Here is a 144,179-nt window from a genome sequence, read left to right on the forward strand (position 1 = left end):
TCAGTAGCTCTAAAGCTGACTTTGTGTGATAGTGAATCTAAATGGGTGATGGTGTTACTAAAAGTACAGCTGTTCCAACACCTTGAGACAAGATCCCCTACACTGGACAGTTCCCTCACCCTCCAATATCTCTGCCAAGTTTCTTGCCATGTTTTGCTCACTATGGTTTAGGAAACATTGGTGAAATGCTGTAAGTTGCCCTTAAGAAATGAGAAGCAAGAAGTTAAAACAGAGATACGACTATTTCCAAATTATAAACACATTTGCAAAAAAGTTTATGTAACTTCGAGCAAAAGAAAAGATGGGGTGTGCATTCCTGACACGAAGAGTGCATAACCACTCTAAACACAAGGCCAAACTGAAATGATCACAATTGCCCAAAAAGTTTCAACAAAATTCACCTAGGTTTTCAACATCCCCACTCAAGATAGAGAGAGAGAGAGAGAGAGGAGAGAGAGAAGCAGAGACAAAAATAGAGACAGAGAGAGATACAGATACAGGCACAGATACAGATACAAATATAGCATAAACAATATCAGAAAAGAATAGAATGTTCTCTTAAGCTTTAGGATTTAAAACTCGCCTAGTGGAAATTCTGTTTCTCCCACTCCCCTCTTCTCCTCTACCACCACAACAGTTCAAGAAACAGGACTCATGGCCAACTGTGTCCCATAAATTTAATGTATTTTATATCTAGAGGATTTATCCAGTTTGTTAGCAAGAGATATATTTAAACACATTCCAACATGCCTCACATTAACATATGCCTTTTTCCTTGTCTACAGTTTGTTTCTATACAAAATAAATTGTTTCCTCCAAGCATAATTGAAAACTGACACCCATCAAGTGTTAGGCAGGTGCCTCTGCATGTTCTCTCTTTTTTCAGTATCTTTATACAAAGTCTTTTCTAATCACCACACAGATATTTTTAAGCTATCTTATTCCTCAGGCAAAGGGAATGATTCTTTAGCAATGCAACGCACATAATGTCTGCAAACAGTGGGAGAATATAACTTAAAATGAAAAGGATCTTTTCTCAATGCTCAAATGGCATCAGAATGTAAGAGCTGCAGCTGCCAATGAATAATAGAGAGGAGTCTGAGGGTACATACAAGAAAAGTTAAGATAAGATGGACAGTTTTATTCCTGTCGACCTTAAATACAGCTCCATGCAGCTCTTAGAAGTATCTGCGTGGGTCAGATAGTCAGGGTGCCCTGAAATCCTCACAAGTTTTCCTTTTCTTTTCTTCCTTTCATCAATATGAGAATATTTCTCCTTTCATAAACTATTATAGGATTGTCTATTGAACTATTTCTTACACCATGTTCTTTCTTTGTCCGACTGAATGCCTTTAAATATCTGGAAAAGTGATAGCCTTATTTTATTTATATAATGAAGATGGTCTCTGGAATCAGATTTCCTGCATTGGCGTCTCAGTTCCAACATTTGTCAGTTGTATAGTCTCAGGTAAACCACTGAAACTGTGTGTGCCTCAGCTTCCTCCTAAATTGGACTAATAAGAGAATCTTTCAGTTTTAAAAGGTAGACAAGGCACTTAAGATATGTTATACTTAGTAAACATGCAATAAATATTGAAAATTAGTTAAAAGTCATTTGCAGAAAATGGGTGGTTTTTTTCCTGCTATTTTCTCAATTAAACTGCTTGCATATCCTTTCTAATCATAGATATTTTAGATTTTTGTAAATCGCTCCTTAGTTTTTGTTTTCTAATAGTTTGCCTATATCACTTTAGTAATTCAATTCCTTAAAATGATATTTTTAGAAATCAGTAAGGGACACCTAATACTGAAATTCAGGCACTGTTAATCTAGAGTTTACAAATCATTTTCATAACAAAACAACAAATAGAAAAAAAAAAAAACAAAGAAAATATGCAGAAGTCATTTAAAAAGTCTTTATTCTCACTTGCTTTATCTCTTCCCCTGGGCACCCGGAGGCTTCATGGGACACCATAACAATCCAAACCACCATAGATCTGCACCTGCTTCCTCAAAATTACCTCTCCATCCTTTACCTACCAAAGGTAGCCACTAAAATTTACTTTTCCCTCATAGCTGAATATCTCAATGAGTAGAATAATTATTTTCTAATTTTTAAAGTATTCTTAGTCATCAATTGCTGATAGAACAATGGCTCCCAACATAGGAAAATATCTAGTTTTTTTTTTTCTCTCTGACAACTCCCCCAAAATAATGTTCTCTTAAGCTTTCCCAACAAAAGCTACATTCACAGATACACATGTGTTTACAGTGGTGGAGCAGATCATTACCACTCCTGCACCAACACCACCAGATGCTGTATTTAACTTTCTATTTGAAAAGCACCAAAAGTCAAATTATCCATATCCCATGCTTTTAAAATTATGTAAGAAACAAAACCCATCCCCACCTAGTTCCACACATGGGTTTAACTACTGTTAATATCAGTGTACATCAAAACACTTGTGGAGGGACCAGGGTTGTGGCATACTGGGTTAAGCCACCACTTTTGACACCCGGCATCCTATATGGATGCAGATTCCTGTCCCAGATGCTCCACTTCTGATCCAGCTCCCTGCTAATGACCTGAGAAAAGCTGTGGAGGATAGTCCAAGTGCTTGGACCCCTGCTAACCATGTGGGAGATCTGGATGAAGCCCCTGACTTTGGCCCGGCTTAGCACTGGACACTGCAGCCACTTGAAGAATGAACATGTAAATGGAAGATCTCTTTCTCTCTCTCTCTTCTCTGTGTCTCTCCTTCTCTCTCTCTGTAACTCTCAACTTTCAAATCAAATAAACAATTTAAAAAAAAAAAACTTGTGGAAAATGGATATAAAAATAAATTGGTTAAAATGTTTTTGAAATTCATGCAGTTTTTCATAACATGCATTTTTCAAGAACATTTTGAAGACCCCTCATATGCATAGATTTCAAATGTTTTCTGCACTGAAATATACTTATTTTCTAACTCTATTTGCCATGAACATTTTGAAGTACCTTCATGCTTTGGAGTGTAATCTTCCCAAATTTCCCTATATTCATGCAGATATGTCTATATTTACATATCCAATTATAGGTATATGTAGAAATGAAAATATCTGGATCATTCTAATAATATATTTAGGGGCTGACGCTGTGGCATAGTGGGTAAAGCTGCCACCTGCAGTGCCAGCATCCCATGTGGACACCAGTCCGAGTCCCAGTTGCTCCACTTCCGATCCTTCTCTCTGCTATGGCCTGGGAAAGCAGTGGAAGATGGCCCAAGTGTTTGGGCCTCTGCACCTGTGTGGGAGACCCGGAGAAATCTCCTGCCTCTGGCTCTTGGCTTCAGATCAGCACAGCTCCAGCCATTGCGGCCCACTGGGGATTGAACCAGCAGATGGAAGACCTCTCTCTCTCTCTCTCTGCCTCTCCTTCTCTCTCTGTGACTTTCAAATAAATGAATAAATCATAAAAAATACATTTATACTTGCATTGAGTTACTCTTATTTGCATATTGATCTGAAGCTTTCTTTTTTCAATTAACATATCATGTATTGTTTTTATTTATAAATTTACTTTTTTGAAAATATTTTATTTATTTACTTGAGAGGTAGAGTTACAGAGAGAGGCAGAGACGAAGGTCTTCTATCTGCTGGTTCACTCACCAAATGCCGCAATGGCCAGAGCTGCGCCGATCTGAAGCCAAGAGCCAGGAGCTTCTTCTGGGTCTCCCACGTGGGTGCAAGAGGCCAAGGACTTGGGCCATCTTCTATTGCTTTCCCAGGTCATGGCAGAGAGCTGAATCAGAAGTGGAGCAGCCAGGACTACATATGGGATGCCAGAGCTGCACGCAGAGGCAGAGGCTTAACCTACTGCACCACAGCGCCAGCCCATAAATTTACTTCTTTTTTTTTAACTTTTATTTAACGAATATAAATTTCCAAAGTACAGCTTATGGATTACAATGGCTTGCCCCCCATAATGTCCCTCCCACCCGAAACCCTCCCCTTTCCCACTCCCTCTCCCCTTCCATTCACATCAAGATTCATTTTCGATACTCTTTATATACAGAAGATCAGTTTAGCATACATTAAGTAAAGATTTCAACAGTTTGCTCCCACACAGAACATAAAGTGAAAAATACTGCTTGAGTACTAGTTATAGCATTTAATCTCAATGTACAGCACACTAAGGACAGAGATCCTACATGAAGAGTAAGTGCACAGTGACTCCTGTTGTTGACTTAACAAACTGACACTCTTGTTTATGGCATCAGTAATCACCCTAGGCTCTTGTCATGAGCTGCCAAGGCTATGGAAGCCCCCTGAGTTCACCAACTCTGATCATATTTAGACAAGGCCATGGTCAAAGTGGAAGTTCTCTCCTCCCTTCAGAGAAAGGTACCTCCTTCTTTGATGACCTGTTCTTTTCACTGGGATCTCACTCGCAGAGATCTTTCATTTAGGTTTTATTTTCCCCCCAGAGTGTCTTGGCTTTCCATGCCTGAAATACTCTCGTGGGCTTTTCAGCCGGATCTGCATGCCTTAAGGGCTGATTCTGAGGCCAGAGTGCTGTAAAAAAGGCCACAGACAATTGCATCTGGAACATAATAAGCATTCAAAAGTCTTAACTATTTTTTATTATTTCTTCATTCATCTAATATATGCATACTATTCCATTTTATAGATATACTTTCTCCTTATCAAAAGAAATTTAACTACTAATTTTATGTGTCTGAGAACCATGTTACAATGTATATCCCTTTTCTTTCTAATGGATAGCTTTCAAGAAATATGTACTAGAATGTACTAGTATACTTTCTACATTTCATTAACAGTGTTTAAGAATGTCCCTTTCAGGCCAGCCTTGTGGCACAGTGGGTTAAGCCACCACCTGCAACACCAGCATCTCATATAGACACCTGTTCAAGTCTCAGTTGCTCCACTTCCAATCCAGTTCCTTGCTAATTTGCTGGGAAAGCAGAGGAAGATGGCCCAAGTCTCTGGGCCTCTGTACCATGTGGGAGACCCAGATGAAAGTTCTGGCTCCTGACTTTGGCCTGGCCCAGCCACAGCCATTGTGACCATATGGTGAATAAACCAGCAGATGAAAGATCAATCTCTTTCTCTCTCTCTCTCTCTCTCTCTCTCTATCTCTGCCTTTCAAATAAAATAAATATTTTTACAGAATGCCCATTTTCTCCACCACCATCAGCACTGAGAATGTGCATCTTTTCCCATGTTCCCTGCACCTGCGTATGTGTGTGTATTACCTGCTCCCATCTTACTCATTTTTTTCTGATGGATTATATTTCTTCTTTTTAGTTTATAGGACTTCTTTGTATAATAGTTATCCTCTGTCTACTTTATAGTGCAAATATTCTCAGAATGTCATATGTTTTGAATGTTTTTGATGCAAATTTTTACCATAACTTAAAAATCTATAGATAGCCAAATATGTTGGATTTCTTTCACTGTGTATTTTAAACATTATATTTTATTTTTACTTGACAAATAATAACTGTATACATTTATTGAGTATAATGTGATGTTTTGATATATGTTTACATTATGAAATGATTAAATCAAGCAAGCAAATATATTCATCACCTCACATACTTACCAATTTTTTGTGTTGAGAAGATTTAAAAGTTAATCTTCAAGCAAGTTTGAAATATACAACACATTGTTTGTTACAGTCACCATTCTATTCCAGTCATTAAAGTTTATTCCCCTCATCTAGCTCAAACTTTATGTACCCCTTGATCAACTTTCCCCATGTATTCATGCACTCACCTTCCCCAGCCTCTTATAACCACTTCTCTCTACTTTGATTAGTTTGATTTCATTAGATTACACATATAATTGAGATCATGTACTAATCGTCCTGTGCCTGGCTTATTTCACTTAGCATAATATATACCTCTGTCACAAATGACACCATTGCCTTCTTTTTAATAGCTTAATATATTCCATTGTGTGTGTGACATTTTCTTTGTCCATTCACCCATTGATGGACTTTTAGATTGTTTCTGTATCTTAGCTCCTGTGAATAATATATCAAATAGCATAGGAACAAAGATACCTCTTTGATACATTAGTAAAATTTCCCTAAGAAATACACTCTGAAATGGGGAGTGAACCAGTGTATGGAAGACCTCTCTCTCTTTCTCTCTCTCTCTCTCTCTCTCTGTCTCTCTCTCTGCTTCTGCCTTTGTAATCCTACCTTTCAAATATATTTAAGAAAAAGAAAGAGATGGATCCTATTGCAAGTAAATAAGGTTATAGGGACTCCACCCTCATGAATGGATTAATACTGTCTTGGGTAACTGTATGGTTGTAAGCAAGGTCACCCCCACTCACCTGGCCCTTCTGTACATAACCAATTACCTTTATGCTTCTCTAACGTGTTGTGATTCAACCAGGAGATCTATGCCAACACACCAGCACCATGCTGTTTAGACCCTCCAGCCACTAAGATCATGAGGTACATAAATTTACTTTATAAGTTATCCAGCCTCAATCATTTTGTTACAGCAACACAAATAGACTAAGACAACAACCAAGTGCAAAGGGGAAAGAAACACAATTGCACCAAACTCAAGGCTCAGAAATCCCGTAAAGAGGGTGACTCTGAGCAGTTCAAAAGGAGTGCCTATTTGTGAAGAGCAGTGAATAGACCTAAATGAAAGGTCTCTGCGAGTGAGATCCCAGTGGAAAGAACGGGGCCATCAAAGAAGGAGGTACCTTTCTCTGAAGGGAGAGGAAACTTCCACTTTGACTATGACCCTGTCAGAATAAGATCGAAGTCGGCGAACTCAAAAGGCTTCCATAGCCTTGGCAACTCATGACTAGAGCCTAGGGAGATTACTGACGCCATGAACAAGAGTGTCAAATTGTTAAGTCAACAACAGGAGTCACTGTGTACCTACTCCTCATGTGGGATCTGTCCTTAATGTGTTGTCCAATGTGAAATAATGCTATAACTAGTACTGAAACAGTATTTTACACTTTGTGTTTCTGTGTAGGTGCAAACTGATGAAATCTTTACTTAATATATACTAAATCGATCTTTTGTATATAAAGATAATTGAAAATGAATCTTGATGTGAATGGAATGGGAGAGGGAGCAGGACATGGGAGGGGTGTGAGTGGGAGGGAAGTTATGGGGGGAGAAAGCCATTGTAATCCATCAACTGTACTTTGGAAATTTATATTTACTAAATAAAAGTTAAAAAAAAAAGAAAGAGAAGTGAATATAGGCTGAAAAAAATCCTAAATTTGGAGGTCACTGATTTTAGAACAAATTAAAACTATATAAGTAAATTAACATCTCAAGAGAAGGAAAATAATATTAGATTCTTGGAAAGCAGCCTGTATATTCTCTTCTCTGCACACAAGTATCATAGCTGCACAACCAAAATCAGTTTATGACAATTGACCAGATAATCATATACCAAATAGTATATCATATACTATACATAAATAGCAAATCATATACTATTTGGTATATGATTATCTGAGATAAAAAGATATGAAATGAGCTATACTAAGAACAATGGGGCTGTGGCAGGTGTTTGGCCTACTGGTTAAACCCCAGGTTGGGATGCACACATCTCATGCTGGAGCATGTGGCTTTTGAGACCCAACTCTGCTCCTGCTTCCTGCTTCCTGCTAATGTGTAACTAGTGAGGAAACTGGTGGTGGTTCAAGTAGTTCGTTCCCTGCTATCCATGTAGAAGATCCAGACAGAGCTCTCAGTCCCTAGGTTTGTCCTTGTTCAACCCTAGCTATTGTGGAACTTTGAGGGATAAACCAGTGAATAGGAGAGCTCCCTCTACACCCGCCACCCCACTCCGTCTGTCTCTGCTCCTTCATTCCTTCCCTCCCTCTCCCTCTCCGTGACCCTCTGTCTTTCAGATAATTTTAATTTTTTAATTTTTTATTTAGTAAATATAAATTTTCGAAGTACAGTTAATGGATTACAATGGCTTACCCCCCCAACCTCTCTCCCACTCACACCCCTCCCATCTCCCGCTCCCTCTCCCATTCCATTCACATCAAGATTCATTTTCAATTATCTTTATATACAGAAGATCAATTCAGTATATATTAAGTAAGGATTTCATCAGTTTGCACCCACACAGAAACACAAGCGTAAAATACTGTTTCAGTACTAGTTATAGCATTACTTCACATTGGACAACACAATAAGGACAGATCCCACATGAGAAGTAGGTACACAGTGACTCCTGTGTCGCTCCCCCTCTTCGTGGAGGAACGACACTAAACCCTGCCTAGGCTTCATATCCGAGTCACGGCACCATTATGTCGCTCCCCCTCTTCGTGGAGGAACGACACAGGACCCTGCGCTGTTCTTTTGTCTGCTCGGCCCTCCCCGGGTTTGCTGCTGGTTCTTCCCGGGTTGGCTACCGTCCCTTCCACCTCCGTGGAAGGGCGGTTCCCCCTGCCACTTTCCCCACTTCCGCGGGGGAGGGGCACACCGCCGGCCGGCCGGCTCTCTCAGGGGCTGCACAGGTGTTCCTCTTAGATGTTCCCCTTAGATGTTCCTGGTGCATGTTGTCTCTCTCCTCCTTTATAGTCCTCTTCCACCAATCCCAACTCTGCTACCCACACGCCGAGTACGCTGCTCTCCTCCAATCAGGAGCAGGATCAGCTCCTGCAGCTCAGTCAATCAAATTGGCAAGAGGCAGCTGTGTAGAGGTTTACTCCTCTCCCAGCGCCATATTGTAGGAGAGCAGATGCATAGAATAAGTCTTAATTCGAGTAACTTAGTCTAGTCCGAGTTGCTCCCCACACTCCTGTTGTTGACTTAACAATTTGACACTCTTGTTTATGGCGTCAGTAATCTCCCTAGGCTCTAGTCATGAGTTGCCAAGGCTATGGAAGCCTTTTGAGTTCGCCGACTTCGATCTTATTCTGACAGGGTCATAGTCAAAGTGGAAGTTTCCTCTCCCTTCAGAGAAAGGTACCTCCTTCTTTGATGGCCCCGTTCTTTCCACTGGGATCTCACTCGCAGAGATCTTCCATTTAAGTCTTCCTTTTTTTTTTCCAGGGTATCTTGGCTTTCCAAGCCTAAAATACTCTCATGGGCTCTTCAGCCAGATCCGAATGTCTTAAGGGCTGATTCTGAGGCCAGAGTGCTATTTAGGACATCTGCCATTCTATGAGTCTGCTGTGTATCCCACTTCCCATGTTGGATCGTTCTCTCCCTTTTTGATTCTATCAGTTATATTAGCAGACTCTAGACTTGTTTGTGTGATCCCTTTGACTCTTAGACCTATCAGTGTGATCAATTGTGAACTGAAATTGAACACTTGGACTAGTGAGATGGCATTGGTACATGCCACCTTGAAGGGATTGTATTGGGATCCCCTGGCATGATTCTAACTCCACCATTTGGGGCAAGTCCAATTGAGCATGTCCCAAATTGTACATCTCCTCCCTCTCTTATTCCCACTCTTATATTTAACAGGGATCATTTTTCAGTTAAAATTTAAACACCTAAGAATAATTGTGTGTTAATTACAGAGTTCAACCAATAGTACTAGAACAAAACAAAGAAAAAATACTAAAAGGGATAAAGTATTACATTGTACATCAAAGTCAGCACAAGAGCTGATCAAGTCACTATTTCTCATAGTGTCCATTTCACTTCAACAGGTTTCCCCTTTGGTGCTCAGTTAGTTGTCGCCGATCAGGGAGAACATATGATATTTGTCCCTTTGGGACTGGCTTAATTCACTCAGCATAATGTTTTCCAGATTCCTCCATCTTGTTGCAAATGACCGGATTTCGTTGTTTTTGACTGCTGTATAGTATTCTATAGAGTACATGTCCCATAATTTCTTTATCCAGTCTACTGTTGATGGGCATTTGGGTTGGTTCCAGGTCTTAGCTATTGTGTAATTTATTTAAATATGTAAAAAATGATGCAGTAATTTGAAATAATTTTGATTACTTTAAGTAAAAATTCCAAAGTTTCAGTATAACATAGAAACGATACCTAAACTGGGGCCAGCACTGTGGCGTAGCAGGTAAAGCCACTGCTATTGTAGTGCTAGCATCCCCTGTGGGTGCTGGTTTGAGTCCCAGCTGTGCCACTTCAGATCTGGATCTCTGCTATGGCCTGGGAAAGCAATAGGAAATGGCCCAAGTGCTTGGACCCCTGCACCCACTTGGGAGACCCGAAGGAAGCTTCTAGCTTTGGATCGGCCCAGCTCCAGCCATTGTAGGCATCCGGGGGGTGAACCAGCAGAAGAAAGACCTCTCTCTCTCTTCCTCTGTCTCTCTGTAACTCTGCCTTTCAAATACATAAATAATTTTTTAAAAAAAGACATGATACCTAAACTGAGTTTACCCTCAAAATAAACTCAACAGAGAAATGAAGGAATAGTTCCCTAAATGTAAGAATGCTTCCACAATTCAAAAGCAATAAAAAATAAATAAATCCTTAAAGTGTTGATGAAAAATGACTCTAAGGAAAAGTATCAGATGGTTTGACATAACTTATTAAAAATGCCCTTGAATTACTACAAACAACCATTATTTATTATCTATTTCCTGAATTTCCCTGTAAGTAGCATAGAATTTCTTTTATAATGTGGTAATAAATCGAAAATGAATGCCACCTCAAGTATGAACCCATTTTTAAAAAGCATTAAGAAGCCGGCGCCATGGATCACTAGGCTAATCCTCCGCCTTGTGGCACCGGCACACCGGGTTCTAGTCCCGGTCGGGGCGCCAGATTCTGTCCCGGTTGTCCCTCTTCCAGGCCAGCTCTCTGCTATGGCCCTGGAGTGCAGTGCAGGATGGCCCCAAGTGCTTGGGCCCTGCACCCCATGGGAGACCAGGAGAAGCACCTGGCTCCTGCCTTTGGATAGGCGCGGTGCGCTGGCCACAGTGCGCTGGCCACGGCGCGCTGGCCGCGGCGGCCATTGGAGGGTGAACCAACGGCAAAGGAAGACCTTTCTCTCTGTCTCTCTCTCTCTCTCTCTCTCACTGTCCACTCTGTCTGTCAAAAAAATAAAAAAAAAAGCATTAAGAAAAGTTGCATATTCTTCTTTGTTTTAAGATTTTAGATTATTAAATTAAAAGGCAAATTATAATTGAATTGAGTGGAGAAAATTTTACACTTAGTAAAGTTTCCTCCTTGGTTATAATTAGGGCAAAAGATAACACAATTTATATTAAAAGATTAATTTTGTTGAATTAAATGCAATTGATTCCTATATATTAGAGCACATAGCATTTAAGGAAATTCTGTAATAAACAAAATCCACATGAAAGGAAGAAAAATTGTATGGCAAAGAAAGTATTAAATCAGAAGTCAAGTAATCTTGATTCAAGCCCCTCTGTGTTCTACCATTTACTTTCTTTGAGCCATATAATTAATCATTCTTGGACAGATTTCTTCTATAATTGAGATAATGAAAACTATCACACAGAATTCCATTAAATAAATAATACATCTTAAAGTATTGTGAAAACTTTCAAGTTTAATGGTGCTAGATGGAAGTGATTAATTATACAAAATCAATCACAATCTGAATACCATAAAAGGTGTGCCTTTATAGCTAATCCAACAGACAAGAATACTGCCCATCATTCCAAATGTTGACATTCCAATGCCACACACAATTCAGAGCAAGGTACATTAAACCCAACTGAAATTTGAATTCTCAAATAGCAAAATTCCATAACAGATTATTTTCACACAGATGGAAAAGCAAAGTTTCTGGAGATAGCATATTTTGAAATCAGCTGGGGAAAAAAGCAGCTTAAAATCACACCTGAGATTTTCAAAAATGTGTTTTATAAATTGTAATTTATAGGTTAAAAATGTGTTTAAATCTTTTAAACTCATTTAAAAAAAAAAACTAGCACCCCCATCAACTTGGTCATTTGGCTTATGCCTAATAAGGCTTTTGGAGTAGACCTGTCATACTATCAAATATATGTTTCAAAACTTTTAGTATTTTCTTCATTTTTTATGTTATTTCATATCTATGTTGCAAGTAGATCATTCTAAAGTTTCGTGGAAGTCCACAAGTTCCTATGAAAATTAGCACCTGGTACTTACTTCAGCAGCACATATACTTAGTTGGAATGAGACAGAGAAGATAAACATGGCCCTGGGCAAGGATGTCATTCAAATTCATAAAGCAGTCCATATTTTTCAATCTACCCCATATATATGTACAATTATGACATGCAAGTTAAAAAGAAAATTAGCACCTGAATAAGAAATTTAAAAATGAAAACATAAATTGAAAACAAATTCATAAGTATATAATGACTGCCATAAAAAATAAAAATAGAAAAAATAAAACAAATTAAAAGAACCAGACTTAGCAATATTTTCAGCACTGAATGAGACTCATGATAACCTGGGAAAATTAAAAATTATCCCTTGTAATTGTCACAACATTTGTTTGGAATAGTGAAGCTTTTATACACGTAGGAAGACATTGACAGGCAAATATTTAAATACAAGTATTGATAATAAAACTAAAATTGGAAATTTGGTCATCTAGGGAGATGGTTTTTTAATTTACTTTAAGCTTTTTTTAACTTTTATTAAATAAATATAAATTTCCAAAGTACAACTTCTGGATTATAGTGGCTTTTTCCCCCCATAACCACCCTCCCACCCGCAACCATCCCATCTCCCACTCCCTCTCCCATCCCATTCTTCATCAAGGTTCATTTTCAATTATCTTTATATACAGAAGATCAACTAGTATATACTAAGTAAAGATTTCAACAGTTTGCACCCACACAGATACACAAAGTATAAAGTACTGTGTGAGTATTAGTTACACTGTTAATTTACATAGTATAACACATTAAGAACAGAGATCCTACATGGGGAGTAAGTGCACAATGACTCCTGTTGTTGATTTAACAATTGACACTCTTATTTATGATGTCAGTAATCACCAAGGCTCTTGTCATGAGCTGCCAAGGTATTTTTGAATCTCTATTTAACCTATTTATTTAACAAATTGCCCTGGATTTTCCCTTGCTACTAACCTTTAATACAATGGTTCCCAAATTTCAATATACTTGTTAATCATCTGAGGATCTTTTTACAGTAAGTATTCAGATTCAATAGGTTTAGGTAATGCCTGTATTCTACATTTCTAACAAACTCCCAAAGTTAGGCTGCCAATCCGCACAAACTTTTAGGGATAAGACCATAAATATATAATCCCAAAAAATTCTGTTTAGTGATCAATGTCAAGGTTAGTCAGTGATAAATACAGATGTTAACCATCTAACCTCTCAAAATTATCTAGGCAAGGATAGTACTGCTTTTTAAGGCACAGACTTCTCAATCAACCAAGATCCTCCTTAGCTCTTGAATGCATCCCCGTGTAGTCCAAGGAAAGCTTTGCTCTGACTCAGGCGCCCAAGTGAAGGCAAAGTTGGGTGGTGCCCAACCAACCTTGGAATACAAATTAGGCTCTGACTAGCATCTTCACTGCCTGTGCTCCTGGTATATTGATCACATTGATCTTCTTTCAGTCAACAGAAAGGTGCCTTCCTTTCAGACACAGGCTATCCATCTCAATGAGAAATTATCTGTCTGATAATTCCTGTCCAGTGCCCAGTGGGGACCATTGATATTCTACAGGGAAATATTCTACAGGGGAAATCTAAGAAAGTGATTTCAAATGGGATTTTTTTTTTTAGCAATGAAACCCTCTTGTGAAGTAAAATTCTGCCCTCAACTGTAGTACATAAAGTGATATTTTATTTGTGATAATTTATAGAAAATGAAGTTGGATACATGAACTCCCACAAATTTTAAATTGATGATTACAGCCACCAATTTGGGTCACACCAGTCCCAGATAGAATCTGTTTTTGTATCTTGTTTTAGTTGCATAAAACAGCCATTAACCATGTGGGAAATTAACCATAATCAGTTTTATAACAGCAAACACCACACCCTCAGAATTCTCTTAGCTAAAGCATAGATTTCAGGGAAATATTTTATAACACTTGTTTTATTAAGAATTAAAACATTTTTAGCATTTAAACCAAATTGAAATCAAACATTTGTAGAGCCCTCTTCAGTCCTACCACTACAAAACACAGTTGGAAACACTGACCTAAGATATATAAATACATCCTCTTGTTACCTTAGCTCAGGTTACTCAGCTTTAAGCCACTTCATCAGAAAGCTATACATCTAGAATGTTTCCTGTGGAACAAAATGTGTACAAGTAGCTAAAGCTTAACTTTTCTTTCTAAATTAAAGGGTTCTCTAAGAAATTCCATCCATAAAATGAGAAAGCATTTGGTCTAGCAGTTAAGATGCTGGTTAGGACATGCATGCCACTCATTGGAGTGCCTTGGTTCAATCCCCGGGTCTGACTCCTGATTCCAGTTATCTCCTAATGCAAACCCTGGGAGGCAGGGGTAGGGGCTCAAGGAGTTAGTTTCCTGTCACCAATGTGGGAGATCTGATTGAGTTCCTAGCTACTGGCACCCACCTCAGTCCAGCCCGGGCCATTGAAGGTATTTAGAAAAGGAACAAGCAGGTAAGAGTTTTCCCTCTCTTTCTTTCTCCACCTTTCTGTCTCTCTCTGTGTGTCTTTCAAATAAATAAACAATACTTTTAAAAGTAAAATAAAATTCATATTAAATATATAATTTTAATGCATTTTATACAGATGTTTCAACAACTAAAAGACTTTTCATTATAAATTCTTCACTAAGATCAGAACCACAGAAGTCCCCTTATAAATTCATATATTTCTTTCAACTCCTATGAAAAACATTTTAACACACACTTCCTTTAGTTTTTTAAAATCTTGGATGTTTTAAATAGAAAAATACAGATGCTCCTTGTCTTACAATGGGATTACATCCCAAGAAACCCATCATAAGTTGAAATTCTGCTTAAGTCAAAAATGAATTTAATACATCTAACCTACCAAAAGTCATAGCTTAACAACACAGGGCACTATGAATGCCTATGGCTTAGTATATGTGATCATATGGCTGGTTGGGAGCCACAGTTCACTGCCAGTGGCCATCTTCACTAGAAACACTACATTGTATATTGCTAGTCCCAGGAAAGCCCCAAAATTTGAAAGTCAAAGTACAATTTCTACTGAAAGGGTGTCATTTTCACACTGCTGTAAAGTTTAAATATCATTAACTTAACCCATCATAAGTTGGAGATGTAGTATTTCTATTTAGCTCTCTTTTACTGTGCTACTTTGTCTTTCCACTATTTCCTCAGTATCTCATTCTAACTACATCTGGGTATGTGTGTGCACGACACTCTCCACTAGCCTGGCTGTCAAACAAGGTTTTGTGAGGAACAAGTTAAAAATGAGGCCATATGGAAAACCCAAAACAAGTTGTATAAATAAGAATAAATATCTCTTATCATCAGATCCTGAACTCAGCACACATATCACTTTTATTTTATTTCTAAATGGGAAAAAGGAAAAATGACAATTAGAAAACAATTGGCAAGCTTGATCACAAGGTTATATTTTTTCCCTCAGAATCTCCCCAGTTGTCTCCCAAAATGACATTTACATCTAAATATCTAACCTAGGAACTGGCATTGCTGTATACCCTTTAAAACTGAATTCTTATATTGGTTTAAGAGTTGCCTTAATTGTGATAAATCAGTTTTTTCTCTTTAATTTTTATTTCTAATATTATTATGAATTCAATATTTTCACATATTTGAAATACTTTTATATGCTATAGCCATTATTCTTTCTGGGGCTAAATTTAATGTTCATATTGATAAACTTTGACCATTCAAGAACTCTTCAGTCCGTTTCCTGTGTCCCATTTTTTGTGCTGTTAAATACATATAACATAAAATTTGCCATTTTAACCATTTTTAAAGATTCAATGAAATACATTAATGTTGATGTACAGACATCAAAACAAATTAGAAAACTTCAGAAGCAAAAAATGACAGACATTTATTGCTAACACATTTAGAGGTACCTAGGGTCTGGGGAGGTAGTCATGCTGATGTTGGCCCAGCACTCTTCTACGGTAGTAGGATGGTTGCTTCATGACTTAGCGTATATCCTTGACTGTGACCACTATGTTGACTCAATTCTATTGTACTTTTCTTTTGATCCTTCCAGAAAGCCTGAGTATCTTCTTATGAAGACACATGGTTTTTCATGGAGTATAGCAAAAAACTGGAAAGACACCATTCTGTAGGTGTCTTTCCAGTTTCTTGCTATACTCCATTGTATATATACACCACATTCTGTTCACACATTCATCACTTAATGTACCTTTGGGTTGTCTGCACCTTTTTTGCTGTTGTGAGTAGTACTGCTATGAAAATTCATATATAAGATATTGTTGAGCACTTGTTTTCAATTCTTCGGAGCATATATTCCTAGAAATGGAATTGCTGTGTAATATGGTAATTCTGTGCTTAACATTTTAGGGAACTGACAAACTGTTTTCTACAGCAACTGTACCTTTTAGATTCATACCACCAGTGCATGAGTTTCAGTTACCAACATCTATGCCAACACTTGTGTGTGGAGTGGAATCACACTGTGTTTTTTATTTACATTTCCCAGTGATTAATAATATGTATCTTTTCTTATGTTCATTTGCCATTTGTATATTTATATACCTTTTTTGGAAACATTTACATTCAAATCCTTTGCTTATTTTTTTAATTGAGTTGTTTTTCATTGTTAAGTTGTAAAAGTTCTTTACATGTCCCAGCTAAAAAGACTCTTATCAGGGCTGGTGTTGTGACACAGCATGTTAAGCTACTGCCTGTAACACAGGCATCCCACATGAATGTTGGCTTGAGTTCTAGCTGCTCCATTTCTGATCCAGTTGCCTGCTAATGTGCTTGGGGAGGCAACAGAACATAGCTTGAGTACTTGGGCTCCTGCTACTCATGTGGAGTTCTGGGCGCCTGGCTTTTAGCCTGGACCAGCACCAGACATTGAGGCCATTTGGGGAGTGAACCAGTGGATGGAAGATCGATCCCTCCCTCCCTCCCTCCCTCCCTCCCCGTCACTTTGTAACTATGCCTTACAAATAAATAAATAAATATTTTCTTTCAACGCTCTTATCAAATTCACAATTTGTGAATTTCTTCTCCCATTCTGTAGATGTCTTTCCAGTTTCTTGATAGTGTCTTTCAGTGCACAAAAGCTTTTATTTTCTGTGAAATCCAATTCAACTGTTTACTTCTTTGTTGCTTCTGCTTCTGCTATCATTGTCTAATAAATCATTGCTCTTGAAAAGTCATGAATCACTGAACTGATAAAGAATGTATATCTAGAACATGCTACAATTGTTGCTCCTCTCATGAAGAGGCAGTCTATCCTTGAAAGCTGATGAGCTGCTTCAACCAATAGAATGTGGTGGAAGTGATGCCATGTCACTTTGAAGCTTAGCCCCCAACAGGTACTACTAGAAGAAAAAGGCCACATGTAGAAGACTTAGTCATCCCAAATAGCAGCCAACACTGAAGTCTGAGGCTAGACTATCTGCCAAGAAAACAAACCCAATTGAAGAAGCCCATACAATAGAAGAACCATCCAGATACCCCACAAAATTACATGAGGTAAAAAAATCATTGTTGTTTTAATGTAAATGAAATATTTAGCATAGATAAAATATTAGCAAGATCTACCAGTGAGAAAGTAACACTTAAAACGTGTACCATCCTTGGATATTGATAGGAATTCTAGAAAGGGAATGTCAGGAGAGACTCCTAAGTAAATGGCAATCATTCCTTGATGTTTCAGCTTTCTGGAATTCTATATATAAAAGTCAGGAAAACGGGGGCCGGCGTCATGGCTCACTTGGTTAACCCTCCACCTGTGGTGCCGGCATCCCATATGGGCACCGGGTTCTAGTCCTAGTTGCTCCTCTTCCAGTCCAGCTCTCTGCTTGGCCCGGGAGAGCAGTGGAGGATGGCCCAAGTGCTTGGGCCTCTGCACCCACATGGGAGACCAGGAAGAAGCACGTGACTCCTGGCTTCAGATCAGCGCAGCACCGGCCATAGCAACCATTTGGGGAGCGAACCAACAGAAGGAAGACCTTTCTCTCTGTCTCTCTCTTTCACTGTCGATAACTCTACCCATCAAATTAAAAAAAAAAAAGGCAGGAAAAGGCATAGAATAATGCTCGTAATAATTTATTTGGTTCATTTAATCTGAAAATTCCAACTTACTTTTTAAAAAGTAACTATAGACATCAAACTTCTCTCCAAATGAAAAAGGTTTAAATATAATTTTGGATTGAATTAAAAATATAAGTGAATATGAAATTCTCATGTGCAAGAGATTGAAATGGATTAAAAGTTGTGACTTTATGAAAGTCTTTGTGAGAGACATTTCCAAGGCATAGAATAACAAAAGTAATAGAAATACCCAACACAGTTTTCAGGAAGAACATTATTCAAAACCCTTAATATTAAACTTTAAGGCTTTAAAATACCAAGTTATTTTGGCTTACATGAATCAATCTAAAAGCGTGAGTGAGCCTAAAGAATGTCAAAAATTATAGCTTGAAAGTCTCTCTTCCAAAAAACAGAAAGAAAAATGTGCCATTATTGGGTTTCCCAACAGAATTTCATTTTAAAGTTAATGTCACTCCAAAATCATTTCTCTGCATGGCTGAAAAGGCTGCTCTTCATGTTAATATTCTTCAAAGCATTGTTTTAAATGTTATTTGGCTGTGCTAAGAAAGACAATTAAGATTAAGCCAGAGTAAAATGCTATGTTCCAATTGTACAGATCTGTAACGTATAAAGTATCAGAGAGAAAGAGAAAAAAGGCTATTGAAATCTAATGAAAAACTGCAGTACTTAATAGGAATGAGGCATTTCAAAATGTTATTGGTAAGCTGACAAACTGAAAGGTCCCTGTAGAGACTTTATTTAGTTCTTAAATTACTTTTAAACTCTAGGCTTAGGAAGAAATAGAATCAAACTCCAAATTTTCAAACCTTTCATAAAATATCAGTGAATATCTTCATAAAGCATCCCTCAAGGATTCTTCATTCCATAAATTGCATTTTCAAAAAGTCAAGTAAACAACAAGTATATTCCTTAAAACAGCTTAAACATAATCAAGTGTGCACTAGTGTTTCCTGGAGTGGAGTTCACTGTTAATTTCCTGTGCCAATACCTCAAAGACCTCCAGAAAAGAATCCCAAGAGGGTATTATATATCTCAATATCAACCCCTTACTATCATATCTATTTTGTAACAACTCTCATCCAGTCAAAAGAAAAACACAAAGAAAAAAAAATAAAACTACCTAATATAATGTCAGATTCTTCAACAGCTTTGTCAGCAAATATAATTTATTTTAATATAAAATGCAACTGAAAAGTATTGATATGTCCAGTCTTTTCAAATATTGCATTGCTAATAAATTCATCCAGCACTTCAGCAACTAATAAGAAAAAAAAAGAATGAAAGTAAATGTTTTCATATGTAAGTAATAATGTAGTTATGAATAATACATGGCCTCCTCAAAGCTATAAAGTAAAGCTATAAAGCTTAAGATCATGGATCTGAAAAATAATTTAAGGTTTTGTAAATAAATGTTTCTGAGTAAAAGAAAAATTAAAGAGTCCATGTTATCACTTTTAAATGACAGATATCCAAGGATGAGGATATCAAAACATTTGCTCGGAAAATTTGAATAGACTGAAAAACATTGCAATCTTCAAAATATACAATCTTCACCCTTGTTATTACAGACTATGACAACACCCATTTTTTCCATCCACTATTAGATATCAAATATATTAAAAATCCACTTGTTCAAAGTACTTTCCTAAATAGAGCTAAAAATGACTATTTTCAAATGAAATTAAAAGATACTTCTTTTAAAATAACAATGGATTAATTATTTTATTTTGATATTGCATAATCTATAAAGGAATGTGGAATCTACAGGCATCAAAGATTACAAGCTGGCTAATGTTCTCTCTTGGACAGTTTTGAATAACAAAAAGAAGTTTTTGGAGTCAATAAGTCCAGCTCAAGCCTAGGCTGCTTGATGAACATGTGACCTGGGGCAGACAGTTAACCCTCCCTGTGCCTGCCTCAGCTTCCTTATCTTTAAAATGAGGTAATGCTACCATATCCAGGCGCACGGAGTTCTTTAATTTAGATTAGCTGGTATCATGATTGCAAGGCCCCTAGGACAGTGCCTAACACCAAACCACTACATAGGATTAATAATGGTGGTTATTCATTTTGCAATCTCCCCTCAACTTAAGAACATTGAATATTGTTCCCTCCCACTAGCATTATTAACAATAGTTGGGTCCTCAACCTCCAGCCTTGCCCAAACCTAATTGTGTGCCCCAGAGGAAGGCACACAATAACCTCTCACTTTATGTTCTTCCTAACTCAATAGTCAAGCACACACACACACACACACAAAGCTTATGTTAGACTTCAGAAATTAGACACACAACTTTTTAAGATTAACTGCCATATCTAAAGCATACAATGATTGTCCAAAAAAATCAAATAACAACATTTTAAAAATAATGGGATTTTTCTTTTTTAAAGATTTATTTATTTAGTTGAGAGGCAGAATTGCAGACAGTGAGGGAGAGATAAAGGGAGAGAGATCTGCCATCCACTGGTTCACTCAACAGCCATGGCTGAGTCAGGCTGAAGCCAGAAGCCCGGAACTCCATCCAGATCTCCCACATGGGTGGCAGGGGCCCAAGTACTTGTGCTGTCTTCTGCTGCCTTCCCAGGTGCATTAGCATAAAGCTTGGTTGAAAATGGAGCAGCCAGGGGGCTGGTGCTCTGGCACAGGCCCATAAGGAGCTCATGGCTCCTGGCTTCAGTTTGGCCCAACTCCTGCTGTTGCAGCCATTTGAAGAGTGAACCAGTGGATGGAAAACCTTCTCTGTTTCCCTCTCTCCTCTCTCTCTCTTTGTAACTGTGCCTCTCAAGTAAATAAACTGGAAAGGAAGGAAGGAAGGGAAGGAGGGAGGGAGGGAGGGAGGGAGGAAATGGAGCAGCCAAGACTTGAACAGGCTCTCAAACAGGAGGCTGGCATGATGAAGTGGCAGCTTAACTACACCATGATCCTGGCCCCCTGATTTTTCATAATATGCTCATCAAATGTGAAATATATTACCAAACATGCAAACCTTAAAATTTGCCAAAACATCTATAATTTAATTTCTTGATGAGAAGAAAAAAATATTAAAGTTTCAAAAGAATTGAGAAATTTTTACCAACCTCTGTTCAAAACTTAACGACTGGAAGGATTCAAGAAGGCTGATAAAGATGCCTTGTGCTTGCCTCTGGTACAGATAGGACCAGGTCAACAAAGGAAGGACCACATTTCAAGACTGATTAAGGGGGAACTCTGAAATCAACAAAGAGGAAACCTAAATGGCATAGAAGTTCAAAACGCCAGCAGAAACAGCAACAAAGCACACTGCAGCAGGGGTAGGCAACTCCACATCCTATGTTGCAAAAAGAAAAGGGGGGGGTGCCTCCCCAGGACCAACATTGTGGAGTAGCAGGTAAAGCTGCCACTGCAATGCCAGCATTTTATATGGGAGCCAGCTCATGTCCTTGCTGCTCCACTTCCAATACAGTTCCCTGCTAAGGCACAGGAAAAGCTAATGCACTGGGAAAAGGAGAGGAAAATGGCTCAAGTGTGTGGGAGACCCAGAGGAAGCTCCTGACTCTTGGCTTGCGCCTGGTCCAGCCCCAACTGTTACTGCTATCTAGGGAGTGAACTAGTGGATGGAAGATCTCTCTCCTTCTCCGTCTTTTCCATCTCTCGCTCCCTAATTCTTTCAAATAAATAAATACATCTTTAAAAAAAAAAGAAAGAAAGAATATATGAACTTTATAATAGGCCTTTTGAAATATCCCAGGTAATATATATATATATGTATATATATATATATAATATAATATAAATAAAAGTGAAGGTAGAATGAGACACTTGGGACACATGAAATGAACAAATATTGGAATTCTGAGAGTTCTTGAGGAACAAGGGAGGAACAGAGGCATAGAAATATGTTCAATGAATACTAGAAATCTTCCCCAATCTGAAGAAAGATAAGCACATACAAATACATGAGGCACACAAGAAAAAAAATAGACGTGACTTAAAAAATCTTCATTATGGGCTAGCGCTGCAGCTCACTTGGCTAATCCTCTGCCTGTGGCGCTGGCACCCTGGGTTCAAGTCCCAGTTGGGGTACCAGTTCTGTCCCAGTTGCTCCTCTTCCAGTCCAGCGCTCTGCTGTTGCCCAGGAAGGCAGTGGAGGATGGCCCAAGTATTTGGGCCCTGCACCCTCATGGGAGACCTGGAGGAGGCACCTGGCTCCTGGCTTCAGATTGGTGCAGTGCACCGGCCGCAGTGCACCAGCCATGGCGGGCATTGAGGGGGTGAACCAATGGAAAAGGAAGACCTCTGTCTCTCTCTCTCTCTGTCTAACTCTGCCTGTCAAAAGAAGAAGAAGAAGAAGAAGAAGAAGAAGAAGAAGAAGAAGAAGAAGAAGAAGAAGAAGAAGAAGAAGAAGAAGGCTCTGCAAAGCCATAAAAAAAGATCTTCATTATAACACATTATAAGTAGGTAAACTCTCAAAATTATAACATAAAAAGAATTATTAAATCTATAAAATAAATATTCCAGGTAACATCTAAGGGAATTCCATCAGATGAAGACAGACTTTTTAATAGAAACGTTATAGACCAAGAAAAATTGGAATGAAATATTCCCCGTTCTGGTGGAAAAAAAAGATGCCAACCCCCTTCTGAATTAAAAGAGAGAGAGAGAGAGAGAACAAGAGAGAGAGAGAGAAGATTAACCACACCAAAGCTGGAATGGAACATGATAGAAACACCAGAAATAGGCCGGCGCCGTGACTCAATAGGCTAATCATCCACTTTCGGTGCCGGCACGCCGGGTTCTAGTCCCAGTCAGGGCACTGGAATCTGTCCTGGTTGCTCCTCTTCCGGTCCAGCTCTTTGCTGTAGCCTGGGAGTGCAGTGGAGGATGGCCTAGGTCCTTGGGCCCTGCACCCGCATGGGAGACCAGGAGGCGGTACCTGGCTCTTTGCTTAGGATAGGCGCAGCACGCCCACCACAACGCGCCGGCAGTAGCAGCCACTTAGGGGTGAACCAACGGAAAAAGGAAGACCTTTCTCTCTGTCTCTCTCCCTCACTGTCTAACTCTGCCTGTTGAAAAATTAAACAAAAGTTTAAAAAAATTAAAAAAAGAAACACCATAAATTAATCCAAACATCTACAGCCAACTTATATTTGATCAAGGATGCAAAACCAATTCCTAGAGCAAGGACAGTCTATTCAACAAATGGTGCTGGGAAAACTGGATTCCCACGAGGAGAAGCATGAAACAAGACCCCTACATTACACTTTACACAAAAATCCACTCAACATGGATTAAAGATCTAAATCTATGACCCAACACCATCAAATTATTAGAGAACATTAGAGAAACCCTGTAAGATATAGGCACAGGCAAAGAATTCTTGGAAAAGACCCCGGAAGCACAGGCAGCCAAAAGCCAAAATTAACAATTGGGATTGCATCAAATTGAGAAGTTTCTGTACTGCAAAAGAAACAGGAAAGTGAAGTGGCAACCGACAGAATGGGAGAAAATATTTCCAAATTATGCAAAAGATGAAGGATTAATAACCAGAATCTACAAAGAGATCAAGAATCTCCACAACAACAAAACAAAGAACCGACTTAAGACATGGGCCAAGGACCTCAATAGACATTTTTCAAAAGAGGAAATCAAAATGGCCAACAGACACATGAAAAAATGTTCAGGATCACTAGCAATCAGAGAAGCAAATCAAAACCACAATGAGGTTTCACCACACCCCAGTTAGAATGGCTCACATACAGAAATCTACCAACAATAGATGCTGGCGAGGATGTGGGGAAAAAGGGACACTAACTCAATGTTTTTTGCAGCTCAATTCACAATAGCTAAGACCTGGAACCAACCCAAATGCCCATGAACAGTAGACTGGATAAAGAACTTATGGGACATGTATTCTATAGAATACTGTACAGCAGTAAAAAAAAAATGAAATCTGGTCATTTCAACAAAATGGAGGAATCTGGAAAACATCATGCTGAGTGAAATAAGCCAGTCCCAAAGGGACAAATATCATATGTTCTCCCTGATCTGTGACCACTAACTGAGCACCTAAAAGGAAACCTGTTGAAGTGAAATGGACACTATGAGAAACAATGACTTGATCAGCCCTTGTCCTGACTGTTGATGAACAACTTAATACTTTATTCTTTTTAGTATTTTTTGTTCTACTTAATACTATTGGTTGAACTCTTTAATTAACACACAATTACTCTTAGGCGTTTAAATTTAACTAAAAAGTGATCCCTGTTAAATATAAGAGTGGGAATAAGAGAGGGAGGAGATGTACAATGTGGGACATGCTCAATCGGACTTGCCCCAAATGGTAGAGATAGAAACATGCCAGGGGGTTCCATTTAATCCCTTCTAGGTGGCATGTACCAATGCCATCTCATTAGTCAAAGTGATCAATTTCAGTTCACAATTGATCATAATGATAGGACTAAGAGTCAAAGGGATCACATAAACAAGACTAGTGTCTGAAAATACTAACTGATAGAATTAAAAATGAGAGAATGATCCAACATGGGAAGCAGGATACACAGCAGACTCACAGAATGGCAGATGTCCTAAATAGCAGTCTGGCCTCAGAATCACCCCTAAGGCATTTGGATCTGGCTAAAGAGACCATGAGAGTATTTCAGGCATGGAAAGCCAAAACACTGTGACAAAAAAAAAAATGACCTAAATGAAAGATCTCTGAGTGAGACCCCAGCGGAAAGAACGGGCCATCAAAGAAAGAGGTACCTTTCTCTGAAGGGAGGAGACAACTTCCACTTTGCCTATGGTCTTTTCTAAATAAGATCGGAGTCGGCAAACTCAAGAGGCTTCCATAGCCTTGGCAGCTCATAACAAGAGCCTAGGGTGACTATTGACCTCAAAAATAAGAGTGTCAATTGTTAAATCAACAACAGGAGTCACTGTGCACTTACTCCCAATGTAGGCTCTCTGTCCTTAATGTGTTGTACTATGCAAATTAACGTTAAAACTACTACTCAAACAGTACTCTATACTTTGTGTTTCTGTGTGGGTGCAGTCTTTTGAAATCTTTACTTAGTATATACTAAGTTGATCTTCCTTCTGTAAAGATAATTGAAAATGAATCCTTATGATAGAATATTTGATGAAAACTTATTTTACTGTTCTTCAGTTTTTTATTTGATTAGTAAGGAGGTTGAGTTTGACTGTTTTTGTTTATATGTATTTCTTCTTTTGCATATTGTTTTCATGTTGAAGAGTTAAAATTGTAAATGTGCGGGTGTAAAAAGTTAAGCTTAAGCTTACAGGTTTAAACCTTCCTGGTGCAGCTGTGAAAATGAGACAGAGTGAAGTAGCACCTTGACAGTAGGGACTCCATTTTGGAGCACTTGAGACTGCATTCTGGGAAATCACCCCCCCACACACCGTGAGACTCTGGTCTGAAACTATGATCTCAAATAGTCGGACAATAGCAGTGCAATACATCACCCTTGGCTACGCACAAAAACCCCCTAGCATGATTGCTCAAGCTTAAAAGTAGAAAGGTTGCACCTGGGTTACCTGGGCTAATAATGAAGATGTGATTTGTCTATGTCTTAAAATCATAATTGCTGATTGTAAGATTTTAGCAACCGCTTAGCAACCGTGTATTCTCTCTCCCCTCCCGATTTTGCAGTTTTTGCCTTTATAAACCCTATGCTGTAGTTCCTCGCTGCTCCCCTGTCCTTGTCAGAGGGCCCCAACATGTTGGATCAATAAATTTAACCCTTTGCTGGTTGCATGAGAGAAAAAGTCTCTTGGAGTCGTTCCTTGGGCGGTGGGCTTTTTTGGACCCTAACAATGTCATTTGCCAATTTTTCCTATTTGATATTCAACTGTTTCTTAGTGATTAATAACATTCTTGTTATATTAGTGATATCCCTGAAACACATGTCCACTTAGACAAAAAAATAATGAAGTCTTAGTCATATTTTGTGTTCGCTATTTTCACTTAACATTATTTCAGATATGTATTTATATGAATTGATAAAAATCACAAACTTATGCTTTAGAAAGCTATACAACATTCCATCATACATGTATATTTTCTGTTTTTAAACTGTAAATGGACACTTTTCAAAATGTTCAATGACAGCCTCAGTGTTGAAATAGTATTTTTATTTAAAATATAAGTGTAATATGTGCTAATACCAAACTATTCTTGCCCTCCCTTATATGTAGGGTTTAGGCAGCTATAAACCAGAATAAGTTGGCAATTGAAGTACAAAAAGTTCAGGGACTTGCCTCGTGTTATAGCAGGTAAAGCCACCACCTGTGATGCTGGCATCCCATCTGGGTACTGGTTCATGTCCTGGCTGCTCCACTTCTGATCCAGGTCCTGCTAATAGCCTGGGAAAAGTAGAAGAAGGCTCATGTTGTTAGCCCCTGCCACCATGATGAGAGAGCTCCTGGCTTTGATCTAGCCCTATTCTGGCCATTGAGTGAACCAATAGATGTAAGATATCTTTCTTTCTCTCTTTTTCTCTCTTCCCCCCTCCCTCCCTCTCTCTCTCTCTGAAACTCTTTAAAATAAATAAGTAAATCTATGAAAAACAAAGTACAAAACCACAAAATTTATAGTAATAATAATGTTACTTTGCTAAAACTAAACCAGTATTTAAAACATTAATAAGAGATTGACAATTAGAGTGCACTTCTGAATTCAGCATTATTAAATTACCTTTTGGGATGTGAGTATTTAAGTACTCTACAGATTTTCTCCATTTGAACTATTGTGAACCTTTCATTAATACTGAAAATGAATTTTGACCTTGTTTGGTTAGAGATAATCTACCCAGTGATAGTACATTTATGTAATATCATAGAGATTGAAAATATGCTTATATTAATATTTTTCAGGTTTTTATCCAGATAAGAAGTGAACATCAGTGTTTTTTAAGATTCATTTGTTTGTTTGAAAGGCAGAGTTACAGAGAGGCAGAGGCAGAGGGAGAGAGAAGTCCTCCATCTGCTGGCTCGCCCCTGGACGGCCACAACAGTTGAAGTGGGGCCAATCCAAAGCCAGCATCCAGGAGCCAGGAGCTTCCTCCACATCTCCCACAAGGGTGCAGGGGCCCAAGGACCTGAGTCATCTTCCACTGCTTTTCCCAGGCCATAGCAGAGAGCTGGATCGGAAGTGGAGCAACTGGGATTCAAACTGGCACCCACATGGTATGCTGGCACCACAGGTAGTGGCTTCACCCTCTACACCACACCCCCTGCCCCAACATCAAAATTTTTGTAGAAAACCTTTAGACATTAGTTTGAGAACTTTTGATCCAAATCAGTTTCTTTTGCTTTTCCAACATAGAAATGTAAGAGAGGCTGGACCATGGGGAAGCCTGGAGCTGGGAACTCAGTCTGAGTCTTCTACGTGGGTGGCAGGCACTGAACTACTTGAGCCAACAACTGCAGCCTTTCAGGAAACTAAAACTGGGAGCAGAGTTGGGACTGGAAGATAGTCACTCCAGTACAGAGTGTGAGTGTACCAAGTGGTGTCTTAACAAACACTCACCTCTCACTGTGGTTTTGATCAGCATTTCTCTGGTGGCAAGTGATACTGAACAAGTTAAAAGTGTATACAATGACCATTCAGATCCTCTGTCCATGTCTTTTTTTTAACTTACATTTAATAAATATAAATTTCCAAAGTACAGCTTATGGATTATATCAGCTTTTTACCCCCCATAAATTCCCTCACACCCGCAACCCTCCCATCTCCCATTCCCTCTCTCATTCCATTCACATCAAGATTTATTTTCAATTATCTTTATATACAGAAAATCGGTTTAGTATATATTAAGTAAAGATTTCAACAGTTTGCACCCACACAGAAACACAAAGTGTAAAGTACTTTTGAGTACTAGTTAGAGCATTAATTCACATTGTACAGCACATTAAGGACAGAGATCCTACATGAGGAGTAAGAGCACAGTGACTCTTATTGTTGACTTAACAAATTGACACTCTTGTTTATGGTGTCAGTAATCTCCCTAGGCTCTTGTTATGAGCTGCCAAGGCTATGGAAGCCTCTTGAGTTTGCCGACTCCGATCTTATTTAGAAAAGACCATAGGCAAAGTGGAAGTTCTCTCCTCTCTTCCGAGAAAGGTACCTCTTTCTTTGATGGCCTGTTCTTTCCGCTGGGGTCTCACTCAGAGATCTTTCATTTAGGTCATTTTTTTTTTTTTTTGTCACAGTGTTTTGGCTTTCCATGCCTGTGAAACTCTCATGGGCCTTTTATCCAGATCCAAATGCCTTAGGGGTGATTCTGAGGCCAGACTGCTATTTAGGACATCTGCCATTCTGTGAGTCTGCTGTGTATCCTGCTTCCCATGTTGGATCATTCTCTCATTTTTAATTCTATCAGTTAGTATTTTCAGACACTAGTCTTGTTTGTGTGATCCCTTTGACTCTTAGTCCTATCATTATGATCAATTGTGAACTGAAATTGATCACTTTGACTAATGAAATGGCATTGGTACATACCACCTAGAAGGGATTAAATGAATCCCCTGGCATGTTTCTAGCTCTACCATTAAGGTTTAAGTCCAAGTAAGCATGTGCCAAACTATATATCTCCTCCCTCTCTATTCCCACTCTCATATTTAACAGGGATCACTTTTCAGTTAAATTTAAATGACTAATAATAGTTCTGTATTAAGTAAAGAGTTCAATCAATGGTATTAAGTAGAACAAAAAAAATACTAAAAGGAATAAAATAGTAAGTTGGTCCTTGAGAGCCAGGGCAAGGGCTGATCAAGTCATTGTTTCTCATAGTGTCCATTTCACTTCAACAGGTTTCCTTTTAGGTGCTCAGTTAGTGGTCACAGATCAGGGAGAACATATGATATTTGTCCCTTTGGGACTGGCTTATTTCATTCAGCATGACGTTTTCCAGATTCCTCCATCTTGTTGCAAATGACTGGATTTCATTGTTTTTTACTGCTGTATAATATTCTATAGAGTACATATCCCATAATTTCTTTATCCAGTCTACTGTTGATGGGCATTTAGGTTGATTCCATGTCTTAGCTATTGTGAACTGAGCTGCAATAAACATTGAGGTGCAGACAGCTCTTTTATTTGCCAATTTAATTTCCTTTGGGTAAATTCCAAGGAGTGGGATGGCTGGGTCATGTGATAGGGTATATTCAGGTTTTATAGATTTATTTTTATTTGAAAGGCAGAGGCTTGCACAGAAAGACTGGTTCACTCCATAAATGCCTGTAACATCCAGGGATAGGCCAGGCCAAAACCAGGATCCAGGAACTCTATTTGGATTCCCACATGGGTGCCAGGTACTCAAATACTTGAGCCATTACCTGCTGCCTGTCCAGGTTGTTCATTAACTGGAAGCTGGCTCATAAGCATAGTAGCTGGGACCCAAAGCAGGCACAGTGATGTGAGACCCGAGTGTCCCAAGTAACATCTTAACCACCACACCAAATGTCTGACCCTGTTTTCAGGTATTTTTTAAATAACAATTTCCTATAGTACCAAGATTTCATGGAAATGAATATTCCTTTGCCTTTAGGAAAGAAATAATGGTGTACAAACTGTACAAGGTGTAAGTAGGGTACATAAGCAAAATATATGAAAAAATATATCTTAAAGGGCATATTTTGATCCAAGAATTCTATGTGTGTTTAGGATCCAACCAATGGATTTAGCTTGAAACAATCTAAAGTTGAACAATAATTCATTAACAATTTATAATATGCAAGAATTTAATAAGTATATGTTTGTATTATACATGTTAGGGTCTATATGTATACATTAACATAAAAAATATACAAAGGACAAATGAACAGTAATTCTCTCTAGTTATTTTAAATATATATTTATGTAATATTTTCTAAAATATCTGCAATAAAAAATAAATCTTTTTTAAAATTTAATAAAATATATCAATACCTTAACAATGACCTGAAACAAAAACCTGGTAAAGTTTTCCATTTTCACCAGGTTTGATTTCTAAAGTAGGTTAAGCTCACAATAAAATCATGCTTAAAAAACTCCTTTCAAGTTATTTCATGACTCACTCCATCTGCTTTGTTGAAATTTGCATTTATTTATGTTATTATATAAATGTGCCACTCAACTGTTCCATCCAACAATCTATATTCAAAATTTCTCAAAACAAGCAGCTATGTTGCATTTCTTCAATTTTTACTGCACATTATTATGAACAGAGCAAGTATTCAATGAATACAAAGCACATAGGTTGCATTGGTAGTTCAGCCCCAAGCCACTCTTTTCCTCTACTTTATTGAAAGAATACCCTACTCCTCACATACACTCTATTCCTTGAGGCTTTAATGTAACCTTTATTAAAGACAGTGAAGTTCATAGAATAGCATCTGATTGTGTATTCTAAGAAAAACTGACACATTAGCTAAGAATAGTGATGCATAAATATTTTCCTAAGGTGATTCTGGCAGACATTTAAGCTTCTTCATCTGCTTTTAGTACATTTCTGAAACATAAAAGTCACCAACTTAACATGTTGCACTGTCTTATACTTTGAGCATTCAAATCTTAAGAATGAATAAATCTTGTAAATTTTCTGCTCTTTAATATGCAAATATTAGCCAATAGCAATCATTTATAGACAACCGCTTGCCTTTAATATTTCAATTTCTTCACGTGAGATCTTTAAAATCTATATACTTCACAGAATCGCTCTCTCATTAAATATCAACCTTACTAACTACTAAATGAAAACTTCTCCCCCTATCTGGGAATTGTGGAGGAAGGTAGGAAATTTGGTGGATTCTGAGAAATATACTACTAAAATATTTTCTTGTTGTAAACCTTATTTATGAAAGGGTACATGGAGAGGTAAGAATAAATGAATTTTCTGTTTTCTGCTGCCCAGCACACATGTCATTTGGATCTTGTTTCTCATTTTATTCCACAACCTGAGACATCCATGTCTAGTTCAGTGGAAACTCTGGTTAGGTCAGCTCCACGGGAGACAGAAAAAATCATGATACTTTGATGAATTAAAGATAAAATATTTAACAACCCCCAAAAAATAGTGTAAAAGAAATGGAAGACAGTAGAAATAAGATACCTTTCTTTGTTGTGCTACCTCCTTACTTTTGAATTAGAGGATAATGATGTTTTGTAACAATGAGTATTAAATAATCCATATATATCGCTCTTGATTATTCTTCTTGAGGCAACTATAACTTTAGTTGAACATTGTGTGATTTCATGTTTTCCTTGGATTTCCATATACATTAGAGTAGGACTGGGACATAGCCAGTTTGGCAGCTACAACACCCTGGCCACCAAGATAATATCTTTCATAAACTAATGTTTATTAATAAGTTGAATAATTAATTTTCATCCAGATATCATACTTTACTTATTTATAAAATTGTCACACACTGATATGGTAACTGCTCAGAAATTTATGGAACAAATACGTGACACCTAATATACAATATTGGTAGCATTCTCTGGCACAGAATTTCATTCTGGGTGTGAAAAACACAGAAGACACAATTGCTGCTTGCCACAGACAAGGAGACTGGCAGAAATGGAGAGGAATGAAGGAGACAAAGTGGTGGTGTAAAGAAGTATAATTTCCTTTTCACAGAGAAGGTAAGGTTTCAAAGACAAGTCCATCATATACAGAAGGAATTAGAAGGACATTCCAAACAGGCAAATCATGCACAAAAAGCATGTGGTCTGAATGTACAATCACTATGGAAAACTATTTGGCAGTTTCACATATAGCTAGGCACACATCCCATCTATAATCTATTGGTTCTACCCCTAAGTACTGAGCTTTAAAAAAATTAGAAATAAAGAAAGAAGGAAGGAAAAGATAAGCCCACAAAAATAGACTTGAACAAATATTCTCATGGTTACTTTAATCATCAACAAAACCTGGAAACCGCCCAATATTTATCACATAAGTGAAATATATTGAGTAATATTTAAACAATGGAAATTATTTCATAGTAAAGAAGAATCTCCAGATTCGCTCAACAACAGACGAATTTCAAAGACATATTTTTACTGAACTAAGATGAGACTACCTGCCAGCATGCATCAGAAAGCCAAATACCAAGCTGTGATCTTTTATGGAAAGAAAGTTTATTACAAAGTGGCCAAGGAAGGAGTAATGCTCAAAGCTGACACCCTAATAAAGGACCTTGGGAATTTTTATGGACTAAGTAGAAAGGAGGTGTTATGTAAAAGTGCTGGTGAGGCAAGTTCTGATTAGAGGGGTTTAGAATCAGGCCACCCTCGTACTGTCTTGCTTTAAGTAGCTCTCCCAAGAAAGCAAAAACTTTATACACACACACACACACATATATATGCAATGTTCAGGAAAAGAAGAGATTTGGTGGGGAGAGCATCAGAGGCTAATTTGATAAAGGGGGGACAGTACAACACACTAAAAAGGGATGGTCTGATATTGAACTGAAGAAGCCAGATGTAAGAGTCCACACAGTATGACTGCAATTTAGCTCAAAGACAGGCAAAACTCATCAAGTGTTAGAAATCAAAACAGGCTGGCGCTGCAGCTCAATAGGCTAATCCTCCGCCTGCGGCGCCGGCACCCTGGGTTCTAGTCCCAGTCGGGGCGCCAGGTTCTGTCCTGGTTGCTCCTCTTCCAGTCCAGCTCTCTGCTGTAGCCCGGGAGTGCAGTGGAGGATGGCCTAGGTCCTTGGGCCCTGCACCTGCATGGGAGACCAGGAGAAGCACCTGGCTCCTGGCTTCGGATCAGCGCAGTGTGCCAGCCACAGCGGCCATTGAGGGGTGAACCAATGGAAAAGGAAGACCTTTCTCTCTGTCTCTCACTGTCCACTATGCCTGTCAAAAAAATAAATAAATAAATCAGAACAGCAGTTTTTATAGGAGGAGGAGGAAACTGACTGAAGAGGGCAGTGAGAACAAACTGCCCCTAAAAAGCCTGTAAAGCATTCAAGAGAAACACCAACTAAGCCCTATCGGGGGAATGACTAGACAGAACTCTTAATTTTATCCACCAGGTCAATTTGATTTGGGTGATGGGCACAAATTCTGTTCCATCTTGACCATCTGCAGCAAACTTGCATAATCCTTTCTGCTTTATACATTCCTTATCTATTCTCAGAAATCTCTTAAAACTCCAACAGATGGAAGATATCTTCCTCCCTCCTCTCCCTCTCTCTCTCTCTCTCTCCATCCCTCCCTCCCTTCCTCTCATTCTCTCCCTCTCCTTCATCTCTGTAACTCTGCTTTTCAACTAAATAAAAATAAATCCTTTTTAAAAAAATTCTGGGACTATCATTGTGGTGTAGCGGGTAACCCACAACCTGTGACACTGTTATCCCACATTGGCACTGGTTTGAGACCCAGCGTCTCCACGTCTGATCCAGCTCCCTGGTGGTGCACATGGGAAAGCAAAGAAACATGGAACTAATGTTTGGACCCCTGCACCCATGTGGGAGACCTGGAGGAGACTCCTGGCTCCTGGATTTGGCCTGGCACAGCCCCGTTTGTTGGGACCATTTGAGGAGTAAACCAGCAGATGGAAAGTTGATTTCTCCTTCTCTCCCTCCCTCTTTATCTGTAATCAGTTTTTAAAATAAATAAAATAAAAGTTTTTAAGAAAATTCTTCAATAGCCTTCTTTTCAGTATACCCTGTCTCAAAAAGGTGTTTGCAACCAATCATCTTCTAAAAATAGTACTCTCCAATTTAGGAGAAATCAGTCCTTGCTTGCCAAAATTCTACCTTTTTGAGCCAAGCCAACGTATGTTCACTGTGTAACATAAATGAAAATTTACTGTCTTAGAATATATAAATTATAACTAGAATATGACCACTTTGGAACACTTGCAATGAGTAATCAAAAGTCAATGGGCTTGAGATTGGATTAGGATGGAGGAGTAGGGAGGGAGCTTGCTGCTCAAGTCTAGAAGATATTTTTTAAAAAGTGAAAAGAGTAGAGTCTCAGGGAAGAGTTAGGGAGAAAACAGCAGAGGAAACTCTACGTTAATTGGAGGAACATAGTGGACCTATGTGGGGGGCGAAGACATGCACAACTTCAGACCTCAGCAGCTGAGAGCCTCCACACCAGCGTTGGAGAGCAAGGTGAGACCAGACTGCAGCAGCCCAAGCCACTGCAGGAAGTGAAAAAGCTACAGGAAGAACCTAGATGGAACCTAGCTTAAAGCCCCATGGAGGATAGTGTACCTGCTAAACTAGAGGAGAAAAAACAAAGTAGGGGCATGTTTTCTCTCTCCCTGATCATCCTGCAAAGGCATCCTATAACAAGCTGACAGACAGCAGGCACCATTTTGGACATACATAACAGCTGCACCAGCTCATATCCACAAACAGCAGCCAAATGGAGACTTCTGAGTCTGGTGGGGAGAATAGACAGAGGGCTGGGTGCTTGAGACTATGGGAGGCTAGAGTGTTGGGACCGTGAAAACACTGAGGATGCTTGGGAGGACTCAGGCTGTGGCTAGGACATTGGACAGTCAATGTGGGAGGCTACACAAAGTCAGGGCTCCCTGGTTGCCCAGCAACAGACACTGCTGGGGAATCTGAGCTTACACTGAGGAGTGCACAGATCCTTTGTGCAGGCCTTGTAGCAGAGCAGACAAATAATATATTCACTGGGGCTAGCACCCAGAAACCAGTCACCTTCAAGGAGAGGAGCTCAGCTGAGTCTATGCCAACAGAGAAGAATAAAAGTCCCCTCTGATTAAAAAAAAAGGAGATTTACCATGCCAAACCTGAGGTGTGTCACCTCAGACAAGCCCTTCACTGTGGAGCACTAAACACTCTCACCACATGCATCTAGTACACCCTGAAAGCAGACACTCCAGTAATCCACTCAGACACAGTCCAAAGATAGAAGTCACCAAAAAAAAAAAAAAAAACCACACACACACACAAAGAAACCAAGGCGTATTCCCACAAATACCAAATAAGAGTATTTTAGGCATGGAAAGCCAAGACACTCTGGTGAAAAAAAAAAAAAAAAAAAAAGAGAGAGGACCTAAATGAAAGATCTCCGTGAGTGAGATCCCAGTGGAAAGAATGGGCCATCAAAGAAGGAGGTACCTTTCTCTGAAGGGAGGAGAGAACTTCCACTTTGACTACGACCTTGTCTAAATATGATCAGAGTCGGTGAACTCAAAAGGCTTCCATAGCCTTGGCAACTCATGACTAGAGCCTAGGGAGATTACTGATGCCTTAAACAAGAGTGTCAATTTGTTAAGTCAACAACAGGAGTCACTGTGCACTTACTCCTCATGTAGGATCTCTGTCCTTAATGTGTTGTTCAATGTGAATTAATGCTCTAACTAGTACTCAAACAGTACTTACACTTTGTGTTTCTGTGTGGGTGCAAACTGTTGAAATCTTTACTTAATATGTACTAAACTGATTTTCTGTATATTAAGATAATTGAAAATGAATCTTGATGTGAATTGAATGGGAGAGGGAGTGGGAAAGGGGAGGGTTGCGGGTGGGAGGGAAGTTATGGGGGGGGAGCCATTGTAATCCATAAACTGTACTTTTGAAATTTATATTTACTAAATAAAAGTTAAAAAAAAACTCTTAATAGACGTGACCAGAAAAGATCTTCACCATAACACTTTGTAATCAAATACTACACAGTAAAACATACAGAAAAATTCTAAAATGTGCACAAGAGAAACACCTGATTTCTTTCAGAGGATCTCCAATTAGACTCACAGTGGACTTCTCATCAGAAACCACACAGGCTAGAAAGGAATGGTGATATATAGTCCAAGTCTCAAGAGAAAAAAAAAAAACTGTCAACCCAGAGTACCATACCCTGCAAATCTCTCATTTATGAACAAAGGTGAAATGAAGACCTTCCATGACAAACAGAAATTGAAAAAATTTGTCACCACCTTTGCAGCCTTGCAAAAGATGCTTAAGGATGTGCTATTTACAGAAACACAGAAACATGGTTATCACTACAGAAGAAGGTAGAAGAAGGAAATCTCAGAGTAAAAGTACAAAGTAAATTCAAAAAAAAATAATAGGAATATTGAAAGAAAAGTGGCAGGGCATAGTCATTACTTATCAAAAGTCACCTTGAATTGAAATGGCCTCAAAAATCCAGTTAAAAGGCACAGACTGGCTGAATGGATTAAAAAACAAAAACCATCTATTTTATGCCTACAAGGAACACATCTCACCAGCAAATATCCATACAGACTGAACGTGAAAGGATGAACAAAGATATTCCATGCTGGCCAGCACCATGGCTCACTTGGCTAATCCTCCGCCTGCGGTGCCAGCAACCCGGGTTCTAGTCCCAGTTGGTGCACCAGATTCTGTCCTGGTTGCTCCTCTTCTGGTCCAGCTCTCTGTTGTGGCCTGAGAAGGCAATGGAGGATGGCCTAAGTGCTTGGGCCCTGCACCCACATGGAAGACCAGGTGGAAGCACCTGGCTCCTGGCTTCAGATTGGTGCAGCACTGGCAATAGTGGCCATTTGCGGGTTAACCAATGGAAAAGGAAGACCTTTCTTTCTGTCTCTCTCTCTCTCACAATCTCAGCCTGTCAAAAATAAAAGAAGATATTCCATGCTAACAGAAACCAAAAAAGAGCTGGTGTTGCAGTGCTAATTCCATGCTAACAGAAACCAAAAAAGAGCTGGTGTTAACCATCCTAAAATTATACAAAATAGACATTAACACAAAAACCGGTAAAAGGGACAAAGAAGGACACTACATAATGATTAAGGGATTAATCCAACAGGAAGATGTGACTATTGTAAATGTATACGTACCTAATTACAGGGCACCTGGTTATTTAAAAGAAATGTTAAGGGATCTAAATGGAGACATAGATTCAAATACAATAGTAATTGGGTATTTCAAAACCCTAGTTTCAGCAATGGACAGATCAAGCAGATAGAAAATCAGCAAGGAAACAGCAGAGTTAATCGACACTAGAGACCAAATGGACTTAATAAACATCTACAGAACTTTTCATCCTACAGTTGCAGAATACACATTCTTCTCACCTGTGCATGGAACCTTCTCTAGGACTGACCACATGGTAGGCCACAAAACAAGTCTCAGTACATTCAGAAAAATCAAAATCATACCATGCATCTTCTCCAGTGACAATGCAAAGAAGCTGGAAATCAGCAACTCAGGAATCTCAACAACATATGCAAATACATGGAGACTGAAAAACATGCTCCTGAATGAACAGTGGATTATAGGATAAATCAAAAAATTTCTAGAAACAAATGAATATGACAATACAACATATCAAAGTTTATAGGATATAGCAAAAAAGGTGTTAAGAGGAAAGTTTATAGCAATAGGTGCCTACATCAAGAAATTTGAAAGGAACCAAATAAATGAGCTATCAATGCAACTAAAAGATCTAGAAAAACAATAGCAAACCAAACCCAAAACTAGTAAGAGAAAAGAAATAATTAAAATTATAGAAGATATAAAAAAAATTAAAACCAAAAAATATAAAAAATCAGCAATAAGAGCTGGTTTTTTGAAAAAACAAGTAAAAGTGACATATCATTGACCCAACTAACCAAGAGAGAGAGAGAGAGGACTGAAATCAACAAAATTAGAAATGAAAAAGGAAATGTAACAACAATCACCACAGAAATAAAAAGAATTATCAGAAATTATTACAAAGAGCTGTATGCAAACAAACTGGAAAACCTAGAAGAAAAGGATAGATTCTTGGACATATACAATCTACCTAAATTTACCAATGAAGACACAGAAAACCTAACAGATCCATTGACAGAAAGAAATTGAAATTCTACCAGACATTTAAAGAAGAACTATCTCCAATCCTTCTCAAGTTATTCAAAACAATTAAAATGGATAGAATCCTCCAAAATTCTTTCTATGAAGCCAGCATCACCTTAATTCCTAAATCTGTACAAGACATAACAGAGAAAGAGAACTACAGACCCATTTCCTTGATGAACATAGACCCAAAAATCCTCAACAACATTCTGGTCAATTGAATCCAACAACACCTCAGAAAGATCATTCAACTGGACCAAGTGGAATGTATCCATGGAAAGCAAGGATAGTTCAACATTTGCAAATCAATCAATGTGATAAATCACTTTAACACACTGCAGAACAAAAACCATATGATTATCTCAATAGATGCAGAGAAAGCATTCAATAAAATACAACACCCTTTCATGATGAAAAATTTAAGTAAATTGGGTATAGAAGGAACAGTCCTGAACAAAATCAAGGCGATTTATTACAAACCCTAATGAATAGGGAAAAGTTGGAAGAATTCCCACTGAGATCCAGAACCAAACAAGGATGTCCATGCTCACCATTGTTATTCAATACATTCCTGGATGTTTTAGCCGGAGCCATTAGACAAGAAAAAGAAATCAAATGGATTTAAATTGGGAAAGAAAAAGTTAAACTATACCTATTTGCAGATGATGTCATTCTATATATAGGGGATCCAAAAGGCTCAACCTAGAGACTATTGGAACTCATAGAAGCGTTTGTTAAACAAGCAGAATATAAAGTCGATACACAAAAATCAACAGCCTATGTATACACAGACAATGCCACAGCTGAAAAAGAATTACTAACATCAATCCAATTTACAATAGCTATAAAACAATCAAATACCTTGGAATAAATTTAACCAAGGATGTCAAAGATCTCTATGATAAGAATTACAAAACATTGAAGAAAAAAATAGAAGATATAAAAAATGGAAACATCTTCCATGTTCATGGATTGGAAGAATCAATATCATAAAAATGCACATTCTTCTGAAAGCAATATACAGATTCAATGCAATACCAATCAAATTACCAAAGACATTATTCTCATATCTGGAAAAAATTATGCTGAAATTCATATGGAAACACAGGAGACATTGAACAGCTAAAGCAATCTTATACAACAAAAACAAAGACAGAGGCATCATAACACCAGATTTCAAGACATACTAAAGGGCAGTTGTAATCAAAACAGCCTAGTACTGGTTCAAAACAGATAGATAGACCAATGGAACAGAATAGAAATGCCAGAAACCAATCCAAGCATCTACAGCCAACTTATATTTGACCAATGAACTAAAACCAATCCCTGGAGCAAGGACAGTCTATTCAACAAATGGTGCTGGGAAAACTGGATTTCCACATACAGGAGTATGAAGCAGGACCCCTACCTTACACCTTACACTAAAATCCATTCAAAATGGATTAAAGACCTAAATCTATAACCTGATATCATCAAATTACTAGAGAATATTGGGGAAACCCTGCAAGACATTGGCACCAGCAAAGACTTCTTGGAAAAGACTCAAGAGGCACAGGCAATCAAAGCCAAAATCAACAAATGGGATTACATCAAATTGAGAAGCTTCTCCACTGCAAAAGAAACACTCAGGAAAGTGTAGAGGCAACCGACAGAATGGGAGAAATTATTTGCAAACTATGCAACAGATAAAGGATTAATAACCAGAATATATAATGAGATCAAGAAAATCCACAACAAAACAAACAACCCAGTTAATGGGCCAAGGACTTCAACAGATATTTTTCAAAAGAGGAAATCCAAATGGCCAATAGGCACATTAAAAAATGCTCAGGATCACTAGCTATCAAGGAAATGCAAATCCAAACCACAATGAGGTTTAACCTCACCCCAATTAGAATGGTTTTCATACAGAAATCAACAAACAACAAATGCTGGCAAGGATTGGAGGGAAAAAGTACTCTAATTCACTGTTGGTGGGAATGTAAACTGGTAAAACCACTATGGAAATCAGTTTGGAGATATCTCAGAAACCTGAATATAGACCTACCATATGACCCAGCCATCCCCCCCTGGGAATTTACCCAAGGGAAATGAATCAGAAATAAAAGTTATCTGCATCCCCATGTTTACTGCAGCTCAAATCACAATAACTAAGACATAGAATCAAACTAAATGTCCATCAACCGAAAACTGGATAAAGAAATTATGGGATATGTACTCTATGGAATACTACACAGCAGTTAAAAAAAAAGAATTAAATTCAACCATTTGCAACAAAATGGATGCAACTGGAAAACATCATACTTAGTGAAATAAGCAAGTCCCAAAGGGACAAATACCTTATGTTCTCCCAGATCTGTGATAACTAATAGAGTGCCTAGAAGGAAACCTGCAGAAGTGAAATTGACACTTTGAGAAGCAATGACTTAGATAGCCCTTATTTTGACTGCTGAGGAGCAGTTTTTTTCTTAATGGAGAATGAAATGAAATAGGAGAAGGAGGAGGAAGTGGAGTGGGAGTTGGAGTTGGAGGTCGCGTATGATGAAAAAAAAAATCACTATATTCCTAATATGGGGGGCCAACACTATGGCATAGTGGGTAAAGCCATCGTCCACACTGACAGCATCACATATGGGCCCTGGTTCGGGTCCTAGCATCTCCACTTCTGATCCAGCTCTCTGCTGTGGCCTGAGAAAGCAGTAGAAGATGGGCCCCTGCACCCATGTGGGAGACCCAGAGGAAGCTCCTGGCTCCTAGCTTCGGATCAGCGCAGTCATTGCAGCCAATTGGGGAGTGAACCAGCAGATGGAAGACTTCTCTCTCTCTGCTTGCCTCTCCTTCTTTCTCTGTGTAACTCTAACTTTCAAATAAATGAATAAATCTTTTTTAAAAAGTTGTACTTATGAAATTTTTACTCATTAAATAAAAAGATTTCATTGGGGAAAAAAAAGTAAATGGACTTGTGTCTCCCACTCCTAAGTCACTCAAGTTCTGCCCTGAATAAAACATATTAACCATGGCCGGCGCCACAGCTCACTAGGCCAAGCACTCCAGGTTCTAGTCCCAGTCGGGGTGGCGGATTCTGTCCCCATTGCTCCTCTTCCTGTCCAGTTCTATGTTGTGGCCCAGGAAGGCAATGGAGGATGGCCCAAGCACTTGGGCCCTGCACCTGCATGGGAGACCAGGAGGAAGCTCCTGGCTCCTGGCTTCGAATCAGCACAGCACGCCAGCTGTAGCGGCCATTTGGGGTGTGAACCAATGGAAAAGGAAGACCTTTCTCTCTGTCTCTCTCACTAACTCTGCCTGTCAAAAAAAAAAAAAATATTAAACTTTTTACAGACCTTGTTTATTCCCATAAACAGTGCATTAGAACTTTCTGGTGTGATAGAAATACGTTAAATATTGAATAGGATGATTTACATAAGTATATACATGTTTTTAAAGTCACCAGGTTAGGAGTGGGCATTTAGCCTAGTATTTAAGATGCTGGTTAATATATCCATATCCCATATCAGAGTGCCTAGGTTCAATAACTGGCTTCAGTTCTTGAATGGGGTGGATACTATGCATCCAATATAAACTCCCAGATCCACAATTTCAAGACTCCTTTCCTGCAGTACAGACTCTCCCACCCTCCATGAGTTGGGTGTGAGGAATCAGTGTAGTCACTGCCATAATAACTTTCATCTCTGACATACAACCCCCATGTTTACTTTCAAGATTAATATAAGGAAATTTAGACATTAAAAACTTGTCAAACAAAAAGTAGAGCATGAGAGCTTTCCAAACTATGCAAAAAGTTCCTATATTTTTCCCATTTCCTAAGGAAAGGTATTGAAGAGTTTTTAACACAGGGAAACATCCTGTTTGAGTATAGAGAGATCATTCTGCCAGCACTCTGAAGTAGGGATCAAAGACAGTCAAGATTGAAAACAGCAAGATGATTCAGAAGACAACCACAATGGTCTAGATAGGAGATGATGAGATAAACATTAGTAATGGAGAAAAACAGAGCAAGGGATATGAACAATGTCATGGATGTAGTATTAAAAAAAAACTTATCTCCTGTTAGGTGTGTAAATAAGGAATGAATTATCATTTTACACTTCACACTTGGTTGGATGCCATTAAAGACACCTAAGCAAAACACCTGAGACATCAACTTGTATTTCTGTACTTACTGGTTTGTAATGCCCTTCCACTCATGCATCTGGAAAACCTATATTCATCTTCTACTGGGCAGATCCCTGACATCTCCACAAGGAAACCAGGATCTTAGTACTGGTCTGTCACAGCTAAGATGCTGCAATACTTAGCAGTGTGTCTACTTCAGTACTTGTGTTTCAGGTTTATGAGGGTGTTTTCACTGATGGCTTTCTAAGTAGGATATGATCTACTGCACAGACTATGTCTTACTCATCACTATACCTCCAACACAGAGCAAAGCCCTGTTACAAAGTAATAATTCAATAAATATTTGCCATTAAATTAATAAGCATTGCTCTAACTCACATTTATAAAACACTAAGAACCAGAATGTGTTGTCTCGTTTCCCAGATTTCTTACCACACTCCAAGAACATTCTGCCCTCAGTAAATTCAAACAAGTGAATTTCTCCTCTACTTTGGATTGCTAATGTAATAAAACATAAACCTCACAAGATTTCCATAAAAGTGAGAGAAATAACCTTAAACACATGAGTTTTTCAGAATATGTAGCTTCTCAATCTGTTGCTCCCTTAAAGGAACCTAAATTTGATGCCTGAAACACTAAAGATGTTTTTCTTAAGATTTATTTATTTATCTGAAAGTCAGAGTTACAGAGAGGCAGAGAGAGAGGGAGAGGGAGAGAGATCTTCCATCCACTGGTTCGCTCCCCAAATGGCTGCAGTGGCTGGAGCTGAACCAATCTGAAGGCAGAGCCAGGAGCTTCTTCCAGGTTTCCAACATGCGTGAAGGGGCCCAAGGACTTGGGCCATTTTCAACTGCCTTCCCAGGCCATAGCAGAGAGCTGGATTGAAAGTGGAGCAGCCAGGTCTCAAACAGGCACCCATATAGGATGCTGGTACCATAGACAGCAGCTTTACCCACTATGCCACAACACTGGCCCCAGCACTAAAGATTTTTTTTTTTTTTTTTTTGACAGGCAGAGTGGACAGTGAGAGAGAGAGAGACAGAGAGAAAGGTCTTCCTTTTGCTGTTGGTTCACCCTCCAATGGCCGCCGCGGCCGGCGCGCTACGGCCGGCGCACCGCGCTGATCCGATGGCAGGAGCCAGGTGCTTTTCCTGGTCTCCCATGGGGTGCAGGGCCCAAGCACCTGGGCCATCCTCCACTGCACTCCCTGGCCACAGCAGAGAGCTGGCCTGGAAGAGGGGCAACCAGGACAGAATCCGGCGCCCCGACCGGGACTAGAACCCGGTGTGCCGGCGCCGCTAGGCGGAGGATTAGCCTAGTGAGCCGCGGCGCCGGCCAGCACTAAAGATTTTTGACAGAAGTATCTCACCTTGACACCATCATATGGGCATTTGGTTTTTATGTAGTGTTTATTTTTGCTTGCTGACATTAAAGAAGATAATAGGTGTTTGCCTAGTAGTTAAGACGCCACTTGAAATGCCTGCATCCCTTATTAGAGTGCCTGGATTTGAGAGTCCTAGCTATGTTCTGGATCCCAGCTTCCTGGGAATGCATGCCTTGAGAGGCAGTGATGATGGCTCAGCTCTGTGGGTCTCTGCCACTCACATGGGGGAAATAAGCTGAGTTCCTAGATCTTGACTTTATCCTGGCCCAGCCCTGACCTGGCAACTATAGAGTAAATTAATGGATAGGATCTCTCTTGCTTGCTTTCTCACTGTCTCTCAAATAAAATAATTTTTAAAAAAAGAAGGTAATAGTCAAAAGCACAGTATACATGCACACCAATTGCACAAACAATATGTGGAAAGCTTCACCTTCCAATCTCCAGCTACATTTTTTAAACTTTATTACAAGGCACTAATTGGTACCTAAAAGTGAATGAATCTAAGCAAAATGCTGAAATTTTCACAGCTTCCAAAAAGTCACAAATATGGTCTATTTTCTTAAATTAAGGGACACTGAAATTCATGACATGATTAAAAATGTGAGTATACTGCACAGAAAATAAGCACGAGAGGAGGGGAAAAACATTAACATGAAATATATGTTTGGTACAAAAATAGCCACTTTAATGACTTGAGTAGGTAAGGGAACAGACAAAAACTGTGTGACAAGAATGTACAAAATAATAGTTCATTATTCCAAATACAGGACTCAAAGAAAACATGAAGATTTTACCACCTATATGTGATTATAGAAGTCAGTGACATTACATATATCCGCTCATTGAGCATCTGCTGCCATTGGTATTTAATAAAGATGAAAATACTGACCGTAATTCAGCAGTAAAGAGCTGGGCCTTGAGAGGAAATTATTCATAGAGTGGCGCTGCATTCCAATGATGTCAAATGTTGCAACTTGAAACAAGCTTCAAGTCTGGAACATAAATATGAGAGAAGCTCTTGCTCTATACTACTGTTTGCTTCAACACCAAAATAAGAATTTTTATCAAAGCTCATATCCAGCTAACAATGAGGCCAGCAAACAAGGACTGACAGGTTGAGACCAGACTACATATTGGAATTCCAGTCTTAGTTCGTTCAGCATGAAGGATAGCTTGTGAAAGTTTGTCCCTAGAATTGAAAAATGCCTAAGAAAAGGGATTTTGGTGACAGAGGAAGGAAAATATGCAAGAGGAAAATTTATTATTATTAATTTATTAAATTTAAGTGGCATAGCTTATTTAAAATTCCTGCCAAATCAATAATTCTTTATTATCTCTGTGCTATAGATAACACAACTGAAGCCATAGAGTTAAAGATTTACAATGTCACAGTAAACACTGGAGCTAACATTTAACTCTGATCTTTTACCTCTATAGGTAATATTACATCCACAGTAGCATCACTCCAAAATGTCAGGAAATTCAAAGGGCTTTTCCCAGGGGACCAGCAAGGGAGTGAAGGACTGAGGAAGAGGAGAAGTGCCTGTATCTGTAGTGACTAGAAGAGAGGAGGGAGGACCTATGCCTGGGGTGCTGGTGATGTTCTCTGTCTGCACCTGTGCTGGTTACATGCCTGTGTTCACTTGGTAATAATTCAGCAAGCTACATTCTCACAGTATATGCACTTGCTTGTATGCATGTTCTACGTAAATAAAAAATTAAAATACACATTGGTGGAGGGACTTGCCAAGGGTACCAGATTTACTCCTCATGCCAACTTCTGAGTTTACTAAAGTCCCATTTGTTTAGCTTTGCCTTTGCTGCCTGTGTTTGGAGGTCTTGTCCAAGAAGACATCCCCTACACCAATGTCTTAGAGGGAAACACTATTTCTTGATTCTTCCTAGTTTTATTTTAAACCAAGCACTGTGCAAGATGTGGGAGATTCAGAAGTCAGCACAACAAAACATGTGTCCATGGAGCTTACATCTTAGTGGGGGAGACTGCCTATAAATCCATTAAAAATGTAAAACTAGGCAATTTCTAATATAAAACATTTATTTTATAGTAGCATTTCACATTTGACCTCAGTTAATGAAACTTTTTCTGGTTATTTTTCTGCAGTGTAAAAAAACAACCATCTTATATTTTTACAATAATAACAGTATTTTTAAAAACTACTGGTTTCTGGGGCCAGCGCTGTGGTGTGGTGGGTAAAGCCACCACCTCACTGCCAGTATCCCATATGGAAGCTGGTATAGGTCCTGGATGCTTCACTTCTGATCCAGCTCTCTGCTATGAGAAGATGGCCCAAGTCCTTGGGCCCCTGCACCCACGTGGGAGACCCGGAAGAAGTTCCTGGCTCCTGGTTTAGAATCAGCGCAGCTACGGCCACTGTGGCCATCTGGGGAGTGAACCTGTGATGGAAAGTCTCTCTCTCTCTCTCTCTCTGCTTCTGCCTCCCTGTAGCTCTGCCTTTCAAATAAATAAATAAATAAATCTTTTTTGAAAAAAAAAAGGAAGAAAAATAAATAAACAAACCACTGGTTTCTGTGAACAAAGAAAAATCAAGAAAGGCAAAATAGGCGGTTTGTGGGTCTTGTCACTGTGTCAACTTGACCAGGCTACAACCTGTTATTCAGTCAAACACTAATGCAGGTGTTTCTGTCAATGAATTTGGTAGGTATGATGAAAGTCCACAAGCACTTGGTTTTAAGAGAGATTATCCTAGGCCGGCGTCGTGGCTCACTAGGCTAATCCTCCGCCTTGCGGCACCGGCACACCAGGTTCTAGTCCCGGTCAGGGCGCCGGATTCTGTCCCGTTCCAGGCCAGCTCTCTGCTGTGGCCAGGGAGTGCAGTGGAGGATGGCCCAAGTACTTGGGCCCTGCACCCCATGGGAGACCAGGATAAGTACCTGGCTCCTGCCATCAGATCAGCGCGGTGCGCCGGCCACGGCGGCCATTGGAGGGTGAACCAACGGCAAAAGGAAGACCTTTCTCTCTGTCTCTCTCTCTCACTGTCCACTCTGCCTGTCAAAAAAAAAAATTTAGGAGAAGAAAAATATCCCAAGTGGAAACCTCAAAAACAAAAAAAAGAGAGAGAGATTATCCTAGATCATTTGAGTGGTCCAATTCAATTACCTAAATGCCTTAAAAAGCAATGCTGAGGCTTCCCTGAAGGAGAAATCCCACTCAGAGACAGCAGCTCATTCCTTCCCACTTCCCTTTCTGCTGGCCTGACTCTTGGATTTCAGACTTGATCAGCTGATCCCCAGAAGGCGTAAGCCAATTCCTTGTGATAAATCTCTTATTGGTTCTGCTTCTCTAGTTGAACTTTAACTGGTCGAGATGAATTTAAGGCACATTATCTGGATTCCCATCATAAAAGATTCTGAGTCTAAACACATCCTTGGTACCATGCTTCTTCAATAAGTGAGAAATCACTTAGGGGATCAGAGAATGGTAAATGAAGTACATTTATTGCAGGTCTACTTAGGAGCCAGTTCTTCAACATGCAATTATCTCACCTCATCCTTACTAAAATCCATGCAAGGTCACTATTAATATCCCTACTGCATGCACAAAGAGACTGAAAACTACAGAAATTTGCCTAAAATCAACCAGTTATTAAGCAATCAAATCAGTGTTGCAATATGGATCCACACAAGGCCAAAGGTAAAACTTAACCATGATGCTTCTCTAGGAAAGCAAACATTAATATTCTTGTCAGCTTATACAGTGAAGTTTGCAACTGAAATGCTATCACAGTACTGGAAAATAAAGGGTAAATCAGCAAATAACCCAATTTAGTTAAAGGATTGGGGAAAATCTGGAGGATAATCAAATTTTTCCTTAGGCATTGACAGAAACATAAAACTCAATTTTTATAGCAGACTGTTGAATTTCTCAGAGGGATGCTGAAATAGATGCCTGAGTGACCCAGAGGGTTCATTTAAGTATCTCCATTATAGGATTTAGGCTTCAATATAAAGTGGGGGCTGAGGGGAGTGATTCACATTAAAGCAAACAAATCGGAGTGTGAAATGTAACTGTGTGCCAATCTGCCACTTAATGGCTTATCCAGAAATACTTCACAGTTACCTTTCTATCCTCCAAGCCTCTTCCTTTAAGAAATTCACCTTGATTATTCTGTGTCTTTAAAGTGCTGAAATTGAACAGTCAAAATCCCAGTTCCATTTAAGCTTGCTTCCCTTGGAGCCCAGGGCAACCTGTTACTCAAATATAACGGATGAATTTCACCATATTTCAATGATTTGGGTGACATTTCCTTGACATTCACAATATGTCTATAAATTAGAAGTGCTATAGTTTTAACACAAGATGAATAAAAGGATCAAAAGGATCCTCCAGTTCTTGCCTATTCCTGGAGGAGGGGAAGCCAACCTGATTGCTATTCTCTGCGTACAATCCACCATACACTGAAACATGGAGAAAGCGCTAATAAAATGCTTCTGCTCGTTATATTTTGGTTTACTTTTACATTTTGTAATTCATGTAATTACTCACTGTCTTCTATAGTAGCATAATACAGAAAACCTTGATTAATCTATTGAAACCCTCAATTTCCATAATTTAGTAACTAGAAATTGATTTCCAAATTTCAAGGCTATAGAGAGGCAAATGACAACATAACAACCTTTATCAGCATTCTTTAGTGTTTCATTTCTTCTTTTATTTATTTATTTACTTACTTATTTATTTATTTTTGTAGTAGAATGTCTCCCACAGGAGAACATATAAACCCAGTCTAGGAATATTCGTATATGAAAGGCCAGCTATGAAGGGAGATGGCTCTTTACAGGCTATGAAGAATGAGAACAATCTCTCTTAGGGAAATTTCCAGCCTTTCCCAGGGCACATGGGTTGCAGGTGCACTTTGTGGTCTAATCATAAATAGAATAATAGAGAGAGAAGAATCATAGCTAATCACTGTGTGGAATGTTACAACCCTGTGAGACAGGTATTAATATAATCTCCATTTTACAAAAGAAAGTCGAGACACAACCACATTTAGTTCTTAGGTAAGATCAAACAGCTAGCAAGTAGTGGAGCTTGATTTAATCACAGACAGTTTGTGTTTTAGTAGAACATGTCTCTTCTCCTATTACATTACGTTACTTGCAAATGCCATATTATTTTGGCAGCCATACCAAATATTAATTAACAGATAGATTGTAAGTAAAATAAAATATTATATAAACTCAATAGGCAATCAAAGGGGGTCCTGAAGAACAGATTGTAAGTAAAATAAAATATTATATAAACTCAATAGGCAATGAAAGGGGGTCCTGAAGAACAGATTAAACATAAGATTAAGAACAGGAAATAGCCAACGACCACCAGCACAAACTCTCTTCTCTGCACAGGCCACAGTAGGAATAACAAAGAAAACAACTAGCTCTCCACCTTCAGGAGAAACAGAGCATACAACCAAGTTCAGCTTTTGCATCAATAGAAAAACCACTAAGTTAATAAAATATAGTGACATATTTCTAAATCTTTGTGGAAATAAAAATTCAAATAACAAGAGTATTCTAAATATAATACTATTTAGCCATCCAACAACTAGGAAATTTATTACCCAGAATACTCAAGTCCATAAACACCGCAGTGAATCAGGTTTTGACTAAATCTATTTAATTCATGGATGCTGGGTATGACAGATGCAGCGTTTGCCTTGGTTGCTGACATGTGGAGCATCTATAGATTCCTTAAGCTTTTGTGAGTCAGTCACAATGCTATCTTATCACTTTCACTTTGGGAATTTTATCTGCTACTTGTTAAAGAGGAAAGGCCTGAAATGTATGTTTTTAAAATATATCCAGGACTACATTTCTATTTTGGAACTCTTGGTTGGTTAAATAATAAAAAAAAAAAAAAAAAAACCTCCAACAGCTGTTAGATAGGAGAGGAATACCAATCACTTCAGAAGCTGAGAAATATGTGATGTGCTATCACTTCAGTTCATAAAAAAATAAGCCCATTCAAATCTAGCTAGTACTGTAATATCCCAAATGAAATGCTAAGCCTGGGATGCATTTCTTGTCGTAAAACTGAATGTGTACAATGCCTCAAAGTCTGTCATTTCCTTGAAAGTTATTATGGAGTGCCTTCATTCTTGAAGGAAAGGTTTCTTCTTGCTTGTATCTGCAGTCTCATTTTTGTGCAATGCCTTCTCAAGTTCGCTGGAATGATTATAAAGTTGTACTTCCACAGGCCCTTTTACACAATGTACATGCCAGAGAAATCAGATAGGGTGTTGAAATTTATCGCGCACAATCTATGAGATAGAGGCTGTGCATCCACATCAGCACACTTTACAAGATATATTTCCATTTTTTTCATGTCCCTGTGAATTTGTTTGACAGTATTTCAGAAAGGAAATGTGTTTGCCGCAGGGCAGGTTGTTTTTACATCTTGGAATCGGCAAAGATGCTGCTTTTCAAACTTTCTCTGTCATTATTTAAACCCCATCATCTTGGACATCCAGCCACATTCTACTTGCAGAAGCAGTGGGATTCTTCCCTATTATCCTTTGTTTTAAGTGCTTCTGGAGATACTTCCAGACAGGTTTAGACATTTCAAAGTCTCAACTAGTTTTAAAACATTCATATCAATACCCAAAAAGAAAGGAAAAAGACATTTTTTTAACTTAGCTCAAGAGTCACTCCTGGGGTCTGGCATTGTGGATAGCGAGTCGAGCCTCTGCCTGGGATGCAGGCATCTCACATGGGCACGTGCTTGGACCCCTATCATCCACATGGAGACCCAAATGAACCTCCTGGCTCCTGGTTTCAGCCTGGCCTACCCCTGGCTGCTGTGGCCATCTAGGGAGTGAACCAGCAGATGGAAAATCTCTCTCTTTCTGTCTCTTCCCCTCTCTCTGAAACTCTGACTTAAAAATAAACAAATCTTTCTTTAAAATATACTAAAAATACAATAAATGTTTTAAAATTTAATTTAAAAAGAGCCATTCCTAAATATAGTTTCTGTCATTATTATTACTTTCTTACCTCCCAGTCAGTCCTCAAACCTGCTCTGATTTAACCCTTCCAGTGGTTCTAACTCTCTTGATCTGCAATGACCCAATCCAGTGTCATTTTCAAATGTGGCCCCCCAACAATATTTGTTACTGTTAACCAATACCTCTTTCTCAGAATGATCTATTCTTTTTTTTTCCCTCTGGCACCATGTCCTTCTGATTTTCCTTTTTATTTCTACCATTATTACTTCTCAGCTCCATTCAACAATAGATCCCCTTACCATAATCATTGTGATTTCCTGTGTTGCTCTTGGCTCCTCCCCTCTCTTGTGACACACTTGTTCTGAACAATCTTATTCACATGCATAGCTCTAAAAACTTTTGCACACTCACGACTCTAAAATCTGTTATCTCCAAACTGATTCTGTCTCCTGGACTTCAAGCTTACTTTAATAACTGCTTTGTGGTAACCTCTGCCCAAATGTTCCACTGAACCTCAAATTCAAGCCAACCAAAACTGAACCCACCATTCCCTTCCCAAAAGCACTTCTCTTCAGATTAATAAGATAATGATCTACAAAGTCAGACAACTGAGACCAACCCCATCCTGGCCCTGTGTCTCAGAACCATGTGTTCACTATTACTTTTTAAGACAACTATGATAAATTTCTGACTAATTATGCAGACTAGCATCAGTCACCCCCCTCTCCTTTCCATTCTCTGTCCTTTAAAAGTCAAACCCTTAAAAGACCCCTCAATATCTATTTTAAAGTAGGGCATATGCCTTTTATTTTTTAGGATTTCTGTTGCTGCCTAAAAGTCATGCCTAAATATATTCTAGTCTCCTGGCTCCTTCACTTCTTTCTGCATTTTCTTACATGCTGTCTCTACAGCCTGCAACTGTCCTTCTTATTACCCTGGAAAACTAACCCACTCTTCAAGAATCTACTCAAATCTTACCCTCTTTCAGAAGGCTTTTCTTAGACTCTTATAAATAGTTAAGCACTTCCTCTCATACCTTTTCAGTATCTTGTTATTCCCCTATTAAAGTATTAATCACTGTATCCTAACTGCTCTTACAGTGGAGGAATGTCAGTTTGTCTTTGTATCCCCAGTGCTCAAACCATGAACCTCATGTCACAGGAGTTTAATAAAAGCTTTGATAATAAAATGATGAAAAGGATGAAAGGTATAATATTTTCCTTTTCAGACAGTATGCTTGATCTGTGTAATTATCTGTGGTTTCCATCTACAATATCTATCCATTTTAATTCTAAGTGGAAATAAAACCTAGTTCTCCCAGAAATAGCTCCTTTCCTTATCAAAGGAAGATTCTTTGGTTGTTGGAGGCACATTCTGGAGGAATGAGTACTTCTAGGGAGTCCAGTATCACTTTCTCTCAGCTAATCAGAAGTCATATGTTAAAAGACATTCTCAAAGTTGAATCTTACATAGACCAGGGGAATATTTAAGTTGGGAGCTTTTTCCTTCCCTGCCTGTTGAGCAGGTGATACCACAATGTCTGCTTCTGCTACCATCAGAGCACCTTCACAATGAACTCCCCTGACAGAAGTTCAATTTCATGGAGTCTCCCAGATTGTAGCATTTGCTTTTTGATATTATATAGCCTACACAGGGATGATCTCCAGGAATGAGTCTTTCAATATGTCAAATAAGTCTCTTACACCCTCTTTACCTCTTTAATCATTCTCCATGGTACAATTGTACTCCAACATATCCAGCGTATCACCCACTGAAACAAGCTCTCCACTATACCACAAGAATGAAGCTCCTTATTGTCTGGAATGGTTTCATCAACCTACATGAATCCCATAACGGTAGTGATTTTCCTACATTTACCTTTCAAGAGTATCAAAGCACCTTGCACAAAGTAACCACTAAATATATATGTGTTTTGAATTGAATTAATTTTGAAGTTTCATTATAAAGGAACTATTCCCATTTATGAGGATTTTACCCTCATGACTTAATTGTCCCCCAAGGTCCCCAATTTCTAATACCATCACAATGGGAGCTAGGATTTCAATATTTGAATGAGGAGTGGGGCACATAAACATTCAGTCCACAGCAAGGTTATACTCTTCAGTGAAAATCCAAAGAAAAATATCAAAGGCTAGAATGTAAGAAACCCAGGAAAGGATCTATAGTACAAAAGCCAGAAAGTATTCTAATTAAACATAGGAAACCTAATGCCTATCATAGACAGAAAGCAGGGAATGTGGGCTAATGAATGTGCTTGTGCTTACTTATGACAAACCTCACACTCCTTAATGAACAATTATCTCTTCTAGTTCATGCTACACAAGAGCTGCCTTTACCTTTCAGTTTAACTCCTCCACAGAAGAGCACGTTTGCTTTTCTGCCCTCAACCTTTTAAGCCAACACTACTATTGCAACAAAACATTTAGCATTAATTATGGTCTTCAAAGGATGATCTAGTTCTCTCTTTTCTTTGTATCTATTATTTGCTAATGAGTGTGTTAAAGAATTTCCTTCTTTCAAAATGACATTCTGAGATCATACTGACCCAGTTAAACAGATATTATAATAACTAGAAACCTCACATTTTCATTAAAGGAGAAAAAGGGGAGAAGCATAAGAAGGACATTTGATTTGGGCTATTTTTAAAATAGAAGACTATTTGAAGGAAATGTGTGAAATTTTAACATCTATTAAATGTGATTTAGAATAAGTGATTATCTATTACATTATTTTCTATATGTTTTCTGGTGTTTGGACTAGATCATAATTTAAGATTGAAAAATCAACTATCTTTGGGACTGGCATTGTGACACAGCAGGTTAAGCTGCTCCTGCAATGCCAACACCCCATGTGAATGCTTGTTTGAGTCCTGGGTTCACGTCTTTTTTTTTTTTTAATTTTTTTTTTTGACAGGCAGAGTGGACAGTGAGAGAGAGAGACAGAGAGAAAGGTCTTCCTTTGCCGTTAGTTCACACTCCAATGGCCACCGCGGCCGGTGCGCTGCGGCTGGCACACCGCGCTGATCCGATGGCAAGAGCCAGGTACTTATCCTGGTCTCCCATGGGGTGCAGGGCCCAAGGACTTGGGCCATCCTCCACTGCACTCCCGGTCCACAGCAGAGAGCTGGCCTGGAAGAGGGACAACCGGGACAGAATCCGGTGCCCCAACCAGGACTAGAACCCGGTGTGCCGGCGCCACAAGGCGGAGGATTAGTCTAGTAAGCCGCGGTGCCAAGGGTTCACGTCTTTTGATCCAGCTCCCTGCAAATGTGCATGAGAAAGCAATCCAAGATTATCAACTGCTTGGGTACCTGCCACCCATGTGGGAGACCCAGGTGGAATTCCTGGCTCCTAGCTGGCCTGGTCCGGCTCCAACCATTATGGTCATTTTGGGAGTGAACCAACAGATGGCAGATCTCTCACTCTCTTTCTCTCTCTCTCCCATAGATACAAATAAAGATATAGATGTAGTTATAGATATAGATGATAGATATAGATATATAAACATAGATATATGGATATATCTGCCTTTCAAATAACTGAATAAATCTTTATTTGAAAAAGTAACTATCTCAGCTACACAGCCAAATTGCAATACTAATAAAATTTAGACCCTCTGTTCTTGCTTTGCCAATCCCCATCTTTGATTAAACTTACTTGTTTTTCTTTTCCTGCATTCAGGCTACCCAATATTACTATACAAAGCATGAAAGTGTTAGTTGGTACCATTAAAACTTCACCCTGACCAATTTGAGATAGAGGCCTGCTGTTACTTAACATTTGGGTTTTTTCTCCTCTACTTTAATCAACTAGTATAATATTATCCATATGGGCTATCTCAAACACTTCACACTTGCTCAAACTTCAAGATATATTATCTAATTTCCTGAAAACTTTTTGACATTTCCTAAATTTCTTAGCCTCAAGCTTTGCAAGTTATGTACTTTGAAGTCATACTTTCTGTGGTGGTCATATTTCTAATAATTCTAGACTTGGTACCATACTTTGATATCTTACTCACAGAATTAATGATTAAAGTCAGAAGAGGTCAGCATTATATCAAGCATCTGTGATGTAAATATGTCTAAATGACCCTAAAATTTGTCTACTTCCTAATATTCACATCTTTGTGCAATGCCCCCGTCCCTTTTTGTGTAGAAGAAAATTTTTACTTCTTTATAACAAGAGACCATTGCAAAGATGATAGAATATCACTTACAATCTTACATTACATCATATAAAACTATACTTCAGCATACTAGAATGAAGGATTCTCCTTTCTGTCTTGATAAAGCTAGTAGTCATGTTGAGGAAGCCACATAGCAAGGAACTATAGAAGGACTTCAGCCAAGAGAAGTTTAGGCCATCAGCCATACAAGCTCAAGTAAGTAAATTCCACCAACAACTTGAATGAACTTGGAAGCAAGTTCTTCCCTAGCCATGTCCCCAGATGAATTCTCAACAAAAGAGTAGCATGTCAAACGAATAAAACAGCAAAATCGTTCCCCCTGATCAAGTGAGATTTTCTTTTTCCAGGGATGCAGGGATGGCTCAACATATGCAAATAAATAAATAAAATATAACACATCAACAGAATGAATGAAAAAAATCATATAGTCATCTAAATAGATGCAAGAAAAGCATCTGACAAAATATAATGCATATTCATGACATAAACCTTGATAAAACTAGATATATAATAAATATACCCGCCCTCCTCCATCCTTCTCTCCCTATCACTCTACCTTTTAAAAAAAATAACCAAACCATGACAATATCAATTTCTCTGCCTAATGGTTTTCACTGAGAAACTGGAAACTTCTGTCAAAACCCACTACCCAGTTTAATACTTTTTAGTATTGAACTATATGATCTAAAATAGCTGGCTTTCCAAGTTGGGCTTCAGGTACTTTCTAAAAATTCTTTGGTTGTTTAATAAAGCTCTGAATGAGAGCCCTTATTGTTCTGTTATAGGACAACTGCATTGAATGGAACCTCGAGATTCTCACAATGAACATTCTGGTAATTAGAGTGGGTGATATATATTACCTAAGTCTTTCTTTTTTAAAAAAAAAAGATTCATTTATTTATCTGAAAGAGTTACACAGAGAGAAAAGGAGAGGCAAAAAGAGAGAGAAAGAGAGAGAGAGAGAGAGAGAGAGAGAGAGGTCTTCCATTCGTTGGTTCACTCCCGAGTTGGCTGCAACGCCCGGAGCTCTGCCAATCCGAAGCCAGGAGCCAGGAGCTTCCTCCGGGTCTCCCCTGCAGGTGCAGGGGCCCAAGATCTTGGGCCATCTTCTACTGCTTTCCCAGGCCATAGAAGAGAGATGGATCGGAAGTGGATCAGCCAGGACTCAAACCGGTGCCCATAAGGGATGCAGGCACTGCAGGCGGTGGCTTTACCCGCTACGCCACAGTGCTGACCCCCTAAGTCTTTCTTAATAAAGTGTATTTCTGTCTAGATGAATATACTTTATTAGCATATGAACAAAGGAGGGGAGGTAGTCAGCAACCAGCATTTCACTGGACACACAATAAGTCCAAGGGGCAGAGGATCCAGAGATATAACCAAGAACAGAGCTGAGGACCAGCTACCAGTAGGAGCAAATAGGTGAGAAGGAGACTTAAGTGTGAGCCAAGTATAAAGTCAGCCTGCTTGCCTTTGCTCCACAGCTACTTTTACAAGGATAAATAGGTCATTGATCAGAGAATAGCCTGCACAGCTGGACAGACACGTCCACCAGCCTTGTCTCCCTGCTCTTACCTCACTGACTTGGAATTTCCTGAAATACCTTCCTTAGCTATCCTTTCAGACGTGAAGCCTACAAAATATGGTACATATGATTCTTAGTGTAACCATCCTGAAAACAAAACAAAAGCTTCAATCTTTCTCAGGATGTCCCATTTAAACCGTGTTTTTCTTCCACAAAGACAAACATTGTTGAGGCATTTGCCTACCTCCAATGACCCTGGATCCATCAGTAGAAGTATGCTTACCAGACTATAAAGCACTTACTGATTTCAAGACCAGAGCAGTATGACGAAGAACTTTTCTTCCCACAAACACTTTACAATATTGTGTTGGAAATGTTCTCCACTGCTTAGAATCAAAAGGAAAGTTGCATGTAAACGGTTTGCCCCCTGGATGAGAAGTGGTTGGTCAGTAGAAAATATGTCTCAAAAATGTGGCGTCACATTGGTGGGAGACTGGAGCAAAACTTGAATTCAAAACCAGCCACTTCGATGTTGGATGTGGCATCCAAAGCAGCATCATAATTGGTATGGCAGACACGTAACCCAAACACTTATTCTCTACAAAACTCATCCTCCAAATTAGCTAAAAAAAAAAAAAAATCCATGACTCACGTCCCCATTTTGGAATTCATTCTGCAAAACCATGCTACTTCTTTCTGACCTCTGCCCCATTGACTGGACTTTCCACTTTGTATGTTTGTTGACAGGTTGTATCAGCATAGTGTGAATTGGGGTAATAACCATAGCTAGGATAAAGATTCTGGGGGTAGGGATACACACCTCCATGGACTAGCTTATTTTCTGCAAGGAGATTATTTAAGTTTCCAGTCTTTGGTCATCAGAAAAACAATGAAAGACTTGTACAGAAAAAACGTGGTTTCACAAGTTATATAATGCCTTTAAAGGCATCCTAACTACAGCTATGGCAGGTGAAGCCCTCTTTCAATAGAAACTCCAGGGGCTTCATGTTTGTCCTTGCCTGCTGCTGTTTGGGATCACTTTCTGCTCATTCTGATCCTCAACCCAGCTTTGATCCCAAGACTGTTGGTCTGTTCTCATCCTACTCTTTCATTTTTAGTTCCTAATTCAGCTGTTTCATTATAACCTGGAGAGGATTTTCCACAAACTCAGCCTTGCCACTGCTCTTCTGAAACTGCTCAGGCCAAAAGGTCAGTGATTATATCCTCATGTTAAATAAAATTTTTATAGTCTCTGTAGTTCTTAGTATACCATTTCCATGTTTGACACTGGTGACATTCCCACCTCCTTTGAATTCTCTGTTACCATTTTATTGCTCTTCTCTGATTTTTCTCTTATCTCATTCTTCCTTCTTATCTGTCTGCTTCATGCGTTTCTCTTGTCACCAAGTATCCTCCCAAGAGCTTTAACCTTAATACTCTGTTCTTTCATGTTATAAATCAGCCAGGAGGTTTAGTGTCTACGTCTTTGATACAGTTTGTAGGTCAACTCCATAATATATATCTCTTGCTCAAAACATTCAACAGAGTTGTCTAATGGATATTTCCACATAGATAACCTGTGAAAATCTCAACATGCACATATTAAAATCTGTCATTTCTAACTTTTTTCCAAAGCCAGATCTTACTTCTGTATTCACAGTGAATGATCTGACTAAAGATGTAAATATTCAGACCAAATATTTGAGAGTGCATTCCTGTCACATACCCCCATCAAATCAGGCTACAAATCTCAGATTGTTTACCTTTTGAATGATTGCTGAATCTATCCATCCCTCTTAGTTCTCAGAGACCTGATTTAAGTTTTCTTCTACTTCTCCCCCCAAGTTTCAATGGTACCACCTAAAAGATTTCATTGCTACAAATCTTGCCTTCCATAAATGAAATTTCCATCTCTTACCAGAGTAATCTTCCTAAAACACAAATTTTATAAAGTCAACTCCTTGCACAAAATCCTCCAGTGGCTCTCTATCACATGTAGTATGTGGTTGAAAGTCCCTATTTCATTCCAAAACTCATAATTACATAACTTCTGCCTACTTCTCTAACCCCATCTCCTTGATATTCCCCAAAAAAACTCCTTCTTTCTAGCTATACAACCTCTAAATCCTTGGATGTCTTTGTATTGAATGGACCTCTCATCATCCTACAACCCCCTTTTTTGCCTAGTTACTTCCTACTTGTTGTAAACTGTACTCAGCTGTCACCAGCTCTTCTGCCTCACCAATTCTATTGTTAAGGCTTTCCACTGCATTTTCATTTGATATATTGAATCCTCTATTTCTAATATTTCATTTTGATTTCTCTTTAAAATTTCAATTTCATGGGAAAATTTTTCATTGATGTCATGTATGGATTTGTTTCTGATTACTTCTAAGTAATTCTACAATCAATTCCTTGAAATCTGTTTCTGGCATTTCTTCTATCTCTTCATCTTCACACTCTAATTTGAAGTGCTGTTGTGTTCCTTTGGGGGTACCATGTTGTCTTCCTAATTCTTTTTTCTTAAATTTCTGCATTTATTTTTAGGCATTTGTGGAGATACTTGTTGGTTGCTGGGTTTATTTTTCCCCCTCTGATGGCTTTTATCTCTGAACTCTGCCTCTGTAGCTTAGTGGAGTGTCTGTTCTTTCAGTTAATGACCAGAGGCGTATACTGGGTGTGGTCCAGGAGCTCAGTTCAGTGTTCCAGGAAGAGAGGAGTAACCAAGGTGACAGCCAAGTTCAGAGTGGTAAATCTCCTCTTTTTTATTTTTAATCAGAGGGAAGTGTTTTAATCAGAGGGGAGTGTTTAATAAGCTCTGTTGGCGTAGTCTCATGCTCACCTCCCAGTGAGCACCATATTCCTCTGCATTATCTCAAGAACTACACAAAGGATCTGTGCAGTCCTCAGTGCAAGTGTGGATCCTGCAACTGTGACTCAACAGGCAATTAGGGAGCCCTGAGCATGTGGAGCTGCCCACAGTGACTGCTCAGAGACCATGCCACACTCTGCGCCCTCCCATGCAGCCACAGTGTTTTCACAATCCATCCAGCACACAAGGCTCCCACATTCATGAGCACCCAGCCCCATCAGTTCTCCCAGCCAGACTCAGGAATCTAGTCTCAGCTGTTTGGTGGGTGCATGGAAACAAGCTGGCACAGCTGTTACATATGGCCAAAATGGTGCCTGTCTTCTCTCAGCTAGTTACAGGACACTGGTGTTGGGTGGTTGGGGCGAGAGAAACGTGCTCTCCCCTTTTTTGTGCCTCTAGGTTGGCGGCTACACTGTCCCCCATAGGGCTCCAAGCTGTACTCATAATAGGCTCTTCCTGCATCATCATCGCCAGTAGCTTGGCTGCTGCAGTCTGATCTTACTTCATTCTCCAAAGCTGGTGCTGAGGTTCTCAGATACTGGGGTTGTGAGATTTGTGCATCCAGACTCTCCACGTAGTTCCAGTGTCCCTCTAATTTGTGTAGTATCTCCTCTGCTGTTTTCTCCATAACTCTTCTCTGAGATTGCACTCTCTCCTCTTTTTTTTTTTTTTTTTTTTTGGTCTTCTCCTAGAGTAGAGCAGTAAGCTCTCTCCCTATTCCACCATTTGGAATGGTATTTTGGAATACCCAGAGCAGGCCTTTAATAAATAATTTCTTAGAGAAAGGGAAGGAAGAGGAGCAGGCAGGTTTGTAAAATCTATTTTTTTTAATTTTTTATTTTTTTTAACTTTTATTTAATGAATATAAATTTCCAAAGTACGGCTTATGGATTACAATGGCTTCCCCCCCATAACGTCCCTCCCACCCGCAACCCTCCCCTTTCCCACTCCCTCTCCCCTTCCATTCACATCAAGATTCATTTTCGATTCTCTTTATATACAGAAGATCAGTGTAGCATACATTAAGTAAAGATTTCAACAGTTTGCTCCCACACAGAAACATAAAGTGAAAAATAATAGATGATTTTTTAAATGATGATGAAATCAGATCAGACCTATTGTCATGTTTAATCCCAGTGAGAGTCAAGTTGGGAACTGATAATTTCTTTTTTTTTTTTTACAGAAGATCAGTTTAGTATACATTAAGTAAAGATTTCAACAGTTTGCACCCCCATAGAAACACAAAGTGAAATATACTGTTTGAGTACTCATTATAGCATTAAGTCTCAATGTACAGCACATTAAGGACAGAGATCCTACATGAGGAGTAAGTGCACCGTGACTCCTGTTGTTGACTTTACAAATTGACACTCCTGTTTATGGCATCAGTAATCTCCCTATGCACCAGTCATGAGTTTCCAAGGCTATGGAAGCCCCGTGAGTTCTCCGACTCTTATCTTGTTTAGACAAGGTCATAGTCAAAGTGGAGGTTCTCTCCTCCCTTCAGAGAAAGGTACCTCCTTCTTTGAAGACCTGTTCTTTCCACTGGGATCTCACTCACAGAGATCTTTCATTTAGGTTTTTTTTTTTTTTTTTTTTTTTTTTTTTGCCAGAGTGTCTTGGCTTTCCATGCCTGAAATACTCTCATGGGCTTTTCAGCCAGATTGGAAAGCCTTTAGGGCTGATTCTGAGGCCAGAGTGCTGTTTAGGACATCTGCCATTCTATAAGTCTGTTGAGTATCTCACTTCCCATGTTGGATCACTCTCCCCTTTATTTATTCTATCGGTTAGTATTAGCAGGTACTAGACTTGTTTATGTGCTCCCTTTGACTCTTAGTCCTTTCATTATGATCAATTGTGAACAGAAATTGATCACTTGGACTAGTGAGATGGCATTGGTACATGCCACCTTGATGGGATTAAATTGGAGTCCCCTGGTATGTTTCTAACTCTACCATTTGGGGCAAGTCAGCTTGAGCATGTCCCAAATTGTACATCTCTTCCCTCTCTTATTCCCACTCTTATGTTTAACAGGGATCACATTTCAGTTAATTTTCAACACTTAAGAATAGCTGTGTATTAATTACAGAATTAAACCAGTCATATTAAGTAGAACAGACAAAAAAAACTACTAAGAGGGATAATGTATTAAGTTGTTCATTAACAGTCAGGGCTATGCTGATCAAGTCACCATTTCTCATAGTGTCCATTTCACTTCAACAGGTTTCCTTTTTTGTGTTCAGTCAGTTGTCACCGATCAGGGAGAACATATGGTATTTGTCCCTTTGGGACTGGCTTATTTCACTCAGCATGATGTGTTCCAGATTCCTCCATTTTGCTGCAAATGACTGGATTTTGTTGTTTCTTACTGCGGTATAGTATTCTATAGAGTACATGTCCCATAATTTCTTTATCCAGTCTACCGTTGATGGGCATGTAGGTTGGTTCCAGGTCTTGGCTATTGTGAATTGAGCTGCAATAAACATTAGGGTGCAGACCGCTTTTTTGTTTGCCAATTTAAATTCCTTTGGGTAAATTCCAAGGAGTGGGATGGCTGGGTTGAATGGTAGGGTTATCTTCAGGTTTCTGAGGAATCTCCAGACTGACTTCCATAGTGGCTTAACCAGTTTGCATTGCCACCAACAGTGGGTTAGTGTCCCTTTTTCCCCACATCCTCGCCAGCATCTGTTGTTGGTAGATTTCTGAATGTGAGCCATTCTAACTGGGGTGAGGTGAAACCTCATTGTGGTTTTGATTTGCATTTCTCCGATTGCTAGTGACCTTGAACATTTTTTCATGTGCCTGTTGGCCATTTGGATTTCCTCTTTTGAAAAATGTCTATTGAGGTCTTTGGCCCATCTCTTAAGTGGGTTGTTTGTTTTGTTTTTGTGGAGTTTCTTGATTTCTTTGTAGATTCTGGTTATTAACCCTTTATCTGTTGCATAGTTTGCAAATCTATTTTCCCATTCTGTCGGTTGTCTCTTCACTCTCCTGACTGCTTCTTTTGCAGTACAGAAACTTCTCAATTTGATGCAATCCCAATAGTTGATTTTGGCTTTGACTGCCTGTGCCTCCCAGGTCTTTTCCAAAAATTCTTTGCCTGTGCCAATATCTTGAAGGGTTTCTCCAATGTTCTCTAATAACTTGATGGTGTCAGGTCATAGATTTAGGTCTTTAATCCATGTTGAGTGGATTTTTGTGTAAGGTGTAAGGTAGGGGTCTTGCTTCATGCTTCTGCACGTGGAAATCCAGTTTTCCCAGCACCATTTATTGAATAGACTGTCCTTGCTCCAGGAATTGGTTTTAGATCCTTGATCAAATATAAGTTGGCTGTAGATGTTTGGATCAGTGCAGCTTGGGCCGTTGTGGCCAATTAGGGAGTGAACTAGTGGATGGAAGACCTCTCTTTCTCTGCCTCTCCTTCTCTCTCTGTGTAACTTTCAAATAAATAAATTAATTTAAAAAAAAAAAAAAACAGAACCCTTTCATTCTAAAGAAAAAAAGAAACAATTTCAGTTTGATTAGATAAGACAATGTATCTAGTTAGTGGCCTAAAAACTGTTGCCCACATAAATTAAACAGATTTTGGAGCTGCTGGACATCTATTAATATAGTGAAATCTAACCTCAAAAAGATTAATCTGCCCAAGTTGATAAAGTGACCCCACTTTTTTATTCTATTTCTTCTTTTTTTTTATTCTTATTTCTTCTTTCTTGGAAGGAGACAATTAAGGATAAGAAAATTAAGTAACCAAAAGAGCCTGAGGAAGGGCCTTTGACTTTTTATTTAAAAAGAAATACAGTGGAATTTCCTGATGTTATTTTATCCAAATCGACTTTGAAGTTAAAGCTGTTTTATTCTCTACTAATAGGCACTAAAGACGGACAAATCCATGGTGACAACTACTAGGAGTTATCTTTGCAAAAGTATTATATCTTGTGTATGCTTCTGTGTCTAAGTGTGTTTACTATTAGAATGTCTGTATCTATTAATCATACAGTAATTCAGATTACCTGCCAGCCTCCAACTTTCAAATTAATTTTGAACTCTCAATTTCCAAGACTATCCCCACTAAATCCACAATCAATCAGTTGCTCAAGCCTGTAAAATACAATTCTAAAATTAGTCTTGTATTTATCCCCATATATTGGTTTAAATTGCTATGTATTTATTTATTTTATAAGGAAGGCAGAGAGAGACAGACATCTCATCTGCTGTATCCCAAAATGCCTGCAACAGCTGGAGCAATGGCAGCCTGAAGCCAAGAGCCAGGAACTCAGTCTGGGTCTGCCACATGAGTGGCAAGGAAAAACTACTTGAGCTATCACCACTGCCTCCAAGGGTGTGCATTAACAGGAAGTTGGCATTAGGAGCAGAACCAGGACTCCAGTGAGGGATGCAGGTATCCCACGCAGCATCTAAGCTGCTATAACAAACACCCACCCTGGTCCCTAACTCTGTATTCTTTACAATTCTATCAAAGATTAAAACTTTATTTCTAATCTATACAATTTTTCCTAACCTATATTATTTTCTAGTAGCACCATCTATACTATTTTCTAATCTATATTATTTCGACAGCCTTCTTACTTCTAATCATCAGTTCTTTTCCACTTCATTCAACACTACACATTGTTGACAAAATAAGCTGCCAAAATCTAGGTGTACAAAGCATGGCTCTGACTATGTCACCCCTGTGGCACCTATAAGAACATCAAATGAAGATAAAGTGTCCCAACAAATATTTTTGAGACTCACAACTGTTTCCATACTAAAACCTAAGTACCTTTGTCGTGGCATGCAGAGAATTATAGGATCACAAAACTGTTGAAAAGAAACTTAAATATCATCTGCACAAGGCTTCTTAAGTTCCATCCTCAAGTACCCTCAAGTACACTTCCCTGTCTTAGCTTTTCCACTGCCTTTAACACAACCTGTGATGCAGGCAGATTAAACTAATTATCCTGCCTTTGACATTTCTCCCTCCATAACTATCCTCAAACTCCTCCCTCTGCCTGAAGTTCCTGTTCTTGGCATCTGTTAAAATGTACTCACCTCTCTAAATTCCAGATCAGATGTTCCTTCTTTGACAAATGCTTTCTAATCCTTGTTAATTAGAAACCATCACTCCTTGAGCTTTTACAACTCTGCTTTAATCCTTTCTGAAAGCATTAAAACATTCTATCCCATATTACAAATATTACTGCGACATCTACTATCATTGCCACTTAGCGGCAAACTCCTAAAGGATAGAGACCTTAGCCTATCTATTTGTGTTCCCCTCTGTTTATTTTCTCCTGCCTTTCAAGAAAAAAAGATATTGCTGTTTGGAATCTGCTATTTTTAATTTTTTCTCAGAAAGTAATGATAGAAGAGAAAATTACAGTATTTCAATTGAGATTTCACATTTTAAGTACCAACTGCTAGAATTATTTTGGGAAAAAATAGTGTTCGGCCCCAGGCCTTTATCAAGTAGTAAACATGTCAGATTGTTAAACAATTTTATTCAAAATATTTATAAAGAATCCAAAATGCAGGGAAAATCTTTGGAGGATGCAGAAGCATATGCACCTTGAAGTCATTCAGTCTAGTTTGGATCCTAGCTGACTTCTTATAAGTGGTACAGCCTTGAGCAAAACATTTAATTACTCAAGGTTTCACATTTCTCATCGATCAATGAGAATAACACCTACATTTGGCTAACATTCCTAAAACATAGGAAATGCTCAAAAAATAATACTTTCTTTTCTCCATTTCATACTGGTCTAAAAAGAGGCCAAACAGATTAACCACAGGTCTGTGTTAACTTCTGTTCAAATGTCAAATCTGCAATGATTTGAATCATCTCACTACACTTGAAAACAACAATCCTAGGGAAACCAGAGAAAAAGAAAAGCCACAGTTCTGGGGATCTAACCTAGCCAGGGATGAATCACTACAATGACTGCAAACCTGTTTTTGGTAGATGATGATTTCAGGTTTGGGCAGTAAAATCAAGTGCCATTAATCTACTATATTAGAGTCACTTCTTTACAGTTTTTCATGATGATTAACCATTGAGGCCATATCTCACAATTACAAATATGCTTCAACCCTGAAATGTTCCCAATAAATTTACCATCTTTCTCAAATGGATGTTTTACTGTCAGAATAGTTTCTTATCCTGCCATACGGGCACAGAGCAATAATAGTTTAAACAAGTTCAGCAAAAGCACAAAAATAGATGTTTTATAAGGTTTCAATTACACCTTCATTAGAAAAGTCTATTTTTAATAAGAATTATAAATCTTCCCATTCCCAGCTTCCTAGTTCCTCTGGACCCCTTATAAAGCACAAACCTCTCCAAACAAAGGAGAACCAAGCATCCCCAGAGTGTGAACGCTATAAACCCAAGACACTGCCAATCTTAATTACAAACTGCATTTTCCAAGTCTGTTGTGTCGCTCCCCCTCTTCGTGGAGGAACGACACTAAACCCTGCCTAGGCTTCATATCCGAGTCACAGCACCATTATGTCGCTCCCCCTCTTCGTGGAGGAACGACACAGGACCCTGCGCTGTTCTTTTGTCTGCTCGGCCCTCCCCGGGTTTGCTGCTGGTTCTTCCCGGGTTGGCTACCGTCCCTTCCACCTCCGTGGAAGGGCGGTTCCCCCTGGCCACTTTCCCCACTTCCGCGGGGGAGCGGCACACCGCCGGCCGGCCGGCTCTCTCGGGGGCTGCACAGATGTTCCTTCAGATAGACGTTCCCCTTAGATGTTCCTGGTGCATGTTGTCTCTCTCCTCCTTTATAGTCCTCTTCCACCAATCCGTGCTCTGCTACCCACACGCTGAGCGCGCTGCTTTCCTCCAATCAAGATCAGCTCCTGCAGCTCAGTCAATCAAATTGGCGAGAGGCAGCTGCGTAGAAGTTGTTACTCCCTTCTCAGCGCCATATTGTGGGAGAGCAGATGCATAGAATAAGTCTTAATTCCAGTAACTTAGTCTAGTCCGAGTTTATTCCCACATGTTGTTTTCATTAATCCCGTGGCCTTAAGATCTATGGCAACCCTTAACAAAGCTATATGCTGGGTGAGAATCAAAGTGCCACTGGAATACACTATTTTTTTTAAAAGGAGACAGGAGAGGACAGCACTGTGGTATATAGTGAGTAAAGCTGCCACCAGCAATGCCGGCATTCCATATGGACACCAGCTGGAGTCCCAGCTGCTCCACTTCCCAAGCAGATCTCTGGGAAAGCAGTAGAAGATGGCCCAAGTTCTTGGGCCTCTGCACCCGTGTGGGAGACCTGGAAGAAGTCCTGGCTTCTGGCTTCAGATGAGCCCAGCTCTGGCCATTGCAGTCATTTGGGGAGTGAACCAGCGGATGGAAGATTCTCTCTCTGCCTCTGCCTCTCTGTAACTCTTTCAAATAAATAAATCTTCGAAGAAAAAAAAAAGGTGGGGGGGATACAGGAAATGTGGGATGAGTCTGGGTTTTATTCTGTTCTCAACAACCTGCTGCCAAAGTATCAAAGCAATTTGACTCAACCACCACTTATCATATGCTTGTGTATGCTGGGTATTGAGTATAAAAACACAAATAAGAAAAGATATGGTTTAAGTTCTTACACTGGAATTTATGAAAAAATGACAGTGGGCAAGTTATGATATAGGCATGTGTTTTAAAAGGCAAAATAAAATCAGCCTTCCTAACAAGTGAAGAATAGCTTCAGAGGGGTTGTCAAGAAAGAAAACTCTGAGGAAAATGGCATGTGCTCTCTAGCCTGTGGTGTCCAGGCCAAGGAACCAGGTCACCCACTTGAGCTCAGCCCTGTCCTTTGTTATCTGGGCAGCTCTCCCCTGTGTCCTGCTCTGAACACTACATAACAACGTGGTCCCTGCCCTAAAGGCTAACAATTCAGTCTGGAGAGACAGCTTGTTCTGACACACTCCTAAATAAGCTCAGAATGTACAAGAGAAAAGCCAGATCAAATCTGAGGGAACAGCAACAGAAACACAGTAAATCTACGATGACTCGCTGACCTAACTTACGACCTATAAAAATCATTGTTCTTCCTTGGACAAAGGATGTGCTCACAGCCATCACTGTGCCAAACACGCAGCTTGATAAATCAATTTATTTCAAACTGATACATGGTCCAGAAAATAATATGGCTTTAAATAACTTTGAAAAATATTTCTAGTCTCTGAGAGAATTTGCACATTTTTAGATGAGGCTTGCACAGCATCTTAAAAATACTTCATTAATTCAGCAAATAACTGCTGAGTTCCTGGTACGTGCACAACACAGTACAAGGTATTAGCAGGCATAAATAAGAAAGCTCTGTCCCTGAGGCATTTCTATCAAAAGCAAAACTTAAAAAGGTAGAACCTAATATTTATTACTTGCTTCTGATTGCATATATTTATCCTAATTATATAATTAGATGCAATCATGCTGAAAACAAAAGGGAGACTGAATTTTATTTTAGGAAAGCTCTCTTGAGGCACATATTTAACAAAAGAAGAACACCATGTGATCCAAGTGCCAGAAGACAAAAATTCAGTCAACACTATCAATACCAAAAAAGACCACAAAAGTCCAACCATAAGTGCTTATGACTGAAGGCAAGAAGAAGCAGTGATCACAGAATGTACCGAAAGAAATTTACAGTGTGTGAGGTGCTCTAAAACATCATGCTTGGGAGAAACCTGAAGGATTATCAAATATAACTCCAGGATTTGGTGGATTTAATAATTAAATATTTTCTTAAAAATTCTTTTTAAAACACCAATGCTTTGCTAATTAATCAAAGGAGACTCTGATTCCTTGCCACACAATTGTTTTCTTTATCTATCATATAAGCCCAAAATATTTGCTTACATTTTAAAAACCTCAATGTACTATCTGCTCTTTATATTGGTTGAATTCCACTAATTCTAAGAAAAGAGAACACAGGGGCCGGTGCCATGCCGTACTAGGTTAATCCTCTGCCTGCGGTACCTACATCCCATATGGGCGCTGGGTTCTAGTCCCAGTTGCTCCTCTTCCAGTCCAGCTCTCTGCTGTGGCCTGGGATAGCGGTAGAAGACGGCCCAAGTGCCTGGGCCTCTGCACCCACATGGGAGACCAGGAGGAGGCACCTGGCTCCTGGCTTCAGATCACCGCAGCTCCGGCCGTTGCGGCCATTTGGGGAGTGAACCAGCAGAAGGAAGACCTTTCTCTCTGTCTCTCTCTCACTGTCTATACTCCACCTGTCAAATAAATAAATAAAAATCTTTAAAAAAAAAAAAAAGAGAGAGAGAGAGAACACAAAAAAGGAAGACGGGAAGGGGAAGGGAGAGAAATGGAGGGGGAGGAGAGGGAGAGGGGAAGAGAGGAGAAGGGAGAGGAGGGGATGGAGGGGAGGGAAGGGGAGGGAAGGGACAATAGCTGTGGCCTTTGAGACACTACATCATTGCCATCATGGTCACAGGTGTTTCACTAAGCTGCATCAACAGGGTCAGGAAGTTGGGAGAGTGGTGATAGCAAAGTCTAGCCCCCTTAGATGACTCAGTGGAACACTTATACACTTATTCAATTCCCTACCCCTCACCTCACAACCATACAATATTTGATAATTATGTCACTTCCAGTTTAGGACTATTATTTAAAAAATTAGCAATATGGATTGTGGTTTGGAAAGCTATTCTTACTAGAGATAACATATTACAGGCAACAATGTATGCATATGTGGACATATATTATCATTTTACTTCTGCTGCCTGAGAGCAGATAGATTATTACCTAAAATTGTGAAGGAACTGGCAAGCAATGATAGTGAACAAAGGTAAGTTATCTGCAGTTCTATGTAGTATTGGTTGAGGCAGGGGCCCAAAGAACAGACAAGGGCATTTGACCACAGGACAAATGATCAGCTTTCCCACTCTAGCTGGAAGGTCTAACAACTGGGACCCCTGTTCTAAACATGACTATTGATTTCCATGTCATAAGTCTATTTTTTATTGCAACTAAAACCTGTCAGAAAGTTATTCCAAGAGCTACCAAGTGTACTGTACTCTTGGTACAGTTCACTTTCTAACCTGGTGTTGCATGAAGAGTAGCCCTATTTCCACTCACCAGGACTAATTCACATCCCAACCAAAAGATCAATGGAGAGCATGTTAATAACAAAACCCCATCTTCTCCTCTGTTGTTTGAATGTCTAAGTCTAAAGACGGAAAGTAAGTGAAACCTTAAAATGGTGGTTCCACTTGATTAGTCTAGATGTTAAAAGGGTTAGGATTATCAAAGAGTTACTATAAGAGGAAGTGAAGAAACCTTTGAAATTCAACTCTAATACAAATTTTAAAGTAATTTTTAAATATTTCAGGTGCAGAGTTACTGTTAGTAAGTATATACTTCAGTGATGTTTCTGGGTATAAGACTACGAACACTATGTACTTTTATAATCCCAAAACCAACAGAATGCCTTGTGTTCAACAGGTTTAGGAAACATTTGCTATTTGTGACAATGATTATATATATATATATATGAATAATGCATGGTATACCTTACACATATATTAGCGAAAATAAAACAAATCATCTAATTTTCGCAACAGTCCTGTAAAATATTGATAGCATTATTATCTATTTACAAAGAAATTGTATTTATGAGAATCTACATTTCTTAACAAAGGTAACAGAGATTAAAAGTGACAAAGTTGGGGTACCATCACTGTGGTGTAATGGGTTAAGCCTCTGCCTGTGGCACCAGCAATCTCATCTGGTCACCAGTTCAAGTCTCGACTGCTCTTCACTTCTGATCTAGCTCCCTGTTAATGTCCAGGAAAACCAGTACAAGATAATCAAGTGCTTGAGCCATTGCACTGACATGGGAGAACTGGAAGGACCTTGCAGCTCCTGACTTCAGATAGGCCCAGCTTCAGCCCGTTGCAGCCATTTGGGGAGTGAACCAGTGGATGGAAGACCTCTGTTTCTGTCTCTGCTTCTTGGTGTCTATAACTCTGCCTCTCATATAAATAAATAAATCTTCTTTTAAAAAGTGATAAAGTCAAGTCTCAAAGCAATCTCTATACTGAAGATGTAGTGTGTGTGTATATATACATATATATACACAAAGATATATATATACATATATATATACAAAGATATATATATCTTTGGTGTGACCACAGAAATAATGCCTCTGAGCACCAAAGTTCCTACAAGTGAATTAAGTCTCTTGTTTCTAAACTCCTCTTCAGAAACTTGCTGAGTTAAGCAACACATGAGCCAAATGTAGAACATCACAATCCAGTTTATCAGTGAAGAAAATAACTTATTCTAGAAAGCCTGAATATGTTCCTTAAAGTTCATTTGAATACAGCACCACATAGTGCCTTACTAATACTTACAGAACTCAAAAAAGTGTTCGGAAGGCACACGTCTTTTCTCTCCCTGAACCCTATTATCAATACCCCCATCAACAATTTAATTTTAAAAAACAAAATAATATTTCTAGAAAATAGTGACCTGTGACATATTTTTATAAAAGCATGGAATATATAATGAAATTTTATAAACAAAATAAGGAAATCTGAATACTCTTTGAGTGTTTCCTTGTAAATATATGGAAAGCACATATTAGGAACATTTTATTCATGTTTATTATTTTATAGAATAAAAGATAAGACAGGCTCAGCATATCCAGAGACACAGTGGAAAAGCAGCAGTCCTCTGAATAAAAGGGAAAGATTAGATTTTATGAGAAAGAAACATTTCAAGCTCTAATTGTACTATTACTAGTTCTCACTGCATTTTTCCCATGATAACCAAGTTTGCATCATTTCCTTTTCATGAAATAACAGAAACCCAATGAAACTGAAAAATCATCCAAGTTCTTGTAGAAATGTATATGTGTGGGGCCAGCATTGTGATGCTGCAGGTAAAGCTGTCACCTGCTATGCCAGCATCCCATATGGGTGCCAGTTTGCATACCAGCTGCTCTACTTCTGATACAGCTCCCTGTTAATGACCTGAGAAAAGCAGCAGATGATGGCCCAAGGGCTTAGGCCACTCCATCCATGTGGGAGACACAGATGAAGCTCTCAGCTTCTAGCTTCAGCTCCCAGCTCAGCCCTGACTGTTGCCATCTGGGAGTGAACCCATGGATAGAGAATCTCTCTCTCTCTCTCTCTCTCTCTCTCTCTCTCTGATTCTCTCTTTTTTAAAAAAAAATATATATTTATTTATTTGAAAGTCAGAGTTACACAGAGAGAGAAGAGGCAGAGAGAGAGAGAGAGAGAGAGAGAGAGAGAGAGGAGAGAGGTCTTCCATCCACTGGTTCAATACCTAGATGGCCACAACAGCCGGAACTGCACCGATCTGAAGCCAGGAGGCAGGAGCTTCTTCCAGGTCTCCCACACGGGTGCAGGGGCCCAAGGACTTGGGCCATCTTTTACTGCTTTCCCAGGCCATAGCAGAGCGCAGGATTGCAAGTGGAGCAGCTGGGTCTCAAACCGGTGTCCATATGGGATGCCAGTACTTCAGACCAGGGCGTTAACCCTCTGCCACACAGTGCTGGCCCTCTCTCTGTCTCTTTAAAAACAGAAAAAGAAAGAAATGCATGTATGTACCAAAATACTTCAGTTGTGTACTATAAAGTTTAAGATTTGTAGTGAAAAAACAGAGGCTGATTTTTAAAATACACAGAGAGTAGAATCGACATGATCTGGTAACTGATTAGATGGAGAGATGAGAAACTGAAATTTGTGCATCCTCCATAGTTGCCTAAAGAAGTGAAACATTGTAGTGGAGAACTAGAGTTGAATTGATTGGAGAGAAAGAATGCAATGAGGAAGAAAATCAGGAGTTTGAAAGTTGATCTGGAGATGCTTCCCAAATACTGATTATATGAAACTGTTAATATGATAAAAACTGAAATCATCATCTTAGAGAAATTTTGGCTCCATGTGCTCTATTTACAAATACAAATGATATGATTGGTTATTTAAGAGAAGAAAAGAAGATCAGGACAAACTGATCTTCAAGGTGACTGACACCTCATTTTAATAAGAATTCATTCTGAATCTTACAGTGGCTATTATAAAAATTACCTTACAACTTATGTTAAATTAATGGACCTCAGCACATAAAACATACAAGCTATCTTCTTTATAATTATTCATGCATGGTTTACAGTCATAGCCTTAATAATTATAAAACCAAAAACAGAGGTTTTAAACTATGTGGATTTGTTTAACCTATTAGACTTCTTAAATAAAATGAAAAATGTCATTAACTAGAAACAAACCCCAGTAAAAGTGAGGTTAAGGATAATGAAAAAGCAACAGTGACATCTGCTGTCTGTTTTTATAGTTAAAATTATCCTTTTACTTCATCAATTTTCCTCAATTTTCTTCTACATTTATCATCATCATATCTATAATATCAGAAATGCTTTGATGGTGAATTATATTCTGTCTACTCTGGTGATCTGCTCTGGAGAGTAATCTGAGGCAAACTATTCTGTGAATCTGAGTGCATCACTTTTAAATACTCTGTCCAGAGATTTCGCCATAATTTAGAATGTATAATGATGGCTTCCATGAACTACTGAGAGGTTAATAATCTTATTGCTATTGTTCTTTACATTCTGTCAGAAATGCTTTTAAAAATAAAATAAGTTGAGGCTGGCATTGTGGAACAGTGAGTTAAGCTACTGCCTGAAATGCCAATATCCCATTTGTGCACCAGTTCGAGGCCTGGCTACTCCACTTTCTATCCAGCTCCCCGCTATTTTGCCTGGGAAAGCAATGAAAGATAGCTCAAATACTTGAGCCTCTGCACCCACGTGGGAGACCTGGAGGAAGCACCTGGCTCCTGGCTTCAGACTCACCCAACACCAACCGTTGTGGCCATTTGGGAAGTAAACCAGCAGATGGAAGATCTCTCAATCTCTCTCTCTCTCTCTCTCTCTCTCTCTCTCTCTCTCCCTCCCTCCCTCCCTCTCTTTCTGTGTGTGTGTGTGTAACTCTGACTTTCAAATAAATAAATAGATCTTTAAAAATAAAAATAAAATGAATTTATCTTAATCTCTATGATAATATAGGAACTAGAATACAATTACCATTACAGCATTTAGATTCTTGCATGGAAGACGAGGAACAGAGATTATAGCTTCAAAACTGAAAATCCTTCAAGATGTCTGAAATACCACCACCACAGAATCACATCCTTAATGGATGTGCCACATGAAGTTCTTACCTGTTTCACGATGTTAATTTTCATCCTAGAAGAATAAGACATTGGCCCATTAATGAACAGTAGCTCTTTGGAGAAAGGCACTCATTCAGATAGATATTTCTCTTAAGCTTTTTAGTTGGAGGAGAAAGGAGAATCATTTTGTCATTGAGTTCTTTGCCAAACAGGGAAGGCAGGACTGGGGAGGACTGAGTAGTCAGGGTGTGAGGACACTAAGTAGAGGTCAGAAGGAAGGAAAGCAACACAGGAAATGGAGAATAACAACACCACAGACAAACCTGGATGCCTTTATAGTTTCCAGAATGCCCATAGAAAAAGTTTACATGCATATTGAGTAAACAGTGACCAAGAGCTGTGAAACAATGAAAAGCAAAGAACCAAGAAGATGCCTCACTCTTAAACCAGTGATGCAGGGCCAGAAAATCACAGGAAAGAGTAAGTTTCCCCAGTACATTCATCTTGTTTGGGCAGAGAAGGCGATTTTTCTTATTTGGTAAAAGATGGAAGGACTGCTACTCAGTCTCTGTCTCTAAGCTGTGACAAATTACATCTCCCCTTCACTGACAAGCTCACCACAAAGGCTGATCTCAAAGCTGCACGTAAGAGAAAACAATGCATATATAAAGGTTATTGGTTTGATAAAAGAAAATCCATTTTTTATATGATAGTATAAAAAATCCTCTATTGGCATGAAGCAGTGTACATTCTAGGGAAAAGTGAAATTCAAGAGTTCATATGGGAAAAAGAGATCATTTGCTCTGTTTATTCTTGCCTGAGCAGGCACATTCTAAATTGATCACCAGTGAAGAATAGGATAAACATTCGGGAACAAATGTGTCTATGCTCCTGATCCAGACATTTGAAGAAAATATATATAAAGCCTTTAAATAAAACAAATTTTCTCAGATATTCAGTAAAGGCAATATAATCTGGTTATCTAAGGTCATGATGAGAGTTCCAATCCAATGAAGTGATGTTTTTTAATAAACTCATTATTTGATTATTTAACCTCTAAACACTGAATCATGGAGCAGATGATCAAAATTAGCACTGAAGAGAGCAGTGGCTATTCCAAGATGAGGAAGCCATGGACTCTGAACCCACTGAGCTTAATAGATGAATAGGAAATAAACATATACAAAAGACAAACATTTTCTTTCCTGTGATATTCTGGTCCTGTATCACTGGCTTAAGAGTTAATAAATAGTCTTGGTTCTTTTTATTGCCACTATTAATTCAACATCTATGTGAAGATTGTTTTAAGGGGATTTGAGGTAGAGGGTAGGCCCCAAAGAGAGGGTACTCAGTGCTCCATAAGGAAATCAGGAAAGGCTCTATTCAGAAGCGAAATGTGAGAAGGTATTCAAAATATAAACCCAGGGTCCAGCATTGTAGCATTACAAGTAAAGCTTCCACCTGCAATGCCAGCATCCCTCACGGGCACCAGTTCAAGTCCCAGTTGCTCCACTTCCAATCCAGCTCCCTGGTGATGGCCTGGGAAAAGCAGAGGAAGATAACGCAAGTGATTGGGCCCCTGCCATGCATGTGGGAGACCTGAGAGCTCTTGGTTCCTGGCTTTTGCCTGGCCTAGCCCTGACTATTGTGGCCATCTTGGGAGTGAACTAGTGCTAGTGAATGAAAAAAATCTCTCTCTCTCTCTCTCTCTCTCTCTCTCTCTAACTCCAACTTTCAAATACGTAAACAAATCTTTTATTAAAAAATATATATGGACATGAGGGAGACTGGCATTTTATGAAAAAGAAGGTGAGGAGACAAGCTCTACAACCACACGGACTGTTAGGGAAATCTAGGTCAGCATGGTTGACCATAGGATGGATGTTAAGGAGGGGCAGGTTGAGTAATGGGACCGAGGAGAAGGGAGAAGTCTTAACCTAGAAGGGTCAGTGTGATATGGCTCAATTAAGCTCAACATCAACTTTATAGCTATCATCTGGGTTTTTTCGTTTGTTTTGAAAACATGAGCATGAGAAACCTTCCCAGTCATATTTCCTTATAAGGAAAGGATTTTACATTATATCTCCATTGATTTGGGAAAAAAGATCACAATAAATATTTTTGAAAAATGAATCTTGGTGAATAATTCCTAATAATTTAACAGTAAAATAAATGATACCATAAAAATGAGGACAGTGTCCTAATAAAATACTAAGGATTTGTGTCATTTTAAATGCTTTCTTCGCAATCTTAGTGCCTGAAGATTATTTATCTGTAAGTTGTGGTCCTAAGAACAATTGGGACAACAAACCATTCATAGATACTGTTTGTCTTCATTAAACATTCTTTCTGGGCACATAACGGGAAATTTTCCATTCAACCAGTACTTGGTCATGGATGATACTGGATTTCCCAAGAGCTTGTATGCCAAGACTTAAGGGCGCTGGAAAGACATCTGGTAAAGGCTATGAGAGCCACCTGTACTGTAGAAAAATATTTTGGTTCCAGCAGGAGCTTCTGTGCTTTTCTCCTGACTGCACTGATAGATAGGTGCCTCCTTAATTACAAAGTTCAAGCTCTTGTCCTGATGGTTGATGTACAATGTAATACTTTATCCATTTTAGTATTTTTTTTGTTCTAGTATCATTGGTTGAACTCTGTAATTAATACACAATTATTCTTAGGTGTTTAAATTTTAACTGAAAAGTGATCCCTGTTAGGAATTTGGAAAACATTATGTTGAGTGAAATAAGCCAATCCCAAAGGGACAAATACCACTTGTTCTCCTTGATAGGTGACAACTAACTGAGCACCAAAAAGGAAACCTGTTAAAGTGAAATGAACACTATGAGAAACGGTGACTTGATCAGCCCTCACCCTGACTGTTGATGAGCAGCTTAATATGTTATCCCTCTTGGTATTTTTGTTTGTTTGTTCTACTTAATACTTTTGGTTGAATGCTGTAATCAATACACAATTCTTCTTAAGTGCTTAAACTTTACTGAAAAGTGATCGCTGTTAAATATAAGAGTGGGAATAAGAGAGGGAAGAGATGTGCAATTCGGGACATGCTTAAGCTGACTTACCTCAAACAGCAGAGTTAGAAACATACCAGGGGATTCCAATTCAATCCCATCGAGGTGACATGTCCCAATGCCATCTCACTAGTCCCAGTGATCAATTGCTGTTCACAATTGATCGTAATGAAAGGACTAAGAACCAAAGGGATCACATAAACAAGACTAGTGTCTGAAAATACTAGCTGATAGAATAAAAAAGGGAGAGAATGATCCAACATGGGAAGTGAGATACACAGCAGACCCATAGAATGGCAAATGTCCTAACAGCACTCTGGCCTCATAATCAGCCCTTAAGGCATGCGGATCCAGCTGAAATGCCCATGAGAGTATTTCAGGCATGGAAAGCCAAGACACTCTTGGGGAAAAAAAAAAACCTAAATGAAAGATCTCCATGAGTGAGATCCCAGTGGAAAGAATGGGTCATCAAAGAAGGAGGTACCTTTCTCTGAAGGGTCTGAAAGGAGGAGAGAACTTCCACTTTGACCATGGCCTTGTCTAAAAATGATCAGAGTCAGTGAACTCAGGGGGCTTCCATAGCCTTGGCAGCTCATGGCAAGAGCCTAGGGTGATTACTGATGCCATAAACAAGGGTGTCAATTTGTTAAGTCAACAACAGGAGTCACTGTGCACTTACTCCTCAGGTAGGATCTTTGTCCTTAGTGTGCTGTACGTTGAGATCTAATGCTATAACTAGTACTCAAACAGTATTTTTCACTTTATGTTTCTGTGTGGGAGCAAACTGTTGAAATCTTTACTTAATGTATGCTGAACTGATCTTCTGTATATAAAGAGAATCGAAAATGAATCATGATGTGAATGGAAGGGGAGAGGGAGTGGATAAGGGGAGGGTTGCGGGTTCAAGGGACGTTATGGGGGGGAAGCCATTGTAATCAATATTCTGTACTTTGGAAATTTATATTCATTAAATAAAAGTGAAAAAAAAAGGTGCCTCCTGAAATGAGAGCTTCAGTGGACGGTGGAAGGAAAGTCCACACACAGACTTATGACAAATATGAAACAGAGAAAGCAAAATATTGTTGGTGACCAGACCACCATGATGTGAATTCTCTGTTCAGTATGTAAAGAGTGTGATGCTACTAGGAATATCAAAGCTAGAAAGAATAGAGGCATTAGTAAATATTAAAGAAACAATGAGATCTTTCACTTATATAGGAATATATTTGATATATTATAGTACAAATAAAAAAGAAGGCTAATATATCAGAAAACATTGAATTGCACATCTAGTCTACGTTGCACTTTTATAGACATAAATATTTCCATTAAAACACACACACAAAAGCCTCTATTATACAATAACATGTAAAAGTTCCATCCAGAAAACTCAGTCTCCTTCATTTGCTATTCCTGCTTCATAAATAAAACCATTTCTAACAAATTCCCAGATGATGCCAGTGCTGCTGGTCGCTGGACCACACTCGAGGAGCAAGTCTCTCAAACATAAGGAGCATAACTTACTCATCACCCATCCCAGAAAGATTTTCCTAATGCTACAGAGAAGAGATCCACCTAGGAGACTCATTAGCTTCTAGTCTACGACTTCCCTGTGGAGACTCATGCTGTTTCTCTCGCTTTCTTTGTTAAATATGTCTTCTCCATCTTGACTTCATCATCAAATGCTATTAATTCTGAGCAGAGCAATTAAACCTATATTCAGTGATAATAGCTAGTGTGTGTTGCTTACTGTCATAAAGAGAAACCTAGAGTCAGATAGATATAGGTCCAAATCTCACTCTGCCTACCTACCTGAGTGACCATGGGAAAGCATTTTAACTGATCTAAACCTTAATTCTTACATTCACAAGACAGAAATGCCAATATTAAATACTTTACAAGGTTTATTCTGAAGATAAAATAATCCATATAACAATTTCTGGTGGCTGGCGCCGCGGCTCAATAGGCTAATCCTCCACCTGTGGCGCCAGCACACCGGGTTCTAGTCCCAGTCAGGGCGCTGGATTATGTCCCAGTTGCCCATCTTCCAGTCTAGCTCTCTGCTGTGGCCCGGGAGTGCAGTGGAGGATGGCCCAAGTACTTGGGTCCTGCACCCGCATGGGAGACCAGGAGAAGCACCTGGCTCCTGGCTTCGGATCAGCGTGGTGCGCCAGCCACAGCACACCGGCCGCGGCGGCCATTGGAGGGTGAACCAACAGAAAAGGAAGACCTTTCTCTCTGTCTCCCTCTCTCTCTCTCTCTCACTGTCCACTCTGCCTGTCGAAAAATAAATAAATGAATAAATAAATAAAAAATAAAAACAATTTCTGGTAAGCCTGAAACAAATGCTAGTTATCAATTGCAATGCTGTAACATATACAATGGGTCCAATGTGTATTCACATCCCCAGAGGAAATAGCATTTGGAGTTGAGACTCACAAATTTACTTGTATAGTAGAATATTCTGTTGTCACAATCACCAGCTGTACACATCCACAGGTATGTTAACCACTTTTTTCTTACAAATTCAAGTACTGAATAAAGATCAACACTTTCAATCTTTACATGAACATTTTAGCAGAGAGAGTATTTGTCATTTTCTGAGCCATCTACCACCTGAAACCATTTATCAGGCAGGGCTTTCACTTGCAAGCAATAGAACAGAATTGAGCTAGTTTTAGCAGAAGGGGATTTATAGAAGGAAATTACCTAGTTCATAGAATCCCAGGGAGGGGCAAAGAACAAGGCTTGAGGGAAAATAGACAGGATTAATGAGCCAAGAACCACACCATGAGAAAAAAAGAGACAGTACATTGTGGGAATGTTCTAAGGAACGCCACTGACAACCCTACTCACAAGTTAGTATTCCAGATTCTGAAAGCCAGAAGTCCTTCCACGTCACGCTGGACAACCACCTTTCTTATCATTCATTCATATTGAAGATCCGGTGTCCCCACATGAAGCCACCACCTCAGATAACTCGGCTCCAAATCCCCACCATGAACAGCTCAGCAGCAGCAATGGAGCCTGGGAAAGTAATTCATTACTTCCTAGATGAAGACTAATTTAGAAGATGGTTGGACAGATGTTCAGTGAGCCAATCTGCCTCATATTTTAGAGATTCTCTGCCTTATGAAGGAAGATATATGATAGGTGGCAAAGCATAACACATATTAGAAAAAAGAAAATGCCAGATACCCACCTCCTTAGTAGCCCCGGCAACTGCAGTACTGATCTGGGTTCAACTAATCAGCTGCATCCAGTTTAAATCTTGAATTGTGAACCAATGGCACAGAAAAAGAGAATATGAGTGATGTAATCTAGCAGCAACAGGAGTTGGAGCATGATAACATTCCTGGGGTGGCAGCAGTGTCAGCAAACCCAATCCAAGGTCTACTACTGCTGCTGACGTGACAAAGTGCAGCACCAAGTTCAGCAGCAGCAGTGGTGGTGTCCCATAGGACACAGTTTGGGGCATTGTTCCTAATTCTGTAGCTCTGGAGATTCTGTGCAGTTAATGAATTAAATTCATTTTCTGCTTACATTCCAGAATGACTTTAATAACGTTGACTAAAATGTAAATTGGTACCAGTTTCACCTGCAGGCAATGGTGCTTTCAAAAAATGGAATTAGAGTTTTAAATAATAAAACAATGAAAATCCAGCCAGCATTAGGGGATGAGAATCTGCAAGTCTACAGCACAAATTATCACCTTCCAGAAGTCCTTACTGAAAGCAAAGCTAACAAGAACCTAGCCTACTGCCACAGAAGCATATAAAAGGTGTGAGGAATTCAAGAACTGTGGCACATGGAGGATGGTTCTAACAGTGCTACACTGCTTAGAGGAAAAGAATGACAAGCTGAAATCACAAATTCTTGGCTAGAGGCATGAAGTGAAATCCCATGTTTCTCTGGCTGCTAAAAGAATCTCTTATCGCTTTCAGCCGCAGGGCTGAGATAACTGAAAATCAAACTCAAACTTTGATCCTGCAGGTTTCTAAGTTATAATGTCAGTTGAAGTCACAGCCCACTGAGATCACTTATGTGAAAGTAAAAGCACTGATCAGGACAGAACAAACCTGGGCTATGGAATGGGGGAGGGGGAGTCGACAGATTTGGATGACCCTAATCTCCCTGCACCCACCAAATCCCATGACAGACCCTGCTGGCCAAGGCAGTTGCATTCCCCTTGTCTCGTGAGGCACAGAAGGAATAAATTATCTATAATAATGGAGTTGGATGTCGAAAAAAATCAAATTTTTAGGTATTAGGGACAGCAGAGTTGATGGCAGCTTCTAGAGTCCATTGTTAGTGATGTCAACAAAGCAAGCTGTAGTTCCTAGCAGCAGTGACAGCAATGTCCCCACTGAGCTAGGTCTACAGCATGATTTGGGTTGTTCCCATCCATGGAGTCCCAAGACTAGTTCTCTATCTCAGTGTCCTTTCAACAAATAATTTCTCTCTCAAATTAGCCAAATTTAGCTCCATTGCTTACAACCAATACATGATTAAAAATTTCAATAAGGGCTTCACATTTTACTCTTGACCCTGCTCCCTAGACCCCACTCCAAAAACATGGTCACGATGTAAAAACATTTCAGCTCTGTTTGGTTGCCTTGGAACACATCCGTATCTGGTATAAATTTTCCTTACAGTAAGAATTCACACTCAGAGTTACAGGCACCCTGCCTGTAAAATTTAATAAGAGATTCATGGCTGTTTGCCATTTACAGAGAAAATTTATTCCCTTCTACTTTTATCCATCCTTGTCTTTTTTATATGCAATATTATTATTCACAGTTTTCCAGTGAATTATCAAAGAAAAGCCAAACACAAACTTACTCCCTATGTAGCTTCAGTCATCTAATTTATCAAATCATAACCTACAAATTCCAACATGAGCAACTGCCTGGTCAATCTAACACCATGACAAACTAAATGCCCAATAAACAGTCACAATCTCTTAGAAAATTTATGGCAAAGGCTTGCAAAACCTCCAGTAAAGGGCACTTTAGTTTTGATGATAAAACCCATATAGATCAAGCACAGCCCATTCACTGTTCCTAATGCCATTCAAGTCCTTGCAAGTCTAATGGTTAGTATATAATTTTCACTTTTCATGCTATAGAGAAACCAAAAGTTGTTTTACTTCATGAAAACCATATCAGTTAGCTATCCTACAGTTACACTATCAGTCAGTGTATGCACTTTTGCAGCGTCATCTGGTTCTCAGATGCCTGTTCAAGAAGAACCCAGCTATGATACCAGCATATCTCCTCCTCTCCTAACACCACTGCCTGCCTCATCCAGGAGAGCATTAGCAAGGAGCCTTCCTCAGGGCTACCAAGGAAGGAGCCCCAGCGGCTTCTCTCACAATTTCTAGGTTCAGATGAAACCATGCCAGATGCCACATGACTTCCCCAAAGGCTGCCCAAAGCAGGCAGATAGCACAACCCAGAAGTGCAGGGAGAATTTAGACCCAAATTGAATTTTTACCAATGTAGGGAAAGATCTGAAGATGCTGAAAGAAAACCCATCTCCCTCCTTCCTCCACCTCCAAAGAGGCCCATGATTAGAATCTGGGCATCTTGAAGGAGTCTGCGTATGAATCCGTGGTCTGTTTGATGAAATTAGCTCTTATTTGCTTTCTCTTCTTCCTTGCATCTTTTCCCTCTTTCCCCTCAATCTTGATGTCCTGGATCACATTTCCCAAAGTAGAATTAGTGAATCAGTTTTGCTGCAGCCTCTTTATTATAGGGAAACCAGACTAAGGTGTTTACATTTAGATTTAGAAAAGGTGGTGCTGGCACTGGGGCATAGTAGGCTAGTCTGCCAGCAGCGCCAGCATCCCATAAGGGCACCAGTTCCAGTCTCAGCTGCTCCTCTTCCAATCCAGCTATCTGCCTGTGGCTTGTAAAAGTGCTTAGGCCACTGCACACATGTGAGAGACCCAGAAGAAACTCCTGGCTTTGGATCAGCCCAACTCTGGCCACTGTGGCCATTTGGGGAGTGAACCAGCCGATGGAAGACCTTTCTCTCTGTCTCACCCTCTCTCTGTCTATAACTCTACCTCTCAAATAAATAAATAAAATCTTTTTAAAAAATAGTAAGGAAGGGAAATGAAAGAGATTCACATAGTCAAGGATCCATTGCTAAAGGGAATAATGCCACACTAACCTATATCTCAATATGATTGTAGAAGTTGCTATCACTATTATCATTATTACTTATACAATCTGTCTCCCTTAAAAGACAACACTTCACTTATTATAAAAATAGTTTCTACAATTTAAATCATATGTTCCCAACCTTTTGACTAAATTACAGACTCTTCTAGTAATCTCGATCCAAAATGATAGAAGTCTCCAAGTCTTGTAGATTCAACCTCCCAAATATCACTATAATACCCTCCCTGTCCACTATCACTACTACATCTCATTACAGGTGTTCTCCATCTCATGTGGGGTCAGCGCTGTGGCATAGCAGGTAAAGATACTGCCTACAGTGCCAGCATCCCATGTGGGTGCTGGTTCAAGTTCCAGCTGCTCTTCTTCCAATCCAGCTCCCAGCTATGGCCTGGGGAAGCAGTGGAGGATGATCCAAGTCCTTGGCCCCCAAAACCTGTGTGGGAGACTGGGAACAAGCTCCTGTCTCCTGCCTTCAGATTGGCACAGCTCCATCCATTGCAGCCATTTGGGGAGTGAACCAGAGGATGGAAGACCTTTCTCTCTTTCTCTCTCTTTCTCTCTCTCTCTCTCTCTTTCTCTCTGCCTTTCTGTAACTCTACCTTTCAAATAAATAAATAAATATTTAAAACAATTAATGCAAAGGCATCAAGGCTATTTTCCTCATCCCATTGTCACCTGCCCGTCATCCAGCAACATTTAGTAATAATTTCTAACACAACATATATGATGGAAACAAAAATTAAAAGATCAAGGAATAAATACAATAAATATGTGAAGGTATTTATGGGGAAATTCTATGACTTTATTAATGAAATAAAAGCTCTAATAAAACTATTGATTACTATATTTTGACAGGAATTTTGAAATTTAAAAGAGGCAATTCCTCAAAATTATAAATTTGATGCAAATTATAATTTTTATAATTCAAAATTATAAATTCAATGCAAAAAATGTTTATTTAATCCTCAAAGAAATTAACAAACAAATTAAAATTCACTATGAAGTATAAAGTCAAGAATTGCCAGGACAGGGCTAGCACTGTGGTACAGAGAGTTAAGCCGCCATATGCAGCCCCAGCACCCTTGGAGGACGGTTTGAGTCCCAGCTGCTCCACTTTCGATACAGCCCTCTGCTGGTGTGCCTGGAAAAGCAGCAAAGGATGCACCCACGTGCAGGGAGAAACTTCTGGCTCCTGGCTCCTGGCTCCTGGCTCCTGGCTCCTGGCTCCTGGCTCCTGGCTTTGGCCTGACCCAGCCCTGACCATTGTGGCCATTTGGGAACCATCTGGGGAGTAAAAGCAGTGGATAGAAGATCTCTTTCTCTCTCTCTCTCTCCCCCTCTCTCTCTCTCTCCTATCTTTCCCCCCTCCCCGTAATTCTTTCAAATAAGTAAATCTTTAAAAATAAAAAAGTTGCTAGGACAATTTTGAAAACGAAAATAGAGGAGGAGAAAAAGTTGCAAGGAAATATCCTACCAGCTAACCAGGTGGGCTCTCCCATCTACCAAAACTATGAAATTATAGTGATTAAGTATGACCACCAATTCATGTCCTGGTTGCTTTACTTCTGATCCAGCTCCCTGCTGATGGCCAGGGAAAAAGCAGAGGAAGATAGCCTAAGTGTTTGGATAAAGCTACTGGCTCTTGGTTTCAGCTGGGCATTGTGGCCACCTGGGGAAGCAAACGGAAGACCTCTCTGTCATTTCTCTCTCTCTCTCTCTCTCTCTCTCTCTCTCTAGTTCTGACTTTCAAATAAATAAATAAAAAATATTAAAGAAAAAAACAGTGGGTCATTGTTATCGGGAAGAATAAATAGGTCACTCAATAAACTGTAAAGCTTAGAAAAAGATGCACACAGATATATGACAAAGATGATATTGCAATCAGTGAGGAAAGAATGGAAAATTTAATAGTTAATGCTAGGACAACTGAGCATGAAATTCAAAGGCCTAATAGAGGGCATATAAAAAATACCATCACACCCCTGAGATCTGAAAAGAATTAGAAAAAGCACAAACTATAAAAGAGAACATAGCCAGATTAGAGTACATCAAAATTTAAAAGTGCTGTGATACAGTATATAATGTCCAAAGTTAGAGGACAGACTTTAGATCTGGAGGAGATATTTGCAATACATAAAAATCAACAAAATATAACAAAATTTTATTGTAAAAATACATGCATAGAATTTTCATGAATCAATTTAAAAACAGATCAACAGATAATGAATTATAAGAATGAACAGGCAATTTGTAAAGAGGAAATTCAAATAGATATAAATACAGAAGAGAGTTCAAAAGATTAGTGATAAATGGAATTAGACAAAAATAAAAATGTAAACTTTATTTTTCAACAAAACCTCCATAAAATTCAAGACAGTTTTGTAAATAATAAGATCAGTCATTTATTCCATCTGTAAAGAACTGAGGGTTCTAGAAATTTAAACATGTCAATACAACATTTTTACAATATTGACTAAATAAAAACAGATCTCTTTAAAAATTTTTAAGATTAGGAAACCAAAAAAGTAAGGGGAGTCAAATCAATAGGATAAGGGGATGCCTAATGATTTGTCATAAAAGCCTTCAGAAAATTGCTTTTGTTTGATTATAAAGGAATGAGTAGGAGCACCGTCATGGTGAAAAAGACATCCTGGTAAAGACTCCCTGGTGTCTTTCTGATAAAACTTGGGCTAACTTTCTCAAACCATTCTCATGGTAAACAGACATAGTTGTACTTTTGCCTTCCATAAAGTCAACAAGCAAAATGCTTGAGCATCCAAAAAAAACTTGCCATGACATCTGCTGTTGACCATTCTGCTTTTGCTTTGACTGGACCACTTCCACCACTTGGTAACCACTGTTTTTATTGTGCTTAGCCTTCAGAATTATGCCAGTGAGGCCACATTTCATCTCCTGTCACAGTTCCTGGAGGAAATATTCAGGATTTTGATCCCACTTGTTGAAATCTTCCATTGAAAGCTCTGCATTTTTTTTTTACAATTTATTTTATTTATTTGAAAGAGTTACAGAGAGAAGTAGAGACAGAGAGAGACAGAGAGAGAGAGAGAGAGAGAGATCTTCTTTCCTCTGGTTCATTCTCCAAATGGCCACAAGGGCCAGAGCTGAGCCAATCTAAAACCAGGAGCCAGGAGCTTCTTCCAGGTTTCCTACATGGGTGCAGGGGCCCAAGAACATGGGCCATATTTCCCTGCTTTCCCAGGTGCAGGAGTAGGGAGCTGGATCAGAAGAGGGGTGCTGTAGGCTTGGGCTTTAACCTGCTGTACCACAGTGGCAGCCCTGAAAGCTCCTCATTTCTCTAAAGCTTATCTGGGCACAAAAGTTTTGGCACCTATCAAGCAAAAAGTTTGTCAGAAATGTGTAAACTGAGCCACTTGAGATGTCTATGGTGTTGGTGATAGTTCCTGCTGTTAATCATCAGCCTTCTTCAATTATGGCATGAAGAGGAGTAATCTTTTCCTTGCAAATTGCCACTGTGGGCTTCATGTTCAACATCATCTCATCCCTTCTTGGAATGATTTATCCATTTTAGAACTGCTCATCTCTTTGGGGCATTATCAGTATAAATTTTTCACAAAGCATCAATGATTTTAACATTTTACCACTTAAGTTTTACTATAAATTGAATGTTTGTTTCAGTAATAACAAATCATTATCAGTTTATTCTGGCACAAAAAGTATTGAAATTCATGCATAGTTTTTTTCATAATATACATTTTCATGAATTTTCAAGATCACACATAAGAATAGTGTTCAAATTCACTAGTAATTTGAAAAATGAAATTCAAAATAATGATGCAATATTATTTAAGATCTATTGCACCAACAAATACATTTATATGCCACTTAACTGTGAGGATACATTCTGAAAAATGTATCTTTGGGCAACTCTATCATTTTGTGAACATATACACTGTTTACACAAGCTAATACAACAATGTCACAAGACAACACTGGTCCAATCATTGACTCAAACATGACTGTACTTGATATGTGACTGTATTTGAAAGACTATTACCAAATATGGTCAAGAATGTGGATAAACCAGAAATCTCAAACACTGCTCCTAGTATAGCACAGAGGGAGCCACAAATTGCAAAGGTGAAAATGTTCAATAACAACTTCTAGGTCACTATCTTAGGGAAGCCCTAGTGGGCAAAAGAAACACTAAAAACATAAATTTTAAAAATGTCTGTCTGTTGCTAAGAGAATGGAATGGATAAATGAACTATGCCCTAGTTATTCAATAAAACCCTCCATCATGATCTGTATAAAAGAGAAAAATTTAACAGACTGGAACTACACATAACAAAATAAATCCCCAAAGCATGGTGTTGAACAAATAAAGCAAGATAGAGAAAGGTATACAAGAGCACACCATTTATTTTAAGTTTAAAAATACACAAATCAGTGTTATCCATAATGCTAATAATCAACACACACAGGTATAGTGAACACATTGAAACATATATGAGAATGACAAATAGGAATTTTAAGGTAGGGCTTGTTTCCAAGGAGGAAAGACGAAAAGATGGTGAGTGAGATTTTAGCCATGTCTTTATCTGGGTGATGTATACACAGGTACTTATTTATGTTATATTTCTTTGTGCAATTAAAAATTCTCAAAATCAAATTTTTATTTTTTTCAATATAAAAAATTAGTTACTCAAATTGATTTCATATTGTCTGAGTACAGGTTGCTAGTAAGAGTCATATAATAATGGACTCTTTTGTCATATCTACTATCTCCCATAGGAACATTTCAGAAAAATTCATGTAAACAAAGTTGATTGCATGGAGGAATGGATGGACACATAAATAGGAAATTTCCAGCTTCTTCATGTTTTGTCAGCTAGGATCCATTCAAAAATACAAAGCCTGCACTAGGTATTTCCAAATGGGAAGGTTAATACAAGGATTAGTTACAAAGCTAATGAAAGAACTGAAAATCTAAAGATTAGCAAGAACAGGAAGCTATTACCACCACAAAGGCAGCAGGAAGGAGTTCTTATTAACAAGTTCTGCATTGAACAGGTCAGCAGGAAGCAGAACCCCAGTGTTAGCTGTTTGTTGTGAATCAGAAATAGGGGGAAAAATGCAGCCAAGAAGTGAGAGTGGAAGACACTCTGCTTTTCTTTGCCTTCTGCCAAATCTAACCAGAGGCCAGGTGGCAAAGCTGTCTAGGAAATGTTTGCAAGACTTGGTTTCCTGAATGACAGACTTAAGCAAGAGAAGGGAAAGGAAAGAACAGAGGAAAAATAACAAAAGGTAAACAATTTGTAACAAATAATACAATTAAAATATGATTATATTACAAATAACAAATTTCAATTCATGCATAGTTTTTTCATAATACCCTTTTTCCATTAACTTTTTGAAGACTCTCCCCATATACTGAGCACCTACTATCATGTACACTATGAGCTTACAATGGTAAACAAACCATGTCTGGCTCCTGTCTTAATGAAGCTTATAGATTCCACAGAAATTAATTTAATAAACACATAAATAAATACAGGGACACTAGTTCCTGTTTTGATACTGAACAGTAGACAATCTGGAGAGGACATATTTAGTGTTGATGCCTCCAAAGCATCCAAGTGAAGAGTCTTACAGATGGTAGGATACTTTGTGTTAGGTGCCTAGGTATACATTAGCCTATGTGTATATGAGGGGCTAAAGAAAACAGGAATTTTTTTAAGAAAATGGGAATTTTTGTGTGGTAGAATGAGGAAAAATGTGCAAGCAAGCCTTGAAAGCAGACCAGCAATTACGTATCTAAAGTATTGCTCTTGTTCAGTAGCCTTATTTGGTGGGTTTCAAACTTCTGGGAGGGGTAAGAGGAGGAGACAAGTAAAAGCTTAGGGGAAAATTCCCCACCCTGGACCAAGGGATCTATTAGGTCCAATAACACTGTGCTGAAAAGATCCTGGGAGGAATTTCAGAAACAACACACCCAGAAAGCCCTGCAACCCTCCAACCAGCACTATACCAGAAGAGGGAGGAGGGAGGAGAAGCATAAGTGTGGGGGGCCATGCCCATAGCCACACAAACTCCAGTGTGAATGCAGGTTGGGCACTCAGCTCTTTCCTGAGACACCCACCTGGTCTATCAGGCGTATTTCTCCCCATTACACTTTGCTACCTTGCTTACCACTACTCTTCTATCTTAAATCTGAATTCCTTCTCACCTGAAGACAAGAACCTCTGATTAGCCAACTCTGGCAACATTTGGCCCATAGGTCAGATGCCATTCAAAACTGGAAATCTAAACTGAGCCCACAAACATAAAGATAATGGGGTAATTGAGTGTGTTCAGGAAGGGTAGAGAGTAAGCAGACAAAAAGGACTAATCTTGAGGAACTCCAACATTTCAAGGTAGGACACGTGAAGAAGAGGATAAGCTTGCAAAACTGGCCACAGGGAACAGCCAAAGAAGAGATAGGAAGGCCTGAAACATGGTGTCATGGAAGCCAAGGCAAGAGAACTTTCAGAAAAATGAAAATGGCTAAGCAGTTCCCATGCTGCTGTTGAGAAAGATGAGGCTTTCCAGGGTTGGCTTCTTGTTGCCATACCAATATCAGCTCAAACTTTACCTCTTCACAGAGGCCTTCCAGACCATACAACCTAAAAGAGCCGCCTTCCATTCTCTCTCTTCTCCCTCTTTTATTTTCATCATAACACTTATCACTGCCTGATAATCTTGTTCATGTCAGACCCGTGACACTGGGAATTTCATATGACTCACTCAATACTGCATCCCAGTACCAAGACTAGTGCTCTAAACGGCAGAGAAACTCTGCCAGCTTCTAGTGAATAAGTAAAGATTGAAACTTTCCCACTGGGTTTAGCAGTAAAGAGGTAACGTGTTACTTAACGCTTTCAACAGTGTTCTGATGTAGAAACCTAACTGAAAAAATATGGGAAGTGAGAAAACAGACACAGAGAATATGGTCAATTCTTTAAAGACACAAAGCAGCAGATAGGGAATTGCTTGAATAGATAAGGTGATTAAGGGGTCTCTTTAATGTTGGGTGGATGGGGAAATTTAAATGCTGATATGAAGAAAAGAACTCGGGATCCAGACACTTCTGTTTTATGGGAGTCTTCCCGGCCCTGGAGGAAGAGGGTTATTAGATCCAATAACACTGTGCTGATAAAATCCTGGGAGCAATTTCAGGAATTCCATACCAGAAAACCTTCCACCCAGCAGTATCTGTTGAGTTTAGGAAACCAACTGAAGTTAATAAAGGACTACCAGACACTCTTCAGGAAGAGTGCATGCTTGGGAAATAGTTTCATAACCAACATATTTGTGTGACAGCACCACTTATGAGTGCAGCAAAGTGAAAAATAAGCTGAACTTTGTCATTACCCCTCAATAGGATAACAGTTTTCAAACAAATTCAGTTTTTTCTGACACTCAAAGAATTTTTTTTTTTTTTTTTTGGACAGGCAGAGTTAGACAGTGAGAGAGAGACAGAGAGAAAGGTCTTCCTTTGCCGTTGGTTCACCCCGCAAATGGCCGCTACCGCCGACTCTGCACCAATCCAAAGCCAGGAGCCAGGTGCTTCCTCCTGGTTTCCCATGCAGGTGCAGGGCCCAAGCACTTGGGCCATCCTCCACTGCACTCCTGGGCCACAGCAGAGAGCAAGACTGGAAGAGGAGCAACCAGGACAGAATCCAGCGCCCCAACTGGGACTAGAACCCGGGGTGCCAGCACCGTGGGCGGAGGATTAGCCAAGTGAGCCGCGGCGCCAGCCTCAAAGAAAAATTTTATGTTAAAAGAAGTCAGTAGTCAAGGAAGAATCTGTTAATATTAAGTCTTTAGACTGAAGAGACTATAGTGGATAACTTTGTTGAATAAAAAAGAAATTCTTTCCTGGTACAAAATGTTGTCTTTAGGTAGAACGAGTAAAGTTATCTGAAAGCAAAAGCCTTTGAATGTTGTTTATTTTCAAATCTTTGACCAACTCCATACAAAATACTAATTTTTAAAGTATTCAATCTTTGTCCTTTTATTCTTCCAAAAGAAATTCCACTTAACAAGATAAAGCGTCTTAAACAAACGAAAGTTTTATAGTATATTCCAATCATCCAGGTGAGCCGTATAAGTGGTCAGCCCAAAGGAGACAGTAGAATAGGTGATGCATTACAGGATGATGATGGCAATCTCGGTTCTTGTCTCCCATTGAAGGAGAGTGAACATACTCACAGCATTATCTTTATGTTTGTGGGCTCAGTTTAGATTTCTAGTTTTGCATGGCATCTGACCTATGGGCCAAATGTTGCCAGAGTTGGCTAATCAGAGGTTCTTGTCTTCAGGTGAGAAGGAATTCAGATTTAAGATAGAAGAACATGGAGTGGCGCTGTGGCAAAGCGGATAAAGCCACCACCTGCCGTGCCAGCATCCCATATGAGCACCAATTCAAGTCCTGGCTGCTCCCCTTCTGATCCAGCTCTCTGCTGTGGCCTGGGAAAACAGTAGAAGATGGCCAAGTCCTTGGGCCCCTGCACCCACATGGGAGACCTGGGGGAAACTCCTGGCTCCAGCCATTGCAGCTAGTTGAGGAGTGAAACAGTGGATGGAAGACCTCCCTCTCTCTCTTCCTCTCCCCCTCCCCCTCCTTCTCCCTCTCCTTCTCTCTCTGTGTAACTCTGAATTTCAAATGAATAAATAAATCTTTTAAAAACAGATAGAAGAGTAGTGGTAAGCAAGGTAGCAAAGTGTAATGGGGAGAAATACGCCTGATAGACCAGGTGGGTGTCTCAGGAAAGAGCTGAGTGCCCAACCTGCATTCACACTGGAGTTTGTGTGGCTATGGGCATGGCCCCCACACTCATGCTTCTCCCTCCTTCCTCTCTGGAATAGTGCTGGTTGGAGGGCTTTCTGGGTGTGTTGTTCCTGAAATTCCTCCCAGGATCTTTTCAGCACAGTGTTATTGGACCGAATAGATCCCTGGAATCAAGGGGGGAAGATTCCCCTAAACTTTTATTCTCCCCGTTTCATTAGATGAGATGAAAAAAAGAATGAATTCAGCTAGCAAAGATTCTCCCAAAAAAAGGAAACCCCCCCAAAAAAGGAATGTATTTAAAATTTTAAATTAGATAACACTAGCATACCAAGGTTAAATTTCTTGATTTTAATTAAGAAATTTGGTTATATAAGAGAATTTCCTTGCTTTTAGGAAATTCATACTAAGGTGTTTAGATCTAATAAGAAATCAACTCTGTGATTCACCCTTAATTGGCTTAGAAAAAGCTCACAGTGGGAAAAATTATAAAGCAAATGTGACAAAATATTAACAGTCTCTGAATCTAGTCAGAGAGTATGTAGTTCATTATACTATTATAATCTCCCTTTAAGTTAAAAATTGTTTCCAGAGTCGGCGAATTCAAAAGGCTTCCATAACCTTGGCAACTCATGACTAGAGCCTAGGGAGATTACTGACGCCATAAACAAGAGTGTCAAATTGTTAAGTCAACAACAGGAGTCACTGCGTACTTACTTCTCATGTGGGATCTGTGCTTAGTGTGTTGTCCAAAGTGCGTAATGCTATAACTAGTACTGAAACAGTATTTTACACTTTGTGTTTCTGTGTGAGTGCAAACTGATGAAATCTTTACTTAATACATACTAAATCGATCTTCTGTATATAAAGATAATTGAAAATGAATCTTGATGTGAATGGAATGGGAGAGGGAGCGGGAGATGGGAGGGGTGTGAGGGGGAGGGAAAATAAAAAATATACACAATTACTCTTAGGTGTTTAATTAATGCTATAACTAGTACTCAAATAGTATTTTACACTTTGTGTTTCTGTGTGGGTGCAAACTGGAAATCTTTACTTAATATATGCTAAATTGACCTTCTGTATATAAAGATAATTGAAAATTAATCTTGATGTGAATGGAAGGGGAGAAGGAGTGAGAGAGGGGAGTGTTTTGGGTGGGAGGGAAGTTATGGGGTGGGGGGGGAATCTATTGTAATCCATAAGCTGTACTTTGGAAATTTATGTTCATTAAATAAAATAAAATAAAAAAATTGTTTCCAGAGTTGGCCTTTGGATAGTGGTTAAGATACTGCTTGGGATACCCACATCTGATATTGGGGACCTGGGTTCAAATTCCTGTGCCTCTTCCAAGCTAGCTTTCTGCTAACCTATACCTTCAGAGGCAGCAGGTAATGGCTGGAGTACTTGGGTCCCTGTTCCCCACATGGAAGTCCTCAGTGCAATTTTAGGCTCCTGGCTTTGCACTGGCCCATTGCCAAATGTTGCAGTCATTTGGAAAGTAAACCAATGAACAAGAGTTAGAAGACACCTCTCTCTCTTTCTCTCCCTCTCTCCCTCTCTCCCTCTCCCTCTCTCCCTCTCCCTCTCTCCCTCTCCCTCTCTCCCTCTCCCTCTCTCCCTCTCTGTCCCCTCTGTTGCTCTACCTTTCAAATACATTAAAAATAAATACAACTTGCCGGCGCCATGGCTCACTAGGCTAATCCCCCGCCTTGCGGCGCCGGCACACCGGGTTCTAGTCCAGGTCAGGGCACCGGATTCTGTCCTGGTTGCCCCTCTTCCAGGCCAGCTCTCTGCTGTGGCCAGGGAGTGCAGTGGAGGATGGCCCAAGTCCTTGGGCCCTGCACCCCAGGGGAGAGCAGGAGAAACACCTGGCTCCAGCCATCGGATCAGCGCGGTGCGCCGGCCGCAGCGCGCTGGCCGCGGCGGCCATTGGAGGGTGAACCAACGGCAAAGGAAGACCTTTCTCTCTGTCTCTCTCTCTTACTGTCCACTCTGCCTGTCAAAAAAATAAAATTAAATAAATAAATACAACTTTAATTTTTTTAATTTATATAAAGGGAACAGATTTCATGTGCTTCATATTTACAGGGTTTTTTAAAAGATTTATTTATTTATTTGAGGGGCAGAGTTACAGACAGAGGGAGAAGAGACAAAGAAAGGTCTTCCATCTGCTGGTTCACTTCCCAAATGGCCACATGGCTGCAGCTGGGCCACTCTGAAGCCAGGAACCAGGAGCTTCTTCTGGGTGTCCCACATCGGTGCAGGGGCCCAAGCATTTGGGCCATTGTCTGCTGCTTTCCCAGGCCATTAGCAAAGAGAAATATTGGAAGAGGTGCAGCTGAGACTCAAATATCAGCGCCCATATGGGATGCACGCACCACAGGTGGAGGCTTAACCTACCACACCACTGTACCAGCCCCCGTATATACAGTTTTAAGAACATAATAATACTTCCTACACTAACCTCCCTCCCTCACTCATCCACACACATCCTCCCTTCTACCTTTTCATTTTTCGTTGAATTTTGGTAATGACATGTTTTCACTTTACTTTATAATCACAATCTTAACCCTTCATTAAAGAATTCAACAGTAGAAAGTATAAAAAAAAAACTATTCCTCAAGAGTATAGACAATGACTATAAGTAATAATCAGATCTCAAAATGTCAATTTTGTCCATATACATTATTTTGCACTCTGTATATTAGTTACCACAAATTAGTTACCACAAAGCATGATATTTGTCTTTTGGGGACTGGCTTATTTTATTAAGCATAATGGTCTCCAATTGCATCCATTTTGTTGCAAAGGACAAGATTACATTCTTTTATACAATTCTTAATCCAGTTATCAGCTGATGGACATCTGGGTTGATTCTATATCTTAGTTATTGTGAGTGGAGCTGCTATAAATACAGGGGTACAGATAATTCTTTCATGTGTCTATTTTATTTCCTTTGAGTAAATTCTCAGGAGTGGAAGGGCTGGGTCGTATGGTAGATCTATTCGGATCTATTCGGAGGAACTTCCATACTCTTCCATAATGATGTTTACATTCCCACCAACAGTATTAGGGTATTTTTTTGTCCAGTCCCAGCCATTGCAGTCATTTGTGGAGTGAACTACGAATGGAAGATCTCTCTCTCTCTCTCTCTCTCTCTCTGTCTTTTTCTCTCTCTCCTTCCCTGTGTTTCTGCCTTTCAAAGAAATAAACAAATCTTTTTTTAAAAAAAAGTGAGGTTTAGAAAATTAGAAAAATTAGAATTAAAGGTTAAAATGTATTTTCTAGTGGAGATATATACATCTATATATATATAATTCGAATGTTCTATATGATAAGGTATACAGGTATGATCATCTTGAAATTCTAGGAAGAGTCTTAAAATGTATAAAATCTGACAGAAATGCAAAAACAAATATATACTCACAGTATAAAACTATATAATCTCTCAATTCCTAACAAACCAAGTACACAAATAAGTAGGATATGGAGATTTGAAAAAAAATAATCCAGGCTGGACATGCAAAAAAAGAAAATAACATAACATGCTTACTAGATCATGCTGATCAGATTTTTAGTAATGACTCTAGAACTCATATAATTTTTATCCAAATTTATTTCTGACATTGAGGGGCTGTTCCAAAGCAGTCACCCATAGCCCTATTAGCCCCATATTAGAAAGCAGCTCCACAGTTTGACATCTGCGGATAGCACTCTTGAAGATTAAATACATCGAGTAAGGGAGGTTTGGCTTTGAAGAAATTATATAAAACAGTAGCAGATGGTAAAGCCATTCTCCGGCATGGAAAACTGAGAAACAAATGCAGTTAAAGCAGGAAGTATGACACATACACTGCCTTTATTACTGAAATGGTATGAAATGTATGACCTTTTAAAATTGTTGGCTCATTGAAAACTTTGACATTTCTAAGCATAGCATCTGTTACAAACCATTCGTTCTTCTTTTCTTAGCTATTGTGTGCACAAATAACTATATTATCTTGCTCAGCAAATTTTATTTAGCACAAAGTTGAGTGAGTTGAAGTGATAGAGATCCAAGTAGAAAAGTAATTTCTAAAGGAGGAAGTCTGACTTGATCCATAAAATCCTTTTAGGAGAACAAAAAAAAATTAGAAATAGAACTAGACATGTTGCAATTGCTAGCCTTTCTCTTTGGGCCACAATAATTGTCTAAAATTGGCCTTAACACAGTTACAAGAGTATTTTGAGTTCTATTCAAACATTTCCTGAGGGAAAAAGCAGAGCTGATGTTGACTCTAAAAGATTTCACACAAGGTGATCAAAATGTTCATTGCACCACATATTATCCCTCAAATCACAAATACACACACACAAACCTTACATATATATCTGTATGTCAACATTGTGAGTGGTAAGACATTGAGTAAGGTAAGAGCAAGGACATTTTGCATTTAAAGGAAGATTCTCATGCTTTAACAGGCAATAACATAACCTAGAACTGGAATGTTTATAATAATTTTAGCATGTTTAATAATCATTTTTGAATACTTTAGGAAAAAATTACACAGCATAATATGAAAGGTTGTTGTGTTACTTTCCTGCAGCTGCTGTAATAAAGTACCACAACTGGGAAGCTTAAATTACAGAGTATATTCCCTGAAAGTTCTAGAGGCTGGAAGTCCATAGTCAGTTGCCTATTTCTGAGGACCATGAGGGAGAATCTGTTCCATGCCTCTCTTCCAGCTTCTGGTGGCTTGATGGCAATCTTTGGTCTATCTAGCATTGCAGACACATTACCTCAGTCTTGACCTTCATGTTCACATGGCATTCCCCCATATACATATCTATTTCTATGTCCAAATTTCCCCTTTTTATAAGAAGATCACTCATACTGGAATAGGGCCCACCTTAATGAATTTATTTTAACTTGATTAGCTCTATAAAGTTCCTGCCTTCACATAAGGTCACATTCTGAGGTACTTGGGGTTACAGTAGGGAGATACAATTTCACCCACAATAATTAACTAAGATAAGGATAAGTAGTAAATACAACATTATTAGCATAATTACCCAGCAAGCTTTGACAAAGGGAAATAGTATCGTCCGATAACTATTCAGTTTTCTCATTCAAATGGATCATTCCCTATAAACTGAACTCATTCTTGGCTTTCAGTACATCCATACTTGTGTACTAACTAATAGAGTCTATTTCCCACAAACATAAAATGCAGGTGTCATATTTCTGATCAGTCTAAAGGAGAGACTGCTGCACATCACACAGCCTGTTTCCCATGTGCACGCGTACAGCAAGGATGGTTGATTAGTCTGTTGACTGGCCAAAGCAGTCTCTATGAAAAATTAAAAATTTTAGATTGGGCATTTAGCCTGGCAGAGCACCTGAGTTCAATACCTTGTTCAGGCTCCTCACCTAGCATCGTGCTAATGCAGACCCAGGAGGCAATGGTGATGGCTCAAGTAATTGAGATCCTGTCACCGACATGAGAGACCTAGGTTCTGTTTCCAGTTCTTGCCTCTTCCCCAGGTCCATCCCTAGCTGTTGTGGGCATTTGGGGAGTGAACTGGCAGATAAGAAAATCCTCTCTCTCTCTCTCTCTCTCTCTCTCTCTCTCATCTCTCTCTCTCTTCTCTCTCCTCTCTCCTCTCTCTCCCCATCAAATTCTTTTAAGTGCACAAAAAATATATAAGGTTGGGAACAAGGTGGCAAATGGTCTTAATTTAAAAAACAAACATTAGTCTATCTACTCAAGGATAAATTGACATAGCAACATGGAAGTTCATGGTAAACTAAATATAAAAATAAATAAATTTCAAAATATATATCACTTCATAGTATTAGAAATCATTATTTACAGAAAATACATATCATCTCCTAAATAACTATTTTAATTGCATACACTATAATATTTTAAATATTTATTTATTGGGGCCAGCGCTGTGGCAAAGCAGGTAAAGCCACAGCCTGCAGTGCCAGCATCCCATATGGGTGCCAGTTCGAGTCCCGGCTGTTCCACTTCAGATCCAACTCTCTGCTATGGCCTGAGAAAGCTGTGAAAGATGGCCCAAGTGCTTGGGCCCTTGAAACCATGTGGAACTTGTAAGAAGCTCCTGGCTCCTGGCTTCATATCAGCACAGCTGTGGCCACTGTGGCCATTATGGGAGTGAAACAGCAGATGGAAGACCTCTCTCTCTCTTTCTCTCTCTCAGATTCCACCTCTGTAACTCTGCCTTTCAAATAAATAAATAAATTTTAAAAGTAAATAAATACTTATTTATTTAGCTGAGAGGCAGAGTTATAGAAAGAGAGAAAGAGAGACTGATCTTCCAGCTGCTGGTTCACTACCCAAAAGGCCACAACGGCCAGGGATGGGCTGGGCTGGGCCTAAACCAGTAGCTTCATCTGGGTCTCCCATGTGAATGCAAGGGCTCAAGTGCTTGGATTATCTTCCACTGCTTTCCCAGGCGCATTAGCAAGGAGCTGGATAAGAAGTGGAGCAGTGGGACTTGAATGGGATGTCAGCATCACAGGCAGCAGCTTAACCTGCTATGCCAAACACCAGATCATATACTATAATATTTAAAGAGGCTAAAGTAGTTTGTATTTATTTCTAAAGTATGCAAAACTTATTTTCTTTTAACTGTATATTAAGAAGGTAAGATCTATACTTTCTAGAACTATTTTGCTTTAAAAATGTTATTTGATCTGTTTCCATGGGGTAGTTATTGAAAGCATAATAATTTTTCTTCCAAAACTAGTATCACTACCCAGAATGTTAGAAATTCATAATACAGTCTATAGTAGAAAAAATCAAATTTCAGTCTCTGGAGAGTTACAGAGAGGTAATCTGAAGACTTTGACGCACCCTCTCTCTCTAAAAAAATAACCATTTAGGGGCCGGCATTGTGGCATAGCAGGTAAAACCACCACCTACAACACAGGCATCTCATGTAGGTGCCAGTTTGTGTACAGGCTGCTCTACTTCCAATCCAGTTTCCTGATGAAGGCCTGGGAAAAAGCAGCAGAAGCTGGCCCAAGCATTTGGGTCCCTACTACCCATGTGGAAAACTTGGAAAAAGCTCCTGGTTCCTGGCTTCGGCCTCGTCCAGCCCTGGCTGTTGCAGCCATCTGTGGAGTGAATCAATGGATGGAAGATCTTCTCTCTCTCTCTGTCTCCCTCTCTCTCTCTCTCTCTCTCTCTCTGTAACTCTGACTTTCAAAATAAATAAATAAATATTTTTAATAACCATTCAACTGGCTAAAATTAGCAAAACTAAAATATATGCACACACATACACACAAGCACATATATATAAGCACACACACACATATGCACTTTTAAACTCTCTTGAAAATTATCCTAAGGCCACACAGAAAATGAAGATACTTTTTGTTAAGAAAATATAGTAAGTCTCAGTAATTTCACTGTTCATGAAAGTTTATGGCATTTAAACCACATCTTGCTCCCATCCATTCCCAGCTCTGTGTCACACAAGATCTCCTGTAGGTGCTCTAGCTAGGTAGATATGGCCAAAAAGAAGGGAGTTCCTCTCCCTCCAGCTCCTCCAAGATAACATTCTAGGGCTATCGTTTTATCTTTCCATTATCTCTTAGCCCCACCCTCATCTCTATGTTATAGAAGCCCTTTTCTGGAAAGATATGAAAATATTGGGACTTCCTTCCCCAACTCACCTACAAGATTTAAGGCAAGAGCTCAATCCCAGGTATGACAGGGCAAGAGAATTCCCTCCTCTTACCCATTTCATAAAGACAAACAAAGGATATCAGAGGCTACCACCAGTGCCCGCTCATAAAGCAAAAAAGTCACTTGAAAAAATCAGGTCATTGTCCCTACTTCCAGCTTCAATTTGATGGCACAGAGGTCCAGCTAAGGTAAACTGTAAGGAGTGAGCACCCCTGAAACTAAGACTCAGGAGACTGACTGTATTTGAAAATGAGCCTTGAGAATTCATTACTAAGGGCAAGGCTAAAAACAATGGAGATTTTGGAGGGGACAATTAAAAGGTGAATGGTAACACCATAGTAGTAGTAACGAATGAAGTGGCAAACCAGTCACAAATTTAACATAGTGAATTAAAAAAAGGCTAGGGAAGAAGCCTTCCTGGGATTACTTATCCCTGGATATCCAAAGAGTTAGCCACATGTACCCTTCACCCACTTAGGAATGATCAAATGACAATGTGGGGGTTTCTTGAAAAACATCTCAAGCAATACATGGACCCATCAGCATCATACAGAATTCTTACTAGATCAAGGGGCTTCAGCTCCACTCTGGCTAAATACTGACTGAATAAAAAACTACTGATCCAGGGGTGAATCTAGAGAAAACCGAATGAAAAGTGAACTTGAACTTATACCTGGTGATCGGGAACACTGTGCATACCCAAAGCTGTGCCCACCAAGGACAATCAGAGAATCTCTGAGTCACCAGTCAACAGCTGAATACAAAGAAAAATTGTAAATGATTTCTACGGTGGGAGTAGACATAATGCCCAATGTGGGAAAATCTGCCTTATAAAGAGGACTTAAACACAATTTTTGGCCAACTGGTGGTTTACGAAGACTTAGGGGCATCCTATAGAAAACACATCTAAAAGATTTTAAAAAGAAAGAATGAAACTAAGAGGAAAAAATTAAATGGTAACATTAGAGAAAAAAATTAAATGGTAACAATAGAGACACTTCAAGGAAAACAGAAATCTAGAATTAGTCCAGCAAAGTCACTAAACAAGCAGATGAACAAAGAAACTGTCATACCAATTCTAGAAAGTGATAGAGAAGAGAAATAGTATCCAGAGTTGCTAAATTATCCAAGAAAAATATGAGGCATGCAAGGAAGCAGAAAAAGTGTGACCTCTACACAAATGAAAAAAAAAGTGGCAATAGGAAATTTTAGTTCTTGGAAGTTGAGCTTTGCATACAAAGGCATCAAAAGCAACTAAGTGTGTGCAAATAAATTAAGGAAATCACACTTAAGAGATTTTAAAATGCGTACTAACAAGGACTCATCAAAGAGAGAATATAAATAAAGAGAAATTTTTTTTGACAGGCAGAGTGGACAGTGAGAGAGAGAGACAGAGAGAAAGGTCTTCCTTTTGCCGTTGGTTGACCCCTCCAATGGCCGCCATGGCCAGCGCACTGCGGCCAGCGCACTGCACTGATCCGATGGCAGGAGCCAGGTGTTTCTCCTGGTCTCCCATGGGGTGCAGGGCCCAAGCACTTGGGCCATCCTCCACTGCACTCCCTGGCCACAGCAGAGAGCTGGCCTGGAAGAGGGGCAACCGGGACAGAATCCGGCGCCCCGACCGGGACTAGAACTTGGTGTGCCGGCGCCGCAAGGCGGAGGATTAGCCTAGTGAGCTGCGGCGCCGGCTATAAAGAGAAATTTTTTAAAGAACAAGAAAATTACTTTTTATTTAGTGTATATTATGACATACTACATGTTTCTTGATAGATTTCTTTTTAAAGAGAATATATTTCATGTATTTCATATTTTCAATTTCAAAAACATAACAATATTTCCCTCCATCCTACCCTCATTCCTGCTTTCTTTCTCTCCTTCTTTTCTTTTAATTTTTTTTTATTTTGAATTTTTTTTAACTTTTTTTTTTTTTAATATAAATTTCCAAAGTACGGCTTATGGATTACAATGGCTTCCCCCCCATATCGTCTCTCCCACCCGCATCCCTCCCCTTTCCCACTCCCTCTCCCCTTCCATTCACATCAAGATTCATTTTCGATTCTCTTTATATACAGAAGATCAGTTTAGCATACATTAAGTAAAGATTTCAACAGTTTGCTCCCACACAAACATAAAGTGAAAAATAATAGATGATTTTTTAAATGATGATGAAATCAGCTCAGACCTATTGTCATGTTTAATCCCAGTGAGAGTCAAGTTGGGAATTGATAATTTCTTCTTTTTTTTTTTTTTACAGAAGATCAGTTTAGTATACATTAAGTAAAGATTTCAACAGTTTGCACCCCCATAGAAACACAAAGCGAAATACACTGTTTGAGTACTCATTATAGCATTAAGTCTCAATGTACAGCACATTAAGGACAGAGATCCTACATGAGGAGTAAGTGCACAGTGACTCCTGTTGTTGACTTTACAAATTGACACTCCTGTTTATGGCATCAGTAATCTCCCTATGCACCAGTCATGAGTTTCCAAGGCTATGGAAGCCCTGTGAGTTCTCCGACTCTTATCTTGTTTAGACAAGGTCACAGTCAAAGTGGAGGTTCTCTCCTCCCTTCAGAGAAAGGTACCTCCTTCTTTGAAGACCTGTTCTTTCCACTGGGATCTCACTCACAGATATCTTTCATTTAGGGTGTTTTTTTTTTTGTTTTTTGTTTTTTGTTTTTTTTTTGCCAGAGTGTCTGGCTTTCCATGCCTGAAATACTCTCATGGGCTTTTCAGCCAGATTGGAATGCCTTTAGGGCTGATTCTGAGGCCAGAGTGCTGTTTAGGACATCCACCATTCTATGAGTCTGCTGACTATCTCACTTCCCATGTTGGATCACTCTCCCCTTTATTTATTCTATCAGTTAGTATTAGCAGGTACTAGACTTGTTTATGTGCTCCCTTTGACTCTTAGTCCTTTCATTATGATCAATTGTGAACAGAAATTGATCACTTGGACTAGTGAGATGGCATTGGTACATGCCACCTTGATGGGATTAAATTGGAGTCCCCTGGTATGTTTCTGACTCTACCATTTGGGGCAAGTCAACTTGAGCATGTCCCAAATTATACATCTCTTCCCTCTCTTATTCCCACTCTTATGTTTAACAGGGATCACATTTCAGTAAAATTTCAACACTTAAGAATAACTGTGTATTAATTACAGAATTAAACCAGTCATATTAAGTAGAACAGACAAAAAAACTACTAAGAGGGATAATGTATTAAGTTGTTCATTAACAGTCAGGGCTATGCTGATCAGGTCACCGTTTCCCATAGTGTCCATTTCACTTGAACAGGTTTCCTTTTTGGTGTTCAGTCAGTTGTCACCCATCAGGGAGAACATATGGTATTTGTCCCTTTGGGACTGCCTTATTTCACTCAGCATGATGTGTTCCAGATTCCTCCATTTTGTTGCAAATGACTGGATTTTGTTGTTTCTTACTGCAATATAGTATTCTAAAGAGTACATATACCATAATTTCTTTATCCAGTCTACCGTTGATGGGCATGTAGGTTGGTTCCAGGTCTTAGCTATTGTGAATTGAGCTGCAATAAACATTAGGCTGCAGACCGCTTTTTTGTTTGCCAATTTAAATTCCTTTGGGTAAATTCCAAGGAGTGGGATGGCTGGGTTGTATGGTAGGGTTATATTCAGGTTTCTGAGGAATCTCCAGACTGACTTCCATAGTGGCTTAACCAGTTTGCATTCCCACCAACAGTGGCTTAGTGTCCCTTTTTCCCCACATCCTCACCAGCATCTGTTCTTGGTAGATTTCTGAATGTGAGCCATTCTAACCGGGGTGAGGTGAAACCTCATTGTGGTTTTGATTTGCATTTCCCTGATTGCTAGCGACCTTGAACATTTTTTCATGTGTCTGTTGGCCATTTGGATTTCCTCTTTTGAAAAATGTCTATTGAGGTCCTTGGCCCATCTCTTAAGTGGGTTGTTGGTTTTGTTTTTGTGGAGTTTCTTGATTTCTTTGTAGATTCTGGTTATTAACCCTTTATCTGTTGCATAGTTTGCAAATATTTTTTCCCATTCTGTCGGTTGTCTCTTCACTCTCCTGACTGCTTCTTTTGCAGTACAGAAACTTCTCAATTTGATGCAATCCCAATAGTTGATTTTGGCTTTGATTGCCTGTGCCTCCCAGGTATTTTCCAAAAATTCTTTGCCTGTGCCAATATCTTGAAGGGTTTCTCCAATGTTCTCTAGTAACTTGATGGTGTCAGGTCGTAGATTTAGGTCTTTAATCCATGTTCAGTGGATTTTTGTGTAAGGTGTACAGTAGGGGTCTTGCTTCATGATTCTGCACGTGGAAATCCAATTTTCCCAGCACCATTTATTGAATAGACTATCCTTGCTCCAGGAATTAGTTTTAGATCCTTGATCAAATATAGGTTGGCTGTAGATGTTTGGGTTGATTTCTGGTGTTTCAATTCTGTTCCATTGGTCTATCCATCTGCTTCTGTACCAGTACCATGCTGTTTTGAATACAACTGCCCTGTAGTATGTCCTGAAATCTGGTATTGTGATGCCTCCGGCTTTGTTTTTGTTGTACAAGATTGCTTTAGCTATTCGAGGTCTCTTGTGCCTCCATGTAAATTTCATCACCATTTTTTCCAGATCTGAGAAGAAGGTCTTCGGTATCTTGATTGGTATTGCATTGAATCTATAAATTGCTTTTGGGAGAATGGACATTTTGATGATATTGATTCTTCCAATCCATGAGCATGGAAGATTTTTCCATTTCTTGGTTTCCTCTTCTATTTCTTTCTTTAAGGTTTTGTAATTTTCATCGTAGAGATCTTTAACATCCTTGGTTAAGTTTATTCCAAGGTATTTGATTGTTTTTGTAGCTATTGTGAATGGGATTGATCTTAGAAGTTCTTCCTCAGCCATGGCATTGTCTGTGTATACAAAGGCTGTTGATTTTTGTGCATTGATTTTATACCCTGCTACTTTGCCAAACTCTTCTATGAGTTCCAATAGTCTCTTAGTAGAGTTCTTTGGGTCCCCTAAATACAGAATCATGTCATCTGCAAAGAGGGATAGCTTGAGTTCTTCCTTCCCAATTTGTATCCCTTTAATTTCTTTTTCTTGCCTAATAGCTCTGGCTAGAACCTCCAGAACTATATTGAATAGCAATGGTGAGAGTGGGCATCCCTGTCTGGTACCATATCTCCGTGGAAATGCTTCCAACTTTTCCCCATTCAATAGGATGTTGGCTGTGGGTTTTTCATAGATTGCTTTGATTGTATTGAGGAATGTTCCTTCCAAACCCAGTTTGCTTAGAGTTTTCATCATGAACGAGTGTTGTATTTTATCAAATGCTTTCTCGGCATCTATTGAGATAATCATATGGTTTTTCTTCTGCAGTCTGTTAATGTGGTATATCACATTGATTGTCTTGCGCACATTAAACCATCCCTGCATACCAGGGATAAATCCCACTTAGTCTGGGTGGATGATTTTTCTGATGTGTTGTTGCATTCTATTGGCGAGAATTTTATTGAGGATTTTTGCATCTATGTTCATCAGGGATATTGGTCTCTAATTCTCTTTCAGTGCTGCATCTTTTTCCGGCTTAGGAATTAAGGTGATGCTGGCTTCATAGAAAGAATTTGGGAGGATTCCCTCTTCTTCGATTGTTCTGAATAGTTTGAGAAGAGTTGGAGTTAGTTCTTCTTTAAATGTCTGGTAGAATTCAGCAGTGAATCCATCTGGTCCTGGGCTTTTCTTTGTTGGGAGGGCCTTTATTACTGTTTCAATTTCTGTCTCAGTTATGGGTCTGTTTAGGTTTTCGATGTCTTCCTGGTTCAATTTAGGTAGGTTGCATGTGTCCAGGAATCTATCCGTTTCTGATATGTTTCCCTGTTTGCTGGCATACAAGTCCTTGTAGTAATTTCTGATGATTCTTTTTATTTCTGTGGTGTCTATTGTTACATTTCCTTTTTCATCTCTGATTTTATTGATTTGGGTCTTTTCTCTTCTTGTTTTAGTTAGTTGGGCCAATGGGGTGTCAATTTTGTTTATTTTTTCAAAAAAAACAGCCCCTCGTTTGGCTGATTTTTTGTAATTTTTTTTTTTATTCAATCTTGTTGATTTCTTCTCTGATTTTAATTATTTCTCTTCTCCTACTAGATTTGGGTTTGATTTGCTGTAAGTTTTCTAGATCCTTGAGGTGAATTGAAAGCTCATCTATTTGGTGCCTTTCCAATTTCTTGATGTAGGCACCTATTGATATAAACTTTCCTCTTAACACTGCTTTTGCTGCGTACCATAAGTTTTGGTATGTTGTGCTGTTATCCTCATTTACTTCCAGAAAATTTTTGATTTCTCTTTTAATTTCTTCTATGACCCATTGTTCATTCAAGGAGCATGTTGTTCAATCTCCTTGTGTTTGCGTATGCTCTAGGGATTCCTGAGTTGCTAATTTCCAACTTCATTCCTTTATGGTCTGAGAAGCTGCATGGTATGATTCTAATTCTTTTGAATTTGCTGAGACTTGCTTTATGGCCTAGTATGTGGTCAATCCTAGAGAAGGTTCCATGTACTCCTGAGAAGAATGTAAAATCTTTAGCTGTAGGATTGAAAGTTGTCACTCCCCGTCTTCGTGGAGGAATGACACAGGACCCTGCGCTGTTCTTTTGTCTGCTCGGCCCTCCCCGGGTTTGTTGCTGGTTCTTCCCGGGTTGGCTACCGTCCCTTCCACCTCCGTGGAAGGGCGGTTCCCCCTGCCACATTCCCCACTTCCGCGGGGGAGCGGCACACCGCCGGCCAGCTCTCTTGGGGGCTGCTCAGATGTTCCTCAGGTGTTCCCCTTAGATGTTCCTGGTGCATGTTGTCTCTCTCCTCCTTTATAGTCCTCTTCCACCAATCCCAACTCTGCTACCCACACGTCGAGTACGCTGCTCTCCTCCAATCAGAAGCAGGTCCTACAGTTTCTTGGTTGAACTGGAGGCAGCTGCGTAGAAGCTGTTACTCCCTTCTCAGTGCCATATTGTGGGAGAGCAGATGCATAGAATTAGCCTTAATTCCAGTAACTCAGTCCAGTCCGGGTTGCTCCCCACAGATCCCCCTTTCTTTTTATTTTTTGGCGTTGATACGCGCCTGTCTTCGGTGTCCCGCAGCACACACTCTGCTCTGCTTGCTAGAGTTGCCCACAGGTGCTTACAAGTCCTATCAATCAGGCAAACCGAATCCGGGTCCTCTCTTTGCCATGTTGTGAGGAGGTTTTTAGGCGCTGATGCGTGCCTGTGTTCGGTGCCCTGCAGCGCATGCTCTGCTCTGCTAGAACTGCCTGCAGGTGCTTACAAGCCCTAGCAATCAGGCAAACCGAATCCAAGCCTTCTCATTGCTGTATTGTGGGGAGACTTATTGGTGTTGATAACGTGCCTGTCTTCGGTGACCTGCGGCACATAAGCTGCTAGCCGCCCGCAGGTGCTCATCGCCTCACTAATCAGGCAGACCGAATCCAAGCTTCTCATTGCCATGTTGTGGGGAGGCCTTTCTATTTCTCTATTTCTCTATCTCCGGGCATTCCTATTTCTCCCATTTTACTTCTATCTTCCAGCATTCCTATTTCTCTCGTTTTACTTCTAAACTTCTGTTTCTCTTATCCCTGCGGCTTCCCGGCGCCCGCCCCGAGGCTGCTTCTCGGCACCTCGCCCCGCGGCAGCTTCAGGGCTCTGCGCGGCTTCCCTGCGCCTCGCCCCACCGGCGGGTTCCCGGCTCTACGCGGCTCGGCTTCGCGCGCACACTCCGCGGTCTCCACGCCCTTCACGCCCGCACCACGGCCTCGCGCCAGCCCCGCGTTCCCTATCTATTCACGCCCCGTGCTCTCTCTGCACGCGGTGGCTTCCGCGAATCACACAGCGTAGCTTACGTTTCCGCCACCACCGGCATTCAGTCCAAGTCCCCCGGACTAACCTGGCGAATTCCAACCTGGCGGCCCACGTCTCTGCCTCTGGTTCCAGATTTTCGCCTTTTGCTCCCCGGGCTGACTTGAAGAATTCCGAGCTGGCTTACGTCTCCGCCTCGGCCTGCACTCACGGCTTCATCCTCCCTAACATTTTTCTCTACCCGGTATGTTTCCCTAAGTTTTCTTCCAACAATATCCTCCCTCATTTCTCCTGGCCTCTCCCCACAGTCCGTATCCAAGTCTAAGTTTCTTATAGGTTTCACTTTCACTTTCAACCTGCAGTCCGTATCTGAGTCTAAGTTTCTTCTTGCTTTCACTTTAAATCCTAACTTCTTTCCCACAGTCCGTATCCGAGTCTATGCCTAGGCTTTCGATAGCTTCTTCCAGCACCTTTTCTGTCCAGCTTTTCCCTAGGCTCTTTGCTAGTCTCTCTCTCTGGTATTTTCCACTTCTTCCCGTTTCTTCCCTCCTAGGTCTCACAGCACCATTATGTCGCTCCCCCTGTTCGTGGGGGAGCAACACTAAACCCTGCCTAGGCTTCATATCCGAGTCACGGCACCATTATGTCGCTCCCCGTCTTCGTGGAGGAACGACACAGGACCCTGCGCTGTTCTTTCGTCTGCTCAGCCCTCCCCGGGTTTGTTGCTGGTTCTTCCCGGGTTGGCTACCGACCCTTCCACCTCCGTGGAAGGGCGGTTCCCCCTGCCACATTCCCCACTTCCGCGGGGGAGCGGCACACCGCCGGCCAGCTCTCTCGGGGGCTGCTCAGATGTTCCTCAGGTGTTCCCCTTAGATGTTCCTGGTGCATGTTGTCTCTCTCCTCCTTTATAGTCCTCTTCCACCAATCCCAACTTTGCTACCCACATGCCGAGTACGCTGCTCTCCCCCAATCAGGAGCAGGTCCTACAGTTTCTTGGTTGAACTGGAGGCAGCTGCGTAGAAGCTGTTACTCCCTTCTCAGTGCCATATTGTGGGAGAGCAGATGCACAGAATAAGCCTTAATTCCAGTAACTCAGTCCAGTCCGGGTTGCTCCCCACAAAAGTTCTGTATATATCTGTTAGATCCATTTGGGCTATAGTGTCGTTTAAATCTACTGTATCCTTGTTGATCTTCTGTCCTGTTGATCTGTCTATTTCTCAGAGTGGAGTATTGAAGTCCCCCAGTACTATTGTATTGGGGTCTAAGTCTCCCTTTAAGTCCGTTAACAAATCTTTCAGATAAACTGGTGCCCTGTAGTTAGGTGCATATACATTGATAATTGTTATATCTTCTTATTGTATTGATCCCTTAATCATTATATAGTGCCCCTCTTTGTCTTTCTTAACAGTTTTTGTGGTAAAGTTTATGTTGTCCGATATTAAGGTGGCTACGCCCGCTCTTTTTTCATTTCTGTTGGCATGGTATATCTTTTTCCAGCCTTTCACTTTCAGTCTGTATGGATCTTTGTTGGAAAGATGTGTTTCTTGTAAGCAGCAAATAGATGGGTTTTGTTCCTTAACCCAATCAGCCAATCTGTGTCTTTTAACTAGACAGTTCAGGCTATTAACGTTCAATGTGACTAATGATAAGTGGTAACTTTGCCCTGCCATTTGCCAAAGATAAGTTCTAATATATGCTTTGAATTCCTTGTGATCTTTTGCTGTGAGGTTTCCTTCCTTGGTTTCCTTCCTTTACCTTCTTTCATATTGATGACCGTGTTTCTTTGTTTCTGTGTGTAACACATCTTTAAGCATCTGTTGCAGGGCTGGACGAGTGGCGACAAATTCTTTCAATTTCTGTTTGCTATGAAAAGTCTTTATTTCACCTTCATTCACAAATGATAGCTTTGCAGGATATAATATTCTGGTCTGGCAGTTTTTCTCTCTTAGTACCTGGGCTATATCTCGCCATTCCCTCCTAGCTTGTAGAGTTTCTGATGAGAAGTCAGCTGTGAGTCTGATTGGAGATCCTCTGAGAGTAATCTGACGTTTCTCTCTTGCACATTTTAGGATCTTTTCTTTATGTTTCACTGTGGAGAGTTTAATTACAACGTGTCGTGGTGAGGATCTCTTTTGGTCGTGTTTATTAGGGGTTATGTGAGCTTCCTGTACTAGGATTTCTCTGTCCTTCTCCAAACCTGGGAAATTTTCTGCTAATATCTCACTAAAAAGGCCTTCTAATCCTTTCTCCCTCTCCATGCCTTCAGGAACTTCTAGAACCCAAATCTTGGGTTTTTTAATAGTATCCTGAAGATTCCTGACAACATGCTTTAGATTTCTAATTTCCTCTTCTTTTCTTTGGTCTGACTGTATCCTTTCCTGTTCTCTGTCTTCTAAGTCCGATATTCTCTCTTCTGCTTCACCCATTCTGTTTGTAAGGCTCTCTATTGTGTTTTTCATTTGATCTATTGAATTCTTCACTTCAGTCACTATCACAGTTTCCTGTTGTACTAGTTGTTTCATTTCATTTTGATTCCTCCTTAATATTTCATTTTCACGAGAGAGATTTTCTATCTTGTCCACTAAGGATTTCTGTATTTCAAGAATTTGTTTTTGAGAACTTCTTAATGTTCTTATCAATTTTTTGAGATCTGCTTCTTGCATTTCTTCTATGTCATCATCTTCATAATCTTGAATTGGGGTGTCTTTTTCATTTGAGGGCGTCATGGTGACTTCCTTGTTTTTATTACCTCGGTTTTTGCGTTTGTTATTTGGCATATTGGAGATATTTGGTTTCTTCACTGTGGTGCTTTTTCTTGTTATACTATGACTCTAGATTAAGTGGACTATCTTTTTGATGGAGCCTTAGTGTGGGGAGCAACCCGGACTAGACTAAGTTACTGGAATTAAGACTTATTCTATGCATCTGCTCTCCCACAATATGGCACTGAGAAGGGAGAAACAGCTTCTGCACAGCTGCCTCCAGTTCAACCAATAAACAGCAGGACCTGCTCCTGATTGGAGGAGAGCAGCGTACTCGGCGTGTGGGTAGCAGAGTTGGGATTGGTGGAAGAGGACTATAAAGGAGGAGAGAGACAACATGCACCAGGAACATCTAAGAGGAACACCTGTGCAGCCCCCGAGAGAGCCGGCCGGCGGTGTGCCGCTCCCCCGCAGAAGTGGGGAAAGTGGCTAGGGGGAACTGCCCTTCCACGGAGGTGGAAGGGTCGGTAGCCAACCCGGGAAGAACCAGCAGCAAACCCGGGGAGGGCCAAGCAGACGAAAGAACAGCGCAGGGTCCTGTGTCATTCCTCCACGAAGACGGGGAGCGACACCTTAGGGCTTGAGATGGGTGTGGCCTGAGAGCTCTGTTTGGTGTGCCAAAGGTGACACTCCCCGGTTAGGCATGGTAAATTTCTCTCTCTCTCTCTCTTTCTTTTTTTGATTCAAAAGGGAAGTAATTCTGCACAGCTGAACGAAGTTGGAGGTAGTTAGCAGGCAAATGATATACCCACAGGAGCCAGAGATCGGAAGCTCTTTCCCAAGGACCACACAGGGAATCTGTTCTGCCCTCAGGGTGGGCTCAGATTCTCCTTCAGTCTCCCACTGGGTTGCCAAAGTTACGGAATTGTAGCGTCTCTGGAGAGTACTCACGTGGATTCCGTGAGTTCTCTCCCCCACCGTCTCTTTTTTCACAGTCTCAGTTCAGTAGCACCACAAATTTACTAGGTTTTAATCTCCTGTTAATTCACCCCGCCCAGAGTCAGGTTTTTCTGCTAGGCTCAGGGCCTGTGCAGACCTGAGGTCGCTCTGCTTATGACGTATGTCCAAGATGGCACCTGCTCTTTGTCTTGCTCGCCCTTGAGAGGTGAGCGGAGAGAATCCGTGTCCATACCAGTCACCTTTTTTTTTTTCTCTCTCTCTCTTCCAGTTAGCCTGGTGAACTCCCCCCCCCCCCGGGGGTCATTCCCTCTAGTCTCCTCTCTCCGCTTGCCTGCCGGTGCCTCGGGCTATTGAGGTTCGGCTCACCTCGCATTCCAGCGCTGGTGTGTTGAGTCTGCCGCTGGTGTCCCGAACTGTGGGCTCCCACGCTCTCCATGCAGGTCCGCTGTGAATCACGCGTTCCGGAAGAGTTTCTTCTGCTGTTTCCTCCCCTACTCTTCCTTGAACCTGCAGTATCTCCACTTTTATTAAACTATCTCTCCCCGGACTATCAGTGTGCTCCCTTCCTATTCCGCCATCTTGCCTCCTCCCCCTTTTCTTTTAATTTTTATAACATACTCTCAAAATACTTTATAATTACAGCTTAATCCTCCACTAAGTAAAGAACTAAATAATTTAAAGTACAAATCCACTGTTCCTCAGGATATTCATTGAAAAAAAATTAAGTGACAGACAGATAGCTAAATATGAACAGATATTGTAGTATGTTAAATCTATACGCAACAGGCCAGCGCCATGGCTCACTAGGCTAATCCTCCACCTTGCGGTGCCAGCACACCGGTTTCTAGTCCCGGTCGGGGCGCCGGATTCTGTCCCGGTTGCCCCTCTTCCAGGCCAGCTCTCTGCTGTGGCCAAGAGTGCAGTGGAGGATGGCGCAAGTACTTGGGCCCTGCACCCCATGGGAGACCAGGAGAAGCACCTGGCTCCTGGCTTCGGATCAGCATGGTGCGCCAGCCGCAGCAGCCATTGGAGGGTGAACCAACGACAAAGGAAGACCTTTCTCTCTGTCTCTCTCTCTCACTGTCCACTCTGCCTGTCAAAAAAATAAAAAAATAAAAAAATCTATACAGAACAACAGAATATAATAGTCACAAAGATTCTGTAAGACTTAAAATATGTAAGTTACTCTTCTAAGTAAACATTTTATATACTAATAAATTTAATCATAACAATAACCTTATACAGTTATCTCCATTTTAATATGAGCACAGAAATATTAAGTAATTTTTCCAAAGTCACACAACCAAAATATTGAAGCCAGACTCAAACCCTGTGCCCATGTTTGCAACCACAACCTTACATGCTCATCTATCCATGCCTTCATCATTTAATCTAACATTTCTAAAATGAGGGTATCATCAGGGAAAAAATTTGAATCTATGTATTACTTTGAATTTTTTAACCACCAGCATTAAAACAATTTAATTTTCTCCTTTTAAGATTTACCTATTTATTTATTTGAAAGAATGACAGAGGGAGAGAGAGAGGCAGGTTGGGAGAGAGAGAGATCTTCCACATGTTGGATCACTCCCCAAATGACAACAGCCAAGGCCATCATCTACTACTTTCCCAGGTACATTAGCAGGGAACTGAATTGGAAGCAGAGTAGCCTGACCTTGAATGAGAACTCCCATATGGGATGCAAGCATCATAAGCAGGAGCTTAACCCACTGTGCCATGATGCCAGTTTCAAAATAATTTAATTTTTTGACATTCAAGTTTCTATTTTACATATTCTCTTAGCATAAGCACCTGTGAAAATAATACTTATATCTTTTTTTTCCTTATAAACCTATAAAATACATTTTAAAAATAAAATGTTAGGCTTTGCTAATCTTTGCCAAAATATAAGAGTACTTCAAAAGAAAGTGTAGAAATGGAATTAAAAGATCAGTTTATTTTAGTGCAAAGATTTTTTGAAATTCATGTATATATCAGGTAGTACTCTTAAAATCATACAGAAGATACATTGTATTCAGTATACAGTCTTTATTTTAAAAAATCTACAAAATTATTCTACAAAGTCCTGATCTGCTCATTGTAATTTGCCAGATATACCCAGACTTTTACTGGTGTATCTATCTTCAAAAATGCAATAAAAGACCCAAAGAAAGTACATTGGAGCCACTCCATTGCATTTGCTCATCAACATCCTTTGTGTTTAAGTGAACAGAATTAGATGAGAGAGAGAATTTTTGATGATTTCATAGATAACAGTGCATATAAAACTAGGTCTTATTGCTGTAATTTGGCCACATGCAGCATATAGCCATATTAAATATCTTTGGCAGAAATCTTGTTTATATACATGTAGCTATTCCATTTGCCCATGATTGCATTCAGCATGGTAGAGCCAACATCACATTATTCTAGCAAAGTGTTGTCATTATCATTTTCCCACATATAGGCTTCTAATCTTCTAGTTTAGAGATTTTTTTCCCAAGTTTCATCCTTTAATGTATGGAATCCACATTACAGAATGAATTCTATAATGAAATTACACCATTCCACTGACTGCTGTCTCTGAGTCCTAAACTCAGGTCTTTCTTTTTTTTTTAACTTTTATTTAATGAATATAAATTTCCAAAGTACAGCTTATGGATTACAATGGCTTCTCCCCCATAACATCCCTCCCACCCGCAACCCTCCCCTTTCCCTCTCCCTCTCCCCTTCCATTCACATCAAGATTCATTTTCACTTATCTTTATATACAGAAGATCAGTTTAGCATATATTAAGTAAAGATTTCAAGAGTTTGCACCCACATAAAAACACAAAGTGAAAAATACTGTTTCAGTACTAGTTATAGCATTAAATCACAATGTACAGCACATTAAGGACAGAGATTCTACATGAGGAGTAAGTGCACAGTGACTCCTGTTGTTGACTTAACAAATTGACACTCTTGTTTATGGCATCGGTAATCACCCTAGGCTATAGTCATGAGTTTCCAAGGCTATGGAAGCCTTTTGAGTTCACCGACTCCGATCATATTTAGACAAGGTCATAGTCAAAGTGTTAAAGTGAAATGAACACTATGAGAAACAGTGACTTGATCAACCCTTGCCCTGACTGTTGATGAACAACTTAATACGTTATCCCTCTTAGTATTTTTTTTTGTTTGTTCTACTTAATACTTTTGGTTGAATACTGTAATCAATACACAATTATTCTTAAGTGTTGAAACTTAACTGAAAAGTGATCGCTGTTAAATATAAGAGTGGGAATAAGAGAGGGAAGAGATGTGCAATTCGGGACATGCTCAAGATGACTTACCTCAAATGGTAGAGTTAGAAACATACCAGGGGATTCCAATTCAATCCCATCAAGGTGGTATGTACCAATGCCATCTCACTAGTCCCAGTGATCAATTTCTATTCACAATTGATCATAATGATAGGACTAAGTGCCAAAGGGAGCACATAAACAAGACTAGTGTCTGAAAATACTAGCTGATAGAATAAAAAAGGGAGAGAATGATCCAACATGGGAAGCAGGATACACAGCAGACCCATAGAATGGCAGATGTCCTAAACAGCACTCTGGCCTCAGAATCAGCCCTTAAGGCACGCGGATCTGGCTGAAAAGCCCATGAGAGTATTTCAGGCATGGAAAGCCAAAACACTCTGGCAAAAAAAAAGACCGAAATGAAAGATCTCTGTGAGTGAGATCCCAGTGGAAAGAACAGGTCTTCAAAGAAGGAGGTACCTTTCTCTGAAGGGAGGAGAGAACTTCCACTTTGACTACGACCTTGTCTAAATATGATCAGCATCGGTAAACTCAGGTGTTTCTAATAAGTGCTCCTTTGCATTCTAATAGCCCTGGAAAGTAAAAGCCTTCCCTTATTTTGTGCAGTTGGCAGTCTCTAAGATTAATTCCAATGATCCCCACCTATTAACACTAATATCCCTGTGTAATCTTCTCCCTTGTGTGTGAGCTGTACTATTACTGACTTCTAATGAATAGAATACAGTAGAAGTAATGGAATGTCACTTCCAAGATTACGTTATAAGGACTGGCTTCTGTTGGTTGTGCTCTTTCTTTCTTCTCTCATACATTCTGAGGGAAGCCAGCTGTGATGAGGGTCGCTCCAAAAAGGGACTCAATTGGTAAGTAACTGAGGGAGGCCTCCAGGCCCTCAATGCAAAGGCCTGCCAGCAATCAAGAGCAAGCTTGAAAGTGAGCCTGCAGCCCGACAACAGTTCAGAAGCTTACAAGAGACCTTGAGCACCCATCCAAACTGTGCCCAGATTCTTAACCATCAGGGTTACAAGATAACCTATTACATATTTGTTACTTGGTGTTTTAACCTACTAAATTGGGGATTAATCTGTTACACAGCAAGAGGTTACTATATGTTTTGTATACCATGCTCAGTGCTCTTTACTAGATATGTTGCTACGCCTCAGAAATAGGACTCAGGATGACCTCTATTCCTATTTTATCAACACCCAAAGTATTGGGAACCATTATGTGCAAAAAATATGGATTTTGAAATCAAATAATTTAGATTTTTTTGAACCTGCCACTTAATAAAAATATAATTTCAGATTATGTCATATATTAATTTAGATTCAGCTTTCTCATTTCTTATATGCAAGTGTGTTATTCTTACAAGTATTTAACCTACAGACTAGAACTGCTAACAACTCAGCACTGAAACGAGAAAAATGGCAGCTTTATTATTATTAATAGAAAAATGACTAACAGTGTGAGAGGACTTCAAACTTTTCATGGAAAATAGAATGAAAATAAATACTTTGGTACAAAGTATTTTGGTACAAAATTTTTATATTCATGCATTTTTTCATAATATACACTTTCCATGAACTTTTGAAGACCCCCTCATATATATCCTTGAAAAACAATTTTAAACCACTGCCTAGGAATTCTTTCAATAATTCAGTTATTCTCACCTAATGCATGGCAGATCCTGGGAGACTGGAATTTCTTTCAAAAAACTAGGAGAAAAATGGGAAAACAGAGGAGCAAACAAGTAATTAGAAAATGTGTTTGTTTTCCTTCTTCATACTATTTGTTGAATCTCTTTACTTAGTGTATGGTTAATATTACAAGTATAAAATTAACTGAAAATATACCTTTGTAAAAAAATAAGAAGGGGAATAGGAAAGAGAGGAGGAAGAAGGGTAGGAACATGGGTAGGAGGGAGAGTAGGGCAAAGTATCACTATGTTCATGAATCTGCATATATGAAACACATGAAATTTGTATACCTTAAACAAAATTTAAAAATAAATAAATAAATGGACAAAGTTAATACAATAGGGTTGGAATACAATACAAGCAAAGATAATTCATCAGAGGGAAACCCATTCTGTTGGGAGTATCAGAAGACAACACAGAGAAAGGATGTCTACACAAGAACATGCTAGGACAACAATATAGGATATTATAGCAAAGGAAACAGGGAAAGATATGAAGGGTTTGAAAAGTAGGAGGCATTTGGGAAAGTGTAAGAAATTCAGTATTGCTGGAATATATATCACATAAAAGTGGTCAGTGAGAAAGAAAGTAGCCAAGAGGGGCTGGCGCTGTGGCTTAGCAGGGAAAGCCACTGCCTACAGTGCCGGCATCCTATATGGGCACCAGTTCAAGTCCTGGCTGCTTCACTTCCAATCTAGCTCTCTGCTGTGGCCTGGGAAAGCAGTAGAAGATGACCCAAGTCCATGGGTCACTGCATCCGCATGGGAGACTCCGAGGAAACTCCCCTGGCTCCAGGCTTCAGATCAGCTCAGCTCCAGCCATTGCAGCCAATTGGGGAGTGAACCAGCAGATGGAAGACCTCTCTCTACACCTCTCCTTCTCTCTGTGTAACTCTGACATTCAAGTAAATAAACAATAAAAATTTAAAATCTTAAAAAAAGAAGTGCCCAAGAGATGTATTATTGAGGATCTTTTATTCTAGACATAGTTTGGATTTCATTCCATAATTTATATGGAAGTGCTAAAGAGTTTCTTTTTATTTTTATTAATATAAAGTGAACAGATTTCATGTATTTCACAGGTACAGTTCTAAGAAGACAGCCATACTTCCCTCCCTATACTTTTCCCTCCCTCAATCCCCCTCCTTCCTTCCCTTCTACTTTTTCTTTAATTTTTACAAGAACATACTTTCAATCCATTCTACAATCACAGGCTATTTCACCACTAATCATAATATTCAATAAGTAAAAAGTAGGATGACCACAGTCCCTTGTTTACAAACAAGGGCTATAAACAATAATCATATCACAAGATGTCTGTTTTATCCCTATATATTTTTTGTATTCCATATTAACTGCCACATATTAGTGAAAACATATGATATTTGTTTTGGGGGGACTTATTTATTTCACTAAGAATAATGGTTTCCAGTTGCACCCATTTGGTTGCAAAAGACAGGATTTCATTCTTTTTGTGACTGAGTAGTATTCTATATATGTGCATACACCAACATTATCCTTATCCTGTCATCAATTGATGAATATCTGGGTTGATTTCCTATATTAACTGTTGTTAATTGAGCTGCAATAAACATGAGACTACAGATAACTCTTTCATATAGTAATTTCATTTCTTTTGGGTAAATTCTCAGGAATGATATGGCTGGGTGATATGGTAAATCTCTTTTCAGATTTCTGAGGAATCTCCATACAGTCTTCCATAATGATTGTATTAGTTTATATCCCTATCAACAGCATTTCAGGGTGCCTTTTCCCCACATCTTCACCAACACTTATTTATTTATTTTTATTTTTAGATGATAGCTAAAAATACCACACACTGGGGTGTGGTAAAACCTCATTGTGGTTTTTATTTGCATTTTCCTGGCGGCTAGTGAACCCAAGCATTTTTTTATGTGTCTGTTGACCATTTGAATTTCAACATGGAAAAATACTTGTTCATGTCCTTTGTTCGTTTCTTAACTGTATTGCTTGTTTTGTTGTTCTTTGATTTTCTTGAGCTCTTTATAGATCCTAAATATTAATCCTTTATCATTTGCATAGTTTGCAAATATTTTCTCCCATTCTGTCAGTTACATCTTCACTGTTGAGTATTTCCTTTGCAGCACAGAAGCTTCTTGGCTTGATATAATCACATTTGTCTATTTTTGTCTTTATTTTCTATGCTTCTGTGGTCTCACACAAGAAGTCTTTGCCTATGCCAATGCCTTGCAGAATTTTCCCAATGTTCTGCTCTTGTGATTTGATGGTATCAGGTCATAGCTTTAGATCCTTGTTCCATTTTGAATTGATTTTTGTAGAAGTATAAGGTAGGGGCCTTGTTTCATACTTCGAATGTATAGATTCAGTTTTCCCAGCACCATTTTTTGAAGAGATTGTCCTTTCTCCAGAGAGTGACTTTAGATTCTTTGTCAAATATTAGTTGGATTAAGATATTTGGATTAATTTCTGGGGTCTCTATTCTGTTCTGTTGGTCTACATGTATATTTCTGTGCCAGACCAGGCTATTTTGTTTATAACTTCTCTATAGTATGTCTTGAAATCTGATATTATGATGCCTCTGGCTTTGTTTTTGTTGTTCAAGATTGTTTTAGCTTTTCAGGGTTTCTCATATTTCCACATGAACTTTAGCATTTTTTTTCTAGATCTGAGAAGTCCTGGTATTTTGATTGGGAATTGCATTGAATCTGTAAATTGGGAGGCATTGGACATTTGATTCCATTGATTCTTCCGATCCATGAACAGGAAGATTTTTCCATTTTTTTGTGTCTTCTATTTCTTTCTTTAATATTTTATAATTTGCATTATAGAAGTCTTTCACATATTTTGTTAAATTTATTCTAAGGTATTTAATTTTTTTAAGATTACTTATGTATTTGAAATTCAGAGTTATGCAGAGAGAGAGAGAGAGAGAGAGAGAGAGGTCTTCCATCCACTGGTTTACTCCCCAGTTGGCCACAACGGCGGGAGCTGCACCGATCCAAAGCCAGGAACCAGGAGCCTCCTTCAGGTCTTCCCATGCAGGTGCAGGGACCCAAGGACTTGGATCATATTCTATTGCTTTCCCAGGCCATAACAGAGAGCTAGACTGGAAGTGGAGCAGCCAGGATTCGAACCAATACCCATATGGGATGCCGGCACTGCAGGCGGCGGCTTTACCCGCTACACCACAGTGCCAGCCTCAGTATTTAAATTTTTGTACCTATTGTGAATGGTACTGATCTTTCAAGTCTTTCTCAGTCATAGTGTTGTTTATGTATATAATGCTATCAGTTTTTATGTGTTGATGTTATACTCTACAACTTTACCAAACTCTCTTATGAGTTCTAATATTCTGTTAGTGGAGCCTTTTGGTTTCCCCATATGCAGGATCATGGGTTTTAAGCAAATAATTGAGATGCAAGAAACTGAGTCTGTAGTTGTCTACAGACTGATGATGTGAGGCTGAACCTGGATGATGGGAATGTAAAGAATGGTATGGATTCCAGAGATATTTATGAGGTAGTTCATCACTATGGAAGATGATGCAGAAAGGGAAATCGAATATGACCTTGAGATTTCTCAATAGGGAAAAGGAAAAAAAAGGCACTGGAAGGAGAGAGGCACAAAAGTAAGAGGGACTGGTCAAGGAAGGGGTGGATTCTCTTGTTCCCATTCCCAAAAAAATCTATTTTCCCCAAAAATCACTGAAATAAATTTCCACCATAGACACTTTAAGGTTAATTATAAACCTGAAAAACTTAGAACATTAAAATAAAGTCAGATATTCCATTACTTAGCTTTTACTTATTTTTAAATGAGCACAGTTAGATAAAATTACTTACTCTTTTGCCGCTAGGCTTGCATGTGTCTACAGAAATCAGAGATTTCATTTTTCTTGAATAATTATAAATGTTTTCATTTTTAAATGGGAAGAAAAATCTAACTTGAGATTATTTTTTATTTTTCAAATAGTAGTTGACTACAAAACTACTTTCTAAAGTGATAACAGAAAAGTTGATCACATTATCCTTAGGGTAACCAGGTTTCCGGTTTGTAACACAAACCTGAACAAACAAAAGGAAGATTTCCCCTCTTCAATATCTACTTTTCTTCCACAGAACCTTATGCAAAAGACCTGACTAGCTATGTGAAGATAAGAATAAACAGCTATCCAAATTACAGCCAAGAAATCCATTTATATGTAATTGAGGCAAAAGATTTTCTTAGTGAAGTATCGAGGCAATTACCAAGTCTCAACTTCATTGTCCTGTGCAGACCCAATCCAAAAAAACCCAGCTCTCAGAAATTCAGAAAAAAAGTTTCTGTACATTTTGTAACTTGGAGATTTCACAATCCAAATAGCACTTTGTGCAACCATAAAACAGAGCATTATAACAAAGTTAGGAGGCACAGTGTGATTGCATGCAATGAGGGCGGTGTGCCCTCTGCATGGTCTCTGGTCAGTGAGCAACTGAGAAACAAAACAAAATATGTTTCATGGTTTACTTAACCAAGGAACAGATAAGGTTTATTATGAAGCCAAAGTTAGGAGGAATAGTAGTTTGATAATATTCTGAACATTGAATCCAAAATTAATTGAACAAGATGGAAAAACCTTTATAGACAAGCAGAAGAACTTTGAAATTCTCTCCATTTCCCTTCACTACTTGGCCTATGTTCATTTTAAAGCAGAAAGATCTAAATTCCTAAATTTATCTTCATAGGTGATTTTCTGGTCTGTCTTAGTGAATGCTGACATTGCTTATTTTAGTCTAGCTTAAGTGTTTGATGACATCCCTCCTTCCCCCACATCCCTTTCAGTTAATCCTTTGAGGCCCTGAAAAGACCTAGGATCCTCCTCAGATTTATTAATACTACACAGCATGTGATCCTCAATACTTACTTTCACTACCTGATATCCAGGCATCCTTCCTAACAATTCTTCCATTTCCTTAGAAGAAGTTTTCCTCTTTCTAGGGTGTAGTCCGTCTCTTTCATAGGGTACTATAATCAAGGTTGCCTGCCTCTAACCCTTAACGGAGTCAAAAAAAAGTCCCTAAAAAGTCCCTCTGAGAGATTAGACTCCTCTTTTACCTACCTTCCCAAGGCCTGAGAGTGGAAGCTATCAAACTCCTTATCTTGAAACTTATACCTATTATACCTACTTTTGGGATGGCACCTTGTTTCTCTACACTTTACATTAATTCCTGGAATACCCTGATATCCTCCAATTCCACACCCAAAAAAAACTCCTTATGTTTAAGTTATCTGGAGTTTCTTTCTTCTATGTGCTACTCAAAAATAATATCAGTGGTCATGTTATTACTAGTCATAATACAAGATATGCTTTGTATGATTCTTAAACTTGTTGAATCAACCTAAAATCAAATATCAAACATAATATTGGTTAGAAAATTTTTACTGTAATTACTGGTATACATGGAAGGTGCCATTGCAGGACATTATTACAACAGTTCCAAAGATCTCTGTAAACTATGACTTCTTTAATGGCAAAAGATACAAGCAGATTGAAAATGATCAGGAAACCCAAAGATGTTAGAAGTTCCTATTGAGATAGAGCTATTGATTCTTATCCTCCCAATATTAAATTAAACTTCACTAAATTACTTGACACCAAACTTAAATTATTTATTTGCCTCCCAAGTAGAGCTTCTAAGCTTAATTTAATTTTCCTTAGCCTTTTCCTAGCAGCTGTAACTTGTCTTCCCAGAGCATCTCAGGTAAGAGTTTTATATGAAGGTGGAACAACCCTGAACTGCTCAGATGGATTTTATCAACTAACAAACACATATACCCGATTTTAAATGTTCTTACACGACTCATGGACTTTTACTTAAGAACTCATTCTGAACAGCTACATTTCATATTCATTAGTTTTTCTTTTTTTAACTTTTATTTAATGAATATAAATTTCCAAAGTACAGCTTATGGATTACAATGGCTTCTCCCCCATAACGTCCCTCCCACCCGCAACCCTCCCCTTTCCCACTCCCTCTCCCCTTCCATTCACATCAAGATTCATTTTCGATTCTCTTTATAGACAGAAGATCAGTTTAGCATATATTAAGTAAAGTTTTCAACAGTTTGCTCCCACACAGAAACATAAAGTGAAAAATACTGTTTGAGTACTAGTTATAGCATTAAATCTCAATGTACAGCACACTAAGGACAGAGATCCTACATGAGGAGTAAGTGCACAGTGACTCCTGTTGTTGACTTAACAAATTGACACCCTTGTTTATGGCATCAGTAATCACCCTAGGCTCTTGTCATGAGCTGCCAAGGCTATGGAAGCCCCCTGAGTTCACCGACTCTGATCATATTTAGACAAGGCCATGGTCAAAGTGGAAGTTCTCTCCTCCCTTCAGAGAAAGGTACCTCCTTCTTTGATAGTTTTTCATTGTTTTGTATGTACGCATGTGCCTTAAATTGGAAACATATTTCTCACATCAGTAGTCCTTCAGATTGAAAGCAACTGGGGAGAAATGGGAGTGGAATCGCTATTGTTCTTCTTTCATGTTAATAGAAATTGAGATACAAGGTTTCTTCAAAAAGTTCATGAAAAATGAAATTTTAAAAAATTGGCGAGCAGGAGTTTAATCGAGTTAAAACAACCATATCTAACATCACGGTGCCTGGGTTTGATTCCCAGCTCTGACTTCTGACTCCAGAAGTCAGAACTCTCACCAATTCAGGCCCAGGGAAGCAGCAGCAATGGCTCAAATAACTGAGTTGCTGCCACCCATGTGGGAGCCCTAAATTAAGTTTCTGGCTTTCTCCCTAACCCAGTATTTGGGAGTTCCCTATCTCTTGTCACCTCTCTCTCTCCAATAAATTAAAAATAATTTATTTTAAAAGATGTTTATTTTACTGCAAAAAAACTGATAACCATGAATAATTTATTCATAATACACGTTTTCCATGAACATTTTGAAGAATTCTCATACTAAAATTAAAATAATATTTAAATAATAAAAAAGGGAAATAAAGTAAATAAATATATTGTCTTATAGTTGGGAGTTAAAGTTCAATTAGTTTCCTATTGATGCATGACAAATTACTACAAGCTCAACAGCTTCAAACAGCACAAATTTTATTACCTGACAGCTTCTGTGTATCAGGTGTCTGCCATAGGTTAGCTGAGCCTTTTCTCAAGGTCACAATGCTGAGATCAAGCTGTCAGCCAGGCTACCTTTTTATCTGAGACTTGAAATCCTTTCCCAAATTGGCAGAATTCATTATCTTGTAACTGGCTGACTGAAGCCCCCGTTTTCTTGCTAGCTGTCAGCTGAAGGTCATTCTCAGAAGCCACCCTTAAGTCCTAAACATGCTACCCTCTTCTTTCAAAACGTGAAGCTTACTTCAACGCTCATAAGAGAATTCTTTTCTGGGGGCTGGCACTGTGGCATAGCAGGTAAAGCTGGTATCCCATATGGTCTCCAGTTCAAGTCCCAGCTGCTCCTCTTCCAATCCAGCTGTCTGCTATGGCCTGGGAAAGCAGTAGAACATGGAGCAAGTGCTTGGGGCACTGCACCTGTGAAGGAGACCTGGAAGAAGCTCCTGGCTCCTGGCTTCAGATTGGCTCAGCCCTGGCCATTGCAGCCATTTTGGGAGTGAACCAGTGGATGGAATACCTTTCTCTCTGTCTTTCCCTCTTTCTGTCTATAACTCTACCTCTCAAATAAATAAATCTTAAAAACAAAGAGAGAGAGAGAGGGAGAAAGAGAGAGAATACTTTTCTGGAAAGTCCTACTCAATACATTTTTGCAAGTCTGAATAGGCTCTAATAATCTCTGCATGAACTAAAAGCTAGTATTTGGAAACATGATCATTGGAATGACTGCTCATTAGGTTCACAGATCCATCAGCCTCGAGGGGCAGGACTGATACAGAGAATTCCACCGTGGAGAGGGAATTTAGAGGACTACCTTAAAACCATTCCACTTCGGGACTGGCACTGTGGCATAGTGGGTGAAGCCTTTGCATGCAGCACTGGCATCCCATATGGGCACTGGTTTGAGTCCTGATTGCAAAACTTCCAATCTAGCTCCCTACTAATGAGCCTGGAAAAACAGTGGAGGATGGCCCAAGTCCTTGAAAGCCTGCACTAGCTCCTGGCTAGGCCATTGCAGCCATTTGGAGAGTGGACTGCATATGAAAGATATCTCAGTCTCTTTCTGCCACTGCCTCTCCTTCTCTGTAACTCTGCCTCTCAAATAAATATATAAATATTTTTTAAAAAGAGATTTATTTATTTGAGAGGCAGAGTTACAGAGAGAGGGAGAGACACAGAGAGAGAGGCAGAGAAAGAGAGAAAGGCAGAGAGGCAGGGTGTAGGGGCCCAAGTACCTGGGCCATCTTCTGCTGCTTTCCCAGGCCATTAGCAAGGAGGTGGATCAGAAGTGGAGAATATAGGACTCAAACCAGTGCCCATATGAGATGCTGGTGTAGGTGGAGGCTCAACCTATCACGCCAGAGTGCCGGCCCACAAATAAATCTTTAAAAAAAAAATTATTCAAGTTACCACAATAGCCATGATCTAAAGTACTTAATTCAAAACACAGAGACAAGCACCCAACTCAAATGTATAAATTCTTTTACAACTAAAAAAGACACAGTTAAACATAGGTTACCTCGGGGTAATGGATGTAGGCAGACAAGCTTTTGATAATATGCTTTTCTGTACTGTTTGACTTTTTTCATCCTACACATGTATTATTCTTAGCAAAGGACAAAAAAAACATTCAACCAACTGTATCCATGGAAATTAACAAATCATGTGGTTAATTTTCATTTTGTGCATCATCTAAAACTATGAACACCCCAAACTTCTTAAAGTCCTCTTTTCCTCTAACATCCTGATACAACCTTCTGCTGTTTTCACACACTAGTTGTTTCTTCTTAATTTTGTTTTATTCTGACAAGAAATTGTGTTATTATAGATGAATTAGAAACCACAGGGGCAGCCGGCGCTGCGACTCACTTTAATCCTCCGCCTGCGGCGCCGGCACCCCAGGTTCTAGTCCCAGTTGGGGCACCAGATTCTGTCCCGGTTGCCCCTCTTCCAGGCCAGCTCTCTGCTGTGGCCCGGGAGTGCAGTGGAGGATGGCCCAAGTGCTTGGGTCCTGCACCCACGTGGGAGACCAGGAGGAGGCACCTGGCTCCTGGCTTCAGATCAGCGTAGCTCCGGCCATGGTGACCATTTGGGGGGTGAACCAACAGAGGAAAGACCTTTCTTTCTGTCTCTCTCTTTCACTGTCTAACTCTATCTGTCAAATAAATAATAAAAAAGAAAGAAAGAAAAGAAACCACAGATAGGATCAGTGAAAAATCTTATCTTTACAGGCTCATTTTCCTGTCCTCCTTTCACACGTCCAAGTGAACTCTAGGTGGATTCTTAGGACATCTTCTCTTACTCTACCTACTCCCTGGATGACTTCATTCATTCCTGTGACTCCAGCTATCTTCTACATGCTTACAATTCAGATAGCTTATGATATGTATTTATAGCTCTGAGCTTCCTACTGAGTTAAAAACATACACAGAATTTTCCACTCTGTATGGATATCTCCAACTACTTATTCCACTAGCATCTCAAACTTACTAAGTTCAGAATTTAATTTCTTTGTTATTTGATAGTATCAAATCTTCTCATTTTTCCTTTGTCAGTTGATGGCATAGTAATTTGCTTGGCTGCTCAAACTGTAACTTGCTGTCATCTGTCGTACTTACTGATTCTTCATCCTTCTTAGTCACCAAGACCTCTAGACTATATATCAGAGTAGCTCCACATCTGTCAAAGTTACCACTGTACTGCTACCAAACGTAAGTCCTGACTTATACTAGATGCTCAATAAGTGTTTAATAAAATAAAATCAACTCATACATATAGGGTGACTTGATTTATGAAAAAGATGACATTGGGGCCAGCTCTGTGGTGTAGCAAGTAAAGCTGCCACCTGCAGTGTCAGCATCCCATATAGGTGCCAGTTCAAGTCCCAGCTGCTCCACTTCCATTTTATCTTCATTTTTATTTGACTGGGCTATTTCAAATATCTTGTCCTTCTGATCAGAAATTCTCTCCTCCACTTGGTCTATTCTATTAAAGCTCTTAATAGATGCTTTTATTTCATTTATTGAAGTTTTGATCTCCAAAATTCTTATTTGGTTCTTCTTAATGATTTCTATCTCCTTAGAGAATTTTTCATTCATATCACTCATTTATTTCCTCATTTCTTTAAGCTACCCATCTGTATTATCTTGCATCACATTGAGTTTCCTTACAATCATTATTTTGAAGTCTATTTCTGGCATTTCATAGATTTCCTTCAGGTAAGGATCTAATTCTGGAGAACTATTGTGTTCTCTTGGAGATACTACCTTGCTTCTTCATGTTTCCTGAATTGATGTCTGCACATCTAGTTTAACAATCCTTCCTTCTTTATACAATATATTTTACTGGGAAAGAGTTTATAGTTGAAATGGAATGCACTCAGCTTTTTGCTATGGCTTTGGTTCTAGGTGATCCCAGAAGTGAAACTTCTAATTTCTTTCGTTTCAATCAATGTCAGCTATATCTATAATTGACATAACAGTCTAGTCTTCAGCAGTTTGTATTTGTGACTTGGAAGTGAATGTGGGTTTCCTAGGGTGTATAGTTTGGTGTCGGTTGCACTGGGGATTGTGATTGCCAGTGCCTTGTTCTTGGTGCTGAGGGCAATAAAGAGGCTGCCCACTTGTCCCACTGGTAAGCTCAAGTGATTCTGAGGCTTGTGGTACCAATAGCTATGGCTTTAGGACTGTGTGATGTAGACAGGCCCTTCCTCAGGTCCTGCTGGGAGAGTCCAGCTGATGCTGGAGCTTATAACATCAAAGTCCCTAGTCCTAGGACTGGGGGATGTGAATGGAATCATGCTCTAGCTTACAAGGTGACTACAAGGTATATAGAAGCTTTTGCACTGGCAGGTATGGGTCCAGTGAGGTAAAATGCAGGCAGATCCCACTAGGTAGATCCAGTGGGTTTGAGGAATTTAGCACTGATTGTTACAGTCCTGGTGTTGCAAGATACAGTGGGGTCATTGCCCAGATTTCCTAGAGTGGGAGCCAGGTTTTTAGGATAGTGGTAGCCACTATCTGAAGCCAAGCAATGCAAATAAAGTGCTACAAACACTGTGTGTGAGTTCAAATTACCCCAAATATTATAATACCAACATCAATAGCACTGGTTCTACAAGGTACAGATGAAACTGCCCCCAGTTTTAGTTTATATGGGTTCTATTAAATGATTATTATCATATTAGAGATTAAAACTGAGGATATTTGTCTATTTACTTACCTACTTAAAAATCACAAGAACTGGGGCAGGCATTTGATGCAGTAGATAAGACGCTACTTGGGATGCCCACATCCCATGTTGGAGTGCATGGGTTCAAGTTCTGGCTCTGCTTCCAATTCTACCTCCCTGCTAATGTGCACTCTGGGAGGGAGCAGGTGATGGCTCAAGTAGTTTGGTCCTCGTCACTCATGTGGGAGACTCAGATTGAGTTCCCAGCTTCAGCCTGACCCTGCCTTGACTTTTGTAGGGCATTGGGGAGTTTCTCTCTCTCTCTCTCTCTCTCTCTCTCTCTCTCTCTCTATCTGCCTCTCTTTCTCTGCCTTTAAAATAAGTAATAATTTTGTTTAAATATCATAAAAATTCAGTATGCATTAAACATCAGAGGAATTATGCCATGACTTCATGGAGCCTCTAGAGGTAAAAATTACGGGGGGGGGAAACTCTCAGTATTATTATGAAAAACAGTTTTGACACTGAAGTCTCCCTGAAGTATAGAACTGCTTTAAGAACTGCTGCCTTAAACCTTTAACTTATTGACAGGAAAAATGTGATTTGTCTACTAAATCAATAAGTAATTGCAGTTTTCAGGAAGAAAAACTTGTTTTTTTACTGTTAAGTAATCATGTCATTCTTAGCATCTTCATAAACAGCTAGGTCACAATGACCAAAACAAGAGCTGTAATTTCCAGTCTGACGCAGTTCATAGTCTAAACTAGCAGCAATACAACATGGGTACTTTCATAGACAAAATTAAGGGTTATGAAATGCAAATAGCCAACAGCAATTAGTTAACTATGACAATACCTTAGTTTTAAACCAATTCAGTGGTAACTTTATGACTGCTTAATTCAGTAAGGTTAATTATATATCAATATTACAATTAACATAAAGGTGATAAATTGCGTTGCTATTCATTTTGTCTTGTTTAAAATATCTTCCATGAGCTAAAATTCCAAAGGATAGTCAAATATGTCCTTGAGCTGAATGTATCAAAATGGCTAATTAAGAACATTTATATGTTATGTTGCATGCATGCACATATTTGGGTACCTCAAAAATTTTGTGGGAAATGTATATTTCCAATGTACCAAAATAAACATCTTTTAATTTCATTTTCCATGACCTGTTTGAAGTACCCTCACGTATGCATGTATTGACAAATATAATTTATTAGCATATATAAATATGCACATATATTGCCAAATTTCCTAGACTCCTCAATATTTCATATTAATTTCCTTTTTAACCAAAATAAAAATATTAGCTCTGTTCTACTTTAATGAATTCAAATATAAAATTATTAATATTTTAAATAATTGTATTTGTCCACCATCAATCCCCCTTATCCCTTTACTCTAACATACCCCAAAAGGATCCTCACTGATGCAATTTAAATGATCTCCAGATTGATTAAAACCTGACACTTGGATTAACAACTACAAAAACACCCATTTTTTTTAAAGAGTTATTACAAAGGCAGATTTATAGAGAGAAAGGGAGAGATCAAGAGCCAGCAAGCTTCCATCCACTGGTTCACTCCCCAAAAGGCCTCAACAGCCAGGGCTAGGCCAGGCTAAAGCCAGGAGCCAGGAACTTCTTCCAGGTCTCCCATGTGGGTGCAGGGGCCCAGTCACTCAGACCATCTTCTGTTGCTTTCCCAGGCGCAGTAGTAGGTAGCTGGATCAGAAATGCAGCAGCCAGCACTCAAACCAGTGCCCATAGGGGATGCCACCATTACAGGCAGCAACTTAATCCATATGCCACAATGGCAGCCCCAAAAAACACCTATCCTAAAACTAGAATGTAAGCATCCAAAAAGCAGCTATCTTTGTGTATTTTCTTAGTGGATTAATTCCAAGCAGTGCTACAAAGTCTAACCTATAACAAGCATGCAATAAATATTTGTACAAGGTATAAAAAGAAAAATGAATGTGTTATCATCTTAGCAATTTACCAATGTTAGAGATTTATCATCTTAGAAATTTACCAATGTTGAGTTATTGTTCCACATTTGCTAGTTGAGATAGCAGTATTCACGTTTAACAGTTCAGAAAGATAGGTATTATATGAGTAAAATATAGCAAATCATTTCCTATAAAGAGTCATCACCTGAAATCCAGATTGTTACTACTCTGAAACACAGAAAATCACCAAAGGTTTTCCTTTCTCCTTGCAAAGAATGTAAGCTGTTTATTTACTTTTTAAAGAGTGATTTATTTACTTGAAAACAGAATGACAGAGAGAAAGGGAGAGAAAGAGAGATCTTTCATCCACTGTTCACTACAAATGCCTGCAAAAGCCAAAGCTAGACCAGGCCAAAGCCAGTAGCCACGAACTCCATCTGGGTCTCTCATGTATTTGACAGGGATCCAAGTATTTGATACATTATCTGCTGCCTGCCTCCCAGGTACATTAGCAAGGAGCTAGACCAAAAGTGGTTGTGCTGTACTTTATACTTTGTGTGTCTGTATGGGTGCAAATGTTGAAATATTTACGTAGTACAGAGTTGGTCTTCCGTATATAAAGTCAATTAAATATGAACCTTAACGAAGAATGGGATGGGAGAGGAAGTAGGAGGTAGGATGGGAGTGGTGGTGGGAGGGCAGGAATGGGGGGAAGAATCACTATATTCCTAAAATATGTACCTCTGAAATTTGTATTCATTAAATAAAAGCCTTCTAAAAAAAATGGTTGTGAGGGGCCAGCGCTGTGGCATAGTGGGTGAAGCCACCACCTGAAGGTGCCAGCATCCCATACAGGTGCCCGTTAGAGTCCCAGCACTTCCAATCCAATTCTCTGCTTGGCCTGGGAAAGGAGTAGAGGATGGTCCAAGTCCCTGGGCCTCTGCACCCACATGGGAGACCCAGAAGAAGTTCCTGGCTCCTGGCTTCAGATCAGCACAACTCTGGCCATTGTGGCCACTGGGGGAGTAAATCAGCAGTTGGAAGACCTCTCTCACTCACTCGCTCTCCTACTTGCTCTCTCTCTCTCTCTCTGCCTCTGCCTCTCTGTAACTCTGTCTTTAAAATAAATAAATCTTTTAAAAAAAAGTGGTTGTGGGACTTGTGGGGAGCAACCCGGACTAGACTAAGTTACTGGAATTAAGACTTATTCTATGCATCTGCTCTCCCACAATATGGCGCTGAGAAGGGAGAAGCAGCTTCTACACAGCTGCCTCCAGTTCAATCAATAAACTGTAGGACCTGCTCCTGATTGGAGGAGAGCAGCGTACTTGGCGTGTGGGTAGCAGAGTTGGGATAGGTGGAAGAGGACTATAAAGGAGGAGAGAGACAACATGCACCAGGAACATCTATCTGAGGGAACACCTGTGCAGCCCCCGAGAGAGCCGGCTGGCGGTGTGCCGCTCCCCCGCGGAAGTGGGGAAAGTGGCTAGGGGGAACCGCCCTTCCACGGAGGTGGAAGGGTCGGTAGCCAACCCGGGAAGAACCAGCAGCAAACTCGGGGAGGGCCGAGCAGACAAAAGAACAACGCAGGGTGCTGTGTCGTTCCTCCACGAAGATGGGGAGCGACAGGACTTGATCCCTAATACTCTGATATGAGATGCAGTCATTCTAAGCAACAGCTTAACCAGCTGCTCACAGCACCCCTATAATAAAACTTTATTTATAATACAGTTGCCAAATAAAGCATGTATGATGGTTAATTTCATATGTCAACTTGAGTGGACTATGAGGTACCCAGATAGCTAGCAAAACATTTTTCTGAGTGTGTCTGTGAAGATGTTTCTGGAAGAGATTATCAATAAATCAGAAGACTCAGTAAAGAAGCTCTGCTCTCACCAAAGTGGGCAGGCATCATCAATCCACCACAGATCCAAATAGAACAAAAGTGGAAGAAGAAAAAAAAAAACTCTCCTTGCTTGAACTGAGAAATCCATCCTTTCCTGCCTTTGCATGTCAGCCCTCCTTGTTCCTGGCATATTAGACTCAGAAAGGGACTTCTATCATTGATCTCCTAGTTCTCAGTCCTTTGGACTCAGACTGAATTATACCACCAGCTTCCTGGTTCTCTGGCTTGCAACGTCAGATCATGGGACCTCTTGACTTCCATATCCATGTAAGCTACATGTAGCAAAAAATGCCATGTATGACAGCGGTGAAAGAGGAGCCCTCCACCAAAAGGCAGCATCAGGCCAGTCACACCTTTGAGCCTGACTCAGAAAACCCAACAAACAAGCTGACAAAATATTTAAAAATGTTCTACACCCAAAAGGCAATTCAAACGATTTTTTTTAATATTTGGGAGGATCTCAAATCTGCTCTAGAGTACTGGCTACCAGTGAAATAAACAGAACAGTTAAATGGGAATCCAGTGCCTGATGAAAATACACATTCCCAGCTAGGTACCAGTAGAGGAAAAAAACAATCAGTATTGCTGGCATTCCTCTGTAGTTAATTATTAATTTGAAATTGCCTAGGTATTAAGCATCATACTGATAACCCTGAACTCTTGGAAATTAGTGCAGTGTCACTATCAGATCTCTTAGAATAAACAGTGTAGCTTATAGGAACAAATATAAATGGATATGGTTAGGAAGCAAGAAGCATCTATTACATCTATTATACCGTATGGCACATCTGAAATAAGAACTCTGATTACATTGAAGCACAATGATCTGTTGTCTTGGTTTGAAGATTGAAAAGAGGGTAAAGTTGAAGGAATGGCATGGCTTTGTAGTGATAGCTGGTTTAAAAAAATTTATTTGAGAGGTTGAGTTACAGAGAGGGGGAGAGACATAAGAGAGAGATCTTCACTGGTTCATTCCCCCAGTGGCTGAAATTAGGCTAGAGCTGGACCGATCCAAAGCCAGGAGCCAGGAGCTTCTTCCAGGTCTCCCACAAAGGTACAGGGGCCCAAGCACTTATGTCATCTTCCACTACTTTCCCAAATCATTATCAGGGAGCTGGACTGGAAGTGGAACAGCTAAAACATGAACTATGGGTGCCAGCGCCATAGGCAGAGGCCTAACCTACTATGCCACAGTACCAGCCCTGTGATAGGTGTTTAATTAAGGTCCATCACCATCATCTTGATTTACGCTGGCCAATTCCAAATATTTACATGAATTCAAAACCAGTTTATCAACATAAACCTGCACAAATATGACTGTGCCTTTGATACTAAATTTTTGTTGAATCACTTCATAAAATAGATAATCAGAAATCTGGTAGACTCAAAGCTATAAGACTTCATATATAAATTAAAATTAGCTTTATTATTGTGGTATTTGAATATTATATCTTATATCTTATCTTCTGCCATGTTCAAGAAGGTAAAAATAGCTTAAGGTTCCTACTATTCATCATAAAACAGCAATATATCTTCTGGAGGCCAGCATTGTGACATAACAGGCAGTCTCCCCTGTGGGTGCCTAGCTGCTCAACTTCTGATCCAGCTCCCTGCTAATGCTACTGGGAAAGCAGCAGCAGATGTCCCAACTACCTGGGCCTCTGCAACCTATTGGGAGACATGGAGGAAGCTCCTGGCTCCTGGCTTCTGCCTGGCCCAGCCACAGCCATTATGGCCATTTGGGAACTGAACTAGTAGATGGAAGATCACTCTCTCTCTCTCTTTCTCTCTCTCTCCCCCTCCCTCCCTCCATCCCTCCCTCCCTTTCTCTATAACTTCTCCCCTTCAAATAAACAAAATAAATAAATAAATATATATATATATATATACCCTTTATTTCTTGAATTTAAAGAAATGTATTTTCCAATTGCAAATGCCTATCCAAAATTTTACTTAGTGTCAACAAATTTTAATCTCTGGACATAAAAAACATATGTAACAGTAAGTTCCCAAGCTTCTATAAAGGCTAAATTATTTCCATTGAAGCTGACATGATAAATACAATTAATAAGATTTAAGAATTCACCATACCATGCAGCTTCGCAGACCACAGTGGAATGAAGGTAGAAATTAGCAACTCAGAAATCCCTAGAGCATATGCAAACACATGGAGACTGAACAACATGTTCCTGAATGAACAATGGGTCATAGAAGAAATCAAAAGAGAAATCAAAAACTTTCTGGAAGTAAATGAGGATAGCAGCACAACATACCAAAACTTATGGGATACAGCAAAAGCAGTGTTAAGAGGAAAGTTCATATCAATAAGTGCCTACATCAAGAAATTGGAAAGGCACCAAATAGATGAGCTTTCAATTCATCTCAAGGACCTAGAAAAACTGCAGCAAACCAGACCCAAAGCTAGTAGCAGAAGAGAAATAATTAAAATCAGAGAAGAAATCAACAAGATTGAATCAAAAAAAAAATTACAAAAAATCAGCCAAACGAGGAGCTGGTTTTTTGAAAAATGAAAACAATTGACACACCATTGTCTCAACTAACTAAAAAAAGAAGAGACCCAAATCAATAAAATCAGAGATAAAAAGGAAACGTAACAACAGACACCACAGAAATAAAAAGAATCATCAGAAATTATTACAAGGAGTTGTGCGCAAGCAAACAGGGAAATCTATCAGAAATGGATATATTCCTGGACTCCTGCAACCTACCTAAACTGAACCAGGAAGACATAGAAAACCAAAACAGACCCATAAGACATGAGACCCATGAGACAGAAATTGAAACAGTAATAAAGGCCCTCCCAACAAAGAAAAGCCCAGGACCAGATGGATTCACTGCTGAATTCTACCAGACATTTAAAGAAGAACTAACTCCAACTCTTCTCAAACTATTCAGAACAATCAAAAAAGATGGAATCTGCCCAAATTATTTCTATGAAGCCAGCATCAGCTTAATCTCTAAGCCAGAGAAAGATGCAGCATTGAAAGAAAATTACAGACCAATATTCCTGATGAACATAGATGCAAAAATCCTCAATAAAATTCTGGCCAATAGAATGCAACAACACATCAGAAAGATCATCCACCCAGACCAAGTGGGATTTACCCTGGTTTGCAGGGATGGTTCAATGTGAGCAGAACAATCAACGTGATACACCACATTAACAGACTGCAGAAGAAAAACCATATGATTATCTCAATAGATGCCGAGAAAGCATTTGATAAAATACAACACCCTTTCATGATGAAAACTCTAAGCAAACTGGGTTTGGAAGCAACATTCCTCAATACAATCAAAGCAATTTATGAAAAACCCACGGCCAGCATCCTATTGAATGGGGAAAAGTTGGAAGCATTTCCACTGAGATCTGGCAACAGACAGGGATGCCCACTCTCACCACCACAATTCAATATAGTTCTCAAAGCTTTAGCCAGAGCTATTAGGCAAGAAAAAGAAATTAAAGGGATACAAATTGGGAAGGAAGAAGTCAAACTATCCCTCTTTGCAGACGATATGATTCTTTATTTAGGGGATCCAAAGAACTCTACTAAGAGACCATTGGAACTCATAAAAGAGTTTGGCAAAGTAGCAGGGTATAAAATCCAATGAACAAAAATCTACAGCCTTTGTATACACAGGCAATGCCATGGCTGAGGAAGAACTTCTAAGATCAATCTCATTCACAATAGCTACAAAAACAATCAAATACCTTGGAATAAACTTAACCAAGGACGTTAAAGATCTCTACGATGAAAATTACAAAACCTTAAAAAAATAGAAGAGGATACCAAAAAATGGAAAAATCTTCCATGCTCATGGATTGGAAGAATAAATATCATCAAAATGTCCATTCTCCCAAAAGCAATTTATAGATTCAATGTGAAACCAATCAACATAACGAAGATCTTCTCAGATCTGGAAAAAATTATGGTGAAATACATATGGAGATGCAGGAGACCTCAAATAGCTAAAGCAATCTTGTACAACAAAAACGAAGCTGGAGGCATCACAATACCAGATTTTAGGACATACTACAGGGCAGTTGTAATCAAAACAGCATGGTACTGTTACAGAAACAGATGGATAGGCCGTTGGAACAGAGGAGAAACACCAGAAATCAATCCAAACTTCTACAGCCAACTTATATTTGATCAAGGATCCAAAACCAATTCCTGGAGCAAGGACAGTCTATTCAATAAATGGTACTGGATTTCCACGTACAGAAGCAGGAAGCAAGATGCCTACCTTTCACCTTGCACAAAAATTCACTCAACATGGATTAAAGACTTAAATATATGACCCAACACCATCAAATTATTAGAGAACATTGGAGAAACCCTGCAAGATATAGGTACCGGCAAAGACTTCCTAGAAAAGACCCTGGAGGCACAGGTAGACAAAGCCAAAATTAACTACTGGGATTGCATCAAATTGAGAAGTTTCTGCACTGCAAAAGAAACAGGAGAGTGAAGAGGCAACTGACAGAATGGGAAAAGATATTTGTAAACTATGCAACAGATAAAGGGTTGATAACCAGAATCTACAAAGAAATCAAGAAACTCCACAACATCAAAACAAAGAATCCACTTAAGTGATGGGCCAAGGACCTCAGTAGACATTTTTCAAAAGAGGAAATCCAAATGGCCAACAGGCACATGAAAAAATGTTCAAGATCACTAGCAATCAGGGAAATGCAAATCAAAACCATAGTGAGGTTTCACCTCACCCCAGTTAGAATGGCTCACATTCAGAAATCTTCCAACAATAGATGCTGGAGAGGATGTGGGGAAAAAGGGACACTAACCTACTGATGGTGGGAATGCAAACTGGTTAAGCCACTATGGAAGTCAGTCTGGAGATTCCTCAGACACCTGAATATAACCCTACCATTCAACCCAGCCATCCACTCCTTGGAATTTACCCAAAGGAAATGAAATCGGCAAACAAAAAAGCGGTCTGCACATTAATGTTTATTGCAGCTCAATTCACAATAGCTAAGACCTGGAACCAACCCAAATGCCCATCAGCAGTAGACTGGATAAAGAAATTATGGGACATGTCCTCTACAGAATACTATACAGCAGTCAAAAACAATGAAATCCGGTTATTTGCAACAAGATGGAGGAATCTGGAAAACATTATGCTGAGTGAATTAAGCCAGTCCCAAAGGGACAAATATCATTTGTTCTCCCTGATCGGCGACAACTAACTGAGCAGCAAAGGGGAAACCTGTTGAAGTGAAATGGACACTATGAGAAACAGTGACTTGATCAGCTCTTGTGCTGACTGTTGATGTGCAATGTAATACTTTATCCATTTTAGTATTTTTTCTTTGTTTTGTTCTAGTACTATTGGTTGAACTCTGTAATTAACACACAATTATTCTTAGGTGTTTAAATCTGACTGAAAAGTGATCCCTGTTAAATATAAGAGTGGGAATAAGAGAGGGAGGAGATGTAGAATTTGGGACATGCTCACTCGGACTTGCCCCTAATTGTGGAGTTAGAAACGTGCCGGGGGATTCCAATACAACCCCATCAAGGTGGCATGTACCAATGCCATCTCACTAGTAAAGTGATCGATTTCAGTTCACAATTGATCACACTGACAGGTCTAAGAGTCAAAGGGATCACTCAAACAAGACTAGTGGATGCTAATACTAACTGATAGAATCAAAAAGGGAGAGAATGATCCAACATGGGAATCGGGATAAACAGCAGACTCATAGAATGGCAGATGTCCTAAATAGCACTCTGGCCTCAGAATCAGCCCTTAAGGCATTCAGATATGGCTGAAAAGCCCATAAGAACACTTTAGGCAAGCAAAGCCAAGACACTCTGGGAAAAAAGAGAAGACCTTAATGAAAGATCTCTGTGAGTGAGTTCCCAGTGGAAAGAACGTGGCCATCAAAGAAGGAGGTACCTTTCTCTGAAGGGAGGACAGAACTTCCACTTTGATTATGACGCTATCAGAGTCAGATCGAATTCGGCGAATTCAACAGGCTTCCATAGCCTTGGAAACTCATCTTAGAGCCTAGGGAGATTACTGATGCCATAAACAAGAGAGTCAAATTGTTAAGTCAACAACAGGAGTCACTGTGTACTTACTCCTCATGTAGGATCTCTGTCCTTATTGTGTTGTTCAATGTGAATTAATGTTATAACTAGTACTCAAACAGTATTTTACCCTTTATGTTCTGTATGGGTGCAAACTGATTAAATCTTTACTTAATATATACCTAATCAATCTTCTGTATATGAAGATAATTGAAAATGAATCTTGATGTGAATGGAATGGGAGAGGGAGTGGAGACGGGAGAGGTGCCAGTGAGAGGGAAGTTATGGGTTGGGGAGCCTTTGTAATCCATAAACTGTACTTTGGAAATTTATATTTACTAAATAAAAGTTTAAAAAAAGAAAGTAGAAAAAAAAATCACTAGCCATCAGGGAAATGCAAATCAAAACAACAATGAGGTTTCATCTCACCCCGGTTAGAATGGCTCACATTCAGAAATCTACCAACAACAGATGCTGGTGAGGATGTGGGGGAAAAGGGACACTAACCCACTGTTGGTAGGAATGTAAACTGGTAAAGCCACTATGGAAGTCAGTCTGGAGATTCCTCAGACACCTGAATATAACCCTACCATTCAACCCAGCCATCCCACTCCTTGCTTTACCCAAAGGAAATTAAATCGGCAAACAAAAAAGCGGTCTGCACCTTAATGTTTATTGCAGCTCAATTCACAATAGCTAATACCTGGAATCAACCTAAATGCCCATCAACAGTAGACTGGATAAAGAAATTATGGGATATGCATCAAGGTGGCATGTACCAATGCCATCTCACTAGTCCAAGTGATTAATTTGTTCACAGTTGATCATAATGATAGGACTATGAGTCAAAGGGATCTCATAAACAAGACTAGTCTCTGCAAATACTAGCTGATAGAATAAAAAAAGGGAGAGAACAATCCAACATGGGAAGCTAGATACACAGCAGACTCATAGAATGGCAGATGTCCTAAACAGCACTCTGGCCTCAGAATCAGCTTTTAAGGCATTTGGATCCAGCTGAAAAGCCCATAAGAACACTTTAGGCAAGGAAAGCCAAGACACTCTGGCAAAAAAAAAAAATTATCTAAATGAAAGATCTCAGCGAGTTAGATCCCAGTGGAACGAACAGGTCATCAAAGAAGGAGGTACCTTTCTCTGAATGGAGGAGAGAACTTCCACTTTGACCATGGCCTTGTCTAAATATGATCAGAGTCGGTGAACTCAGGGGGCTTCCATAGCCTTGGCAGCTCATGGCAAGAGCCTAGGGTGATTACTGATGCCATAAACAAGAGTGTCAGTTTGTTAAGTCAACAACAGGAGTCACTGTGCACTTACTCCTCATGTAGAATCTCTGTCCTTAATGTGCTGTACATTGTGATTTAATGCTATAACTAGTACTGAAACAGTATTTTTCACTTTGTGTTTCTATGTGGGTGCAAACTGTTGAAATCTTTACTTAATATATGCTAAACTGATCTTCTATATATAAAGAGTATCGAAAATGAATCTTGATGTGAATGGAAGGGGAGAGGGAGAGGGAAAGGGGAGAGTTGCGGGTGGGAGGGAAGTTATGGTGGGGGGGGCATTGTAATCCATAAGCTGTACTTTGGAAATTTATATTTACTAAATAAAAGTTAAAGCAAAGCAAAGGATGAAAAAAAAATAATTAACATACACACACAAAACCAAACAAAGTTTTGGGGCTGGCATTATGGCATAGCAGGGAAAGCTGCAACCTACAACACCAGCATCCCATATGGCCACAGGTTTGAGTCCCCACTGCTCTACTTCCAATCTGGCTCCCTGCTGATACACCTGAGAAAGTAGCGGAATATGGCCAAAGTGCTTGGGCCCCTGCCATCCACAGGAGAGACACAGAGGAAACTTCAGACTAGCCCAACTCCAGCCATTGCAGCCATTTGAGGAGTAACACAGCAGATGAAATATGTCTTTCTACCTCTCATTGTCATGTTTTGCTTCTCCCTCTCTCTTTCTGTAACTCTGCCTCTCAAATAAATAAATAAATCTTAAAACCAAAGTTTGAAATATTAAAACCATTAAAGAAGAGGCCGGCATTATGGCATAGCAGGTTAAGCTGCCACCTGCAGAGCTGGCATCCCATATGGTCGCTGATTCGAGACCCTGCTGCTCCACTTCCAATCCAGCTGTCTGCTATGGCCTGGGAAAGCAGTAGAAAATGGCTCAAGTCCTTGGGTCCCTGCATCCACACGGGAGACTGGGAAGAAGCTCCTGGCTCCTGGTTTCAGATCGGCACAGCTCCAGCCATTGCAGCCATTTGGGGAGTGAACCAGTGGATGGAAGACCTCTCTCTCTGCCTCTCCTCTCTCTGTGTAACTCTGACTTTCAAATAAATAAATAAATCTTTAAAAAAAAACTGTTGGCCGGCGCCGCGGCTCACTAGGCTAATCCTCCGCCTAGCGGCACCGGCACACCGGGTTCTAGTCCCGGTCGGGGCGCCGGATTCTGTCCCGGTTGCCCCTCTTCCAGGCCAGCCCTCTGCTGTGGCCCGGGAGTGCAGTGGAGGATGGCCCAGGTGCTTGGGCCCTGCACCCCATGGGAGACCAGGAAAAGCACCTGGCTCCTGGCTCCTGCCATCGGATCAGCGCGGTGCGCCGGTGGCATCGCGCTGGCCGCGGCGGCCATTGGAGGGTGAACCAACGGCAAAGGAAGACCTTTCTCTCTGTCTCTCTCTCTCTCACTGTCCACTCTGCCTGTCAAAAAAAAAAAAATTAAAAAAAAAAAAAAACTGTTAAAGAATACCCTCATCCTCTTTAAATAATATAATTAAATTATTTCACCATAGCTTATTTTCTATGTGAAATAACCTAAAAGTCTTCAAAATATATTTTTAACACTTTTAAAAAATAAATTTCATGAAACCTTAACAGTATAGGATTTTATTTACTATCTAATTTTACAGTTAGTTTGTTTCCACGTTCCACTTTCTGGTAATTTCAAATTATCCCTTATTCATTGAATGTTCTCTCCCTACACCATCCACCATCGTTTTTTTCTTCCACTGAAATATTTTTGTTACCAGAAACTGGAGGCAATTCAGGTTAATCTACACCAAAACAACTTATTAATAGTATAGCTGACAGGCCAGCGCCGCGGCTCACTTGGCTAATCCTCCACCTGCGGTGCCGGCACCCCAGTTCTAGTCCCGGTTAGGGCACCGGATTCTTTCCCAATTGCTCCTCTTCCAGTCCAGCTCTCTGCTGTGGCCCGGGAGTGCAGTGGAGGATGGCCCAAGTGCTTGGGCCCTGCACCCCATGGGAGACCAGGAGGAAGCACCTGGCTCCTGGCTTCGGATTAGCGCAGTACACCAGCCACAGCACACCAACCATAGCAGCCATTTTGGGGGTGAACCAACAGAAAAGGAAGACCTTTCTCTCTGTCTCTCTCTCTCTCTCTCACTGTCTAACTCTGCCTGTCAAAAAAAAATAGTATAGCTGACAGAATTCAAGAAAAAGTTGGAAACTAATACCCAGGAAGGGCAACAATGAGGGCAGGTTTAGAGTCCATGAATACTGTTTAAAAACACTGGTAAGATCCAGTTCCTAAAATGTCTAGTCTTTCTATATCTCAATTCCAAATTTTAAATTATTGAAAAAAAATTTAATTGTCCATGGGTAGGTCAGGTATGCCCTCCTAAATAAGTTAAGCACAGACAAACTCACAGCCACACTATAGATGTGTTCGCTAGGGGCCTACTGCATGTTGTTGGAGATTCCCAGTAATGGGCAACTCTTCTGAGTCAGACAGTGATCATGCCAAGTGTCTACTGAAAGTATCATTATGGACTCAACAACCTTTTCTTATTTACTTGCTTTAAACTGCAAAATACTTAATTTTGTGAGGTTTTTTTAATCATAAAAGATTATTCATGGAAGGCCAGCAAGTAAAACTGCCAGCTGCAAGGCCAGCATCCTGTATACATGCCAGTTCATATCCTGGCTGCTCCACTTCCAATCCAGCTCCCTGCTAATAGCCTGGGAAAAGCAACAGAAGATGGCTCAAGTGCTTGAACTCCTGCAACCTACACAAGCAACATGAGAGAAACTCCTCGCTCCTGGCTTCAGCCTGGCCTAGTCCCTGCCATTGTGGCCATCTAGGGAGTAAGCTAGTAGATAGAAGATCTCTATCTCTTCCTGTCTCTCTGTAACTCTGACTTTCAAATAAATCAATAAATCTATAGAAAACAAAAAGGATTATGCACAGATTTTTCAAGCAAGCATTCAAAGTTTTATGATAGCTAAAATACAATCACATCCATTGGCAATAACTAGCATATTTCTAGACTTAGGCTAATAATAAGTTCAAAGTTCAGATAAAACAAATTATCCTCTGTTGAAAAAAATGTAAATCAAAGTTAGAAACTCCAACAAAGATAGATAATAAAAATTTTAAACAGTTTATATCATTTATAAATAAAAGCCAGTATAATTATGGTTTAATAAAATAACATACCCCAAAATTAAGACAGAATGAATAACTCAAAATAGTTGAGCTTCAGTGTGCTTTAGGATTGCATTATTCCACCAAGCCTCACTCTACATTCACCAAAATAATTTTAGTATTGTTTAATTATACTTTAAAGGATTAAAATACATCTAAGTGAGGGTATCCTCCAGAAATAACCATATAAAGCCACCTTTGGCTCTCTCATCATTGGTACATCCATATAAACTTAAATCAGTGTTTATCTAAAACCACAGTGCCTGTTTGATCAGTTATGTTATTGTGAGATCACACTTGGACTAGATCAACTCTTGAGATTACGTAGTTTAGACTTTAAGGGTTAAGCATTGCTATCTTGGAAGTTCAAAGACAAACATGAATTTATGGATATGGAGTAGAGAAGATAAGATGTTCTGAATCACTAAGATGTGTGGTAAGAAAAAAGTAGATAAGAACACATGACATTATGTAATGGAAATAAGCTGTGTGGTGATTTAGGGTGAGTTAAACCAACAGAATGCAAAGATTGGGATAGACATGTTTTTCTTAATTCATTATCTTACTAATTTTTTATTCATAGATAGATAGGCAGACAGATACATATATATATTGATCGATAGGGAGAAAGATGTACCTATAGATATTAACATATGACTTTCTTGGCTACACAAAACTGATTCACTTTGATTTCACAACTGAGAGCAGAACTCCCAGCAAAGTCCCAGAAAGAAGTAACAATTCAGAGCCTCCTCCACACAAGCCTTTCATGTGTCATAACTTACTCATCCTTAATTCTATGGGTTTATAAATGATAAAAGAAAGAAAGAAAATTTCTGAGACCAAACTGAAAATTTCTATACTAAATTTAAGAGTTATATAAGGAAGAAAGATATCAAAAGAACAATGCTGATCTCAGAGATTTTCAAATTAATCATTTCAATCTGATGTTTTATGATTGGTATTTACATTCTACCTTTGAAAAATAAATTCAGAATTTAACCTGGTTTGATTTGGAGTTCAAAAATATCAAGTATAACCCTAAACTGTGAGCCTGGTTGGAAGCAAAACACTTTCATTTAAAACCTAAGCCTTTGTACTAAGTTGCTAGTTCCCAAATCACTCTCTACAAGCCAGTGAGGCTATGACAAAGTTTTCATCTGCAACAAGATAAAAAAATAAGGACAGTACACCAAGTTTTCCATAAGACTAAACTTAGTTCATCTTTATTTTTATAGATAATATGTATTATAATTAGTTTTTGAAGTAATATGCCATCATTACCCACAAATAATAATAGTATACACTAAATAGTATAAGGGCTTCAAAGAGTTCATGGAAAAATGATAATAAAAGATAATGTGGACAAAGTTCCATGAACTTTTTAAACCTCCTTTTATATAAATTAAGATGTGACCCTTACAAATGAAAATTGACACAGTGACTTCATCCTGTGCTGTGCTGATCACTCTACATATCTGCTAACATGCCAAAAGAAAATTATTTGTGAGAAGTTATATCCTTAGAATTGTATAAACTCTTTCCTAGAACAATGTGATCTAATCTGGTCTGTACTAGACCATCGACTTATAGAACTAAATTTGTCCTCAACAACAACTCTTGACAAACCATGTAGCCTTCTTAAATGTCATCTTCTTACCCTTACAAGAACCCTCTAAAATCCTCCCAAAGGGGACACATTTCGATCTCTATTGGCATCTGTGCTCCCCAAATTGCAATTCTAAGATCCCAAATAAACATCTTTTTGTTTAACAGATCTGAGTCTCTTGAAATGACACTCTAAATTATCCACCAATTAAAAAATTAGTAAGGCAATTCCATCATTCTGGGTTCAGTTGGAGACAGAAATCTTACCAGCCATTTAGACAGACAGAATGTATTCCAAAGAATTGGCAACTGCAAGAGTAAAAGAGAGAGAACTCCTAATGTATCAAAGAGATAGTCACTGAAGAAAGCAACTACCATTCCTAGAGTTGAGGCAACAGGGAAGAGGTTGTAAAAACTTAGAAATGTGGAGGAGAGAGGCCAGCATTGTGGCATAGCAGGTTAAGCTGCAGCCTGCAACACCAGCATCTCGTAAGAGCACTGTTCGTGTTCTGCCTGCTCCACTTACAATTCAGCTCCCTGTTAATGGCCCTGTTAATGGCACCCATGTAGGAGACCAGATGAAGTTCCTGGTTACTGGCTTTGGCTTGGCCCAGTACTGGGCACTGTGGCTATCAGGGGAATGAAGCAGCAGTTGGAAGATCTTTCTCTCCCTCTCTTGTGTAACTCCTTCAAAATAAGTGAATAAGAAAGGAAGGGAGGTAGGGAGAGAAAGAAAAAAGAGAGAGAAAAGAATGTAGAGGAAGAACTCGATAGAGAACCCAACCTCTAAAGAGGACATGCTGCTCTCCTCTTGGCTATGCTGGGGGGAAGTAAAGGGACTGCATATGACAAATCTTTTTCTGCAGCTGTTGGAGTCCCAGACAACCAACGGCAGGGAACTGCAGCTGCTAGGCTGATGCTCACAAGAACAGGAAAAAGACATGGAGAAAGCTGAAGACCCAAAGGAAGAAGGATGCCTTTACTTCTCCTCTAGGCCTTGGTCTCACTCTTTTTTTTTTTCTTTTAAGATTTATTTAAAAAAAATAAAGACTTATTCATGGGAGGCAAGATGGTGGAACAGCGACAGGGAGGTCTGCTCTAGGCTCCACAAAGCAGTTAAAAAAAAAAAAAAAGTGGAGAAGTTATAATCTCAGGGAAAATTGCAGTGGGAGAGCTTGTGAAAGCAGTGGAAATGGCCTGGACCTAAGAAGAGGGCCCAGACATGCAGCAGCAAGCACTGAACACAGAGCATGGAACACAGACACAACAAAAGAACCAGCAGCCTGCCCTGGATGGCAAGGTAAAGTCCGACTGCACCAGCTCTTACCACACCACT

At 39.5% G+C, this 144,179-nt stretch overlaps 1 long non-coding RNA gene, 1 other non-coding gene and 1 pseudogene across 5 annotated transcripts; 2 read left to right on the forward strand and 1 right to left on the reverse strand.

Moving 5' to 3' along the window:
• Window positions 1–12,077: 12,077 nt before the first annotated feature.
• LOC127483885 (U6 spliceosomal RNA) lies at window positions 12,078–12,182 on the forward strand. Its single transcript, XR_007910677.1, has one exon. It is a non-coding gene; the product is annotated as a U6 spliceosomal RNA (small nuclear RNA).
• Window positions 12,183–26,297: 14,115 nt separating this feature from the next.
• On the reverse strand, window positions 26,298–83,279 carry LOC127483710 (uncharacterized). 4 transcript variants are annotated; one of them, XR_011380467.1, is made up of 5 exons: window positions 79,499–83,279; window positions 79,153–79,323; window positions 73,310–74,800; window positions 44,383–44,485; window positions 26,298–26,542 (listed from the first exon to the last, which is right to left on the reverse strand). It is a non-coding gene; the product is annotated as an uncharacterized lncRNA (long non-coding RNA). The 4 variants fall into 4 exon arrangements; XR_011380466.1 differs by having other exon boundaries at window positions 73,310–73,334; window positions 74,723–79,323; XR_011380468.1 differs by lacking the exon at window positions 79,153–79,323.
• Window positions 83,280–130,972: 47,693 nt separating this feature from the next.
• LOC100346741 (RNA ligase 1 pseudogene) lies at window positions 130,973–131,604 on the forward strand (annotated as a pseudogene).
• Window positions 131,605–144,179: the final 12,575 nt, after the last annotated feature.

Source organism: Oryctolagus cuniculus, chromosome 12 (genome assembly GCF_964237555.1).
Source record: "Oryctolagus cuniculus chromosome 12, mOryCun1.1, whole genome shotgun sequence".
In the NCBI taxonomy this organism is placed as follows: Eukaryota; Metazoa; Chordata; class Mammalia; order Lagomorpha; family Leporidae; genus Oryctolagus; species Oryctolagus cuniculus.